Source organism: Bidens hawaiensis, unplaced genomic scaffold (genome assembly GCF_021521415.1).
Source record: "Bidens hawaiensis isolate Kalapana, Puna unplaced genomic scaffold, B.hawaiensis_p1.1 tig00006555_1, whole genome shotgun sequence".
NCBI lineage: Eukaryota > Viridiplantae > Streptophyta > Magnoliopsida > Asterales > Asteraceae > Bidens > Bidens hawaiensis.
The window spans coordinates 530,241-674,419 of record NW_027491442.1 but is presented as its reverse complement, the minus strand read 5'-3'; the positions used below and the strand labels follow the sequence as shown (position 1 = coordinate 674,419).

The following is a 144,179-nucleotide window of genomic DNA, read 5'->3' as shown; positions in this document are numbered from 1 at the left end:
ATCCTTCTTCGAGCGTCGAAATGTACCCACAAGCCCTTGGTGATCGATTAATAATATAAGTGGTTTTTGCAAAGAACAAAGATTGAGTCAGTTTTTTAACAAGTGGATCCTGGACTATATATGATATTTTCCTTAATTCTTAATATATTAGCTATGAAAATCAAATTCCTTTTGTTCTGTAATACGTAGTTGTAATATTCGGAGACATTTGTATTATTTTATTTAACTTATGATAACAATTGGCTTTTCTAATCACATGTATTCAACAACAATAATTTATATCAATCTTTATTATCTACTAGAAAGAAAACACGGGTTTCATGTCTGAGATCGGTAAACCTCTATCCATTTCTCATACCAGTTGTACATCTATTCAAACCGATTCTCGCGCATTACACCTAAAAAATGTTTCGCTTGTTCCTCATTTACAAAACCATCTTAATTCAGTTGCCAAGCTTTGCAAAACTAATCATGTTTTGGTTGAATTTTTTTCTTTTCATTTTTTTGTTAAGGATATTCTATGATCGAATTTCACACATGTTTACTCGATCTACACCCACCTTTCTTAAATTACAAAGATTTATTTCCATTTTTCTTCTTTTTTTTCTCAATTAATTCACATAGAAGCTTTGCATACCTAAAACCTTTCTCTCTTGTTGATCGGCTTCACACATATCATTGAATCACACAGATTCTTCTTCTCTTCTCTTCTATTCACACATAATTTTATTCACACCAAACAGATATTCACTTGCCTTTTGATTCATAAAGAATCTTGCTTCTTGTTGCATCTCGTCTTGCTCGACTTGCACATAACCACTTAGGTCTTCGATACTTCCCACACGGTACGCACAAAACTATTCCTTCGATTCACACAAGTTGATTGCAATCGGCATCACACCGACCCAAGCACACAGATTAAATCTTCCTTATCACTTCAGGCTCACTCTGAACCCTCACACGATCACTCAGATCGTCTTCTTACTTCCTCTACGGCTCACACAGAACCTCCTCTTCTTTCTTTATGTTGACCCCACTTCTCTTCTGCCAAGTGCCAACTACTACTTTATCTTCTCTTTCTTTATACTATTCAACAATGATCTCTATTTCTCTTCCCAGCCGTGCAATTTATAGGGACTGCTCCCCATCTTCAAAAGTCAGACTCTCAAACCGGCCCTCGCTTCTCAATCATGCGCTCTGATACCAAATATTGGTTCAGGCCCCAAGTTAACAAACACCAAACACACTTCCATAATACTCGATCCACCTCGATCTTGACCAAATTTTAGAGTGCAAACTGTTATGACCCATCAAAGGACCCATGACCCGTTTCCGGTAACCCGTCAAAGAACCCATCAAGATTAAACCCAACATTTTTTACTTAAAGGTGCAGCTGAAGCAACGTTTAAACCTTACCACCATTAACGTTCTTTCCAGTGATCTGCAAGATTGAAAGTAAACATATAAACATTACGGCTATAATGTAATATAAAAAATAAGCGACACAAACCATATCTATCAGTGGAGTCATCGAAACTTTGACTTTAACAGTCGCTCTCCATTTTTTCACCTTGGAACCGGAATGCATTTCCCAATCGCCAAGGGATTGCTTTTGAGTACCGCATGAGCCACAAAGACACTCGACCCTAATAGTTTCATATTGATTTTAAAATACGTAACATACAATAAAAACCATTAAAAATATAGTTCACTAAGTCTTACTTATGATATTCAGGATAATATATCCCTTCATTGCCATTACAAACAACCTCTATTTTTTCAGGTAGTGCAATTTGGCTGTTAATCTCAGCAAATCTGCTAAATAAATATATGACATCATCAGATAAATTAAACAGAAAAATTAATAAACATTAAGGAAAAAAAGAGTGATACCTAAGTTTTGGTTTGTGTTTCTTTACAGTCGGTTGGTCAACTGAAGATTTGCCTTTGCATGCTGGGCAGTAATATTGAATCCTCTTCATGCCCTTCATGTGATATAATCTTTTAAGATATATATACAAAAGAAAAAACCATTAAAAATATATAAAATAAATACCTTTAAGATCTTGGTGGATAGTTTGGCGCACTGGGTATGTACACAACAATTACAACCATCACAAAATATCTAAGACAAACCAAGATAACCAAACAAGTTAGATTCAGTGATAACACCGCCGCTGATCAACAAATTGCATAGATGATAACATAAATAATCAAAACAATGACATATTAGTTATAATCACTTACATAATCTTCACCATCAGAATAATGCAAAATCTTCTTGCAAACGCCACAATGTTGTTTTAGTTTCTGCAAATGTCATTTTATTATCATAAGATGATATAAACCTACTTAGTGATGAATTCAAACTATCACTCTATGCATAAAAAATGAACAGAACAACTGAAATATAACACACAAAAAAAGCTAGCGATAAGATGGCTTGGAGCAAGAGAAATCAAATTTGACATAAAAAATGAACTAATTCTTGAATGACCGCTAAGGTTGTTTTAATTTCTAGTTCATTTAGTGAAAACTTTTTAATATTTGAGCTGGTTATAAACTAATTACAAATTAAGTTACCTATCACACTCGATTCATTTTTCATTTTAAAAGTTTTTGCCTTTTGGGTCTACTAGTAAGTTTGTTAAATTTTTATTAAAAAAATAATAAAACATAGTAACTTACTATAAAAAAAACACTTGATTAAAATAATAAAAAAACTAAGAACTGTACAATGTAGTTTGTACACACTGAAAAAAGAAAACATAAAAGAAACCAACAGAAGTCCTGTTTCAAAACATGTACCTGTCTCCGCTTTCCACCCGATCACACATCCACTTCGGAACCACCGTCAATCCACAATGTCCATCGCCGTTAACCCACAGCCGCCCGTCCGATCCTTCCGATCACCCACCACCCGCACCCCACGTGTCACCATGGTCCTCCGATCCACTGTCTCCACCGCAGCTGCACTTCCTATTCTCACCAAGTTACAGCACGACTGCGCCACCCCTCTCCCACTCCTCCGAAATATTGCCGGCGCTATGGCCGCCGACATGCGCGCCGGACTCGCCGTTGACGGCGGCGGTGAGCTTAAGATGATCCTTAGCTATGTGGACTCTTTACCAACCGGGTAAGATCTGTCCACTGTTGTTGACTTTCTTTGACTTTGGTTTAGTATTTGTATTTGATCATTTCAGATGATTTAATGTACACGTGTATTAGTTTCTGGAACATGATCTGTTGAGTATTGTTGACTTTCTTTGACTTCTATTATTAGTATATATATTTTATACAAGTTATTAAATTATATTGCTTTGATTTGATCATTGTCGAAGCATGAAATGAATCTGACCTGATCCATGACGATGTTCCCACGGATTTTCGAGATGAACGAACCACGACTTGATCTTCTTCTCCGATTGCTTGAGACCTGCAATGGCTTTTCGGGGGTGTGGAGGTGACTGCTAAGAAATCTCGAGGATCTCTTGTTTACAGACACAAAAATGGTTATGGTGGTGGCTCTTATTGAGAGCAACAACAACCCTTAATAAGGAGGTGGAGACCTCCTTATATAGGGAGCCTCATGGCCACCATCATGGTACCCTAATGGGCCTAGCCCAGTTAGGGTTACCTCCACAAAACCCCCTCAGCCCAATAATATTGTATTAGTCCATATAATAAAATAAGCCAGATATAATAGATTAAGGTCGTAAGCCGGGTTTAGTACCATACCCCTACAAGCCCCCCAAGTCCAGTGTTGCTCTTAGGCGTGCAAGCGTTTAGGTGGAGCGCTGGACTTCGTAAGGTGTGTTAGGATATGAGGCGGCTTTTTCCCTTTTCTTCGGCCTTGTCTTTATTGTCTTTGAGTTTTGAGAGGTTTTCTCCATGATGGTGACATGTTGTGATCCTTATGATAATGATGGTGCAGAGCTATAAAAATAATGAAGCTTGCGCGCGAGACGACTTACGAGCTATAAAATAATAAAGCATGCGCGAGTTGCGGCTTATGAGCTATAATATGATGATAATGACTGGCCCGCAAGGGCCTCTTCTACGCAGGATGACTATCCCAACTTGTTTTCAAAATAATAATGGAGGCATAAACGGCCAGATAATAATAATGTCATAGGTGCTTGTGCGACTCGTAGCCGAACCTGCAAAAACATATCAACTAAAAGTGGATGTATTACAAGGTTCCCATCCTCGGGCAAATTATGAGGTGTGCCCAACCTACGTTGGCGCGTGGCCGTTTGGGATATTATTAGGCTCCCGACCTGAGATTCGGATGTCTTCCATCGCGATAATGTAGTGGTGGTATACCACGATATCCCCTAGTTCATTGAACTTGTAATATAAACTTGTTAATAAAGTTTTAATCACAAACGTGTATCGATAGTCCCCCAGTTCATTGCTGCTAAATAAGGTTGTCCTTATCCTGATTTGGATTAAACTATTGTCTTATTTGTTGTGTCGCTTACGCATAGGTTTTGGCTTTGTGTCATGGGCAGATGTTTCATGCGCTTGCGCATAGGCTTTGTCATGCGCAGATGTTTCACGCGCTTGCGCATAGGCTTTGTGTCATGCACCACGCGCAGATGTTTCATGTGCTTGCGCATAGGCTGTGTCATGCGCCACGCGCAGATGTTTCATGCGCTTGCGCATAGGCTGCGTCATGCGCAGATGTTTCATGCGCTGATGTGATATGCGTGAGCATGTGATGCGTAAGCATATGTAATATGCGTGAGCATATGTGATGCGTGAGCATATGTGATGTGCGTGAGCACATGTGATGTGCGTGAGCATGTGATGCGTAAGCATATGTAATATGCGTGAGCATATGTAATGCGTGAGCATATGTGATGTGCGCCACGCGCATAGGTTTTGCGTGGTGTGCAAGAGGTTAGTTGGAGTTCTGGACTTATTAGGGGTGCTTCGGGTTATAAGAGGTTTAATTATGATGGCGTGTTGAGCGGAGCGGAGCCGCGTTCGGTCTTGTATTTGGCGCGAAGCCGTATGGGTTTATGAGGATTCGCAACCCTTAAGTTTGGCGCGCGGCCGATGGCCATATGGGTTTATGAGGATTCCCAACCTTTAAGTCTGGCGCGTGGCCTTATGGGTTTATGAGGATTCTCAACCTTTAAGTTTGGCGCGTGGCCTTATGGGTTTATGAGGATTCCCAACCTTTAAGTTTGGCGCGTGGCCTTATGGGTTTATGAGGATTCCCAACCTTTAAGTTTGGCGCGTGGCCTTATGGGTTTATGAGGATTCCCAACCTTTAAGTTTGGCGCGTGGCCTTATGGGTTTGAGGATTCCCAACCTTTAAGTTTGGCGCGTGGCCTTATGGGTTTATGAGGATTCCCAACCTTTAAGTTTGGCGCGTGGCCTTATGGGTTTATGAGGATTCCCAACCTTTAAGTTTGGCGCGTGGCCTTATGGGTTTGAGGATTCCCAACCTTTAAGTTTGGCGCGTGGCCTTATGGGTTTATGAGGATTCCCAACCTTTAAGTTTGGCGCGTGGCCTTATGGGTTTGAGGATTCCCCAACCTTTAAGTTTGGCGCGTAGCCGGGAGCGCGCATGCATGGCGGAGTTGAGCGCGCATGCATGGCGGGGAGAGCGCGCATGCATGGCGGGGAGAGCGCGCATGCATGGCGGAGTTGAGCGCGCATGCATGGCGGAGTGTAATCGCCGGGAGCGCGCATGCGACCCGCTGTGGCGGAGAGTAATCGCCGGGAGCGCGCATGCGACCCGCTGTGGCGGAGAGTATTCGCCGGGAGCGCGCATGCGACCCGCAGTGGCGGAGAGTAATCGCCGGGAGCGCGCATGCGACCCGCTGTGGCGGAGAGTAATCGCCGGGAGCGCGCATGCGACCCGCTGTGGCGGAGAGTAATCGCCGGGAGCGCGCATGCAGAATCTGAAGCTGACCCCCAAGGCTTTGATTGTGCCCCTCGGGAACTTTGCTCACGGCTCGCGGAAACTTAGCTTTGTGGAAGCTGAAGTTGACCCTCAAGGCTTTGATAACGCCTTGCGGGGAGCTTTGCTTGCTGAAGCTGTTTATGAAGATGCTCCAAAGATATATTCATAGATTTAGAGATTTTGAATATCCACATCAGGTAGGTTTTATGTAAGAACCAACAGATCTGAGAGGATTTATAGGTCTATGAATATGAAAACGTGACTATTGCTCAAACGAAACAAGATCTGAAAAAACCATAACTAGATCTGGTATATTTCACTTAGAAAAGCCAGATCTAAAGGTTTTTCCCAAAGTTTGGTGGTATTTCTCCTTGTATATTTCTAGATCCGGAAATATTTTTAGATCTGCGGATTTTTGGACTTCCATAGAACAGATCTGATAGAAGAAATCATAGATCTAGGGAATTGGATGAACAGATCGGAGGACCGAGACGAAAATCGAAGGGCAGCTCGTTGCCGTCCCACGGATGGCGCCAATGTCGAAGCATGAAATGAATCTGACCTGATCCATGACGATGTTCCCACGGATTTTCGAGATGAACGAACCACGACTTGATCTTCTTCTCCGATTGCTTGAGACCTGCAATGGCTTTTCGGGGGTGTGGAGGTGACTGCTAAGAAATCTTGAGGATCTCTTGTTTACAGACACAAAAATGGTTATGGTGGTGGCTCTTATTGAGAGCAACAACAACCCTTAATAAGGAGGTGGAGACCTCCTTATATAGGGAGCCTCATGGCCACAATCATGGTACCCTAATGGGCTTAGCCCAGTTAGGGTTACCTCCACAAAACCCCCTCAGCCCAATAATATTGTATTAGTCCATATAATAAAATAAGCCAGATATAATAGATTAAGGTCGTAAGCCGGGTTTAGTATCATACCCCTACAACACTTAATTGATCTTTTTACTTTGTACAATACGAATGAGTTAAAATAATTAAAAAAAACATTTGGAGTAAACTCGAACGGGACAAACATCATATATGGCCGAATCTAATTGTGTTTCCTTCTATTCTTGTGCATCTTGCAGTATTTTTTGGTGGACTGTGGTTTGGTTTGGTTGTTTTTTATATATTGATTTAGAAGGAAGTTGCACTCAAGTGGATGATATTAATAAGGGAACGTAACAAAATATATATTAAAATGGATAAGAAATTATTATCTTGTGTATTTTTAATACTTATTTTTAAGTTAGCACTTAATCTGTGCAACTATAGATATTGGGATGTTATATTCATGCATTTTTTGTACGCCTGTTCACGAGTCGAGCCCGAGTCAAGCCATGGTGGTTTCGAGCTCGGGCTCGAAATTAAACGGGACAACTTAGTTAGGCTCTAACTTGATTTTAAAGTTAAACGAGCTTAAGATCGAGCCAACGAGCCGAGCCATGACTTGAGCCGTGCTAAGGTCAATTTTGGCTTGGTTACAAAAATGATCCAAATAAGCTCAGGATGTTACAAATCAACTTTTTACTGCTAGTTTTATTCGAGCTTTTTTCGAGCCAGCCACAAGCCCGAGCTTCAAGCCTCGAGCTTTTTGAACAGCCACAATTTTTTGTGTGTGTTATCACCCTTTTTTCATGTTGTAATACACTTACCATACGAATCGTATGGTCTTGTACGACTTACATGGTGGATGTTTGAATGTGTGAATAATTAAAGCCATCGATATATTTATCAATTAGAATACTTTTGTTCTCTTCTAAAGTATGAACATTCTATACATCACAATTCAAAATGTGAGTAGTTTTTTAGTGATATTGTTTAGTTTCGATTACAATTGATTTCTTACTGGAATGTCTTTTAACTTTTTAATATGATTATTTCTTTTACATGTCTTTTTTCAGGTATATGTTGGGTTTTCCTCCTTTGCGCTCTGTTTCTGAGTTCAATTAAATAAGAGAAAATAAAAGAAACAAAAAAAATTTCTTTTATTTTATTTCCCCTTTTATGTTTCCATTTCTTTCCAAATTGGAAAGAAAACAATTTCTTCCAACTTACTCTGTATTTCTCTTTATTTTTCTTCCATCTGTTTTCTTTTATTGAATGAAACTCAGGAACATAATTTTCTCTCATCTCCTTTCTTTTCTTCTTTTAAAAAAACCTTTGGAGTCTGGAACACAATAATTTTTTTCTTTCCCCCCATTTCATTTCTTTTCCATCAATAAATTAACTCGGGAACACAGTGTTAAGCATGTTGCTTACCTTTTGTAGGTTTGATTGGTGTTTGACTTATGATGTCTTTGTTCGTGCACAAGTTTGAATACTTCTTTCGCTTTTCTCCATCGTTTTCTTGCAGGTGAGTAATCCTCTATTTTTTTTTGGTTTCTTTTGATTACCATTTTATGGGCGGGTGAATTAGGTTTGCGAAGGTTTTAATTTGTCTTTTGCGTTTTTGATTTGGGATGTATTGTATGGTAATGGTCTGTATGCATTTACCATTCGCTATGTTTTGTGGTATATGATGATGGATTTAATTTTACGATAGCTCTTTTGGGTTTTTGATTTCTAACGAAACATTTGTGGTCTGTGTTTTGAGTGCATAGTGTTTTGAAGGCTAGATAGGTATAGGGTCTTAAGATATAAACCGAGAAAAATGTCACAGATCAATCCTCTTAGACCCTAAAAAACACACACACAAACACAAAACCTTAAAAAAAACACAAACACAACACAACACAACACACCTTATCCTCTGTTTGCTTCAAGAGTCTTTATTGCTCTCCGCCACCCTTTTTCTGGTAATTGTTATTAATACCATGGCCTTTTTTGTCATTTCACAATTCCTTAATATTATCTAGCTAAAACCCATCAATAATTATTCAAAATATAAAAAATTGCTTTTATTTTTAATCCGTTCTCTGTTTCTGTTGTATTGAATTCAAAAATCAAAACATTAAGACCAAGGCCACATTTGTCATTTCCCAACTAAATTTTAAATTTTCTGGTCATTTTTGTCATTTCCTAATTCCATAACATTTTCTTGAAAAACCAATTAGTCTTCATAGTTTTATTAAGTCTTCATAATTTTATTAATTTCTATTTTCTTTTTATTTTTTATAATTTAGAATAATAAAATACTTAAGGTTGAGCTTAAGAGAAATGGCACCAAAGAATGGACGTGGAAAGACCAAGGGAGATAAGAAGAAGAAAGAAGAGAAGGGTATAATTTTAAAATATTTAAAAATGATAGTTTTATCATTGAAATTATTGTTTTGTTATTAATTATTCTTTATTTTGTAATGTTCCAAAATAACTGCAGTTCTCCCAGTTGTGGTGGATATAACTGTGAATCTTCCTGATGACACCCATGTTATATTAAAGTTGCAGAGTTTTACCCGTGTGTTGTAGTACTTTTGCATTTGTCGCTTGTAGTTCTCTTCACGCGCTGCGGCTAAGTCTCTGCGTTCTTCGGTTAGCATAAGGTCTAACCGTCTTTCCGCATCATTGTCTTCTGGCTGAATCAAGACCCTTGGTGAGGGTAAACCAATTTCGACCGGGACCATGGCTTCAGTGCCATAAGTGAGGCTGAACGGGGTTTCTCCCGTACTGGCCTTTTTCAGTGTTCTGTTTGCCCAAAGGACGTGTGGAACTTCGTCCACCCAGTCGGATCTGTGTTCCAAGAGTCTTTTCTTTATGCTGTCTACGATGCTCTTATTTGCTCTTTCCACCTCACCATTACCCTGCGGGTGCGCCACTGAGGTAAAGGTGTGGGTGATTTGAAGTTCTTCCAGCCACTTTTGTAGCTTCTTGTCAGCAAAGTTGGTGCCGTTATCACTCACCAAATTCTGGGGAAGTCCAAAACGACAAATAATAAATTCCCAAATAAATTTTTTGATATGTTTTGCGGTTGTTTGGGCTAAGGGTTTTGCTTCTATCCACTTGGTGAAGTAGTCGATGGCGACCACTAGAAACTGAACGTTCCCTGCTGCTGTGGGAAATGGGCCTGTCACATCGATGGCCCACTTCTGAAATGGCCATGAAGAGGTGACTGGAACAAGTTCATTCTTCGGGCGATGCGTGTTGGGTGCGTAGAGTTGGCAAGACCTACACTTTCTGATGTATGCCAGCGCATTCGTTTGCATCCCCGGCCAAAAGTATCCCGCGTTGTTTAGCTTAGCTACAACAGCGCGTGGACCTGCGTGTACTCCACAGATGCCCTCGTGCACTTCCCTTAGGAGGTAGCCAGTATCTTGGTTGTCCACGCATCTTAGAAGTGGGCCAAGAAAATTACGCCTGTAAAGGATGTCATCGATAAGTTGATAGTTCAGTGCTTTACAACGTATTTTTCTTGCCTGTGTTTTTGACTCTGGTAGTATACCCGCCGCAAGGTAATTTATTATTGGTGTCATCCACGATTCTGTGCCGGTTTGGATGACACAGATTTCCTTGTGCGGGACTGATGGTGCTCCAAGGAGTTCAATGCGGATGTCCTTTCCCAAGTGGGTGAAGGCTAATGATGCAAGCTTGCTTAACGCATCCGCAGATTTGTTTTCGCTACGCTTGACGTGTATGACCTTACAATCGTTAAAGTCGCGCATAAGGGTTTTTGCTTGTGCGAGGTACAGGGCCATTGTGTCGTTCACGGCCGTGTACGTCCCGTTTATTTGGTTGGCTACTAACATGGAATCCACGTGGGCTTCCAAGTTTTTTACTCCCATCTTACGCGCAATTCTCAGCCCGGCCAAGAATGCTTCATACTCCGCTTCGTTATTTGTACTTGGAAAATCCAGTCGAATAGCGTAAGTGTATTCTTGGCCTGCTGGGTTGGTTAGTTTCAACCCTGCGCCTGAGCCCTCGTTGCTGGCTGCTCCATCAGTGTAGAGTCGCCAGACATCATCGATGTCCTGTGCTGGAGAGGGTTGAGCCTCCTCCTGACACTCTTTCTCCCGCGAAGCGGGGACTTCTGCAATAAAGTCGGCCAAGACCTGGCCTTTTATGGCTGGCCTCGGCTTGTACTTTATCGCGTATTCTCCCAATTCTATTGCCCATTTGGCTAGGCGTCCTGAAAATTCGGGTTTGCCTAGAACGTTTGCGAGTTTGAAGTTGGTGAGAATGGTGATTGGGTGACCTTGGAAATATCGTCTTAGCCTGCGTGAAGCCTGTACAAGTGCTAAGACTAATTTTTCCAGGGTAGAGTACCGGGTTTCTACGTCTGTTAGGACACGGCTAACACAGTAGATTGGCATCTGGATGCCTTTTCGCTCTACTAGCAGGACGGCCCCGGTTGCTCTATCTGTGGCGGAAAGGTATAGGATTAATTCCTCCCCCGCTTCTGGTGCTGTGAGCGTTGGGAGTTCGATCAAGCGTGACCGAATTTCCTGAAAAGCTGCTTCCGCTTCTGGTGTCCAGCGGAAGTGCGTTTTCTTTAAACAGTTTCTCAATGTGGACACGAATGGGAACGACCTATCCACATGGTTTGCCAAAAAGCGGTTAAGTGCGACTAGGCGTCCATTCAGTGTCTGAGCTTGCTTGATGGTAGTAGGTGATTCCATTTTGATAATGGCTTCGACCTTTTCAGGGTTCGCTCTGAAGCCATCTTTAGTAACAATGACTCCTAAGAACTTCCCTTCTTCCATCCCAAAGGAACACTTGCTCGGGTTGAGCTTCATGTTTATCTTTCTGAGCGTGTTGAAAGTTTCTTCGATGTCTTTCAACATCGTTTCTGGGTCAGTGCTTTTGATGACCAAGTCATCCATGTAGACTTCCAAGTTCCTCCCAATTTGGGCATGAAACTCTTTGTCCATCAGGCGTTGGTATGTGGACCCGGCATTCTTAAGTCCGAATGACATCATTTGATAACAAAATGTGCCATCGGGCGTCCGAAATGCGGTTTTGTCCTGATCGTCAACGACCATGTGGATTTGATGGTACCCCTTATACGCATAAATGAAGCATTTAAGGCGAAACGGTGCTAACGAATCTACCTTAAGATCAATTTCGGGTAACGGGTAACAATCTTTGGGGCATGCTTTGTTTAAGTCTTTGAAATCTATGCACATGCGCCATTGTTTGTTAGACTTCGGTACCATGACGGGATTTGCAACCCATGTTTGATATCTGCTAACGCGTACGATGCCCGCGTCAAGGAGTTCCTTGACTTGGGTTCTACACGCGTTAGCTTGTTCCGCCTCCATTACTCTGCGCTTTTGTATGACTGGCGTAAAAGCCGGGTCACACTTGAGCTTATGCTCTGCCTTACTTCGAGGTACACCAGTCATGTCAGCTGGTGTCCACGCGAAGATGTCAGCGTTTTTCTGTAGTAAGCGTTTGAGTAAGGTGCGCGTAGGATCAGTGACTGTTGGGCCAATGGTAACAGCCTGGTCAGGGTATTTGCCATTGAAGGCCCATTCTTCTGGTTCGGTGATGGTTGGTTTAGCCATCTTTGGTTTGGGTTTTGATGAGACATATGCGATGCATACCTGGGGAATACCGGTGATCATCGCTACACCCTCAGCTGTTGGCCATCCCATCATGCCGTGGACTGAAGATACCACGGCATTGAATCTTGCCATCCCGTCTCTCCCGAAGAGAATGTCGTATGTGTGGTGTGGCTTCCTCATTACGACAAAGTCCACGTCTTCTGTGCGGGAGTGTTTCCCGTCTGTGAGAATGACGGGGAAAGATAGGATACCCAGGGGGTCTTTGTGCTGCCGTCGAACCCTTCCATCGAGGCGTAGACCGTTTCCAGGCGTTCCTTGTCTTCGTCGTCTAGCTTGTCGAAGAACTGCCTGTACATAACCGTTGACGAGGCGCCGTTGTCAGCAATAGTGCGGGAAGTGATGTAGTGCCCCAGCTGGCTTTTGATGACGATAGGGCCTTCTTTGCTGGGTCCTCCTGGCACTCGCAGAAAGCGCACCTCAGCTTCCTTCCACGCGCATGGTTCTGTCGTTCGTCTTTTTCTTCCTCTGACGTTACTATGAACAATGTGGATGCTGATGTCAACGGGCTTTCGTCCGTTGCTTTTGTATCGGTTATCATTCTTCCCTCCATTCTTGATTGATGCCACAAGGTGTGTAAGTTTTCCATCCTTGACGAATGTTTCAACAATATCCCTCAAGGATATACACTCCTCAGTGGTGTGACCCTTTGTCCCGTGGAAGTCACATGATTTGCTCTGATCCACGTTATGTTGCTGTCGGACCATTGGAGCTTTTGGCCATGGGAGTTTTTCGGTGGCAAATATCTCCGTGACGCTTTTGGTGAGTGGCGTCCACCGGGGGTTTCGGCTTGATGGGTGCGTGTTATCCCTTCCGCCTACTAGAGGGCGAGAGCTGGATGAGGTGTCAAAGTTTACCCTTGACTGCCAAATACCTAGCTTCCTCGTTTTGTTTTGCCGGGCGGTCCGGACGTTTTTTTCTCTAGTCCTCTGCGTGTAGAGGTTTGTACTCTGGGGAAGATCCCTACCCAGTTGCTTCTCCGTTTCGGCAAAGCGCTTGGCCGCCGTCATGATGGCATCCCATGTGGATGGCATGCCATCTTTACCTGTCAACGTGCGGATAAGCTCTGGGTATTCGGCGCCCTGGATGAAAGCGGCGCGAACAAGATCTTCGCTTATGGTGCCCAGACTCAGCTTTTTCGAGTTGAAGCGAGTGATGAAGTTTAGTAAAGATTCATCCTCTTCTCTAACGCAGTTGAGGATCGTCCACTGCTCTTCAGTATATTTCCTCTGTTGGCTGAAGTGTTGGCTGAACTTGTGTTGGAAGTCCGCCCAATCATAGATGTGGTGGACCGGTAAACGATCAAACCACGCCCTGGCCGCTCCAACCAGCGTCATCTGGAACATATAACACCACGTGGGTTCCGTCCAGTTGCTGACGGTTGCCCCCGCTATGAATCTGTTCAAGTGATCATCTGGGTCGGATATACCATCATAAGTGCCTATGTTGGACATCTGTTTGGCACTCTTCGGGGCGATTGCTTCCGCAATGTCCCTTGCAAACTTGGACGTTCCCGCATTTGCAACAGTTGGTCTAAAGGTTTTGGAGAAGTCACGTGGGTTTCCCCCCGCGTTCCTTGGTTTGAAGGTTTCTCCAAAATCCCTTCTTGGTTGGAAGTCCGTTTCCTTGCGCTTCCCTTTCGCCCTACGACGAGGGTTTGCGTCACTGTCGGACTCCTCCCAATCATTATCCAAGTACTCGCACTCATTGCTCATGTTGAGCTGTTGAGTGTTTCCGAACTCGTCAGCCTGTTGGAGTGAACGTAAGCGTTCATCCAACTCAGCTTGAAATTCCTTCTGACGTGCTTCCGCCCACGCTTTAACTTGATCAAGTGTTTGGCGGGGGAGCCTCGTCTGTTGTCTCTCCAACTGGGTATCGGTGAATCCCAGTGAAGGATTGTTTACTACACTTGCCCCGGCTTGGGTAACCGGGGTAGTGTTCGTAAAAATTATGTACTCGCCGGTGTTCCCCCAGTAGCTGGGGTTGTGGTTACCGGGGTTTCTTGGTCACTCGCTGGTCTTGGCACCAGAGTAACCTTAACCATCTTTCCAGAGGTTTTGAAAAAACTGAGAAAATTAGTTCTAGCTTTTATGCACGGATGGCGCCAATGAAGAAACACTAAGTGACCCCGGCAGATTACGGATAATCTTAGGGTCAAGTAGATGTTTCCCATGAGGGTTAGGTCCGACAAAGATGGTTATTCTTCTGATGACCTGCAAAACAGACACCGTGAGCTCGTCACTGAGAAGGGGGGGTTACCTCCTTGTGACCACCCTCCGGCGTGAGAATCAGACTAGATTGCTCTGAATATAAATGTATATTAAGAGAAATAGCTAGAGCAGATAAGATATGTGATGGTATAAGATAGTATATGATAAGATGTGATATCCATACCGTTCCAAGGTGTTGGAGTATTTATAGCCGAAGGTAGGTTTCCAAGCAGGTACAGCCAGCTGTATAATATTCCTTTTCTACCAACTGTGGGCTACGCACGTGCCATGCTGGTGGTTGGTGGGTAGGCAGCGGCTGATAGTGACATGGCCGGCTGTGTACTATTCCTTTTCCACCAACTGCAGGCTATGTACGTGCCACGACAAGGGTTGGTGAGTAGGCAGCGGCTGATAGTGACATTAAGTACTAGAGCGTGCTGCTCGTCGTACTGTTGTCAGTGAGTTGTCACCCTGTGATTGGTTCATGGGCTGTTTTGGTCAGATCTTGTCTATACCTTGGCAGGTATAGTACAAAAGATCCTCCAGAAGCGTACGGACTGGCTCATTTGGGCGGGAGTATTCCCGCCTTGCTCATTCCTTCTTCAGGTGACTACTGAATTATTGAGAGTTAGTGCCTTGTGCGTGTAGCCTTACTATTAGTGCGGGTAACCTCCGCTGATGGCTTGTATCCGCAGTTGCGGGAACAGGCGGGGTACTTCACCATTGGGAGGCTTTTCCTGCGGGAACAGCTGGCGTATGCGCGTAAGGTCTTCATCTCTCTGAGCATGGTGGGTCCTGCGGAACCAGTTGGTCTTTGCACAGACGTCCCTCTTCAAGGTGAGTCTTGCGGGTCCAACTGGGCTCTGCTGGGACCTACCTCTTCAAAAATATAACTAAGGTTGATTGAATTCAAAAAAGGGTAGCGGCCTAATTTGTTGTCGGTTTGGTTTTTTATTTTGATTTAATCAATATATTGCATATTACGAGAAACATTTTGGTTGATATTATGCCATAATTAGATAATGGATAAAAATAAGGATTTTCAAGGTAAGGTTAGGTTAACTTTGGCAGAAGTTAATTGAAAGTTTAATGGTTTGGTTTTGCCGATTTGACAATTCAAACTGATATTTTTCGTCAAACCATTAGTTTGTATCTCAGAATAAATTATATTCGTGATTCATGGGTTCATGGGGTAATACATATATATATATATATAACTACGTAATTTTAGAAATGAAATAGGCCGGTTTGGTTTACACAACAGGTTCCATTTTATTATCAAACTGGTCGACTTGCTCTGGTTTGAGATTTTAGTTAGTTTTAGTGATTTAAAAGCACACGCAAGATAAAGTGATAAACCATGATAAAAGAGTTTGTGTTTTTCAATTAATAATTATAAAAGTGTTTTGACAATTTTATGTTGCTAATTTTACTCACATATTTGAATTTTTATCTTTGATTATGATGATATTTGAAGGATAGTTTCTTGATAATTATGGACTGCCCATACATTTCCTATAATGTGACCAAAATGAAATGTGAATAATGAAAGGTAGCTAGAATGTTAGATAAGAATTTGAAGGTTTGTGGCTTTGCTCGTATATAGGGTCAAAAATGTCACTAGCAAAATACTTCGAAGTTATCTGAAACGTTACGTCTCCGTCAACGGAAACGTGTTACCATACCGTATATTGAGCTGTTTTCAAAGAATTCAAACCTATAAACTTCACCAATGCTACCTTACAAACAAGAGGTGTACAATAAGCCATTCAAATATGGTCATAGAAGCAACATGCTCGTTTTTCATATATACTTCCTAAATCAGTTACTCATTAATAATACAGTATTTAAAAATAGTCTATTTGAAAGGTTGATGTGGGTCCATTGCATAAATACTAAATAGAAAGAAAGTGCATTTAAAAAAAATATTTATCAATTGCATACTTTAAGACGCAACAATCTTTGTAAGAATATAATGAAAAACATTACTTTTTTATTTCTTAATGGAATACATCTCTTCAATTCAATTCAATAAAAATAATGAAGGCGTTTCAGTTTATTCATTATGCTTTAAAATATTAGCTTTCTAAGTATTTCTCTCTTTTATAACAGGGGATATCAACCGATAGAATTATTGATATTCGTCGACTATTATCGGTGAATACAGTAACATGCAACATCACGAACTTTTCATTATCTCACGAGGTAAGGCTTAAGATGATGCACTACATAAATAACATTTTATAACTGGTACAAAGTTTTAGCTAAACAAATTTCATATTTATTTCAACTTTAAGAAATTAAAAATATGGTTCGAGATAAGAGATAATTTTTTAAAAGTTGAAAAAAAAGTAATTCTGATAAAAACAAGAATTTATTGGATTAAATATTAATTTATAAACATAATTACAAAATCTAGATATGGGCCACCTTATCTATTCAACTCAACTGGATCATTTGGCCCATTAACAAAAGCCTACTTATATTTCCCATTTTACCCTTCTCGTTTAAACAGGTTAGAGGCCCACGACTGAAAGATACAGTGGTCAGTGGACGTTGCCGCATTGAAGCCCTGCACCCTAAATCTCATAGAAGGTATAATAAATTAATAATTAATAATAATAATAGGAAATTAATGTATAATAAATTAATAATTAATAATAATAATGGAAAATTTAACGTACAAATTAAATTAATGTATAAATATGTAAATCAACTACTTAATTATATATACAAGTATTGTAATTACATCTTAGTATAGTTACGCTACACTATAATTACACTATGTTATGTATATAATTGTGTTATTTGATTTGAATAGTTAACGTTAGTTTAGTTTACATTTAATCTAAATAAATTAATAATAATAATAGAAAATTTTAACATACAAATTAAGTTAATGTATAACTGTGTAAATTAATTAGTGTAATTATATATACAAGTATATAATTATGTTATTTGATTTGCACATTTTTAAGTTAATTTAATTTATATTTAATCCAAATTAATAATAATAATAATAATAAACACCGGCACGTGGACAATTCATCCACGCTGTCAGTATCAAATGACACAACTACCCTCACATCTTTTCTTATTTCACAACAGAGGACTACGACGCTGTAACTGCCACAGCGCACGTGAGAAGGTTGTTGGACATCGTCGCGTGCACGACGTCGTTCGGACCGTCGCCGGTGATCAAGGAGGATTCCGGCAAGAGTGTGGCGGAAATTAAAGCTGCGAAGAAGACGAGCAAAGCGCATAATAATAAACGTTCGTCGACGGTGCAAACTACACCGGCTCCGATACCGCAACAATCGCCGTCGAAAGACGTTAACGTTGACGGAGACGGAGAGCTGAATAATTCGAGTCCGAAGCTCGGAAGCTTTTACGAGTTTTTCTCGCTATCGCACCTTACGCCTCCGATACAGTGTAAGTAGAAACATATACACATCACACACCGCGAATTATGTTATGTTCTTATCGGCCTGTGTAAACGAGCCAAGTCTGAGCTCGTTTAGGCTCGAGCTCGGTTCGCTTTAGTTTAGAGCTTGAGTTCGGCTAGTGTTAGTTTAAGAGAGCTTGAGTTCGGCTCTTTTAGAGTTGTATTTTGGAAGCTCTAGCTCGGGCTAGTGAATAATTTGTCAAAAGCTAGATTTCGACTTGATTATTTGTTATTAGTTATTTTATTGTTTTATTTACTATTTATATATTTTTATAATAGTTATATGTTACATGTATATTACAAATTTACATTTGATAATATATTATTTATTATTATATAAATATACATATATTAAATAAAATTACATAAATAAAAGGCTTGTTTAGGCTCGGCTCAATTCGAGTTTTAAACAAGCTGATCTTGAGTAGCTCGTTTCGGCTCGAGCTCGGTTCGTTTTAGTTTAAGAGGGCCCTAGCTCTCGGCTCGTTTGGAGTTGTAATTTTCGAGCTTAAGCTTGGCTCATGTAGTTTGTTAAGCTTCATCTCGAACCGATTTAAATTGTTTTCTCTGTATATTTTTATAATACTTACATATGCATTACAAATTTATATATTATATATAATATAATACATATTATTTACTTATTTTTTTCATCATATGTTTATATATTATAATAGTTATGATATAAATAAAGCTACATAAATAAAAAACTGGTTTAGGTTTGTGAGCCGGCTCAAGCTCAAGATGTGAAGCTCATGGTTTCTGTTGGTGTAAATCCACTCACCTCAATTCAAAATGAGAAGCAATTCTCCATTAGGGCTTGAGCTAGTTTAAGCTCGGGTCGGTTCGAGTTTTTAACGAGCTCGTTTCCATGAATAAGATGTTGAATTTAATTGCTGCATCTTCAAAAACCTTTGCAGATATCAGGAAGGTAACAAGGCAACCAGAAGACAGCTTGATTGATAATCATCTGTTCTCACTTGAGGTAAGAAAATCATATAACATTTTACAGTTTTTGTTACCTGTAAAAAGTTTGCAGGATTGCTTATATCTTAAGCTTCATGATAAAGGTGAAACTGTGCCATGGAAAGCCTGTCCATGTTGAAGTATGTAGAAATGGATTCTGGAGCAATGGAAAGCATCAAATATTATGTCACAACCTTGTTGATTTGTTGAGGCGAGTTAGTAGAGCGTTTGATAATGTAAGTTTCTAAATGAACATTTTCTAGGTCACATTTCAATTACTGTCTATCTAAACAAGTGGTATCCTTTTTCAGGCTTATGAAGATCTCATCAAAGCATTCATTGAAAGGAACAAGGTATGATTCTGGATATTGTCATTCATTTTTCAGTTCTCTTTTAAAATCAAAATGCTGACAGTTTCTTCACTATATGCAGTTTGGGAATCTTCCTTATGGTTTCAGAGCCAACACATGGCTTATACCTCCAGTTGCAGCCCAAGTACCTTCAGTTTTCCCACCTCTTCCTGCAGAAGATGAGAATTGGGGAGGAAATGGTGGCGGTTTAGGAAGAGATGGAAAAAGTGACTTGCATCCATGGGCTAGTGAGTTCGTGTATGTTGCATCTATGCCTTGCAAGACAGCTGAAGAAAGACAGATTCGAGACAGAAAAGCTTTCCTATTGCATAGCTTGTTTGTTGATGTTGCCATATTCAAAGCAATTTCGGCCATTAAACACATAATGGAAAACTTTAATTCAAATTGTTCTGATTTGAGTAGTGATAGACATACAGAGAGTATTGGGGACTTGAGGATCACCGTCTTTAAAGATTTCCCTGATGCTAGCTGCAAAGTGGATACAAAGATTGATGGACCCCAGGCTACTGGGGTGGAGAAAGAAAGGTTGGTGGAGAGAAACCTACTCAAAGGGATCACTGCTGATGAGAATACTGCTGCTCATGTAAGAAGTATACCAAATGTGTCAAATATTGTTTTTATTTCATATTTTGGATTAGTGAGAATGAAGTTCTTAGCACTGGTGTTTGATCTTTTATGTTTGAAAACAGGATGTTGCTACTCTAGTGTAGTCAATGTAAGGTATTGTGGTTATACTGCTGTTGTGAAAGTTGAAGAGAGAAAAGATGACAAGAAAGTTTCTCCATTGCCATACATTGAGCTTTTAGATCAACCTGATGGTGGAGCCTGTGCCCTCAATATCAACAGGTTCTTTCTCACCAAGTAACATATGTGTATAACATCCTTATGCTATCAATAGCTTATTTTATTTTTATTTTTGTTGCAGTTTGAGGTTGCTGCTACACAAAAAAACTTCACAACTCAATAATGTTCTCCCTAATTTAAATAGATCCGAAAGTGAAGAGCTCAACACTTCCCGGGGTTTTGTTGAGAAGCTTCTAAAGGACAGTCTAAGTAAGCTCCAAGAAGAGTGTGTAGGAACTGACAACTTTACAAGATGGGAACTTGGAGCTTGCTGGATACAACATTTACAAGACCAAAAGAAAACTGAAAAAGACAAGAAAGTTTCCACTAAAAAAGGGAAGAATGAGATGAAAATTGAAGGGCTCGGGACACCTCTTAGATCTCTCAAGAACAAGAAAAAGGATTTTAGAGGGAAGCAATATAGAATCAAAAGTTGCTGATGTTGTTAATGGGGAGGTGGAGAATTCTGTGTTAGATTTTGCAGAATCCCAACTGGAGGCCAGCGTGACCGAAAATGAGGCTGCTTTAAAAAAATTGTTATCTGATGCTGCTTTTACTGTCTTAAAGAGTCAGATACAGGACTCCATCACAAGGTATGCTTGAAATAGGAGATGTGTTATATGATTTATATTCCTATCATAGTAATTGATAATATAACCGATTGCTTGTCATGTGTAGTCTTTGCTGGAGCTGATCGTCCAATCTCAAAAGTATTACAATGAAGTTGCTTTAACAAAATTGGTAATTCTAAGCCACAGTTATCATATGATTCTTATCATAAGTGATCTTCATGCAAGCTTTATATCTGACAAGTTGTAACACTTTACTGTATGCAGGTTGCAGATTTTGGTTCATTGGAACTATCACCAGTTGATGGAAGAACTTTAACTGATTTTATGCACACACGAGGTCTCCGCATGCGCTCTTTAGGACAAGTGGTTAGTGCCTTCACGCACCTTCAGTAGGAAATCAAGAAAATCTTTTTGGTTCATGAAGTTTTCTATTTTTTTTCTATGCTCTTTGACTCTTTATATGCGTACCCTTTGCTTGTAATCTTTGGTCTTGGCAAGGATCTCTCTTTTTATTTTTTGGTATTGAAACTTATAATCCTTGAACTGACTTTATGCTGCTTTTACTCTCTTTGATCAGGTTAAGCTTTCAGAAAAATTATCACATGTGCAATCTCTGTGCATACATGAAATGATAGTACGAGCCTTTAAGCACATTTTACAAGCGGTGATTGCTGGTGTTTCTAAACCAGAGGAAATGGCTGATGTAATTGCAGCTGCACTAAATCTTATTCTTGGGGTGCCTGAAAGTGAGCAACCTGTTGATCCTCTAACTAGGACATGGCTTGATGTTTTCTTGAAGAAGAGATATGACTGGGATCTTTCCAGCTTTAACTACACAGAACTCAGAAAGATTGCTATATTACGTGGCTTATGCCATAAGGTAGTTAAATCACTTATTACCATCTCTTAAAGATCATTAATATTGCTGATCTATATTAGCTTAATAAGAGCATTAACTGTTTTCTGTGCTTATAAACTTATGAGATATTAGCTGTAAACAACTTTGTATTTGTATTCCAGGTTGGAGTTGAGCTGGTTCCAAACGATTTTGATATGAATACACCTAACCCTTTCACAAAAGAGGACATCATCAGCTTAGTACCAGTGCATAAGGTGATGAATCACACCATTGCATAACAGCGACATAACTTATTTTATTGTACTTTGTTGGCTAAATGTCCATTTATTAAAACCTTTTATTTTATTTCATCAAGCAGCATGCTCGTCTGCGGATGGGCGCCAACTCCTGGAGTCATCAAAAACAGCTCTGGATAAGGGAAAACTTGAAGATGCAGTTAGCTATGGAACAAAGGTACCAAAGTTTAAAAATGAACCAACCTCGGTTTTTAGAAGCTTTGAAAGAATAATGCAATAGTTGACATGTTAATGCTTATAATCAATCCCTTGTTTCAGGCTCTTGCAAAGCTAGTAGCAGTGTGTGGTCCCTATCACCGAATAACAGCAGGAGCTTACAGCCTCCTCGCTATAGTTTTGTATCACACTGGGGACTTCAATCAGGTATTTATTTATTAACTAGTGAGTGCTAGATTTATATTTTTGATTACTTATATTATGTCTCTTATGTTCTCCAATTAAATGAAGGCCACAATCTACCAACAAAAAGCTTTGGACATCAATGAGAGAGAACTGGGACTGGATCATCCAGATACCATGAAAAGTTATGGAGATCTTGCTGTCTTCTACTATCGCCTTCAACATACAGAGTTGGCTCTCAAGTAATCTTTTTTTCCTTCATATTTTATATATTCTAATTCAGATCACATCTTTGTTTGGAAGAGAATGACCTTATGAATTTGATCAATAATATCAGGTATGTAAAACGTGCATTGTATTTGCTACACCTAACTTGTGGAGCATCACATCCAAATACTGCTGCAACATACATCAATGTAGCTATGATGGAAGAAGGCCTGGGAAATGTCCATGTTGCCCTCAGATATCTCCATAAAGCTCTCAAGTGCAACCAAAAGTTACTTGGTCCAGACCATATCCAGGTTTCTTACTTCTCCTTAAAAACCATGACTCCTGATGGTGTATGTAGAAAGACAATATCGACCCTACCCTTTATGCTTCTTGTTTTTCAGACTGCTGCTAGTTACCATGCAATTGCTATTGCACTCTCTTTAATGGAAGCTTACCCTCTTAGTTTTCAGCATGAACAAACCACCTTGCAGATTCTACGTGCAAAACTGGGCCCAGATGATCTACGCACACAGGTAATATCTATTACACGATTTTTACTTTTACATGTCCATATTTTATATCAAAATTCAAGATATTTAAACTCCAAGTAAATAATTAATTGGTTCAGGATGCTGCTGCATGGCTTGAGTACTTTGAATCCAAGGCACTTGAACAACAAGAAGCTGCAAGAAACGGGACTCGGGAACCAGATGCATCCATAGCTAGCAAAGGCCATCTTAGGTGTGTCTTCAATTCCAAATTCTTAATATCAAACACTGATTTATTTAAATGAAGGATATAGCTTTATTATTATAATGATGATGTGCAGTGTATCGGATTTGCTTGATTATATTAATCCAAGTCATGATGGCCAAGGGACTGATGGCGCAGGTTTAAGAAGGAAAACATACATACAAAAGGTATGTTTAATGATTACTTATATAATATTGATAAAAACTAATGCAACTGTATCTAAATTTGAAAAATGAAATATGATTTATTTCCAGTTAAAGGGGAAATCTTACCAAAACATGGAGGTGGCAAATTCTGATGAATCGCCAAAAGATCCCGTGAAGGAAGTTTCAGATGAAGAGAAACAAGATCCAGTCCTTGAACATGAAGAGGACGTAAAGGTGAATGAAGAACCTGTCGAGTCTACTCCCGTTGACTTGGGCCCACCTACCAAGGAAGAACCCATTTTTGAAATAATTCCACCATTGGAGAAATCCGCTGCACAAAATTCTGTTATTGCCAATGATGTCTTTCCTGAAGGAGAAGAAGGATGGCAATCCGTTCAAAGACCTAGATCAGCAGGCTCACATGGAAGGCGGTTACGACAGAAGAAAGCAGCTTTCAACAAGGTTTATAATTATCAAAAGAAGGAATTCCTTCATGATTCTGAAGAGAAATTGAAGAACAACTTTCAGAACGGTAAGTATCACTTTATAAAGAAACGTGCAAGTTATGTTGATTACCACACTGCAAAAGTTCCCTCTCCTAATCATAAATTTGGAAGGAGAATTGTCAAGGCGTTGACTTATAGAGTTAAGTCAGCGCCAGTATCTACACCAGAAGAAATTAACATAAGTGGCAAAGAAGAATCTAATTCTTCACTTGAAGCCGGCCCCACACAAACGACAAAAGAAGCAGTTCATGTACCACAAAGAAGTTCTTTAGTTAGTATCGGTAGATCACCTTCGTACAAAGAAGTAGCTCTGGCACCACCAGGTACCATCTCCTTGTTGCAGTTTGAGTCACAAAGTGATACTCCTGATGACAAGGAAATTGATGATGGTAAAAATGAAGCGATTTCTGAGTCTGAAGTTAAGGAAGAAAAGTTGGGGTAGAAAATTTGAAAGATGAAACAGAAGAAACCGAAGAAACCAAAGAAACTCATCTGAATGAGTTAATAGGAGATGAACATACTGAATTCGTTCCTGAAAATGTTGAGGGTGATGAAATAGTTGACAAAGGTGTCATTGACATACACATTCCTTTAGTTTCAGATCTATCTGAGAAAGATTCTTCTACTGATGTGATCCCCGAGGATGATAAAACGCCAGCTATTTCTCCAAATTACACTCAAGAACTCCCAAACAAGAAGCTATCTGCATCAGCTACGCCATTTAACCCAACATCACCAACTGTACGCGTTGCACCGATTCCCATAGCTCTTCCGCCTGGTCCCACTCCATGGCAAATGAACATGAACCTTCACCCGAGGCCCACCAATGTCTTACCCGGAGTAAATCCAATGTGTTCATCTCCTCACCAACCTTTCCCTACATCTCCAGGTACGCCAAATATAATCCATCCGTTGCCTCTTATGTACTCCCCTACTGGCCCGCCTTATACACAAGCCCCATCATTACCTATAACCACCGGTCCCTTCCATCCCAATCATTTTGCATGGCAGTGTAATATGGGTGCTAACGGGCTACAATATGTTACCGGCCCCATTTGGCCCAACGGGCATCCAATGGAATTTTCAGTCTCTCCACCAGCGGTAAGGCCCATTTCTGACCCAAAACAGGTGGAGGTCGAAACTAAGGAAGACATCAATATTGAAGGGACAAAAGTTATTAATGAAATTGTTGGTATTAAATCCGAGAACTGGAACTTGGGAAGCAGTGGTGAGAATCATGTGATTAAGCCGCCTCAAAAGGTTGAGAACGAGAAGACGTTTAATATTTTGATTAGGGGGAGAAGAAACCGGAAGCAGACGTTGAGAATGCCGATTAGTTTGTTGAACAAACCGTATAATTCTCAGTCTTTTAAAGTTGTGTGTAGCAGAGTGATTAGAGGAAGTGAAGGACCAAAGTCTACTAGCTTTTCTTCTGAAGGAAATGAAGCAACTAACTGAAGTGCAGTTTTATAATTTTGACCCACAGTCAAATCAATCATGCAGTTTTTAGGTATGAAGTTGCATGGATCTCCAATCACCAGTTCAAGAGAACTTACAGGTCAGCTTATGTGCTTAATAGCTTGTTATTTTCGATATATGATATATTTTACTAAATATAAATGAATAATGATGATCGATTGTCAATTTGTTTGTCCTTTTACTCAAAAATTGGGGTTTAAATGTGTTTCAGGTTCAAAACCAGAGGGTTAACAAGGATTTCCGAGACGTTGAATATTGGCACGAACACAGGTTTTTTGGATTCTTGGCTCATATCATTAGAAGACTGAATTGGGTTATAGTTGGTGATATTTTAATTGGATTAGTCATGTTTATGGTACCATTTTTGTTGAAACTGAGATTTGATTCATGGACACAAGTGCATAATAAATTTCTTATGCAAAAATGCTGCTTCTGCTGATACTAATAATAATAATAGAAGCCATTTATAACTAATTCAGGTTATGATTTTTGTGTTTTTCATTTTTCTTCCAATCCATCATTAAACCGCAGCATCAGATAAAAAACCAGTAGAATGTTAGCTCAATATGAGTCTGTTAAAATCCTAATTGTTTTGCCAGGTCTATCAAAGAAACTACGCATTATTTAAAATCCTAATCGTTATCAGATGACGAACGAGGCAGTGCCATGTCCATCATCACTGGCTTGTTGCGGACAAAGTGCAGGAAATTAAGCATAGCTTCAGACCCGTAAAGCTTAAAAGCTACTTTATCGTAAGCAATAGCTGCGAGCCTCGGTGTTCTATAAGTCCCCAGGCATACCAGCCGACCATCCGGATATACAATCTCAGCAAAAAACATTGCCCCCGACGCTGACTTCTTGACGCCGTAATACCATCTATCATCAGTTTCTTTCCTTCTCTTCCAAAGCTCGCAAAACTTCCTCCACTCTTCCATCCCATGTTCTTTCATCTTCTTCGGTTTCTTTTTGTTATTCGACTTCCTGATACCGTGCAACTTCTTATCTTTCTTTTTCTCCTCCAACGACGCCTCCTTGTTCAACTTCCCTGATGTTTCCCCCAACGTCATTGACGTAAAAAGCTTTAGGATATGTGATTCTGACATGGCCGACTCTACGAGAAACGTAAAAGAATTTTAGTTATATTACTAGCAAAATATGTCTAAGCATGTTAAACAGGAATTACCTAAGCACGAACACAGGCCTGTTCGTTAAGACAATGACATGATAAAATGAAACAACACTTGAAGATAATCAAACAGTTTTGCTAAAAAATTAATATTGTGTAGTTGAAAATCAAATTCTTTTGCATATATGAAATTGTTTGTGGATGACTAATGAATTCTTGCCTCTAATAGTTATCCATTAAAATAATAACATGTATGAAGTGATCCATAAGCAAAACGGACATACGATTTACACTGCTAGGGTTTCAACTTTCATGAGAGACAATGAATGAGAGAGGCGTCATGAAACCTAAATATATAGATTAGGGGTGGCAAAACAAACCCAGGTTGTTTAAGGTAAATTTGGATAACTTTTAAAATTGAGATAAGTTAGGATGGATTAAAAGAATTTTGCAAAAAGGTCAAGATGGGTTGGGAAAATGCTAGTGACTTTTGGTTATAGGTTAGAATGAGTTTGTTTAGGGGTTAGAATGGACTAAAACAAGCTTTATCCAATTTTATTTCAAACAAAACCCACGGAACCGAATAAAAACCGAGAAATCGAAACCGAAATCATATACCGAAACCGACTGAAATCATAAAAAGCAAAACCGTAGTGAAAAAAAACTGAAAAAACCGAACTTGAACCGAGACAAAACCGAGTTGTTTTTTTTTTGTTTTTTTTAACGAACGAGGAAGACGGGGGAAGCATTTTAGTTATTTTACTTTTTGCGTTTTCGATTTATATTTTGAGTTATTATTTTTTTATTAATTTTTTTGATGGGTTTTTGAAACCCTTTGTATTTTAACCTTTACTTAGTTCAAGATGGGTTAATTTTACTCATCTTGATCCATACCTATCCTAAACCAAATAAAACCGAGAAATCGAAACCGAACAAAAACCGAAAACACTGAACCCGAATACATACCAAAACGAAAAAAAAAAAGCAAAAGTGAACCCAAAAAAACGACCCTGAACTGAGTCAAAACCGAGGTTTTTTTTAATGAACGAGGATGACGGGGGAGATATTTTAGTTATTTTAGTTTTTGCGTTTTTATTTATATTTTGAGTAATTAAATTTTTTGAATATTTTTTTGAAGGATTTTTGAAACCCTTTACATTTTAACATGTACTTGGGTCAAGATGGATTAACTTTATCCATCATGACCTATACCCATCCTAACCCTCTTTGTTAAAAGCCCATCCTGACCCATACCCATACCCATCCTGATCCAAACCCATCCTGACCCATCACCCAAATCTAACCCAACCCATTCATATTGTCACCTCTAATATAGATAGTGGATGGGCTTTAAGGTTTATATATATGGAAACTTTATATTGACCCGTTTCTAACTGCGCTAATTCGGCCGATATTGACTTACTACACCGGCACTAAGTTAAAAAATTAGTTTGTAAACGTCCAAAACCGTAGTGGCAATTACATTCTCAATTGTGTAATAGAACGGTTTCACTAGAGATTATGGTTCGCCAGTGACAAGATTTTGGCATAGGGCCTTCACAAGATGATTATTCGATACAAATCGTTGCCAATTTATAATCAACATAGTGGCCAATGAAATACAAATGAGGAAAATGCTATGTACCTTTTAGAAGATCGCATCAGAAAAAAATCAAAAATTGATCACGTTCGTATCTCATGGAATAGTGAGATCAGCTTTTGGAAAATAGTCGATATATAACCAATTGAATAAGACCATGTGACCCATAATAATTTCATACATAAATAAAACATAATAAGTGTTTATAAATCTAACAATACACTAATCCAATTAAAATATCACCAACTATAACCCCATTCAGTCTTCTAATGATCATATGAACCAAGAATCCAAAAGCTTGTGTTCGTGCCAATATTCGACGTCTCGTCCTGATAGCCCTCTGGTTTTGAACCTGAAAGCCAAAAAGATTTGGAAAATGCTATGATCCAAATTCGATCCAAATTGGCCGTTTTTAAATTTCTCTCTCCCTCTCTAATACCATCAAGGTAACAGTTGGGCTATTCAAATATAAGACAGCGGGCGGGTGAAATTTAAAAACGACGACACTAGAAATATCAAGTACCTCATACTAAGTTATTTCATTAGGCAAAGCTAGACAAGCGTAAGGTAGACAAGAGTGAAGTGTGAAGTTATGTTCATGCTTGTAAAAAGCTTTGAGATATCATATGCTAACATGGCTGACTCAATGAGAAACGCAAAAGTATTTAAGTTAATGATACTTAATACCATCTGTGATAAACAAACAAAACTTAAATTGAAACAATTTGATAATAAATTTGTCAACGTCCAAAACTGTAGTAGCACATGCACAACTTTTGATCATAACAACACGAATTTGGTCGTTATGGGCTAGGTTCGTTACGTTACCGACACTAAACCCAACAAGCAAATTAGTTAAACTCTACAATAGTAGTGAAACTCATATAGTTTATGATACTGAAAACTTAACAAATTTAAAGCAAGTTTATTCTCTCGGTAAAACTCGGACGTTGTGGCGGTGAGTAGACGCAAATTTTGTCGATATCGGCTACGTTTGTTTCAATCAGTATCGGCTATGTTTGTTATTATAACAAAACTAAATGGTTGGCAAAACCTAGGTGTTGCAGACTTGCAGTGGTGAGTCGACGTGAATTCGATTGATATCAATCAGGTTTGGATTAACATATTAGGGTACTGGATCTAAACCCAGGATAAGTCAAATAAATGACACCGAAACTAAACCCAACAAATATTCATCAACCTCCAACCACACATTCGTTCAATATCTTGTGGCACAAATTACATTTTTTATATATTTTTATATGTGTATATAATATTTGATTATGCAAAATTATTGGCTAACCTTATATTACATTTGCGTTGTTCATTCTTCTTCCAAATAATCCTTAAACCAATATAAGTCATTAAAACATGTTTCGGTAGCATAAACTACATATTATTTAAAATCCTAATTGTTCACAGATGCCCAATTACTGGCTAGCCACGGGAAATTAAGCATAGCTTCAGACCCGTAAATCTTAAAAGCTTCTCTATCGTAAGCCATAGCCGCGGACTTCGGTCTGCAAAAATACCCCAGACATACCCAACCGCCATCCGGATATACTATCTCGGCCATAAACCTCGAGTACTTCATCTTCTTAACACCGTGATACCTTTTCCAATCACTTTGTTTCCTTCTCTTACACAACTCGCTTAACCTCGTCTTGTTGACACCGAAAAACTTCTCCTCTTTCGTTTTCTCCTTCTCCAACTTCCTTGATGTTTCCTTCAATGTCATCCTCGTAAAATGCTTTGAGATATCAGATTCTGACATGGCTGATTTCTGAAAGAAACGTAAAAGTATTTTAGTTAATGATACTCAATACCATCTGACTACTAGCAAAATGTGTCTAAACACGAACATGGACCTGTTAATTAACACGAATGACACGCCAAACAAATTAAAACTTAAATTGAAACAACATATGAAAATCATATTATTTTGCATATATGAAATTGTTTATAGATGACTAATAAATTCTTGCCTCTAATAGTTATTGATAGAAGCTAGATTTGAGATGGCTAATCTCCAGATTCGAGATGGCTAATCTCTCTATTAAAAGACCCTTTAAGCATATTAGACTCCACAGAAATATTGAGAACGAGAAATAAATTTACTTCAAGGGAAAAACATCAAAATAAATATGCGTACTAGTGGCTCAACTACACACTACTCAACTACTTTCTATTTCAATGGCATGCATGCACTTTAATCTCAATCTATCTAATTTACGTATATAATGTAACACAAAAACTACGTACTAATTTAATGCAATAAAAGGAACAAATGCATAATATATTAGATAACATGTATCAATTATCCATTAAGATAACATGCATGAAGAATCTAGAAGTATGAAGTGATCCATAAGCAATTCTTTCAGAACAAAAGTCATAAGGAACAGACCTGTGAGTTACGAGGAACGAGCGATCGATTGCTACTGCTAGGGTTTCAACTTTCTTTCAAGAGATACGTGTGAAATTAACTGAATATATAGTGGATGAGGTGACCAAACTTTGAGATTTATATGGAACCTTTATATAGTGTTATGTGCGCTAGCTTTGAAATAATAATAATAATAATATATTTGATTATTGAAAGCACCGATATCGAAAATCGTCAAAAGTCGGTACCAAAATGCTTGGTACGGTATGTATCATGGAATGATATTTGAAGAGAAAATCGGTAAATTTCTAGTAGTGGAAGTACCGATCCCGACGAACTCAAAAAGTGGGTATCGAATTGGTACAAAAAATACTCAGTACAATAAAGATACCATTTGCTCATCTCTAGCTAACCTTATGCTACATTTGTGATAAGAATATTGTAATGTTTACAAAACCATTTGTCTTCTTAATTTTCTATCTATATATCAAATTGCCATCAATGATTTTGGACCAGTGATAGGGTAAAAAATGCTACCAGCAAAATACTTTAAAGTTATTTTATAAGGCATGTCTCCTTCAACAAAAATGTGTTACCTATATAAGTATATTGAGATGTTTTTAAAGAATTCAAATTAACCTATATACTTCACCAACGCTACTTTACAAGCAAGTGGTGTAAAGAAACATCTCAAACATGGTCATAGAAATAATATGCTCGTTTTTTCTATATATTCCATGCATTACTATATTAGTTATCTTATCAGTAGTATTTAAAAATAGTCCTAAGTAGTCCAATTCATAACTACCAGGAGGATTACACTCATAAACCAATTCAAACCTCCATCTCATCATCACATCATACTCTAACTATTTCTTTAAAAAACTCTAATTTTTACTTCACCCATAAACCAATAAAAACCTCCACCTCATCTTCCACATCATTATCTACTCTTACTACTATATAATAAATATGTATGTATATATATATATATGATTTATGTGTAGTGGTTGTGGTGGGGCCACTACAAACCCACGTTTGAGAATACAAACAAACACCTCCACAAACATTTGTCTTCACCCGTAAACTTTTGTTTGCACCATTTTATGTCAACAAAAACCTCCACACATACACCGGTGGAGATGCTCTAAAGAGAAAGAAATATAGATGGAAAAGTATTTATCATGTATATACTTTAAAGCCGCTACAATCTTTTTTACTGTTTGATGAAATACATTAATTTGTTTTTCGTTAATGGAGTAAATCAGTCCACTCCTATAAAAACTAGAATAATGGAGAGGTTTTATTTTCTTCATTTTACTATAAAATGTTATTTTTTTCCCTATTTATATACCTCATTTTTAATAAAGTATATTGACCAACATTGGCGGATTTAGAGGTTTGTTACATGAAAATGACGAATCTTAAAGTTTTCGTGCATATGATACATAAAACTGTACTTCGCTAATAGAAGTTGAGGGTATTCCGGGCATCCTCTGGCCATACATAAAACCCGTCAATGTCGACTGATAGAATATTGATATTCGTGGTCTATTATTGGTGAATACGGATGGTAGCTAATTTGCTAGGTTAAAAATTAAGAAATTGTAGATATGGTTCGACAAAATTTCTTAAAATTTTAGAAGAAAAATGAAATTCGGATTAAATATTTATTTTTACTTATATGATTACAAAATTTTGATATGGGCCACCTTATTTGTTCAACTAATCAACTGGATCATGTGGCCCATTCTCGTTTTAACAGGTAAGCCCACGACTGAAAGACACGGTGGGCCGGTGGAGTGTGGCCCTGTACGCTCAATTATTTTTAACGAAATACGATCCCACAAAAAAAAAAAAAAGAAAGAAAAGAAAATCATTCGCCCACTCACTGGTCGTCGGTGAGGATTCTGGCATGAATGAGCCGGAAGCAAGACTACAAAGAAGACGAGCAAAACGCAACAAAAACATAAATGTTATTTGACACGGCAAACAATCACGTTCTTTACATTAATTTTTTGTGACACATTAATTTTTTGGTTAAAGATCAAGATACTTCGTGTTTCTGTTCAAAAACGGAATTTAACCTGGTCTAATCTTAGTACTTTGTTTGGTTTTGATTTTTAACAAACTTATGTCGTTTTTAGAAATCTTATGTTTCGTTTAGCTGTGTTTCTGCTATATTGTTGTTTTGTTTTTTTATATGTTAATAGCTTCCAATTTAGTGTTTTATCAATTGATAATATACAATGCATTAGTGCCTTATTTTTACAAATACTTTAAATAACCTTATTTTTACAAATACTTAACATTTAAAATAATTTATTTTGTGAACAACATCATCATCATCATCATCATCATCATCGTACTCAGTATATCCTACCAATAGCAAAGCTATGGTAGGGTCTTACCTCTACCCCATAGGGATAGAGAGGCTGCTTCCGGTGAGACCCCCGGCTCGATAGTAGTTTTGCATCAAGCCTTGAACATAAGGCACATAGCACTCAATCATCGGGACACCGGCTGATCGGTGCATGTACCCTTATCTTTCAGCTATCAACGCCACTACATGATGCCTGATTAACCGTCCGTCACTTTTAACGTTATTTTCACGAGATTAGTAAAATAACGTCAAAATTAGTGCAATTTCACTTTTGCCTACCCGAGGGTTCACACATATATACATCATATGTGCGCACCGCAAGTAATGAACAACATATGTTACTCATTACTCATACTTTATTCTCCACTAATAAATCTAATCTACTTCGTTGCTTGAGACCAGAACCTCCCATCTAAGTGGCATGTGACTGGGTTAGCTCCACATCCACTAAAAACCATATTATATATATAATATTGATTATTATTTACATATAAACATTTAAAGATAAAGATGAGAAAAGTGACCAATTTTATGAATTGAATATTATTGTTATTTCGGGGTAGATGACAAAATCCTTTATTGTTTTTTTATGATAAGCATTTGAAGAGCGGGCACTACATGTTCAATTGAAGAGCATATCGCCGGAATATCTTTTCATTATAATATCCAAATATATGCAAAATCATGAGAAGACGATCTCACACATCTACGACGTCATTTTTCAATGACGTCATTTTTATTGAAAAACACAAAGTTTATCACTTAAAATAGATAGCGACATTTCGTTATATGTATGAAACTTGATGATGCAACATCGTTTACAAAACAAATAAAATGCCAAATAAATATATAACGAGAGAAACAATAGCAGTAACAATCTATTCTTATCAAATAAATTTCTTAATTTCACCATTATTAATTACTATAATGTTCCAACGTTTAATTTCAATGATAACAAATTTATTATTTTTTATTATGAAATTTATTATTTTAATTTTACAAGTCTTTCGGATATTACATTCTAAATATATCTTCACATGGATGCAGCCTTAGACATGTCCTCCTCAACAAGTCCCTTCGCACAAACTGCTTCTTTGATGAGTTTTAGCGAGGTTTCAAAATCGTCTAACAATTTCTCATGATCCGGGATGGTATTTTCATCAACCGAGACGACTATTGTCATCTTGTTCGCCTAACTTTGGAAATTAATCAGCAAACCCTTTCATCAACGAAGAAAAGAAAACAACAGAATGTTAGCTTCCTATCCTTATAGATAATTAAACATATATATACTTACGCAGGGGTGTGATCGGTGCGATTTTGGGCTAAAACCGAACAATGAACAATTTTTGCGGTTTTTTGACCTTTTCAAGATAGTTTCGGTTTTCTTTGCTTTTGGTTTTCAGGTTTGATTCGGTTGTGAGTTCGGTTTTGCTAATTGCGAATAAAAATTGACCCAAGATATCGATTTGGTCCTAATTTTTTTTTAAAAAAAGAAATTAATTGATAGAATATTGAATATTTCAGCTTAGAATATTAAGAACCAATAAAATATACTTACATTCAAAATGATCAAATATAAAAAGTCATAAACTCAATAACATTTAGTCATCGGTAGGTTCTGCTTTAATGGTTAAGGTCCGATTATGTAGTTTTCTTGTTTTTATTTGTCCTGTTTGGTTTTTCGATTCTTCACAAAACACAAAACCAAACCAAAACTAATATTCCGGTTTTTACTAATAAAGTTCAAAGCCGAACCGTCGGTTTTTCTAATTCGGTTTGGCTTTTCCATTTTGGTTTGGTATTTTCGGTTTCGTGCACACCGTTGACCTTCCATACATGTGGTTGGCCATAACAACTAGGAGCAATGGATTCCACGCCATGACCATAAAATCCAGTTTCTTCTAAAGGTCCAACCAAATTAGAGAATGTTAAGGTTGTACGAGTTAAGGCCATGTATGCTGCCTACAAAAATATAGTTGGCAATAATAACTTGTGTTAGTAGTACAAAAGATGCCCCAAATGCAAACAACTGCCAAAAAAGATCTAATAGATATTGAGAAATCACCTTGATGCCTAACAACTTAAAAACCAAGGCGGATATCGAAAACAAATATAATGCCTCGAGTGAGTGCTTTTTCCTATCGATGGTTGCCTTGGCTTCTCTAACATAGGCTAGCGGATCATCTCTTATACCAATGGTGAGTGGAAGGATCACGTAACCAAGCCAATTCCCCCATTTTGCTTTGGTATTCTTCTCCATCATATCGGCTAATGCCTATAATATGTATATATACTTAGGAAATCAGTCAGACTTAGGGGTTTGGGATTCCTTATTTTAACACCTTATAACATTCTGTAAAAGTTATAAGTCATAAGTAGGGTAAAATAAGCAATCTCAAACACCCCCTTAATCCTAAATGTTTTGTTTTGTTTTTTGTCATTGAAGCACTCACCTGAATGCCCGAAGTTGGCCTTATGTTTACTACAAGCGTTGATCGCATCCGTATCTTCTTTGGGAGGTTGTTTTTCTTCTCGGTTGCACCTTCATCTTGCTTCCTTTCACCTTACAAATATGAACAGGTATTTCCATTTTTAAGTTCAAAACACCGTAAAACATGCACAAAACCGACCAAAATAATTTATTTTCTAACTCACCATATCTCCGGTTGAGGTACTTTGATAATCCAGCTTGAGTCACCCCTATTGCAATGTCGTTTATTGTCTACAAGATTAAACGAAAAAATCAAGCTTACATTTTGTTATTATTATTTATACGGATTTGGATCAAATACAAATTAAATTAACGTGCTAACTATAAAAATCCAGTAGTTTATAATTATATATACAACATATTGTAATATAGTGTAGTGCAATTACAGCATAGTGTAATTAAACTACGATATAATTACATAATTATATTTTTGGTTTCCTCGCGCCTGAAGCTGTGGAGCTACTTACCCGTGTTCAGCGGGTCATGCATAATAATGTTATGACTCCAAGATCAGTAAATATAGTTTTTAAAAGATTGGGTTTTGCGATTTAAAAAGGGGTAGCAGCGCAGCTTGTTGCCCGCTTGCCTTCTGTTTCGATGTAATCCAATAAACAATTAATACGGCAATTATTGTAAAACTTCATTTATTTTTTTCATTTGAAAATCCCGTGCATTCACGGATTCAAAAAATTATACTACTTGTATATGTAATTACACTACTATTCATACTTTTTCCTTCTTTCTTTCTTTTTTCTTTGTATTCATGGCATTCTTGATGAGCTTCATATCGGCTAGGCTTACCGTCCGGTAAACAATTCTCTTAGGATTCTGCTCAACCCCAGTCAGAGCTTTAATCGGCATATCCGTGTCCTTCAAAAACAATGCCGTCCCCATAATATGCCCAACATCTACCAACGTATTCCCAAATCAACCAGAAAACCATGCAAACCACCATAAACCACCGCTTCCACCACGGCCCTCCACGGCCATAGCTTAAGGATGAAAACCACCCCGAATTGGAATCCTTATTCCTTGGGACGGTGGGAACTGCATCAGGATTGTCGATCTGGCGAGTGCAAGCGAGTAGCAAGGACATAAGGGAGGTACCGTCGCCGAGGGATTGATGCATGCGCAATATTCTGATTGCCTCTGCATCAGAGGTTTTGAGGTTGAGGAGGTGGAGATCCCACACGGGTATCGAAGAGTCGATGGATGTTTTACTGAGATTGTAGACATAATCTTCCAGGAACTTATTAGGGGAGTCTAGGGTTTGTGGGATGTTAGGGATGATGATGTGATTGTTTAGATTCACATTTGTAAGAACCCATTTCATAGTTCCACCATTCTTGTGGTCTACAACCTGTGTTTAATTGCATGCATGTTTAAAAACTAGCTACATATATAGTTGCTTAAAAGTACAAGATAAATTTCAAATATTAAATAGAAGGATGACGGGCAATAAGTTGTGCCGCTAACTTCTTTTAGATTGCAAAACCAAGTCTCTTATAAACTATGTTTAATTGCATGAATGCTTGTAAACTAGCTTATTTTTTTGAACGACCAAACTTGTTTTAAAAAACCAGTCTAGTAAGAAACCAGATAGAACGAGACACATTTACAAACTGATTCACGAAAACAAGACTGGCTTCAAACTATTAACTTCAAGATAGGGAACGGAATATAGTTACCTGCAAGCTAGAGAACCGAGGATGCTTAAGCAAAGATTGCGGCAGCTTGTCGTGAAAGACACAAGGGTTAATAGTGTTCTTGAAACCAATAATCGCTATGATGTAGAGATTGAAATTTGGTTGGTGGAACAAATGTGCTGTTGGGCTCAATGGTTGTTCTTCGCCGCTTGCTATTATATCGGCATCCTGACTAAGGCTGCTAGTCTTGGTGATTTGAATTGGTTTTAGAGATGATTCTCTCCATTTCAACACTGACTCCATTGATGGATAAGTAATATAAGTTGTAAGCCAATATATATGATCAAATGCAGGTTGGTTTGTTTATATAGTGTGCATCTGAGTAATAAACTAATAACAATGGTAATATTAAATAATGTTGGATTGTGGTTGTGGAAAAAAAAAACAGAAAGGAGGCGCGGATTTGATAAAGAAAAAAAAAGCAAGGTTGAAAGTGGCCAATGGTCTATTTTATACAACCTTCTAAATTGTTTTATTCAAAGATTCAGAATTTATTTTATTAATGTTGTTTTCTTATACATGTGTTACATACAAAAATTGTTTTGTGGGTCAAGTAAATGTTTCAACTCGAACAAGTTTTCCACCCGTACTACCCAACACATGACCACCATTGTCATCAGGGACGGCCCTGAGAATTCACATGCCCCGTTCGAGCCGGAAAAAATATGCCCCTTAAATCTTAACGTACTAAATAATGTAAACACGTTTTTTAATATGCCGATTAAAGTTATGAAAATAAACATAACAATTAGCAAAAATCATGGTATTAGAATGAGTTTATGACATACTGAATAGGCTAATAGATAACCGAGAATTTGTGAAACTCTCATAATATTCTTGATAGCAAATTGATGAATCAACTCTTCGCAGTTTATGCCATCTAATATTTCGTTTGCTAAAGCTATAATCGCCAACCCGCTAAGTATTTCTTAGTCATTGTAAGTGGATCATAGATAATATTTCAATATTGTAAGTTTGAATTAAAAACTCATTTATGTAGACGCTACTGTGACTGCTGGTGTTCGAAGTCGACTTTGTTGCTTTCCCGTTTATCGTTTCTTATTTTTATTTATTTAACTTTTATTGATTAATTAAAACTAATGGACATTTTTCAGTTTCTAATAGGTCTATAAGTTTTTTGGTAATTAAAAAAAGTGGGTCTAAAATGTATTTGAGTATTACAAAAATAGTGAGGTTATAAACGTTTGGGTATTATATATATATATATATATCTAACATTGGAAATTTCAAAAAACTTTGTGCCCCGAAAAACACGTGCCCTGGCTGGGCGCCCACATGTCACACCCCTAGAGCCAGGGCTAATTGTCGTATCCTTTTGAAAACAACGTCGTCGCTATAACATTTCCTACAAGATGAAAACTTGGAGCTTGCTTGATAAAACATTAGCAAAAAGATAGAATAGCGTTTGTGCAAAAATCAGTTTGGATTCCACAAATAAATATACAAGCAAAGTACCGATCAAGACGAAATATATATTCAAGATAGAAATTTAAACATTTAGACGAAATAAATTCAAAGAAAGTATTATTTAAAATCCTAATTGTTCTGAGATGATGATAGAGGCGGAGTCACCATTATTGGGTGCGGGAAATAGGCGTAGGTTGAGGACCGTAAATGATATAAGCTACTTGATCATAAGCCAAATTAAGTTGCGAGCTTGGGTGACTTATAAGTCCACAGGCATACCCGGCGACCACCCTGGTATGTTATTTTAGCAAAAACCTACTCCCGAACACCCCCCCCCCCTTCCTAACACCGTAATATTCCATCCCTTTTTCGACCCCATGTTCCCCATCCCAGTTCTTGGCATCGAAAACTTTCATCCACTCATGTTTCATTTTCCTCTCTCTCTTTCATATTCACACCATACAACTTCCTCATCATCTGTTCTTTCTTTTTCTTCTTCAATGTATCCTCCAACTGTACCTTGATGAGTAGGTGTTTGGTTATGACTAATTATTAATAATATTGCATTTTTAGTTTAAATATTTGTTGGAATGCAATTATATTGAGTTGTTTTCGTATTTAATGGGTTAAGATTATTATATTAGATTGCGAATATATATAATTTAATGCAATGTCTTGAATTTTAAAATAACTCTCGAAGACAAACTAGCTGTCAAGTAAGTTTAAAGGAAAGGAAATAAGAGTTAAGTCTATTTTGTTCTATTGATATGTGTAACAGGAAAATTAACTAAACGAGGTCTCCTAAGTTGTCAGATCAATCGTGAGCTGGGCCCACGAACCCTCAGTAGATTAATAATTAATAACAAACACTCAGTAGATTGGGCTTAAAGAAAAAGAGGCACCGATTGTATTAGGGTCTAGAATTGTTCACGATTTGGTTCGAAACCTATAAAATATAAATCATAAAATCGTATAAGACCAGATCGGACCGTATAAATTTATTATATTTTAAATTTATATATTTTTTTATATTATTTATTAATATTTGTATATAAACTGGTTACTGGTAATGTATATAATTTACATATTAACTAAAAGCTAATTAATTCTTATTGCATAAAAAGTTTGGAGTTTGGATAACGTCTTTTAGAACAACAGCAGCAAATACCTTTAATGTGTTTGGGCACCTTTTTTATGTATATGACTGCTATCTAAGTTAATTAATTTTGACAAGTAGTTATTTGATTCGATTCATGTTTTCCAGATAGCTTGTGTTTAAACGTGACTGTGGAGAATTGTGTTTAAATATGTTAAACGTTTGCAAATTATTGACAACCCAAACCGTAAAATCTAACCGGAACCAAACCGTAACTAAGGGTTTGGTTCGGTTTAAAAGTTAAACGGTTTGGTTTTGGTTTACAAAGATCTAAACAATACTAACGGTTTGACCCAAAAACCGCGAAAACCGAACCATAAACACGCCTAGGTTGTATTATTAAAGAGAGCAGATCTCAAAGGAGAGAAGGGGGCGGCTGTTTGGAAGACGGCAACATTCTTTGGGAATCGCATACAAGCTGTTAGGAGGTTTTTGGCAGGAGACGCAAAGGAGAACGTTGTTTTGCACGAGAATCAAGAACAACTAAAACTGACCATCAGGATGCAATGCTAGATCGTTTAGTAATCACCCCGGGTGTAGGGTTTTTGTGAGTAACCATTGAACTTATTAGAGATAATATTCTCCCTCCAAAGAAATAATTCAAATTCAAATATTGTAACTCTTATTTATATTTAGATAGTCTTAACTAAGTTTGATGATAGCTTATTTCTTGGGATTTATTCCTGTAGTTTTGATTTATATTTGTGTATATGTTGATCACCAAGTCAATGAAAATAATCAAGTTGATTTCCATTTTCTTATATGGTATCAGCCAGGTTCGTAATAATCCCCCTCTAAATCTTTCAGAAGCCATTAGCTCATTGCTGGCCTTGTTTCCACACTTCACTGTTTCAACAGTTTACGCACCACAGCTTCAACAGTTTGCTGTTTGCACTGTTTTTTTTCTTCCTGTAAACAACCATCCTCTTCATCATGGCAACAGTAAGAACCACCAATTCCACCAACCGCACCGCCAGCATTCTCCCTACACCAAATCAACCGACCTCCCGTCCCTTCTTAGGCAAATGTCAATTTTGCTTCAAACAAGGACACCCTCTCACATCTTGTCATGCTTTCAAGAAACAACACCCCCAAATAAACCTTCCCTCACTTCCACGACCAGGCTACAACAACCCACAAGCTCACATGGTGGGTATTTCATCTACACAAGGTTCAAACTCTCCTTGGCTTTTTGATAGTGGAGCGTCGCATCACATTACAAACGACTCCAACGCACTATCCCTACACGCACCCTACGATGGTACCGATGAACTTGTCATCGACGATGGTTCTTCTCTAACTATCACTCATGTTGGTTCTTTAATTATCTATTTTGAAAATACTCCTTTCACACTCAAAAACGTTCTTTGCGTCCCCTCAATTTCTAAAAATATTATTTCAATATCTCGCTCATGTATTGATAATAGTATACTAATCCAATTTTTCTCTTTCAACTTCATTATCAAAAGCCTTCACTCCAACCAAATTCTACTAAGGGGAATGGCTAGTAAAGGACTCTATGAACTTCGTTCAACATCTCAACCTCATGCTTTTCACATCCACCAAAATAAGTCCACTTCATGGCATCATCGTCTTGGACATCCACATTCTCAAGTTTTACGATTTTTAGCATCTACTATTCCTTCTATTAAAAACTCAAAAACTAATTGCAATGATTGTTGCATTAATAAAAGTCACAAACTTCCATTTCATACTTTATCTCTTTCATCCACTGCACCATTACAATTAATCTTTTCAGATGTTTGGACATCTCCCATAACATCTTTTAACGGTTTTAAATACTGTATTATCTTTGTAGATCATTTTACTAAATATATTTGGATTTATCCGTTACAACACAAATCCGACTCCCTCACCACTTTCATCAGATTTCAAAGACTTGTTGAAAACTATTTTCAATAAAAAATTAAACAATTATTCTCCGAAAATGGAGGAGAATACATTAAACTCGCTCCTCATCTTGCTTCATGTGGTATTTCTCACTTAACTTCTCCACCACACACACCCGAACATAATGGCTATGCCGAAAGACGACATCGTCATATAGTCGAAACGGGTCTTTCCTTACTCTCTCATGCCCAAATTCCATTGAAATTTTGGCCCTTTGCTTTCACTACCGCTGCTTATCTCATAAATCGTCTCCCCACCACTACACTTAAAAATAATTCTCCATATTATTGTCTATTTAAAAAAATTCCCAATTATGACAAACTAAAAAATTTTGGTTGTCTAGCATATCCATGGCTACGTCCATACTCATCACACAAGATCTACTCCTTGTATCTTTGTGGGATATTCCTCTTCTCAAAGTGCTTACCATCTTATTGATCCTCTAACAAACAAAATCTACACTTCCTGACATGTGCATTTCGTTGAAACCAAATTCCCTTACACCACATTAACCCAAACCGATACACACCCATCCCCAACACCTGATTCTTGGCTTCATATACAACTTATTCCCACACCTCAATCATTTACCCAAACTCCTCAATCAGCCACCGATACTTCTCCAGCCGATCCTCCCATACACACCTACATTAGACGACCACCACACCAGCCAAATAACACCCAACCAGCCCTTTCCAAATACCAAACAACAGCCCATCCCAACTCTGTTTCAGACACTACCACCACCATAAACAGCTCTACACCACCTACACAACAAACATCCCCTACACCACCTCCACAACAGCCCTCAATAACAATAAACACTAACGACACCAATCTTTCCTCTCAAACCACTGATAAGCCCAACTCACAACCTGTTAGGCAATCACGAAATCCAAATCCAAAATATTCCTTCTATCCGCTCAATCATTCCCTGAACCAAAAACCATCACTCAAGCTCTAAAACAGCCTCAATGGCGCAAATCCATGGAAGAAGAACATGATGCTCTGCTTTGTAACAAAACTTGGTCCCTCATTCCTCCTAATTCCGCGCCTAATATAATTGGTTGCAAATGGGTTTACCGCACCAAATCCAAACCTGATGGGTCCGTTGATCGCCTTAAAGCACGTCTTGTTGCAAAAGGTTTCAATCAACGTCCTGGTCTTGACTACAAAGAAACCTTTAGTCCGATGGTCAAACCGGCATCTCTCCGCTTTATCCTAGCCCTAGCCACTTCCCATAATTGGTGCCTTCGCCAATTAGATATCAATAATGCTTTTTTACAAGGCACTTTCACCCAACCCGTCTACATGTACCAACCTCCCGGATTTGTTAATCCATCCTTTCCAAATCACGTTTGCAAATTACACAAAGCCATTTATGGCCTTCATCAAGCTTCCCGTGCTTGGTATGACGAACTCAAATCCTTTCTCCTCTCAAATAAATTTAAACCTACCATTTCCGAGTCTTCACTATTTATCAATCACTCATCTACTCATCCTATCTATATTTTAGTCTATGTCGATGGCATCATCATTACAGGTCCTAATTCTTCCCTCATTAAAACCTCTATCTCAACTCTTGCTAATCACTTCTCCTTAAAGGATTTAGGCAATCTCTCTTACTTTCTTGGTGTTGAAGTCATTCACCAATCCAATGGTTTATTCCTTTCACAATCTAAATACATTCTTGATATTCTTAATAAGGCCAACATGAGTGAATGTAAACCAGCATCCACACCTATGTCAACCTCGGTCCATCTAACCACCACCGACGGCACTCCTCTACCTACACCTACTGATTACCGGTCATTTGTGGGGCACTACAGTATTTGGCATTAACCCGACTGGATGTTTCCTACACTATAAACAAACTGTCACAATTTATTCACAATCCTACCGACATGCATTGGGCTGCCCTCAAACGGTTACTACGGTATCTACATGGTACAATCCACCATGGCCTTCTTATCCGTCGTGACTCCCCATTGCAGCTTCACGCCTTCACTGACGCTGATTGGGGCGTTAACAAACAAACTTATAGGAGTACCACTGGTTATATCATTTATCTTGGATCAAACCCGGTAGCTTGGAGCTCAAAATGACAGCCCACCTTAGCTCGTTCCTCCACCGAAGCCGAATTTAGAGCCGTTTCATCAACAACAACAGAAGTTCAATGGATCATTAATCTATTGTATGAACTCGGGTTTAAAACTACGGTCACTCCTGCTATATATTGTGATAATCTAAGTGCAATTCATTACTCAGCAAACCCAGTTTTTCATTCACGAATGAAACATCTAGCAATGGATTTTAACTTTGTTTGTGAAAAAGTACAAGAAGGCTCAATACGGGTTACTCATATCAAAGGTGATGATCAACTAGTTGACGCACTAACCAAGCCTCTATTGAAAGACCGATAAAAATTCTCTTATCCAAGATTGGACTTATTTCAAGATCGTCCATCTTGCGGGGGCATATTAGAGATAATATTAATTCAAATTCAAATATTGTAAATCTTATTTTATATTTAGATAGTCTTAACTAAGTTTGATGATAGCTTATTTCTTGGGATTTATGCCTGCAGTTTTGATTTATATTTGTGTATATATTGATCACCAAGTCAATGAAAATAATCAAGTTGATTTCCATTTTCTCATAGAACTTTGTATTGTATTCTTTTATTATGATGGAATTTTGTGGGCATGTTAAGCCGTTTTGGATTCAATTGTCTATTAGATTTATTTAATCAGTTTGGCTCTATTTAATTTACACATGTCATCGTTTCGCGGTTTCTTTCATTGGGAATAATTTGATTATGGGCTGGTTAATTAACTGAACTGGGTTGTGCTAGGATTTGTGAAGGACTTTGGGTCAGGTTCGTTGGTTGACGATTACTCTATTAGAAGACAAAAGGGGCAGCTTGTTTAATTATGGAGGAAAGCCCATTTGACGTTTTCTTGGTTCCTAAGTCATTTAACCCAATGGTTCTCTATATATACCATAGTCATGTATTGTAATCTTTGTACCGACTCTGTTTAATACCTAACAAGTGGCATAAAGCTTTGGCTCGTTGTTAACAAGCCGGTTCGTTGCACGTATAACAACTCTTAAGAATATTGGCGTCCGATTTGAGGTGGCTTTGTGGAGGTAATATTTTCTTGTTGTTTTGTGTGTGTCCAAAAAGGAAGTAATAAAAATATTATTTTGGGTTTTGTCTGATTCAAGAAAAGGAAATAAGAGCATTCTCATCCTATCCCCTATCTCCAAACCAAAAATTAAACTAAAACTCACTTTATTTTCTCTCTCTATTTCAATTAAATAATACTTTTATACATTTTATCATTACCTTTTCTCTTTCCATCACAACCACTTTCAAAATATATTAAAAAATTATAGGGAATGAACAGTAACTTTTCAAATATACAGAAAAATCACTACTTTTTCTAAAATATAAAAACTCTTCACTCATAACACCCTGAATCACTCTCTAAATTATAAAAACACCTCTCACATAATATGAGGGGTTGGATGAGAATGCTCTAACTAAAAAAGGAATTAGAGCATTCCCAGCTTATTCCTTACCCTATATCCATATATATCATATAATTACATTAAAAAACACTGTATTTTCTCTCTCATGTTTAATTAAATAATATTTTTTATATCTTTGTCATCATATTTTCTCTCTCTCACTCACAACTACTTTATGAAAATTTTAAAAATTATACAGTATCTACAGTGAATCCCTAAATGTAACTTTCCCATATAAATTTTCTCTCTCTTCTACTCATAACCATACCATATAATTTGCAAATCCCCCTCACATAATTTTAGGGAACGAATTAAGAATGCTCTTAGTATATTATTTTTCTTGGGTTCTTGCTATTGGAGATCAAAGCATATTTGTTCCTTTTTTGGGGGGCGACGTAAATCAAAGGAAAGAAACACATAAGTCATATGTTTCTGTTTTAAGCGATTAAGGTTTCTTTTAACTCTTTGGAAGTTGCTGTTACTTCGCCACCACCATAACTCTCTGTGCCGCCACCGCTAGGGTTTTGCTATTAAACCAACACCGCTGTTAAGAAGAATACTGCATGGTATAGTCGTGTTTTATGATTGTTAATCAAAGAAGAAGCAGTGTTGATTGCGTCTTGTTGCCGGACTAGAATCGAAGGTTGGGTGTTCAATATTAGGTTTGTTATTCGGGTTTGCTTTGATTGTGTGGTTCGGGTATTTGTTGACAGGAGTTTCGGGGTGTAAGAGAGGACATCGGGTTTTGGGTTAGAGTTTTGTTCATTGGCTTTTTTTCTTTGTTTTCTCATTTGCGATGTCTAAAGACGGGAAGGTTCGAATCGACAAGTTTAATGGGACTGATTTTGCATGGTGGAAAATGCAAATAGAGGCGTTACTTGGGGAACATGATTTGGATATGGTACTGGAGGAAAATCCGGATAATATGGATAAAGCCGAAGAAGCAATTTGGAACTCAAAGGACAAGAAAGCTAGAGGTAAAATTACATTGGCTTTGACTAGGGGCGTTGCTTTTAATATTATGAAAGAAACCATGGCTCGTGGTATGATGACAGCTCTGTCAAATATGTATGAAAAACCGTCTGCGGCTAATAAGGTGTTTTGATGAGAGAATTGTTTATGACAAGGATGCACGAGGGAAGTTCAGTCACGGGTCACATTAATAATTTCAACTCAATTATGTTCAGGTTAGCTTCTGTGGGCATGAAGTTGGATAATGAGACTCAAGCTATTATATTGTTATCTTCTTTGCCTGAGAGTTGGTCTGGAACTGTAATGGCCATTACTAGTTCTGCGGGGGAGGGGGGGGGGTGATGGTTTGACATTTGAGGGGGTCCGAGAATTATGTTGGGTGAAGACGTTAGCAGGAAAAGCACGAGTGGCGGATCATCTTCTGATATGTTTTATGCAGACAGGGGAAGGAAAAATAGCAGGAGCAGTGGGAGTCGGGGGAGGAGTTCGTCTAGAACTCGGAAGAATGCGAAGTGCTGGAGGTGTAATAAAGTTGGACATGTTAAGAGTGATTGTCCAAACATATTACATGGAAAGGCTGTTGAGGTAAACACTACTGAATAGGTTAATGAAGGCGTCCATGATGACGATACATTATTTTGTAGTGTTGATAGCATGGTGGACTCTTGGTCATGGATTCCGAATCTTCGTTTCACGCTACGCACAGCGGGGAAACGATGGTGAATATGAAGGTTGGTAACTTTGGGAAGGTACGTATTGCTAATGGCGATGTTCTTAATGTTACGGGCATGGGGGGGGGCGTTAATTTGGTAACTTCATTGGGAACCGTTTGGATTTGAAGAATGTTAGGGTTATTCCATCGTTGAAGAGAAGGCTTATCTCTGTTAGTCAACTGGATGAACTAAACATGGAAGTAAAGTTCGGTGGAGGTAAATGGAAGGTAACTAAAGGTAGTATGGTTATTGCTCGTGGAAACAGATGTGGTCCATTATACATGGTGGAAGTGCCTACTGAGGGAAGTATGACCGTCCCTCAAAACAAAGTTGGGTTCGCTGAGTCGAAGGGGCAAAATAAGGTTCAATTTGCAAGAGTGGAGCCTTGTGCCAAGGTGATTCAAGCTGAGCGGGGTCAGAGGCCTAAAACAGGTAAGGGGTTTGGTGACAGTGGGAGCGCGGGTTGTGTTCCGGGAACAGTTACAAAACAACGTTGGGTATTGAAGACTGTTATTCCGATTGATAAAATCTCTCCTGGGGAACTCTTGCTGAAAGAGGAGAGTGGTAATGGTTCTCGGCTTATCTTTGGAACTGGTGGATTGTGAGTATCAGTTGAGATAGAGGACGGATCAGTTTTGGCTGATGAGTTGGAGCTTGGTGGAGCTTCAACTGGCCCTTCTGGTACTTGATGGTGAAGGAGGTTGCTGCAACTGGGGGTAAGTCTTAGCTTGTTTATAGGAACTGGAAGTTTGGAAGACTTGACAATAAAGATTACTGATGTTACTGACGACCGGGTTGCTTTGTACTTGAATGGCGGGCTAGAGTTTATCGCAAGGCCTTCAAGTGGGAGATTGTTAAGATTGTGAAGGCCTTTGGGTCAGGTTCGTTGGTTGACGATTAGAAGACAAAAGGGGCAGCCCATTTAATTATGGAGGAAAGCCCATTTGACGTTTTCTTGGTTCCTAAGTCATTTAATCTAATGGCTCTCTATATATACCATAGTCATGTATTGTAATCTTTGTACCGACTCTGTTTGATACCTAACAGGTTGAACAATTTAAACAAGATCATGTCTATGTGATTTCCAATCTAAGATTATATTAGTTGTGCTAGTTATTTGTTAAACCTGAACATGTGGTGATTGCTTGTTTCTTCAATTGATTTTACAACTAAAAAAGTAATTTGTTTTCCAAATTATGTTCACAATCATTTGTTTTTCTTTATTCTTATTCTTCCAATTTAAATGATTATTATTCAGATAGACCACTAGTTTAACATATACATATGCAAACTGAAACTAAATACTCAGGTGAATGCAGCCTGTGACAAGCCCCCCTCATCATCCTTAACAAGCCCCTTTGCATGAATGGCTTCTTTGATGAGTTTTAGTGATGCTTCAATATCATCTAACAATTTCTGAGGATCCGGGATGGTGTTTTCATCGACCGAGAGGACTATTGTCATCTTGTTCACATAGCTCTGGAAATTAATCATCAACCCCTAGTATTCGTTACATAAGCAAAGAACATTAGAATGTTAGTTGTTTGTTAAACAATTATACTAGCTACAAAAGTACAAATAATGTTGTGCGTGACCAATAAACCTAAACATAACCTTACATGTGGGTGGCCATAACAACTAGGAGCAAGGAATTCTAAGGCGTGACCATAAAAGCCGATTTCTTCTTGAGGTCCAACCAAGTTCGAGAAGCCCAAGGTTGTACGGGCGGCTGCCTTGTGTGAAATTGTGTTTGCTGTCTATTTACATAACAGATTCGTCCAACATTAGTCTAGTATGCAAGAAAAACATATGCCAAAAAAATGATTTTGAGAAATCACCTTGATACCGAACAATTTAAGAACCAAGGAGGCTAGTGAAAAAGTGCATATGGCCTCGAGCGAGTTCTTTTTTCTGTCGATGGTTGCCTTGGCTTCTCTAACATAGTCTAGCGGATCATCTTTTATACCAATCGCAAACGGAAGGATCACGTGACCAATCCAATTCCCCCATTTTGCATCCGTATTCTTCTCCATCATATCAGCCAATGCCTGTAATGTTTACTCCTAGTTCAATCATACAAAATCCGAATGTTTGCTGGAAATACTTCCAAGAAAAAAAAATTAGTACTATGTTTCGGCGAACAAAACAGAAAAAAACACTAAACATGATTCCCAGGTAGTTGAATATATTGAAAAATTTCACCAGGTTCAATTGGTTTATCGTCACACTGAGCAATGTTGATAATGTATACTACTGCCTGTTAATTTATTGTATCATGGAAAACGATTCATCACAGACCGAAAGCATATTGTTTAAGGTTATGCAAGGCGAGATGAAATAGTTTTAACGGCAAAGATAGCTCGTCTTACTTAAGAAAATAATAAACTCAGTTGTGCTATAGTTTTTATGATTAAGATCATTACTTGAATGCCTGAAGATGGTCTTATGTTGATTAAAAGTGTTGATCGCAGCCGTATCTTCTTAGGGAGGTTGTTTTTCTCCTCGGTTGCGCCTTCATCCTTTTTCGCATCACCTTACAAATATGAGCAAGTATTTTATATTTTTAAGTACAATCCCGAAAGAGGCAAAACCTGCTTCGATAACACCTAATGCGAAAAGTATAAGAATTCACCATATCTCCGGCTTAGGTACTGTGATAATCCAGCTTGGGTAACTCCTACTGCGACGTCATTAATCGTCTATAATTAAAAAAACACCAAAATTAAAAAAAAATATACATTTTATGTGTTTGGAAAAGTACATTATAAAACTATGTAATAGATGTTTAAGCTTCTCTTTACTTGTTTTATTAACTATGTATATTTACATCAAGAAAGTAGACAAACGGTCAACAAGTTGCGCCGTAAGTCCCTTTTAAATTGCAAAAATCAATATTTCCTTTTAACTCACCATATTCATGGCATTCTTGATGAGCTTCATATCGTCTAGACTAACCGTCCGGTAAACGAATCTCCTTGGATTACGTTCAACTCCCGCCCGAGATGTTATTGGTGTCTCCGTATCCTTCAAAAACAACGCCGTCGCCATAATATATCCAACGTCTACCAACGTATTCCAAACCAACCAGAAAACCATGCAAACTGCCATGAAGCACTGCTTCCACCACGGCCCTCCACGGCCGGACATTAAGGACGAAAACCACCGCGAATTCGAATCTTTTTTTCTTGGGACGGTGGGCACTGCGTCAGGATTGTCGATCTGGCGAGTGCAAGCGAGTAGCAAGGACATAAGGGATGTGCCGTCACCAATGGAGTGATGAATTCGGAATATTCCAACCGCCTCGGCATCAGAGGTTTTGAGGTTGAGAAGGTGGAGATCCCACATGGGTTTTGAAGAGTTGATGGAGGTTTTACTGAGATTGTATACATAATCTTCAAGGAACTTGTCAGGGGAGTCTAGGGTTTGTGGGATGTTAGGGATGATAATGTGATTGTTTAAGTTCACAGTTGTAGGAACCCATTTCATTATTCCACCATTCTTGTCATCTACAACCTGCATTGAAGCATGAATGTTTGAAAACTACATATATCTTTCGAAGCTTTTAGTTTTTTTATTCATCATTTTCATGTGCTAGAAAACTTTCAGTTATAATTTGAATGGTAGATACCTTCTATTTTCCAATCACACTTTAAAAAAAAACTTCAATTAAGGGCACTATTATATCGTGTTACGTGGGTCGTATAATATTTTTCACATATCATATGAATTGTATAAAGTTACATGACTCGTATGATATATGGAAAATGTTTATATGAGCCCATATAAAAATAAAAAAAAAAGTATATACGGGTTATTATATGAATCATTCAAGACAGTTCATAAAAGTAATACTACCCGTAATATAATCATATACAATCTGTGTAACTATACAAAAATGTAATTGATATGACAATGGTATATTGTGTCAAAAGTTATACCACATGTATAATTTTATATAACTTGCATAACGAATGAAGTGATACATCTACAACAGATCCCTTAATTAAAGTTTAGAGTGTTGAGTAGCGAGTCAAGTGATCGGAACAAATTTTTCATATAGGATTGTAGACGTAAAGTTTAGTTTTTTATGTGTAATATACAAAGAGTAATCCCGATTTATTATATATATTAAAAACTTTCCCTGATAAAAAGTCTTGAATCCGTCACTACTCTCAACTACTGACTTCTAGGTATTGAATCAAGCATGCAATTACCTGCAAACTAGAGAAGCGAGGATGTTTAAGCAAAGATTGTGGCAACTTGTCATACGCGACACGAGGGTTAATACGATTCTTGAGACCCATAATCGCTATGACGTAGATATTGAAATTTGGTTCGTGGAACATTCATGCTGTTGGGCTCAATGGTTCTCCACCGCTTGCTATCATATCGTTGTCATCACGAGTAGGGATTTGAACAGGTTTTAGAGCTGATTTCCTCCATTTTAATCCTTTTGTAAATGACTCCATTGATGGATAACTTGTAAGCTTACATGAGATACGAAGTTGGTTCGTTTATATAGTGTACATTTGGGGATAACAATGATAATATTTAATCATGTTGATTTGTGGTTGTACTTCCAAACTGTTTATAGATAGGGTGAGCGAAGCCTAAAGTTATGACTTCGAATTATAAATATAAAAATAGTAATCATGAACCAAGGTTGCAAAAGTCGCTAGACGGTTCCTGGATGGCCGTGTACTTGGATTACTTGGTGAGTACTTGAGCGTGGTAAATATAAAGAAATTAATTTTTGTATATTATATATATGTCAAATATTAAAAGTTTACAAATATTTATAACAAAATATGTGAATCAATATAAATAAGAGAAATGTATTCTTAAATAATAAATTATTCTGAAAATTGCTAATCATTAATTAAGAAAATGATATTTGTTCTTTAATATTATAGAAATTCAAATAATGTTCTATATTTTTCTAAGTCAAAATCGGCCTAAGTTCACCGACTATATGTGATTTTGGCTGAGGTTAGCCAACTTTGATCAATTCTTAGTAACTAGTTAGGCGCAGTTAAAGAAACTCGCATCGGCGACATAACTTGTAGCGAATACTTGTAGAGTACTCGGCCTTGTAAACCTACTTATACAGCATTGTCATGAACTAGCCGTTAACTGTTTGATCGCTCAATGATCATTCAAAAAATAAAGCTAAAATTAACATGTTGTATAGGTTAGATAGATTAAATGGCTCGGGATATTAGAATATGTTTTCTTGAATTTAGTTAATTTTATTGAATGTTTTAATAGTATGGCATTCATTCTTCCAAAATGAATGTGTTGGGCTTAAATCCTTGCAAATACATGACCAACGTAATTTTAGATGGATTAAAATTTGGTGTTAATAAAAGGTTAATTTTTTTGAAGAACAGATCAGAATTCAAATTATAATTAGAAAAGCAATTAACCTTCAAATTATGTTTTTATTTTTATTTTATTTTATTTTAGTCACTTTTATATTTATATATACCTGTTTGTACTGTTTGTTTTATAAAAAACAAGTATGTAAATATAACAATAACTTTAATGCTAGATAATAAAGCTAGCTAGTTAACCCATAAATTCATAATACTTAACTTAAGGGTGTGCTTGTTCAAACTCAGCTACCTATATAATAATGTTCGTGGTTTTAACTAGCATGTTGGTTAACCCATGGCGCATCCATATAGGATAAGAATTACAAATTCACGTTAGAATATTAATTTCCACTTCTGATCGTTTTGAAGTTCTTCAAGAGATTTGAACGCCAACGTTTTTTTTTTTTCATAATATTGTTGATAAATGATAACAGGTGAATGTTGATAGTAGTCATAAATGCTTATCCACGTGCCATACACAAGTTTGTGTTATACTGTCATTCACTCATTTGACTTCAAAAACCATCTCCACTTCTCCATACGTACGTATAGAAGAGGGGTGGCATTTTCGTAATTTACAAAAGAATTCAATCACATAACTAGCTGTGATAATTTTGTAATTGTGATCGGTATGTAACAATTTTAAGTATAACTAGAACTAGAGTAATTATAATTACTTGAGTTTGTTAAATAATTATAATCTTAACTGATAAAAAAAATATTTAAATATTATATATATAATCGGTTGATAAGAGACTCAGGGTCGTCTTCGAAGATTTAAATACCTCAGCCGAGCCGAAATAAAAGGTCCAGAGGAGTAACGAAATATATAAGCTAATCTTTTCAAAAGACGTTTGACATTATAACAATAAACATATATAGCAAAAATATAGTATCAAAGTCAAGTCAAATACAGTAATATCTAACGGCTAACTGATGATTTGTGATGTTCTCTTAGCATTAAAAAAAAATCTTGGTCCTTGATGGTTTGGCTTGATCAACGGCGAACCACTGTGACGGTCGGGTGGGTTGGTTGATTTCATTTACTTTATGTCGGAATATTTATTGTATGACGATCGTTGAATCTTGCATTTATATGTGTGTGCGCGCGTGCAAAAACTTATGAAAGCTCACCAACATATTTTGTTGACAAAATATATTATTTTAAACGTGTTGTAGGTTGATACGATGAAGTGCCGGCCAGAACAAGAAAACTACTTCTACCATAGGATTATTTTAATAAATAATATTTTTTTTCATTTCGATGTAATGTTATCAATTTGTCTTGTTATCAAATTATTTGTGTTATTGCGAAATTATGAAATAAAATAAATATATTGTCACTATTAATAGTGTTACGAGCTTATTAGTGGCCTGTGCGTTACACCTGCATATTTCGTTTAAATCCGGGGTATTACAGTTAGAGAGATTTTCCTAACTAATCACACGTGGGACTCGCAGATCATTCTCGATTCTTCACATTCTTGCTTGTATAAATAAATACTCATACAGACTTCTTCATATTCACACATGCATATATAAATACATGCGTGCACATTTCTTCTTATGCACATGGGCATGCATAATTAGACATAAACGTACACACTTATTCTTATACCCCCTTGCATATAAATAATTATAGACATACGCATTTCTTCTTATATGCACTCGCATTTATAAATAATATAATTATTTATATACGTATATTCTAACTTCATAACTTTAAGCAACACGGTTAAATTAACTTGACACACAGTATGCACACAATCATGTAAATATAACAGAGAAAGCGACAAGAAACTCAAATAGATCCCATTACGTTCTGAGTTAAATAAGGTCCCCTTCTTCAACCGAGCACAACCAACTATTGAACATAAAACACCTTTATTTAACTAATCTAACGAGGTTACCTTAACTTCATTAAGTTAATTTAAGTAGGTTAATATTTAACATAATATGGTCCAATAAACCCACAAGTAGATATAAATCGGTCAAGGGCTTTTGTTGTTTAAATCAGCCCAACATTTGCATGAACCAATTCATCCGCAACTGCATGGCCGGTACACTCGCATTCGCATGGTCCAGCTCACTCGCATCTGCACGAGCTGGACCCGTCCCATATTCGCATTTGCAAAGACGGGCTTGATCCATCCACATAACGGCACGTCCGCACAGATGAGTATTCGCATTGGACCATCCGCATGGGCCTAGGCCCAATATAATATATTTGCATGGGTTAAGCCCAATTCCGGCTATCCATAAGAGATCCATTTAAAACTCCTGGGCTTGTATTAACTCATGGGACGAAGATCCAATCGCTATTTCTAATAGTGGGCCTAAACTTATTTTAGCATTTTAAATTTGGGCATTCATGCACAAAAAGTCGAGCGGACCATCCACTTGTTTTTGCGAGTGTCACTTCCCCGCCTAGATTGTTACTAGGGATGAGCAAAATCGGTATGGTACCGATTGGTACCGGTACCGGTACCGAAATCGGTACCAAATCGATACCAATGTTTTGAGTTTCAGGACCGGTACGGTAAAGAGTTCATCCTTAATTTTTACTGTATTTTTTTTAGGATGCTTGTCCCCATCCGTAAACCTTTATTATTATTATTATTATTATTATTATTATTATTATTATTATTATTATTATTATTATTATTATTATTAACAGCCAATAAACATAAAATACCTAGTTACTCCGTACGGGATAAACCAATGGCAAAAGGCCACCGCCAGCTGGCCCAACCCAGCCGTACGGAGCCCTTAAGCGCATCCAATTTATCTCCAGTTACGGGGAAAACCCACCCGTCCGAATACCCACTGCTGGTAAAACCCGACACTCTCAGGATCGAACTGGAGATCATAATGACCTTAGTCTTCCTTCATTGAGCCACCCATATCCTCCAAAGTGCTGTGAGTGAAGATTGAACTTGAATCTTTATTGAGAAACTTATGCTTCCTACCACTACACCATATTATTATTATTATTATTATTATTATTATTATTATTCAAAAAGCATGGCCCGCCTATATATTTATTACCTTGCAATACCATCCGTATGGACATCGGATACTAGTTTGGCCCCCACTTATCGCGAATACCACCGTCCATGTTATTCCTTTGCATCAAAACACCATCCGATCCAAAACCAATTGTCTAGGTACAAATAGTGTAATGGAGGCTAGTGGTTTACTTCCCCAAATGTTTTTCTTTAATCGAGCTAAAACTAAACTATGCACATGAACTCAAAATTATTATTAATGCATTAAAACTAAACCATCTCATAAGGTTTACATTCCAATACCAAGTTAATAGTTTTATTAAACTTAAGGACCCGATCTACAACCCTACTAAATTTCTAGGCAATACAGCATCAAATGAGCCACCTTTATTTGTAATTGTAAAACGAGCTAGATCCTTGATGATCCTTCTTTGTTTAGATGAGAATCAATCCCTAAAAATGAGCTTCAAATATTTAGTTATTTACTTGCAAGATCCGAAATACCAAAAGAAGTGATGTGTAGGTGTGTTATTGGATGTGTATGGATGAAATTGGAAGAAGTTGGGCCGTTGGGGTTTAGGGTTTATGGAGACAGGTTTTAGAGGTTTTAAATACTCTAAGCTTAAGGACCCCAAACCTAACAATTCTTTCTAAGCCCATCACCATCCCTTAAGGCCATATTAGATATTCTCGAAGCCCGCGTTTAGTCCCTTCAAGTTAGAGGTGTATTGGTAATATCCGGGTCGGGTTCGGGTCTGGGTATTGTCTCTAAAAACCATACCTTATGCATCGGGTTTGGGTCGGGAATAGAACCGGGTATTCTAAAACCGGGTATTTGAATACCCTATTCCGGGTATTGAAAAAACCCTATTTTTGGGTTTTTCTCGGATATAGATTGTAAATTAAGGGGTTACAATTTTTAGGGGTATATTCGGGTATTTTTCAAGTATTTTTGGGGTAATTTCGGGTAATTGATAAGCCCGGTTTCAGGTATTGGAAAAACCCGGTTCCGGGCATGGAACCGGTTCCGATTTTCGGGTATTACCGGGTATAAATCGGGTCCGGTTCCGGGTACGGGTTTTGGTACTGAAGTGCATACCCTATCCGTACCCTACAGGTAGGGTCGGATACAGGTATTAAAAACCCATGTATAAAGAAAACCGGTTCCGGATAATTTTTTCGAGTCCGGTTCCAGGTTCGGGTTTTTTGTGCACCTCTACTCCAAGTCCATAATACCCATAATTTATTAAGAATAAATAATATTCCATAAGGCATAGTTATAAAAGTTCGGATGTTACATAGTGACAGTACTGATTTCGTTATAACTATGACCGACCGACTATTTTGTAATCATCTCCAGATGGATGGTTCATTTATGTGAAACTTGAACCTTTGTTTATTTTAGTTTCTTGGATTGTTTTTCTTTGTTTGAAAAATTCTTTTGATTTAGTTTATTAAAATTAATTGTTTATGTTTCAGTTGTCTGGTATTTATTATTCGCATTCAATTTTCTTGCATCGTGACTGGTTTGGCAACCTTTTGGGGGGGGGGGGGGGGGGAGGGGGGTAATTGACATTTATAATTTGATAATTGAATTGCACTGAGTTAGTATTAAAAAGTTGTGTCTAGTTATCACTTAAATTAGCCATACCATGTTTATTGGCATTTATAAACTTATTATTTTTCCACCAATTCTCTGTTTAATCGTCCTTAATTTATTCGTATAGGTAATTGAAAATTCATAATTACTTTATTTTTTATTAGATCACCACGACTAGATCAGGCGTGTGTCACTTTCTTATCGTGCCTCGTTTGAAATGGGAAGCATATAATAAAAAGGATTTTTATATATTTCCCCTTCTTAAACTTTGAAATTGCATATTTTATTAAAATACAAGTTTTTAATGCAAAATGTACAATGCTCTTTAAGCATGGTTTGGGAAAATATGTAATTTCAAAGTTTAGAAAGGGGAAATATGTAAATGCCTCATAAAAGAGATTTTTACATATAGGTAATTGAAAATTCATAAAATATAGATATATTATAATAGCATATAGCCTATATATTATTTGTCAAAACAAATCATTTATAGTGAGCATGTAGGCACTAGGGGTGTTAATCAAATCGAATAACAAATTTTCAAGTTAAATCTAATCGAATAATCCGAATAATTGTTTTTCTTGCCGGTATTCGTATTTGATTAAAAGTTGAACTATTCGATTCGTATTCGAATTATATGCCCAATTCGAAATTCGATTTGAATTCGTATTTGAAACTAGAATAAATTTTATTTCAATTCGAATAAACACAATCTAATTCAAGTTTACCTATGCCAAAAATTCGAAAACCATAATCGTAATTGCAAAAGAAACATATAAATTTAAAGTGGCTACAATACCACATGATAAAAAAATTCAAAACTAAATTACAAATAGTATAAAATTCAAAATATTCAAAACAGAAAGTAAATAACACCCATATTAGTATAGGCTATGAGACAATAATATGGCATATTAGGTTCAATTATTTTTAATGGACATTTATTATTTAAGGATTTGACACAAATAAAAATAATAATTATATATATATGTATGTGTGTGTGTGTAATTTGAATTCGAATTTCGAATCGAATCGAATAATAAATCATAAATTAGTATTCGATTCGTATTCGATTAATATACTCGCATACGAATCGGATCGAATTCGAATTCTTTAAAACCGAATTCAAATCTTAATAATCGAATTCGAATTGAATCGAATTTCGAATGTTTCGAATGCGAATCGAAATCTGAACACCCCTAGTAGGCACGGAGGCTCAAACAAGTCTGAGCATAATTGTTGTTTTGTATATCGAACATTAGGTTATGTACCTGTGTAGAACACGTAATAGAATAAATAAATTTATTTAAATAATAACCCAATGTGAAATATAAAAAATATGTACAATACGTATAAAGATATAATATATGTTAGAATAAATTTCACAATACACAATATAGAAATAAAAAGTTAAAAATTCACAAATTTTTAAATATTTCTTTTTGTATATAGTATTTGTAATTTTATTTGTAAGTTTATCCTTCATATCAAAATTAGTAATTTCACTTTGTTTTGGTTTCATCTATAGATAATATAACACATAACTGAACATGTGTTAAATAGGTTGTCTTAAAAACAAACAAGCGATCTAAAACGATTTTTCTTATCTTTTATTAATTTTCAATGCAAAACAAACATAAATTGAAAATTTTCGTATTTGAAATTTGAAATTAATTATTTTATCTAAATCTACGTGAAATTCGTTACTTATAAAAACTTAATATTAATAACTAATATAATATATTTATATAAAACAAAATAATATATTTTGTTGGTATTAAATTTTATAAACCAGGAAATAACTATTAAAAAGAGAAAAAAAGAATAAAATATAAAACTATTAATTAGAAAAGGAAATATATATTTAATATGATAAATAGGTGAAAAATTTTTTTAAGAATCACTCATGTGTAATGACATATAGCATTAAGAAACCATGTACAATACGAGTTATAATAAATAAATTTATTTAAATAATAACACAATGTGAAATATAAAAAATATATGTTCAACACATATAAATATATAATATATGGTATAATAAATTTCACAATATACAATCTGGAAATAAAAAGTTGAAAATTCGTAAATCTCTAAATATTTCTTTTTTATACAATATTTATAATTTTATTTGTAATTTTATCCTCCATATTAAAATTAGTAGTTGCACTTTTTTTTTGTTTGAACTCTTGATAATGAAACACATAACTGAGCATGTGTTAAAACGGGTTATCTCAAAAACAAAACCATCTAAGGCGATTGACCTTAGCTTTTATTAATCTTCATTGCGAAAAAACATAAATTGAAAATTTCCTTATTTAAAATTTGAAATTAATTATTTTATCTAACTTAACATGAAAATTTATTAATTATAAAATCTCAATATTAATAACTAATATTGTGTATTTATATAAAATAAAATAATATATTTATGTTGGTATTAAATTTTATAAACCAAGAAATAATTATTAAAAAGAGAAAATAATAGATTAAAAAGAAAAAAAGAATCAAATATAAAACTATTAATAAGAAAAACGAGGAAATCATTTATAACGAGCGTGTAGGCACGGAGGCACAAACAAGTCTGAGCATAGTTGCTGTTTTGTATATTGAACATACCTACCGACACATTTTTATAATGCACACTAAAAATAAATGTTCAATTGGATGCAAGCTTAGATATGCCCTGCTCAACAAGTCCCTTCGCATAAACGGCTTCTTTGATGAGTTTTAGCGAGGTTTCAAAATCATCTAACAGTTTTTGAGGATCCGGGATGGTGGTTTCATCGACTGAAAGGACTATTGTCATCTTGTTCACATAGCTTTGGAAATTAATCATCAAACTCTAGCAAAATATCACATAAACAAACAACGGTAGAAGTTAGCTCAATAGCCGTTGTGTTGTAACTAATAAACCTAAGCATAAGCATAAGCATAGAACCGTATGTCATTACATGTGGGTGGCCATAACAACTAGGAGCCAGATATTCCATCTCATGACCATAAAATCTGATTTCTTCTTGAGGTCCAACCAAGTTTGAGAAGCCCATGGTTGTATGGCCGATGGCCATGTGTGAAATTATGTTTGCTGCCTATTATTAGACAAAATAAATATAGTCGGTAACCTAAATGATTGCTTGTATGTTGTGTCACAAATACAAGATACGCAAATGATATTATTAATATTGAGAAATCACCTTGACGCCAAACAATTTGAAAACCAAGGCGGCTACCGAAAAGGAACATAATGCCTCTAGCGAGTGCTTTTTCCGATTGATCGTTGCATTGGCTTCTCTAACATAGTCTAGCGGATCATCTCTTATACCAATGGTGAGCGGAAGGATCACGTAACCAATCCAATTTCCCCATTTTGCTTCACTATTCTTCTCCATCATATCTGCCAATTCCTGTAATATATATGCATATTCAACGAATTTATCAAACGTTACAAAACATTTTATTCTTTTTCTATGAAGATCATTACTTGAATGCCTGAAGATGGCCTTATGTTGACTAAAAGATTTGACCGCAACCGTATCTTCTTCTTTGGAAGGTTATTTTTCTTCACAGTTGCACCCAAATCTTTTTTCCCCTCACCTAAGCACAAATATTATATGAACAAGTATTTTCATTCTATGTTACGTGAAAAGAAACTGAGAGCGAGAATGTTTAAACCAGTTTGATATAGGGTTAGAGCCATAACTAAATTCTTGTCTAACTCACCGTATCTACGGTTGAGGTACTGTGATAATCCAGCTTGGGTCATTCCAATTGCGACGTCGTTTATAGTCTACAAGGTTAAAAGAAAGAAAACAATTTATTAAAATAAATTTTGTTATATACTTGAGCAAACCAGGTTCGATATTGGACTCTTGGAATGATGCATGGAAATGAAGTTTGGATAATAGTATCTTGAAAGTTAATTTATTTGAGTGAAAGACGGAAATGGAGAAAATACAAACATCGGATGCACTTTGTAGAAGACGGGTACTTGAAGGAATAAAACGGTGTCCATTATAATGTGGTGAGGAACTCGATCAAATTCGGGCAACCAAGGGATCATACATGTAATTTTCCAAAGTAAGGTGCATGCGTGAAAGCCAAGTAAACCATAAGAAACATTCCAAGTAGTTAACTCTATATCTTATTTAAAATATGATTTTGTAATTCTTAAATCTTCATTATAATCCGAGTAAACCATAAGGATCACCGCCCCACCCTCACCCTCACCCTCACCCTCACCGGTATCAAAATTTTTAAGGTGATTCGACTTGTACAAGCCGCACCCCCACAACGATGGCAACGGTAATATTGACATTGAAAAACGGTAACTTAAAATAAACAAATATTTTCAGTCATCCTTTCATCTAATAAAACTCTTTCAAATCACAACCCCCAAAAAATGCCTCCGAGAGCACGACCAACGTTTTGGTGCTACTATGACGTGGTCACGTTGGCGAATGTTTGGATGCATATGACGAACAACGGCACAACGGGAGGCCAATTTTGGCCTGCAATTCATGCAGTGTGTGTTCAATTTGGAGGTACCGACGATTGTTCCACCCACCAAATCAACTCAAAGTGGAGGTATGTCAATAAAAGTGTTAATCAGTTCCGCTAATTATATTTATGGGCAATTACTGAGATGCTCGAAGCACAAGCGTATTCACTAGCAAATCGTGACTATCAAAGTTACTCTCTCATAGGGATAAAAGCGTGGATATTGGAAGAAATTATCCCCGGTTTGTGGCTTTTGCTACTGGGAGGCTCCAGCTCCTACTCAACACAACTCCAACGGCGCAGAATCTGAAGTGATGGATTAATTTTATGATTTTTAATTTAGTATTTTAATGTTATGTTTTAATGTTTTTTTTAGATGTAATTTTTTAATGAATGCTATTTTAAGGTTATTTTTAATTATAATATATTTATGTTTTAATTTGAAAATAATTTAGTTAATTTAATTAAAGGAAAAAAATAAAATGGTTAAAAGATGAATTTAGATTGTTTAGGAAATGATTGATCTGACGCTCACTTGGAGGAGAGAGAGTTTAAAAAAGTGATGAAAATTGTTAGATCGTGTGTTTTGGTTCGTTATCCTCATTTTTCATCGATCACTCGTCATGTTTGGGCCACTTCAGTGGCAACTCAGCTTTTCACCAGCATTCAAGATCATCATTTATGGTTCATTTCTCTCATTCTTTATTATACCATTTTATTTAATAACAAACGAAAAAAACAAACAAAAAAAAAATATTTGATTGGGTGTAGGTGGGAATGACCCGCATGACCTTGGCCATATTGACCCCGTTACACGTGGTCATTTGGGGTGCCGCGTGAAATTCCTCACCCGTCTTTAAAGGAAGAATTGTCCATGTAAAATCCTTGAAGGGTAGATAATGGCATAGCCTTAGGGGAGTGGGATGGTGTTTCAACGCGGTACACTTAGGCACTTAGCCCGCTCATGATGACATGGATTTAAGGTGACATCGCACTTTCCACACGAAGCGCACAAATTACAACTAGGTTTGAGTTTTATTTATTATGCATAAAAGAGTATTAATTATTAAAGTATGAATGTTCCCATTTTTAAATAACTCACCATATTCATGGCATTCTTGATGAGCTTCATATCATCTAGGCTAACAGTCCGGTAAACAAATCTCTTCGGATTATGCTCAACTCCTGCCTTAGGCGTTATCGGCGTCTCCGTGTCCTTAAGAAACAAGGCCGTCGCCATAATATATCCAACATCTACCAACGTATTCCAAACCAACCAGAATACCATGCAAACCACCATAAACCACCGCTTCCACCATGTCCCTCCACGGTCATAGCTTAAGGACGAAAACCACCCCGAATTCGAATCTTTTTTCCTTGGGATGGTGGGAACTGCGTTGGGATTGTTGACTTGGCGAGTGCAAGCGAGTAACAAGGACATAAGGGAGGTGCCGTCGCCGAGGGAGTGGTGGATTCGAAATATTCCAACCCCCTCGGCGTCGGATGTCTTGAGGTCGAGGAGGTGGATATCCCACATGGGTATCGAAGAGTCGATGGAGGTTTTACTGAGATTGTAGACATAATCTTCCAGGAACTTATCAGGGGAGTCTAGGGTTTGTGGGATGTTTGGGATGATAATGTGATTGTTTAGATTCACAATTGTAGGAACCCATTTCATTATTCCACTATTCTTGTCTACAACCTGCAGAGTTATGCATGAAACTTGTTTAAGACACTATAAGACCTGTTAAACAAAAAAAGTGTGGTATGTGAATTTTTTATTTTCTTAAATAATTGAAATTAGTAGGCTAGAATTCATGATTTTCCCTTATTTGTATATGAAAGTTAAAATTGTCTTATAGTCATGATATATAAAGTAGTTATAAAATGAGTTGAATTCATGCTTGATACTTGTGTTAAGCGCGTCGTTTGTTACCTGTTAAGACACGAATTACCAGCCCTACATGAATTTCAAATGCTAAATAGAAGGTGACGGGCAATAAGTTTTACCGCTAGCTTCTTTTAGATTGCAAAACCAGGTCTCTTATAAACTACGTTGATTGATCTTAAGAAGTTAAAATTGTTAACTTACAAATTACCTGCACACTAGAGAAGCGAGGATGTTTAAGCAAAGTTTGCGGCAGCTTCTCGTATGCAACACGAGGGTTAATAGGGTACTTGGAACCCATAATCGCTACGACGTAGATATTAAAATCTGGTTCGTGGAACAGACGTGCCGCTGGGCTCAACGGTTGTTCCTCGCCGGTTGCTATCATATACGCACCATCATCGTCAATACCATCGTCGTTCGTGATGGTGTTCCTCTTGGTGATTTGAATAGGTTTAAGAGACGATTGTCTCCATTTTAACCCTTTTGTTAGCGATTCCATTGATCTTGGAATTGTTGTAAGTTAATTATATGACTATTAGAGTGGTTGGTTTCTTGATTAATATAGGATGAGAAAAGGTTGTGTAATTATTAAATAAAAGAAAGGGATAGGCGCTCATAATGCATGGACATATAAAAGGAATAGTATTTTGTTTTACTTTTTAGGAAAATTGGAAATAAAAAGTCTCAAACTTTTGTGTATTGACCGACATTAATTCCAATTTTAAAAATCACTGCTAGAAATCCTAACTTTCAACTATTTTTGTCTCAATGAACCTCCATTAAAAAACAATTAACGCTAATCAAGTTTTTTTCCAAGTTTCAAACCGATGTTTTAAGGCTTTTGATCGGAAGAACGACAGGATTCGATTGAAATAAGCCTTATCTCGAAACAGTGATTCAAATGACTTGATTTTTATTAATTGGAAATTAAAACACCCGAATTGAAACATTATTTCGTCGCTTGGATCACCATTTCAAGATAAGTTTTACATCGGTCGACTCGTATCGTTCTTTCGATCAAAAGTCCTAAGATATCGGTTTAAAACTCGGAAAAAAACATAATGGCGTTAAGTGTTTTTTAACAGATGTCCATTGAGACAAAAATAGATGAAAGATATGACCACTAATAGTGATTTTTAAATTTAGGATTAGTTTCGGTGAATAAACAAAAGTTAAGATTGTTTTCCATTATAAGTTTCTGCATCAAATTATTGCCTTATTGGGATGAAATTAATGGGTTATCTTCGCAACCACCTCGTTAATTTGTTCAACATCGAGAATGAGGTGTGTGTGGTGAACACTGGAAACACATAGGCTTTCATTTCCAACAGAGAAAAGGATATCTGATGTGATGTTCAAGTGTCAAGTGTGAAGTGCCCAAGTCCACAGTGCAATCCACCGACGTGATGCGATTGGTGTTGACTTGTCGTTTGTGAGTGGAAACCTTGAATATAGCCATTTTAACCCAATATTTTCCTAGTTATGGTTCTAATAAAATATCTATAACAGCCGGATCTGACGGAAGCACAACCAGTCCGACAGATTAACTGAGCCTATAACAACTCGCCATGTATAAATATGTTCCTTCGGATCAGAGGCGCGGCTTCTTGGGACCGAGGGTGGCCACGATCACTGCCTTTTTTCGTTAATAGTGTAAATTTCGAGATTTTTTCTAAAAAAATTTATAGTTATTAAGCACGATTACCCCCGATGTATTTTTCCAATAAGCTAACGGTCCCCACTGATTTTTTTATACATATAATACCCGATCGTTTGATTTTTTTTTATAAAACATCGCAGTTTTTATAAACAAAAGTTACAAAATAGTAAGTCGAATAGTAAAAGCTTTGTTTTAATAAAACTCAAAATTGAAGGGGCTATTTGATCCGACCTAAACCGAACCGAATCACCGACACGAACCGAATCGTTGAGCGGAAAATTTTTGGGTCCGTGATTTCGATCACCCTCGTGACTAAGACCAAGCTTCGCCACTGCTTCAAATACAGCAGAAGAGTGGAAGGTCTGACGGAGCGGTGAAGGCTCCAACAGAAGATAAATCGTCAACTCTGATGGTGCGGAGCCTACTTCCGTTGGGTCCGACAGTTTCACCCTCCCGTATTCCCATTGGATTTTTACACTATGAACTCTAGGGTTCATTACTTTCTTGCACGAATTTCTCAACAATAGATGTGATTCATGGAAAACAAATCTATGGTTGTTGAAGAAACGTGGATCGACTTACTAGTATACGACCAACTTTCCTCGGGTATGAGTGTGCTATATCACCGATGGTTTTCCGGAATATGAATTCTTCCACCTACAAAACGAGCAGCACCGTGAACTTACCCCTCAGAAAGGGACAGAGGGGTCCTCTTTGGGGTAACCCTCCGGTGTGAGAATAAGATATTGTAGGAGAAGATAATAATAATCTGAAAGTGAGTAAGGACTTAGAATGTATTTTCTGGCTTACCTCCCCTTATGGGGGTGGTGTGGTATTTATAGTATTAGGGTTTCCAATGATTGGGCTCAGACCCAATTAGGGCCTTTTTGGCCTCCTCCTATTGCTTCGCGCCACGTGTCCTTAGGACACCTGGTGCTTTTTCATTGATTATTCTCTGACCAAGGTATTTCACCTGACCCATGTGCAATCACGTGGTAGCACATAGGTTTTGCTGAGTTGTCCACCCTTCATTGGCAGCAGTCAACATCAGCATATTCTTTATTCCTTAAAGGATACCTTCTGGAAGGTTGTCTGATGAGCACAATCATGGTTGTCCTTATCCTGATTTGGATAAGGACGTGGTTGATTATGTGCATGTGTGATATGCGCCCATCCTGGGGATGCGCGAGGTCTTCTCTTTATTCTCACGCGCAGATGTTTCATGCGCAGATGTGATATGCGCAAGCATATGTAATATGCGTGAGCATATGTGATATGCGCCACGCGCAGATGCGCCACGCGCAGATGTGATATGCGTGAGCATATATGATGCGTGAGCATATGTGATACGCGTGAGCATATGTGATGCGTGAACATATGTGATATGCGTGAGCATATGTGATATGCGCCACGCGCATAGGTTTTGGCTTTGTGTCTTCATGACATCCTGATTTCAAGCCTCTTGTCTATATCTTGTGGGTTGACCCGCCCCGCTCGATGTTAAGGCGGGTGCATACCTCTTCAAGCCCCCCCAGTCTAATGTGTGTCTTGTCTTGCGCGAGCGAGGTAAGATAGATATTAGACTTAATAGTTTGCTCTTTTAATAGGGTTTGTCTTTTCTTTTTTATTTCTCATATGTGCGTTGCGCGAAATTCTATCCTTTTGGTTGAAATGAATCGTCCATGTACGTGGTTGGTTGGTGCTGACATGCGTCAGAGATGGAGACATTATGTGTCAGACTTTTCGTGTGCTCGAGGTGCTACAGTGACCTTTCATGTCTCCTCATACAGTGTCAGGAACACGTGTCGCGCTCATGTTGGCCTGCACCTGCGAGTGGGGGCGCGTGAGCGTAACTCTGATCATTACATGTTTCTTTCTCTCTCCTCGGCCTATAAAAGCAAGCCTTTTGAGTGGTTTTTTCTTCATCTTCATTGTTATTTTCAGAGCTATTTCTCCTTCAATTTTCATTCCGATTAAGAGCCTTTATCTTTTGCTTCCGGATTTCCGCGCTTAAAGTAACCGCTGTTTGATTCCCAATTGTATGTCTGATAACCCAGACACCACAATTTCCCCCAGCAAACGCCGTGTAAAATCGTTAGTTATGTCCACTTTGAAGAAGACCGGCAAGGGTAAACGGGCTGCCGAGGCCTCGTCGGAGGAGGTGGGGAAGAACAAAACGGTGAAGAGATGGGATGAGATTCCCTGCAAATTGAAACAGTCTGACTTCGATAATCTCGTCGCCTCTCAGGGTTTTCTCCCTGAGTACAGCTGTCTGCTCCCGGCGACCGGGCAAACGGCGGCAGATCTGCCCACCGGCTATATCTCTTTATACTCTCACTTTTTCACTCACTGTAACCTTCGTCTTCCGATGACAAGGTTTATAGGTGCGCTCCTTCAGTTTTATGGGATTCACATATCCCAAGTCCATCCTTGTGGACTAGTGCGCATGACTCATTTTGAGTTCATGTGCAAAGCTCAGCGCGAGGAGCCCACCCCTCGGCGCTTTCAATATTTTTACAAGCCAAAAATCCAAGATTCTTGGTTCTCATTCACACCGCGCAATCAGAAGGTTAAGTGCTGCGCTGTTTCCTTCAAAAGCCTTCATGACTGGTCTGAAAATTTTTTTTATATTAAGGCTGGTGTGATTCCCATCCGCATGACCATGCGCGCGATCACTTCTGCGCCCGCGGATGAGAATGTTCTTAAGAACCCAACGGGCACATGGGTTAACAAGTTAACTGCTGAACCATCCCCCGCCAAGAATATTTGCGAGGAGGCGCTGGTGGGGGTTGGTATGAGCAAGAGGTGGACCGACAGCGCGACTGAGCCTGTCATCCATGTTGATGGCTTAGGTGAGTTATTAGCTCATTGCATTATTTCTGCGCGAATATAATTCGTTTTGCTGATATCATTTGTCTTATATTATGCAGTAAGCAAGGAATACGTCCACGCCGCCTATGACGAGCATATGGAGGGTGGCTCTGTCGCGCTGAGCGCTGGGGAAGTTGCTTTCCCCGATCGCTTCGATGATATGTTCATCCCTGTTGATTTAGAATTTTGCTTTGACAGCGATGCGCCTGGTAAGCCTTTGTACTTATGCTTAGGCCTTTAGAATACCAAATTTGGTTAACATTTCTGTTGCACGTATTGTAGATGCCCTCGAGAATTATGAGTTGGAGCTTGCGGAAGAGGAGGTAGAGGAGGAAGAAGCTGAGGCGCCACAACTCAAGCGCAAAGCTAAAGGCAAAACTGGCGCAGGGGCCAGTAAAAAACAGAAGAAAAATGATGCCCCTGTTGCCCAGAATCCTCCTCCTACCCAAGCGAAGGGACTTGAGAAAACTAAGGGATTTACCTCCAAGTTTTCCTCGTCTTCTTTGCCTCGAGGTGTGGACAATCCTCCCGTCCAACAAGCACTGAATCTCCTCTCATTGGGATTACTAAGGAGCAGGAGACTATTTTACGCGCTGATCTAACGGCGTCAAGACCTCCATCGCCTCCTCCTGCGCGCAGCCCTAGTGAGACTGTTTTTGATTTTTCCAAGTCGCAGGAGAAGAGACCTGTTACAGAGGATGATGAGGAGGTCAATTCTGAAGGCTCTGATGGTGGCCGTGCAAGCCCTGTAGCGCCACGAGATTTCGTGGCGCAGCCTTCTTCTCGTGGGGCTGGCGCTGACTTTTCTGCCGGCTTTCCGCAGGTATAAGTTTGTTTTGCTCCGCTGTGCGGACTTCCAGATTAGTGTTTAGATGACTAAAACGTTTCTTTTGCGTTGCTTTGTGTTTGCAGGAAGCCGATCACATATACCGCCCGAGCTGGAATATTACTAAAGATAGCTCATTTCAATCCATGGGCGTTGTAACATCTGCCCCGATCCGACCCGACCCAGGTACCCGTTTCTCCGATCCGATCTCTTTCTTTTATGATCTAGTATTTATTTATACTTATATTTTACTTTTAATAATAATATATATTTTCCTTCCCGCCTCTTTCTCTCTCTTTCTTTCCGCCGTCCCGTCCCTCTCCTTCTCTCTTTCCGCCTTCTTTTCCCTCTTGTCGCCGTCCCGCCCTTACGCCTTGTTTCCCTCTTTTTCTTCTAACTCTTTGCTTGTCCTTTGTTTCTTCCCGCCTAAGGTTGTCTGCGCAGCTCCACGCGCCAGACTCCCTTACAAGGAATCCTGCGTGAAGACCACCTGTTTCAGCGATTCACGAGGCGAACTCTTCTCGCAGCGCGCTAAGGATTTGTAATTCTTCTCGCAGCGCGCTAAGAACGGTAGTTCTTCCCGCGACGCGCTAAGGATTTGTAGTTCTTCTCGCAGCGCGCTAAGAATCGTAGTTCATCCCTCGACGCGCGAAGAATTATAGTTCTTCCCGCGGCGCGCTAGGAATTTTAGTTCCTCCCGCGGCGCGCTAAGAAATGTGATTCTTCCCGCGACGCGTTAAGGTTGGTTCTGTCTGCCTTCGCGCTCCAGCCTTCTCGCGCTATGTCTTGAGTCTTTTCTTCTGTTTAATCTAGCCGTTGCTTTTGTGTTGTCTTATCTTTTGTGCTGTTGACCTAATCTGCTTTATGTCTGAAAAGTTACTTTCGGCGCAGCATGCGCACCAACCCCATTGGTTGGCAGATAAAGTGACTGACATTATCTTTTGAGATCTGCTTTTTGCCATGCTTGACCAGTACCTTTATCTGACCCGCCCATGCTTTTTACTGTTAACCTGTCAGCTTTATCTTGCCCCCTGCAGCTGCCATATCTTTTGATATCTTTTACTTGCTTTTGATATCTTTTGTTATCTTTTGTTTTGTCTTGTTCTGTTTGTCTTGAGATCCTTTCCTCTTTTCTAGGGATTATGTCTCCTAGGGTTTTCCTATAAATAATAATAATATTTTCATAACACTACACACACAAAACACTTACTCTCTCCTGTTTTCCTTGCTCTCTGCCGCCTCCCTCTCTGCCTCCGTCTTCCTCCCTGTTCTGCCCTCTTTTCCGGTAATATATATATATATAATAATTTACTTACTAATTATGCTAACTTATAATCAAGACTTAACCCAATCATTAAAACAATAATCTTATTTATAGGTTAACTTGTGCTTAGTTGGTTCTTGCTTTATCTTACACCGCATCGTTTATCAAGTGAGTAATCTCGTACCTAATCCCTTTTTGCTTTTAATGTTTTGGGATGTTCATGTGTTCATACAAACTTAGAATCTTAAACTTGTTTATGAACTTTAGTCGCGCAGTATCCCATGTGTTGAGGACGTAGACTTGGCTGTTTATTTGTATGTGTGGATCATTAACCGTCTTGTCGGTCTATTCCGCAGTTTTCATGGTACCATTAGATGAACACGGGAGAACTATCGTTTATGATTTTCTCTTTTGTATACACATGCACAGTTTGTCTTGTTTGTGAGCTCAATTGTGAGCACTGGCAGTCTTATGAATCTTAGAGTTGGTCCCAATCAGATTACACCCTTGTTGAAAACCAGACATACACATGTTGCGCGCAGATTTATTGATATCTATGTATTGTATTAAACTTGATTTCTCACCAACACGCAAGTGTTTGACGTTTATTTTAACACATGTTCAGGTTTGCAGTAGCTGTTTTGGAGCTTGTGGACACGTAGGAAGTTTTCTTTATTTTGGACCTAGATTAAAATGTATCAAGACAAGTTATTGTTGTTCGAATCTTTTGCCTTATAATATATTAATTTATGTTGGTTTATTTATATCTTGTGTTTACCCTGCGCCTGCGCGAATGAATGTATTTATTAAATATTGACACCCAATAGTGTCACGAGTAATGAAACAATATGTGGCGCCCCGATGCATAATCCGCCTTTGGTCGGGGTGTTACAGATTGGTATCAGAGCTCGTTGACTTTAGGATAGGTGGTTAGACGTAATGGCCTAGAATACCTAAGAGTCCCTTCTCGCGCATGAGAGAAATCTCATGTTTGCGCGCTTATTGTTAATTACTCGTTATTTATGAATATGCTCGCGCTTGCGCAGTATATGATTTTATGTTTTATTTCGCGATATTTCGATTTTTGTTGAATTTCGATTTTTATTGATTTTTCTTACATATTCGTTTGTTGGGTTTGAAAATCCGAAAAGTCATGGTGATACATGAATAAGTTGATTTTCAATTCCCATTTACGATTATGTTCTGAGGTTGGAGACTTGAAAAGTCATGGTGATACATGAATTGTCACTCTCCAATACTCATTTTCTTGTATATTTTATATTGAAGATTGAAAAGTCATGGTGATACATGAATCGTCAATCTCCAATACTCGTTTGCTCGTATATTTTAAATTGGGAATTCGGAAAGTCATGGTGATACATGAATTGTCGATTCTTGATTCGAATTTGTTACCTTTATTAAGTCTGCATTTAAAGTCATTTAATCTACTTTAACTTTTGATAGTATCTAACCCTGCGAAACCAAGCTTTATGAGATTATACTTTGCGCTAAGACATTAACCAAAATTAAAATTTTTATAGAATGCCTCCGCTATCTCGCCGATTTCAGAAAAGAGAAGCCTCGCGCATGCGTAGACAGCAACGTTCCCAGGAAATGGCCGCCGCAATAGCCCAAGCTTTGAGCCAAAACAATACCAACACCTCTGGTTACAACATTAAGTCCTTTAACGCGGGAAACCCTCCAAAGTTCACAGGTCTTGAAGGAGCCACCGTGATGCTCCAGTGGCTTGAGAAGATAGAAAACACTTTCCTCCACACCCAATGCCCCTCAGACAGACGAACCCTGTATGCTTCCAGTGTCCTGGAATCCAGAGCGCTTACATGGTGGAATGGAGTAGCTCATGCGCGTGGCGCAGAAGCTGCTTCCAGCATGCTCTGGGAGGAATTCAAGGAAATTCTGACGCGAGAATTCTGCCCTCCCAACGAAGTTAAGCGCCTGGAGGAGGAATTTTGGAATCTTAAGCAGTACAGTGGTGAAGCGCGCGAGTACGCGACGCGCTTCCATGAACTAAGCCTGCTTGTCCCTCACCTTGTTACCCCTTCCCGCCGAGCCATAGAGAAATTCCTTGGGGGTCTCCCCATGGAAATTCAAGATTCTGTATGGGCCAGAAACCCAGTAACCCTCTCTGACGCCATTGAGTTGGCCGCTGTGCTCAGCGACAACCATGTCAGAGCAGGAACCCTGTTCCTACGAGGAACTGAGAAGACCAAACCCACCAAAACTACCCCTGAACCAACAGAAACCAAACCAGAACCCTCAAACCGTAACAACCTCAAGCGCAGGCGCAAAGCCTATGCGCTTACCAACCCGCCCATTGTCCAGCAACCCATTTATCAACCCCCAGTTTACGCGCCTAACCCACTGACAGCCTACCCAACCCCTCCTGTAGTCCATAACTATGCCCTAACCAATCCCGCACTCCCTGCCCCGCCACCTAAGAAACCTTACACAGGAAACCATCCCTTTTGCCCAACCTGTAGATTTCACCACCCAACCCAAACCCCGTGTCGACTTTGTACCCGATGTGGCCGCGCTGGTCACCTTGCAGAAAACTGTAGAGTCCTTCTCGCCAATCCAATTGCGCCAACACCACTAGTCTACCCGCAGAACCCACAACCAACCTACCAAAACCCACGACCCAGATCGTGCTTTAACTGCGGTGATCCTAGTCATTTCCGGAACGCGTGCCCGAGACTACAAGTGCAAATCACGCAAGCGAATCCGGTGAACCAGATTTCGAACCAGGCGACGCGTGGACGAGCTTTTAACATAACCGCGCACCAAGCGCAAGCGAATAATAACGTAATTAATGGTACATTTTTGCTTAACGGATTTTATGCTTCTGTACTTTTTGATACTGGCGCCGATCGAAGTTTTATCTCTCGCGCCTTCGAGCAGAAGCTTGCGCGACCGCGCAGCGATTTAAAAGAAGATTTTTCAGTTGAATTGGCTAATGGTGAAATTATTTTAATTAACTCAGTGATTAAAGATTGTACGCTTAACCTTAACGAAAACGATTTTCTGATTGACCTCATCCCTATGCCTCTTGGGAGCTTTGATGTTATCATTGGTATGGACTGGCTTTCGCATAATCGCGCCGAAGTTATTTGCGCCAAGAAGTTGATACGCATACCTCGAGAAAATGGTGATCTTCATATTTACGGCGAAAAACCCTCCAGTGGTCTTAAGCTTATGTCTTGCGCCGAAGCCCAAAGACTCATGCGGAAGAAGTGTATTGCATTTCTAGCCCATGTGGTTAAACCTGCTGAAGAAAAGAAGCTTCGCGATATCCCTGTTGTGCGTGATTTCCCTGAAGTTTTTCCTGATGATCTTCCTGGTATCCCTCCCGCTCGTGAAGTCGAGTTCCGTATTGATCTTGTCCCTGGTGCTTCCCCCGTAGCTAAATCTCCTTATCGTCTTGCACCCGCTGAGATGCAAGAATTGGCAAGCCAACTTCAAGAGTTGACTGCTAAAGGATTCATTCGCCCTAGCTCTTCGCCCTGGGGTGCTCCGGTGTTGTTCGTTAAAAAGAAAGATGGATCGTTTCGCATGTGTATTGATTACCGCGAGTTGAACAAACTCACCATTAAGAACCGGTATCCCTTACCACGTATTGACGACCTCTTTGATCAACTCCAAGGTGCCTCTTGTTTCTCGAAGATTGATCTCCGCTCTGGCTATCACCAGTTGCGCATCCGCGATGAAGATGTTCCGAAGACTGCTTTTCGAACTCGTTATGGCCATTTTGAATTCTTGGTCATGTCCTTCGGTTTAACCAACGCACCCGCCGTTTTCATGGATCTAATGAATCGGGTGTGTAGGCCTTTCTTGGATAAATTCGTGATCGTGTTTATCGATGATGTTCTGGTGTATTCTAAGACCAAGGCCGAGCATGAGCAACATCTCCGGTTGGTGATGCAGAAGCTTCGAACCGAGCAGCTCTATGCTAAGCTTTCCAAGTGTGAATTCTGGTCTGATGAAGTACAGTTTCTTGGCCATGTTGTGAACAAGATGGGCATTCATGTCGACCCATCCAAAATTGAAGCAATCAAGAACTGGATTACGCCATCCTCTCCTTCCGAGATCCGTTCCTTTCTGGGCTTAGCTGGTTACTACCGGCGATTTATTTCGAACTTCTCGAAGATCGCTTTGCCTTTAACAGCTCTAACGCACAAAGGTAAACCGTATATTTGGGGCTCGAAGCAAGAAGAAGCCTTTCAATTGTTCAAACGTTTGTTGTGTGAAGCTCCTGTTCTTGCGCTACCTGAGGGTAATGATGATTTTGTCGTGTACTGCGATGCCTCCAACCAAGGTCTCGGTTGTGTTCTTATGCAACGAGGCAAGGTTATCGCTTACGCATCAAGGCAACTTAAGGTTCATGAAAAGAATTATACAACTCACGATCTCGAACTTGGTGCAGTTGTATTTGCCTTGAAGATCTGGAGACACTACCTTTATGGTACTAAGTGTATCCTCTACACTGACCATAAAAGCCTTCAGCATATCTTTGATCAGAAGGAACTTAACATGAGGCAACGCCGATGGAACGAACTCATCAGCGATTACGATTGTGAGATCCGGTATCATCCTGGTAAGGCTAACGTGGTAGCCGATGCACTCAGCCGAAAACCCTGCCAGCTTAACTGTATCTTGCCGCGCACCCATCTTCACTTCGCGCCGATTCAAAGCAACCTTGAATCGCGTATTCGTGACGCGCAGCGCGCATCCATCAGTAATGGTAACCTTCGCGCCGAGTTAGCGTGTGGCGCGGAAGCGCACTTTGTCCCTAATCTGAGTGGAATTCTCTGCTATCTTAATCGCATCTGGATTCCCTTTGATGAGAATCTTCGCGCTGATATCCTGTGTGAAGCGCACAAATCTCGGTATTCTATTCATCCTGGCGCTGATAAGATGTACAAGGATTTGCGCATTACTTATTGGTGGCCCGGTATGAAAAAGGATATTGCTGTGTTCGTAGCTAAATGCCTGACTTGTTCTAAAGTAAAAGCTGAACACCAACGCCCATCTGGTTTGCTCGAACAACCAGAGATTCCTACGTGGAAATGGGAATGTGTAGCGATGGACTTTATTACCAAGTTACCTTCGACAGCAAGCAAACATGATAGCATTTGGGTAATAGTGGATCGTTTGACTAAGTCTGCTCACTTTCTGCCCATTCGTGAAAACTACCGTGTTGAGCAACTCGCGCAGCTTTATGTCAAGGAAATTGTCTGCCGCCATGGTACTCCTTTGAGCATCATATCCGATCGTGATGGCCGTTTTATATCTCGCTTTTGGAAATCTCTCCAATCTGCGCTAGGAACTCGCTTGGACATGAGTACGGCATATCATCCTCAGACTGACGGTCAGTCTGAGCGAACTATCCAAACTCTTGAGGATATGCTCCGATCTTGTGTTCTTGATTTTGGAGGTAATTGGGATTCACACCTGCCTTTGATTGAGTTCTCTTATAATAACAGCTATCATTCCAGTATCGGTATGGCCCCATTTGAAGCACTTTACGGTCGTAAGTGCCGCTCCCCGATCTGCTGGAGCGAAGTGGGTGAAACTCAAATCACAGGACCCGAACTTATTCAAGAGACAACCGATAAAATCGCCAAGATCCGTAATCATCTGCTGACTGCCAGAAGCCGACAGAAGAGTTACGCAGATCGTAGGCGGAAGCCTCTCGAATTTCAAGTTGGTGATCTTGTTCTCCTCAAAGTGTCGCCCTGGAAAGGTGTTGTCCGCTTTGGGAAGAAAGGTAAGCTTGCTCCTCGATATGTTGGACCATTCAAGATCATCGCGCGTGTGGGAAAAGTTGCCTACAGACTTGACCTGCCACCCGCGCTCAGTAATGTGCATCCAACGTTCCATGTATCCAATCTCAAGAAGTGTTTAGCTGACGAGAACCTTCACATTCCACTTGATGAAGTTCAAGTTGATGAAACTATGCATTTTGTTGAGAAGCCTGTTGAGATTATGGATCGCGAGGTTAAGCAAACCAAGCGCAGTCGTATCCCTATCGTGAAAATTCGCTGGGAGTCCAAGCGCGGAGCCGAGTTTACATGGGAAAGGGAAGATCAAATGAAGATCAAGTACCCGCACCTGTTCTCTGCGCCACCTACTTCGAGATAAATTTCGGGACGAAATTTCTTAAAGTAGGGGAGACTGTAACATCTGCCCCGATCCGACCCGACCCAGGTACCCGTTTCTCCGATCCGATCTCTTTCTTTTATGATCTAGTATTTATTTATACTTATATTTTACTTTTAATAATAATATATATTTTCCTTCCCGCCTCTTTCTCTCTCTTTCTTTCCGCCGTCCCGTCCCTCTCCTTCTCTCTTTCCGCCTTCTTTTCCCTCTTGTCGCCGTCCCGCCCTTACGCCTTGTTTCCCTCTTTTTCTTCTAACTCTTTGCTTGTCCTTTGTTTCTTCCCGCCTAAGGTTGTCTGCGCAGCTCCACGCGCCAGACTCCCTTACAAGGAATCCTGCGTGAAGACCACCTGTTTCAGCGATTCACGAGGCGAACTCTTCTCGCAGCGCGCTAAGGATTTGTAATTCTTCTCGCAGCGCGCTAAGAACGGTAGTTCTTCCCGCGACGCGCTAAGGATTTGTAGTTCTTCTCGCAGCGCGCTAAGAATCGTAGTTCATCCCTCGACGCGCGAAGAATTATAGTTCTTCCCGCGGCGCGCTAGGAATTTTAGTTCCTCCCGCGGCGCGCTAAGAAATGTGATTCTTCCCGCGACGCGTTAAGGTTGGTTCTGTCTGCCTTCGCGCTCGCGCACTTTTGCCTTCGCGCTCCAGCCTTCTCGCGCTATGTCTTGAGTCTTTTCTTCTGTTTAATCTAGCCGTTGCTTTTGTGTTGTCTTATCTTTTGTGCTGTTGACCTAATCTGCTTTATGTCTGAAAAGTTACTTTCGGCGCAGCATGCGCACCAACCCCATTGGTTGGCAGATAAAGTGACTGACATTATCTTTTGAGATCTGCTTTTTGCCATGCTTGACCAGTACCTTTATCTGACCCGCCCATGCTTTTTACTGTTAACCTGTCAGCTTTATCTTGCCCCCTGCAGCTGCCATATCTTTTGATATCTTTTACTTGCTTTTGATATCTTTTGTTATCTTTTGTTTTGTCTTGTTCTGTTTGTCTTGAGATCCTTTCCTCTTTTCTAGGGATTATGTCTCCTAGGGTTTTCCTATAAATAATAATAATATTTTCATAACACTACACACACAAAACACTTACTCTCTCCTGTTTTCCTTGCTCTCTGCCGCCTCCCTCTCTGCCTCCGTCTTCCTCCCTGTTCTGCCCTGCTTTTCCGGTAATATATATATATATATAATAATTTACTTACTAATTATGCTAACTTATAATCAAGACTTAACCCAATCATTAAAACAATAATCTTATTTATAGGTTAACTTGTGCTTAGTTGGTTCTTGCTTTATCTTACACCGCATCGTTTATCAAGTGAGTAATCTCGTACCTAATCCCTTTTTGCTTTTAATGTTTTGGGATGTTCATGTGTTCATACAAACTTAGAGTCTTAAACTTGTTTATGAACTTTAGTCGCGCAGTATCCCATGTGTTGAGGACGTAGACTTGGCTGTTTATTTGTATGTGTGGATCATTAACCGTCTTGTCGGTCTATTCCGCAGTTTTCATGGTACCATTAGATGAACACGGGAGAACTATCGTTTATGATTTTCTCTTTTGTATACACATGCACAGTTTGTCTTGTTTGTGAGCTCAATTGTGAGCACTGGCAGTCTTATGAATCTTAGAGTTGGTCCCGATCAGATTACACCCTTGTTGAAAACCAGACATACACATGTTGCGCGCAGATTTATTGATATCTATGTATTGTATTAAACTTGATTTCTCACCAACACGCAAGTGTTTGACGTTTATTTTAACACATGTTCAGGTTTGCAGTAGCTGTTTTGGAGCTTGTGGACACGTAGGAAGTTTTCTTTATTTTGGACCTAGATTAAAATGTATCAAGACAAGTTATTGTTGTTCGAATCTTTTGCCTTATAATATATTAATTTATGTTGGTTTATTTATATCTTGTGTTTACCCTGCGTCTGCGCGAATGAATGTATTTATTAAATATTGACACCCAATAGTGTCACGAGTAATGAAACAATATGTGGCGCCCCGATGCATAATCCGCCTTTGGTCGGGGTGTTACAGGCGTGTGTGAAGACTTCTGGGCTCACTCTGTTCCTCCGGCTGAAAGGAGGTTTCAGGAGGACCGCGCTCGCGTGGACTTGCTCAACGACCACCTTTTTGCTGGGTCTGCGTTCTTTGCTGCCTCCCAAGAGCTTCGCAATGATTATATAAAAGTGCGTGATGCCCTTGTGGAGGCCAAGCAAGAGGCTAAGATTTCTGCTTGGAATCTTTCTGACGCTCGAGAGAGAGCTGAGAAACTCCAAGCAGAACTTAGCGAGAACCGAGCAAGTGCCAACGCTGCCTTTGTGAAGCGCGGGCATGAGCTGCAGGCTGCGCGGGAGAACCTGCAAGCGGCAGAAGCGGATGCGGCCAGGTACGCGCGTCGAGCGCGTGACTTGGAGTTGGAGGCAGAGGCGCGTGATCAAACTCTTGCGCAGGCTAACACTGACAAATCTTTATTAGAGAGTGAGGTTGCGTGTCTGAAGAAAGAGCTCGATGCTGCGCGAGCAGAAAAGAATGAAGCCTTGGCGGCAGCAGCGTCTGACAGAGAAGAGCTCGATGTTGCGCGAGCGGAAAAGAATGAAGCCTTGGCGGCAGCAGCGTCCGACATAGAAGAGCTAAAACATACCAAGGAAACTGTTGAGTTGTTAAACTCTCAGATTCCTGCTCTTGAGACGTCTGTTTCTTCCCTCGCGCAGGATCGTCAATGGCTAGTTTCACAGGGTGTGACTCGTTGCGCTTATGCGATGAAATACTCAGACGAGTTTCAGACCCTTGTGATGGATTGCAATGCTGCGTCGCGCTTGGTGGGTCGAGCTGAAGGGTTTAAGGATGGCTATGAATATGGCATGCTGAAGAAGAATCCATCCGACTACCCTTATCAGCTCGACGTTGTCTGCGCTGACATGGCCGAGGTGGGGGAGAAGTACTTGAATACTCCAATTCCCATCCTTGAGCAGGTATTTTAACCTTAATGAGTTTACCTTGACTTATTTTCCTAATCTTTTGTACTCATACTTTTCCTTGTGACTTGCAGATAGCCGCGCTTGCTGACCAGCCCGATCTTGGCGCATTGTTTCCGTCGGACAAAGAAACAGCTTCTTGTTTTGTCGAATCCGTTAATACGTTGATGCGTGGCAAGTTTTTAATGGTTGTTGTGTTCCTTCGTAAGCCGACGTGCTTCCGTCAGATCCGACGGATCGTGTTGACTATTTTGGGTATTTTATCAAAACAATTGCTAAAACTGGAAATGGCTTGGTAAAATTGACTATTTTGAAGATTTTCCCCTTGTGAGGGAGGAGACGTCATTACAAATCCAGCCACCATTTGTTTTATCTACAACTCTTTTAACTTTTTTCTTTCCATAGCTTTCAAACCTGTTCTAAGACAATTGTTTCCTTTGATTAATTTTATCACTCATAATTAGGTGGTGAATCTTTAGCACATGTCAACGTTTTCCACCAATCACGTTCAACGTTTTGTATTTATATTTATTATATCTAACCATACCATTGTTAGCTAAAACACATTTTGTTTTAGGTGTTCGTGTATCTTGAGGTCTTGATGAAATGTGTATAAATTAGATGGCCGGTGTGAGATTGGTGTAATCATGCACAACCATGGGTATACAACCAAAACATATAAATTCAGTCCTCGATATGTCCTTCGGTACCACATCGTATGAGTCACCAACAATTTTAGATAGCGTGTCAGGTCTCAAAAATGTATCTTTTAAGTACGCAAATTAGTCTTCATAGCATTTTTTCCAGTCTTCAATATGCTCCTTCATAACTAATAAACACTCTCTTATATTGTATGTGTCCTTTCCATTGTATGTTCTTTTAAAGACCGAAAAATAATTTTTGATATCATTTATTTCGGCCCCCAATATATAGCTTTTTTAACGGCCATTTGAATTAGTGATAGACCACTGGCCCGCCCAATCATCTTCATTCCATCCTCACGAGAAAGGGGGGGGGGGGTTTGCAGTATCAACTATCAAGCATTAGTAGGCCTGAGCCCAATGGGCATAACCAATAGTGACTATCGGGTTTATATCTAACCATACCATTGTTAGCTAAAACACATTTTGTTTTAGGTGTTCGTGTATCTTGAGGTCTTGATGAAATGTGTATAAATTAGATGGCCGGTGTGAGATTGGTGTAATCATGCACAACCATGGGTATACAACCAAAACATATAAATTCAGTCCTCGATATGTCCTTCGGTACCACATCGTATGAGTCACCAACAATTTTAGATAGCGTGTCAGGTCTCAAAAATGTATCTTTTAAGTACGCAAATTAGTCTTCATAGCATTTTTTCCAGTCTTCAATATGCTCCTTCATAACTAATAAACACTCTCTTATATTGTATGTGTCCTTTCCATTGTATGTTCTTTTAAAGACCGAAAAATAATTTTTGATATCATTTATTTCGGCCCCCAATATATAGCTTTTTTAACGGCCATTTGAATTAGTGATAGATCACTGGCCCGCCCAATCATCTTCATTCCATCCTCACGAGAAAAACATATGAGAAAAGCTCATAGCCTAAACTTAATTAGATCATAGAGTTCACAATTAACTCTCCATTATTAGAAACCCCATGAGTAGTAAAAATACATGTATGTATCGAGGCTCGGAGTACAATATCTTTATGCTTTGAAATGTAGTCGTCCAAGTGTTCAGTTGCATTTATGATATATATGGTGCATTTGTAAACATGAGGCCCCATGACCAGAAAAAATCAGAGCCAATTTAAATTAATTTTTTTATATATTTTAAACTTTTTAAAACGTAAAACAACTTTAATAGAAATCCTTTTTCTGAACGACACCTACAAAATAAATATTTAAAGTTTGTTCTTATAAATTAAAAGCCCTATGGTTATTTTGTTGTTGTGCACGTTCTTACAAGTGCTTTTTTTTACCTTGGAGCTGTAGATCGTTATATGATTGCCGTACCGCTACCATGACAAATTGAACCAATACGACCAACTCTTATAATGAAAGCCGGTGCCTATTTTCATTTATATGGTTTCCACTTCAATCGATTTAAAACATTTGTTGATATCCATTCAGACGTATCACGACCTTTTTTTGTGTTTTTTTCTTTCAGACCTTTTTTTTTGTGTTTTTTTCTCTTTTAGTTGATATATCGAGTGCTAACACCGTAACAAAGTGAACCAATATCAACCGAATTTCTGTCAATCTCGGCCGTAACACGCGGGTACAATCTTACTAGTTACTCATAACATCAAAGAACTACAATAACTAGTGTTACCCATCCGGTGGACGGGCATTTCAATGTCATACGTATTTTTTCTTTGTATTCTAAACAAATCTGAATCAATACATTAATAAGTATTTGTATTGTAGTTGATATATTGAATCTAATCATATTTGTAAATCTAACATTCTTTGTACACAAATATTACATTGTTTGATTGGCTAAATTGTAGAAATATTGTGTATCATTAAACTGATTTGTCAAAGGGGCACAACTTTTAACCTGTCATTTCAACACAATATAAAAGTTCAAAACAAATGTGCATATAGTAATACAAATTTGGTTAGCAAAAAACTTTGGTTTGTTTTAGAATGGGGTACTTACGGCTAAGGGTGGCAAATGGGTTGGGTTGGGTCGAAATGGGTCATGGGTTGGAACGGGTTAGGGTCAATTTGGATTAGGGTCAGAATTGGTCAACTAAAAAAAGGGTTGTTTTGGATTGGGTCGGAACGGGTTAGGGTCAAAAGGTTCGGGTCGGAATGGGTCGAGGTCGGAACGGGTTTTTTTTTTTTTTTTTGAAGAACGAGGGTAAAGGCGGAAACGTTTTGATTTTCTTACATTTTTCGTTTTTGATTTATATTTTGAGTTATGATTTTTTTATTAATTTTTTTAAATATTTTTTGGAGGGATTTTTATTGTTATAAAAATCCCTCCAAAAAATATTCAAAAAAATTAATAAAAAAAATCATAACTCAAAATATAAATCAAAAACGAAAAATATAAAAAACCAAAAAATTTCCGCCTTTACCCTCGTTCTTCAAAAAAAAAATAAAAAATAAAAAACCATGAAATGAACGGAAACCGAGAGTCGACGAAAACGAAACATAAACCAAAACTGAACCGAATTGATCGAAACCAAATAAATCAATCAAAACGAAATTAAAAAACTGAAACCAAACAGAAATGAAATTGAAAAAATAGACCACAACGAAACAAAAGGCTGAAAGCGAATCCGAAACTGACCAAAAGCAAACAAAAGAAATCGAAACCCAACCCGTCCAGTGCTCCGTAACCAACCAAAAAGAAACAAAGGAAACCGAAACCCAACCCATCCAGTGTGAAAACTCGTGTCGGCTCGAAACCTAACCGAACTCGTTCCAATCCAAAAACCCGTTTCAACCCGAGCTTGCCACTTTTCCTTAAGACACTAACCCACATCGACCCATTTCTTTAAATTTGTCGACCCATTTTGACCCGAAAATAAGAAGGTGTAATTTCAAGTGACCCATTTTGACCTAGCTTATTAAAATCTATGACCCAAACCAACCCATATGATTTTTAAAACAACCCAAATTAACCCATTTAAAATGATTTGGGTCAAGATTGCCACCCCTACATTTACGACGGTGGATGATTTTTTACTGAGATAGTATTCCCTAAGTTTTGCAGTCTCTAGGGTAAATATTGCACCCCACTTACAAGACTTCAAGGGCCATTGTCCTAATCTCAATGAAATCTGAAATTCCGAAGTTTCATGCGAGCCAAGAAGTTGAGCATATGAGAAAAAGCAATGATGCATTACTGAGGAACGAACTCAAGTAAGTACCTACCTATCATTGCATCCTCACCAGCCTTGAAACAAAGTGCAATGAGATATCCGTTCAAACCAAATAGATTCTTTCAATACTCTCGGCTATCACCACTTTCAAACCCTAAGAAATCATCACAAGTTCAAACCTATAATCTCGTTACTGAATTAATCACTCAAATGATTAAATAACTACTTACATGTAGCAATGGACCTTTAGCAGCCCCCAGTCACGTCATCTGCCTTTAATGAGAACCCTGGGGTCTCGTTAAGCATATTAGTTATCTCCATATTCAGCTCTAAGTTAAAATAATAGTGTTGCACTGTTGGTCCAGCTTCTTAGTACCTTTTACCATTCAGTTAACAATGAGAGATAGATTCACCAAATTATATTTGCAATAACCCTTGTTATATTGGGGAATTATAACAATACCTCAAGTTCTGTTATCTAATACTTATCGTTTGGGGATAATGCCATTGCCAACTCCTAACACTTGATAACCAAATTAATAACTGAAATCTTTTTTTTTTGTGTATTATTGTTAGAACACAAGGTTTGTCCAATTCGTGTGAAACATCAATGAATGTATACGTATAAATAGATAAATGTAATCCAATTTATGTATTTATACACTTTTTGGTTTGTAACGAAATGTGGGAGATAAGTTCCACTGTCCACCTTCTACTTCGTTATACAATGTCTTCCTGTCCTACATTAGTTCATAATTTAAATTTATTTTTTTTTAACTTTAACTAAATTATCATATGTAAATTTGAAGAAATTAGACTCCAAATAATAAAAGTTACCAAAAATTTATAATTGGCACTATTTATTACCTTGGCTCTTAAATGTACCTAAAAAGTTGCAACGGGTCATAATCCATATTTATATCCCACATCTACTGAACATCTATAAAAAACAATTACGAAAATGAGACATAGTTATACCTATAAATATTTAACCGATAAATTCAATATAGTATTAAAAGGTGTATCTTAAAGGTCATTTAGTCATGACTTAACATGTACCTACCCATTGTTGCAAATTAAAATATCTAAAAGGTTGGTTTCATGATTGGTTATGTAAAGTTGTGGTTAAATGACAACAATAGTTAATAACTAAAAATTAAATAGTTAGGTTGCATCCAAATACCATAGGCAAATGTAGATTCAACTGATTATGATGGCATTGGCATCAACTGCAGGTGATGTTAGCCTCAACTCTTCAACACACAACATAACAGCCGTTGACTATATTCACAATTAACAAATTCACAGTTCACATGCAGTAACTCGACGGAAATCGTCCATTATCAAAGCTCGCCACCATCACTTTCATTTGCTACATTTTTTACTTTTTTTTTTCAGGAGTAATGAGATTAGAATTCAAAATGAAATTGAAGGAAAATAGAAATAGTGAATAAAGTCGAAAAGTGATACGATATTTTCGAATGAAGTGGCTCATCACCAAATTGAAGTGAGTTCACCGTCTCCAAATTGTCAATAACGACATAATATGTTGATTAATCACAAAGCGGTTGTCAATAAATGTTGTTGAAAATTTATCAGTTAACTTATAAATTTATTAACTCCATATAAATTATATATTGAAGACTAACTTTGATAAAGTCAGCTGCCATGTTTTCTCAAATAATAACAATTCGAGAGATGGTGCATTAAAATTTCGATATGAAATCAATTATTCGTTTATGAACAAAATGAGGAAACTAAATTTTCGTATCGAATACATTCATGATATGCTTAAGGATCCGATAACTTAAAGTCTATCACCCATAAGTCCTATGTAAGCGCTTAATTATTAAGACATGATTACTAATGATCATGTATAATTGCATGTCATTTATGAATGACTAATTATTAATTTTTCTCAGTTTTGATTTGTATGTCTCTTAATATGTTCTGCATACATAATGACATATATACAAACTATAATACAAATTAAACGTTTTGGAGGGCTTATTTAAAATTTTGATCATAACTACTTAGGTTTTAAATAAGGAATGCAGTATGATTAACGGGGGTCTTGAGCTGATGTTCAATTCAATAATTGTATTTATTTGCTCCAGTTTAAAGCTAAAATGAGTGTTAACTCTTGATCAGTCTTATCTAATACTCATAATAAGATTACTCGGCCAAATTGGAGAATGTAAGAATAAATATTAATATATATTTATTTATATGTGGCCATTATAATCATTTATATAATATTAGATCAAAATATTAATTATACCTTATCATATATTAGTTTGGTAATTATTGATGGGCCATATTACCCTTAATTAACTAATAAAAGAGTTTCCCTTGGGTGTATATAAAGAGATATAAAAATTAACATCATAACCTAATCAAAAACACGCATACAATTTGTGTGCCTCCTCTCTCCTAAACTGGGTTCCTCTCAAGAACCCTAACACTATCCTTAACTAAACACCCTAAAGGGGAACTCGACCAAGCTAACAATCATGTCGTCTACATCTTTCTCTGATATGGTTACTAATCTTAATGTTGTAACAGGTACGCATATGATTATAGATTTATCATATTATCATGTTTTTTCATTACTAACACGAAGAACTAATCATCATTCTACTCTTATTTTACTCATAGAGGTTTTTATTTGTTCGTTTGTGCTTCCATTCGTTCGTTTGAAAAGTGTCGCTTCGGTTTTCACTTAACTATCCAGTCATGTTGCACCTTTGAATTTACAATATCTGTTACACAATTCTCAACTAACAAAACAGCACCTTAGACGAAAATGCATATATATAAATTATTGTTTTAGGTTTTTGTTTTCCGGTATGAGCTTTTGGTTTCCTTCAGTTACATCTTTGGCTATTTTTTTAAAAATATAATATTATAACTGGAGTTTTTTTTGTCTACCTTTAAGAAAAGAAAACTGTTTGTTGAAATTAAGCCTAACTTTGAAGGTTAAGTGGCTAAGCTTGTAACACAATTTTGGTAATTTTCCCACTAGTTTTATGTTGAGAGAAGACATAATGTAGGTTTGCTTTAATTGTATTTGTACAACACAATAGTAGTTGCTATAAGTTTTGGTTAGACAAAAGAGATAATCTCACCATTTTTGGCCAATATCCGGTACTCTGGTGGTATCATCAATAACATCTAGGCTAAACATCAATTATTTCCCCGGCTGTTTACGTCAAGTATATATACAAGACGTGTAAGATAATATGAGGATGTGATAACCCTTTTTTAACGGCTTAGTGCATATTAGACATTTCATCTTAACTAGTATTGGGTATACAGAAATAAGAGACGAATGGAAATGAATCAATTGGAAGGAATGAAAAAAATATGATTGATTAAAATGAATCACCTATTATCTTGTACATTTCATTCCTCGTAAACACCTTAAATTCATTTCGTACACCCTCATTTTTTTTTCATTTCATCCCCTCTTTCACACTGCATCACCTTCACCACCCACCGCCACCGCCACCACCCACCACCGCCACCGCCCATCACGGCCCGCAACCGCCACCACCACCCAACACCTCCGTCGTCACCCTCTCGCCACCACCCACCACCATTATCAGGGCCGGCTCAATAGCTTTAATAGGACAAGCTAAGACTTAAGGCCTTCAAATAACAAAAGCCCTATTTTATTAAAACTGCTTTTGTAAATAATAGAGGATTTTTTTCTGCCATTGAAGTTTTAACAAGACGAGAAGTCAAGAACTTGAAATTGGAAATTGCAATTAATCATCCATCATATTAAATTGCCATTAATATTTGAATTGACAATTGTCACTATGAAATATTAATTGCTAATTTCCTTCAAAATAAATTAAATTTATTGTGTTTGGGTCAAAACTTTCGGTTGCTAGTTGGCAAGGGCCGAGGGGTTTACATCTCTTAAATTAATTATTTCAAATTTTCAAGGTTAGTGTCTCTAAACTAATTATCTATTCAATTATATAAATTGCTTGTTATTTGCTACTTTAATTTTCTTTTTGCTTTTTAGTAGAACACTTCAACAATACAAATTAGAACTTTGTTGAATAGTTAAAATTAGTACTAATAATTCTGTTGTCGGTACCAAATACAGGGAAAGACGAGGGTTTATATTAAAAAAAATTGAGAAAGGCCTCCAACTTTTTAATTCAATTGAGGCTTCCGAAAACCTTGGGTTACCACTGACCATTACCGCCACTCACTGTTATTTTTATTTTATTTCGTTTTTTACTGCCTACTAAACAACACAAAGTAACCATTTATTTTATTCCCACAACATCTCAACGTAATGGTAATAATCCATTCAATTGCACCACCCATACTATTCTTTCATGCATTCCAATTCTTTGTCCATTCCATTATCACATATCAAATAACCCATTAATAGGGGCGAATGTAGTTAATAATGATCCGCTGCCCCTCAACTTTTCGTTGGCAGTGTAAATTTTTCCCTTTTAGGTCGATTTTCATATTTCATTACCCCTGAAAAAATATTACGTTACCCCTATTGGTTTAAAGCCAACCAATTTAAAAGTTCAAATTAAATAAAGTCCAAAAAATTTATAGCCCGAAGCAAATAAAAACATCTAATCTTTTTTCTTTTATTTGAATGAAATATTAAACAGAAATAGACTCAAACAGAAACAGGCTAAACAGAATAATCATTTTTTAAAAGTTCAAATCAAATAAAGCCTAAACAAAGTTTATAGCCCAAGGCAAATAAAATCCATTAACTGTTTTTTTATTTGTTTGAAAGAGAAACATCAAACAGAAACAGGCTCAACATAATCATCATTTTGGGGTTGAAATTTTTAATACGGTTTTGGATATACAAATTCAAGAGCTTGTCTGGTTTAAATCTTGAGATTCGTTTTCCAAATCTGGCATATCTACGATAGTGGCATTTTCGGAAATGTATTCGAATAATTTTTGGTAATGAAGAAAGATGGTGTATTTCGAGTGATCATATGCCATTTTATCACACTTTAAGGGAAGATGATAAATTTGCAAAATTGAGTGGAAACCGGAAAGCACACCATATTTCCATTGGTTTGTCGAATATTAAAGCTACCGTTGGTTTTGCCGATTGCAAAAGCAATCATTGAAATATGTTTTTTTCTAAAATGAAGCTTATCAATACGTGTTTGCGTAAGCAAATGGGTGATGAGTATTTGGACAATGCTTTAATTTGTGCAGTCGAAAGAGAAACGTTCGATAAAGTAAAAGAACATGGTCTAATGGCTCGATTCCAAAAACCGAATAGGAGAAATTTACACCCCAAGTATCGTGTTTCTTTTTTTTTCGTTTACATAGTATGAAAAAATAAAATTTAACGTTACCCTGAGATTTATGTCTAGATCCGTCACTGCCCATTAATGTTTATTAATTTATGTATTTTGTATGTACTTCTTGCAGTAAGCCAATTCTACGTAGATATTATTTCAATAGAATATTTAGACCGTTAGGTTATGTGAACGTTCGAAATGGTGGTTGGACTTGGACATATAACTATTTCACAGTTATGTAACTGTTGTTTTGTTTATGTACATATGAGTAAAGGGTGATCGGATAAGACCCTTTATCTATAACCATATTCAAAATTATATATATGTATCTGTAGATGAGGATGAAACTCTTTTCCTCCTGATTCAAAATAAAACACTTTAGAAGTAGATTCCTGATTCAAAATATCGTTTCACGGAATGGAATTGGAATTTGAATTTGAATTTGCATAAGATTCGAAATAGGAAATAATTGGATTTGGAAACTGGACATTCCAATTGAAAAGAATTGGATTTGGAATCTGAACATTCCGATAGGAATTGAACTTGGAACCTCCTCAAGACAGGTTAAATCATGACTAAGACCCTCCCAGAACCTCCTCAAGTCTACAGATTGAAGACAGAACCAACAAAACTCGCTCACGAACAACTATTGCATTGTGATGTTTTAGAAAGAAAGATAGAAAAGGATATCTTGTAATGAAAGCCAAGAACATCTATAAGTATGTAACTAAATATAACTACCAAAACCGCCAAATAATGGTTTGAAAGTTGAAGTGTGTTGACCAACGCCCAAACCGTTGAAACTTCATGTTCCAGATGTTGTGATGCGTCCACGTTACAAACCAGCGTTGACCAATGCCCGTGTGTTGGTCAAGCTCGAATTTCACTTCTAATCATCTGATTTGTGAGTGACCGGCCAATGCCCGGTATTTTGCAAGCTCCAATTATATGGGCGGCCGGTTCGCAGTCTAACCGTTGACCAACAGTAATGTCATTGTAGTGCATTTTGCTTGTTACACTGAGCATCGAAATTATAGAAAACATAACTTAACATAACTTATAAAACATATAGATATCTTATAATAGCATATATAGCATATACATTTAGATTTTTAACATTATCAAAACAAATCTTTTGTAGCGGGCATGTAGGCACCAACAATTCTGAATATACATTTTAAATCATATATTACGGATATATAATGTAAACTAGAAATAAATGTTCATGTGGATGCAACCGCCTTAGACACGTCCTCCTCAACAAGTCCCTTCGCATAAACGGCTTCTTTGATGAGTTTTAATGAGGTTTCAATATCATCTAACAGCTTATGAGGATCCGGGATGGCAGTTTCATCAACCGAACATCTTGTTCACATAGCTTTGGAAATTAATCATCAAACTCTAGCATAGCATCGCATAACCAAACAACAGTAGAAGTCAGTCAGTTAACCTTTGTGTCGTAACTCGTAACTGATAAACATAAACATATAATCGTACGCATCCTTACATGTGGGTGACCATAGCAACAAGGAGCAACAAACTCTATATCATGACCATAAAATCCGATTTCTTCTTGAGGTCCAACCAAGTTTGAGAAGCCCAAGGTTGTATGGCCGATGGCCATGTGTGAAACTGTGTTTGCTGCCTATTATTAGACAAATAAATATAGTTGGTAACTTAAATCATTGCTTGTGCCACTAATACAAGATGCACAAATGATATTATTAACATTGAGAAATCACCTTGATGCCAAACAATTTAAAAACTATGGCGCTTATCGAAAAGGAAAATAATGCCTCAAGTGAGTGCTTTTTCCGATCGATTGTTGCCTTGGCTTCTCTAACATAGTCTAGTGGATCATCTCTTATACCAATGGTGAGCGGAAGGATCACGTAACCAAGCCAATTTCCCCATTTTGCTTCTGCATTCTTCTCCATCATATCGGCCAATGCCTAACAATCACACGCAAACAAACATACATATATATATATATATAGTCAATAATTTAATCACAAGTTTCAAAAGGTTTTATTATTTTCTATGAAGATCATTACTTGAATGCCTGAAGACGGCCTTATGTTAATTAAAAGATTTGATCGCAGACGCATCTTCTTTTTTGGGAGGTTGTTTTTCTTCTCGGTTGCACCTTCATCTTTTCTAGCCTCACCTAATTACAAATATAATATGAACAAATATTATTTTTTTTAAGTTCAAAAGACTATATAACCGGTAAAAATACGAAAAGATGCGATAATTGAAAATGAGAACTGGAATGTCTAAACCGTAAAACCGGTTTGATATAGCCTTAGAGATTGACAAAGTCCTATCTAACTCACCGTATCTTCGGTTGAGGTACTGTGATAATCCAGCTTGGGTCATTCCTATTGCAACGTCGTTTATAGTCTACAAGGTTAAAAGGAAAAACAAAATTAAATTAATTAGCTTCACTTACGAAGAGACAATTTTTGTATGATTTCATTTATGCAGATACCCAGCCCACTATCCAAACACTTTGTCCCATCTAAACTAGTCGTATGTGGTCGTACAACTCGCATGAGTATCAACTTATGTCAAAAGTTGTTGACCGGTTTCATACGACTCATATAACGGTCATACTAGTCATATAATCATATACAAATCGTATGGCCTTACACAACTTCAATTTTAAATTTTTATGTTTTAACTAAAGGGTTTAAACAGCTAGTTCCAACAACTTCTTTTTTCTAAGAATAGTTTAAATCGGCTAGTTTTAAGGGAGACTAAAAAAATCACATCTCTCATTTTTCATCTTCACTTGTCAACTATTTTAACCAGGGAGAATCTTGTACGGCCATAAACAACTAATGTTGCTTTTATACGATTCTTATGTCTCAATACGAGCATACAACTCCGATAGAAGCTTGGTCAACAACAATTCTAACATATTTGTATGGTGTGAGATACAAAAAAGTTATACAAGTCGTATAAGACTCATATAGTGCACGTTTGCACAAGGGGGGAGGGTATACCATAACCGGCCCTTCTTGTATATAACTTTATGATCCTAAAGAGGACTTACTAGTTTACTTGCTTTATTAACACCTATTTTTAACCATTTTTATTTTTTAAAATTACATTTTTGTTGTTTTAATAACTTTTAATTTAATTGAAAAAAGATAGGAACATCTTATGTCAGGTGGCAGATAGACATTTTAAGCTTAAAAGACCTGAAGAGTATCACTCACCATATTCATGGCATTCTTGATGAGCTTCATATCGTCTAGACTAACCGTCCGGTAAACGAATCTCCTTGGATTACGTTCAACTCCTGCCCGAGATGTTATTGGTGTCTCCGTATCCTTCAAAAACAACGCCGTCGCCATAATATATCCAACGTCTACCAACGTATTCCAAACCAACCAGAAAACCATGCAAACTGCCATGAAGCACTGCTTCCACCACGGCCCTCCACGGCCGGACATTAAGGACGAAAACCACCGCGAATTCGAATCTTTTTTCCTTGGGACGGTGGGCACTGCGTCAGGATTGTCGATCTGGCGAGTGCAAGCGAGTAGCAAGGACATAAGGGATGTGCCGTCACCAATGGAGTGATGAATTCGGAATATTCCAACCGCCTCGGCATCAGAGATTTTGAGGTTGAGAAGGTGGAGATCCCACATGGGTTTTGAAGAGTTGATGGAGGTTTTACTGAGATTGTATACATAATCTTCAAGGAACTTGTCAGGGGAGTCTAGGGTTTGTGGGATGTTAGGGATGATAATGTGATTGTTTAAGTTCACAGTTGTAGGAACCCATTTCATTATTCCACCATTCTTGTCATCTACAACCTGCATGTAAACGCTTCTTATTTAGATGAACTTTGAAGTTAAAATTTTTAATATTAATTTTAAGTGTAAAAAAAAAGTATAAATGTTTGAAACTAGCTAGCTACATATCTAAGTGATAATTAACAGATTTGTTATATATAAAAAAGAGTAGTGTTCACATCCAAGTATACAGAAGATATATATAAACGGCAACAAGTTACGCTGCTAGCCTTGAAACTATTGAACCAAACATAATAAGTATTACCTGCAAACTAGAGAAGCGAGGGTGTTTAAGCAAAGATTGCGGCAGCTTCTCGTATGCAACACGAGGGTTAATAGGGCTCTTGAAGCCGATAATCGCTACAACGTAGATATTCAAATCTGGTTCGTGGAACATACGTGCGGCTGGGCTCAAGGGTTGTTCCTCACCCGTTGCTATCAAATAGTAGTCACCATCATTGGTACCATTGTGGTTTGTATTGGTGTTACTCTTGGTGATTTGAATAGGTTTTAGAGCTGAATTATTTCTCCATCTTAAGCCTCTTGTAAGAGACTCCATTGATGGAAAAATTGTAAGTTAATATGAGTACTATTTGATGATAGAGGTTGGTTCCTTAACTAATATATTTAGGGCTAGCAAGAAAGGAGCAATATCATAGCATTGAGAGCATTCACAATGAACTCCGTTTTACCATGTGTTTTTGTATGCCAAGTTGGCACATCCCTAACCAACTAGTAGTTTACCCGTCTAGTGGACGGGAACATCAGCACATAAGTAAGAACAACTATATTAATTCAGAATGAACAAATGTGCATCCATACAACACCACCCTTGCCATCTTTACAACACATGCAACAAATAGTGATTTCTTTAACTTGTAGTTTTTTTATTTTAAATAGAGATAAAAAGCCGGTCAAAGCTTGTAAAAAGAAATTAATTTGAGTTCAAACTTTACTGTTAGAGGCAAATTAAATAGAGTGAATAGAAAGATCGTTTATTGTCTGTGTTGCCAAGTCTAGAGCCAGAACCGATCAGCTTGATTTTTGGGATTAATTTAGCATCACAACTTTGGTTCACATCTTTCTTCTACACTCAAGTAAAAGCATTTAAAACTTTGAAAAAAAAAATAACAAACATTGAAAATTTTGATGTAACACCCTACTTTTGTTAATAATAAATTAAGAATATTATGATAGCTTAATTGTGTGTTAGTGTTTGGTTTATGATTAGGTTTGGGCTTGAGAAGAGTTAAGAGAAGATTATGGGCCTTAGGGCCCATAAACCCTATACATAAACCCCAAAATCCCTCCAACCACTCCTCATTTCACCATCTCTTTCCTTCCAAACACACACACACAATCAAGAACACACACTCTTTTTCTCTCTAGCACCTGGATCCAAATTCGAGCCAAGGGAAGTGTAAATCTCATGTTCAACATCTTGAAACAACAAGAACACGTCCAGATCTACGAGTTGTCCAGACCTGAACCCGACCGAGACCAAAAGGTGAGTTTTGGCCAACAAGGTTAAGTTTTTATGGTTGGTTTCGACATGCAAACGGATATATCGATAGATTGGGCTGTAGGATGTAAGAAAAACATAAACTTGGTGAGTTATAACCTCACGGGTATGTTATATGACAAAAAAGGTGATGTTCGGACCTCATAAAACATGGGTATACAAAGTTGGTACAACCCAAAACCCATAAAATGGTAGAATCAGGTCCTAAGGAAGAGTCACAGAGTAATATGGCTTTATAATGGTAAAAAGGAAGAAGAGGAGATTCTATTTGCACAAAAAGGAATCGCATCGCATGCCATGCGAAGCGAATGGACCATGCGAAGCGAATGGTCCCATGCGAAGCGAATTCTTTCATGCTAATTGTTCCATGCAAATTCTTCCATGCGAATTCTTTCAAATTGTTGTAAAAACGTGACCCGATTCATTTTCTGATGCGTTTTTGATAAATGGCCTATTAATGAAAATAAAATTTTTCCAAGTTGACCTGGCAGCTCGACCCTAGCCAAGGGCTCTGCCCCTTGGACCTTGGTAGGGGCTGCCGCTCCTAGACCCCGCTACTAGGGGCGCTGCCCCCGGACCCTCGTTGGTTAAGGGTTCATTAACTTAGATGTAAGAAGTAGTAGTGACGGATAGTTGATACTCGTAACTTGTTACATAGTTAGCCGAGCACAGTTAAGGAAGAGAATTACGATAAACTAGGAGAGGAATCGTCTTCAGGTGAGTTCTAGCCCCATTTCTTTTGAAATATTTTCGGGGCTGTGTGCATACTTGTAAGACTAGAAGTACATATATATGTATATATATACAGTTATATACATAAATGCTGAAGGTGAATAACTAATGCAAGAATGTGGTAAGAATTTGTATGTGTTTAGTTTGATAACTAAAAGTGATCGTAAGAGTCAAATAAGAATATAATGAAAGAGTCAGGGTGGCAGGCCCTTCTAATACTTGGGCAAGAATAGAGTGGTCGACTCTATGATATCGTTGCAAGAGGTCGGGTAGCAGACCCTTATAATATCTGTGCAAGAGTTTGGGTGGCAGACCCTTATAATATCTGTGCAAGAGGTCGGGTGGCAGACCCTTATAATATCTGTGCAAGAATGTAAAAAAATGTAAGAATAATGTAAGAATGGTACCAAGTAATATTTGTACGTAAATGAAAGAGTGTGTAAGAAAAAATATATGAATTAACGTGTAAGAATAATCCTATAACTTGTTAAACTAGAACTCACACAGCGTAGCTGACTTTTAGTATGCACGCAAGTGAATAAAATGCGGCTGGTTGCTTGAGGGGAGGCACGTGGCAATAAAGTGAAGACTGGCATCGGAGAAAGAAGATTCACATGTCATTTATGTTATGTTTTAAGACATGCTAAATTATGCTAAGACAAGATTTATCTTTTGTAATACATTGGTTGATGTTTTTATGTTTCCGCAAAAAGTTTTTAATTCACTCTGATATTTAGAACTGTGTTTATGAGTAAATCGAACGCCAAAGTAAGGCTCCCGGAAACGGGGCCTTACATTTGATTTCCTATATCCACCAAAATACACCAAAACTATAGAAAAAAATGCCAATCCGATTAAGAACAAAAACCATTCGAAACTATAGATTCAATCACCTTCTTTCTTCTTAAAAACACCTTAAAGACATCTATTGCAAATGTTCTGAGAAAGATAATGAAATATTGGTTTTTTAATTCTTTGCATTATGAAACTAATTTTATTTAACGAATTAATATATTATTTACAAATTAAATAAAATTTATTAGATTTTAGTTACTTACGTAGTTAGTTAAAAAATGGTATAAAAAAAGATGGATGGATATCATGAGTTTAATGATGGTTAGAGAAGAGGAGAAAATATAATGTGTCATTGATATGAATAAGAGAGAAATCAAGAATGGCAGAAGCAGTGGCAAAGCTTGGACGTGTTTGAAGAGGGGGGCGGGGGCTCAAATTTTAAGTCAAAATGGGCAAATTTACACTACGTAAAAAAAATTTCTGACGTAAACATGTTACTTTACACCACTGCGCCAAAAAAAAAACAGGGAGGGCGGGCCGCCCCGGGCCCTCGCTAACCTTCGCCCCTGGGTTGGAGAGCGAAAGATGGGCACCCCACCCTTAGAACCAGTAGTACGTGTTTTATTTTTGAACGGAGCTAATAAGTACCATTATACCAAAATACCTAATCCAACAGAGAGCTAGAATTAGAAACATTGTACAATTTAATACATTAAAGTGGCTTATGTCCAAAGCTTGATACAAAACTACTATCGAGCCAGGGGTCTACCAGAAGCAGCCTCTCTATTCCTACGGAATAGAGGTAAGGCTGTCTATATCTTACCTTCCTCAGACTCTACCATAGCTTTACTATTAGTGGGATATACTAAGTACAATGATGATGGTATATGATAATGATGTGTCACTCCAAGCTATATAGTTTTGATCTAGTTTATTTATTTGTTAGTTTCCACATAAAATTGGATGAACTAGCCAATATTAATTTGTTCAACGCCGACAAGAAATTGTGTATGGTAGAAATTGGAAACACATGGGCGTTAATTTATAGCATAGAAAAAGAGATGCCCTGATGTCATATGGGGTGGTCAACTGTATAATGTTTAATTTAGGAGCTAGAATAAAGATTTTTTTTTCCTAAGGCAAATTACTGTACCGTCCCTTGGAGACATCATAAAATTAAAACGATACATAGAAGATTAATATATTTCATGCGTAAAGATGACAAGCTCTAATTGTACCATCACAAGAACAAAACAAAATACAAAACTACGAATTGAAACAGCACTAGTTCACACTATCAAAAGAGACAACCGCGGCTCTATATACTTAGAAGAGACTAATATTCTTGATCTCCTCAGCAATGTGATTAATGACTGGCTTTTTCCAATTGAAAATTGTTTTGTTATGTGTTTTCTAAATGCATCAACAGACCGGTAGGATCACCGCATGAACTGCATCCTTTTTTACCGCACCAAGCAACATATTTTGAAGATCACATGTGCAACAAATCACGAATGCTATATTACACAAGTGGAAACAAATTGTCGGACCAATGTCGTCATGCCACAAGAGTTGAGAATATACACTCAGCCGAGTACAAGAAATCCTCGCATAGAGGGCATATATCAATCTGAGCTAACGGGTGCATTTCTTCTGCCTTGAGCGTCCATGGTCTAAATACGCTCCTTTACCGCAAACAAATACACAATTTGACTTGATCGAGAAGGTTTACACAATTTGAAACCTTATTAAAACTCAGGAATCTTAATGTTTTACAAAAAAGCAAGTACTTTCTGAGTTTTTCAAGGTTGAATGGATAACTAGTTTAATCACAAACCACAAATCTATTTGATTATTTCATGATTTATTTTTAACGGTCAACAAATAGAGAATTGTCTATTACGGGGTGACCCGATGGCAAAAGGCCACCACTGGCTGGCCTAACCCAACCGTACGAAGCCTTTAAGTACCTCCAAGTTATCACTAGTACCGGGGAAAACCCGGACGCTTTCAGGATCGTACAGGAGATCACAAAAATATTTGTGTTGTTTCATTAAGCCACCCATGTCCTCCCTAAAGTGTTTTCTTGTAGGGATTCCATTGAAAAACTCATGTTTTCTACCACTATGTCGTATTTTCGATTTCAAATCGTATTTCCGCAAAAGAAATAGTGAAAACACCTAATCTTTCGAATCTTTGTTGCGGAGTCGATAAATTATACGACCTTTGGCTGTATCATAACGACTTACTTCAATTTTGACTCTATCTCATGGCAATATTCTTATAAAACTACGTCGGATCTTTCTTGAAATGTAACCTAGAATCATATCTTCATTATCTAAACGAACCTGGAATATGTTGGGAAGCGATTCAGTAACTAAACCTTCATAAATCCATTTTTGTTCTTTCATTCTCGGTAAAACCTTATTGAAGTATCAACTGGTGAAGGAAAAACCCTATTAGACATTCCATCCCTTATCTTTTCTTTTTCAAGAAAAGAAATTTCCTGTTCAATTTAGATATTAGAAAGATTACCATATGAAAATGGCATTATTTCATGATTTATAACCTCGATGTTTTTAAACACGATCCAACCAAAAACCGATAAAACAATAGGCTTAATGAGTGGTCACTTTTCGGCACATCCGTCTCAAATAAACGATGAAATAAAATAGAAATAATAGAGTAAAGAAAGCGATAATGTATACACAACTTTTTTTATATGTACAATTTAAACCTTGTTTTTAACGGTCAACGAATCCTCTAAATGGGGTACTGGCTAAATTCATCACATTATGATACACTCGTCTTTCGGTATGGGAAAAACCCTTACCTACGGTCAACGCTCGTGAACACTCGCCCGAAGGCACAACAGTACGTTGAGATAAAACTCGTTCAGTTCAAGAATACAACTAGTGAGAGCTACAAACTCCACCTAGCTAGTCTCTCATAATCACCCTGGTGGCTCTGAAACTAAATGCTGGGAGGAGGAATCAAACCTGAGTCACATAGTACACCAAGTTTTTATTATTTCATTAATCTCTTGGATGCCATTTCTTGATATTCTTATCAAAATAGGGTGAATGGAAAAATTATTTACCAAATCCATGCTTAATGAAGAGGAAAGATCGGCTCAAAAATCTACAGGGTTGTTTAAAAAATTTGTAGCTCATGACTAGCTTGAATTAAGCTCGAAAAACTCAGCTAAAAAAATTCTTAGTAGCAGTGTCTAATAAATTAAGAGAAAAACATAATGAAAAATAAAAATGCATTTTTTTTTTCAGTTTAATTTTGGGTCCATTTTAATTTAGATTAAAAAGTTATTTAGAAAATATTATTATTTAATGAGATAAGGACTGAGAAAAATGATATTTTCAAAAATTACATAATTTGGTAAATACTTTTGAAATCATCAATTTTAGTAAATATCATCCATCCCAATTTGAAAAAAAAGAAAAGAAAAATGCTCAAAACAATTACAGTAACAAAATGGCATTAAATGATCAAAACATTAGAAATGGCATTAATTCGGATGTTTTCAACAGAGTGCCAATTTAATGTTGAATGTTCTAAAGTAAAATGCCATTTCGAATGTTTTGATCATTTAATGCCATTTCGAATGTTTTGATCATTTAATGCCATTTTGTTACTGTAATTGTTTAGTTAGTAGAGAAAGTGAAGATGTGTACAGATCTCTTGTGTTTTTTATACATTTAAAACTTTTTTTTAATCAGCTAGTTTTTATTATTTAATTAATTTGTTGGATGTCATCTTTTATTATAAATGTCAAATGTTGTAACGTAGCAAATTTACAATACTTCTAAATGCCTTATATAAATACACATCTTGTATACGGAGACCAGATATCTGTTAAGTGAGTTAGCCTACATTGACGAATGTTTTAGAATGATAGAATGCCAATTTCAAATATCCTGATCATTTCACACCCTTTTTTATACATCATCAAGTGAAAGCCAACTATAAATCATTGATGATCATGTTACCGAGATTGTTATTGGTATTTGATAGGGACAGGTCTAGTGTAGGTTGAGAGGATAGGATAGTGTAGGCTACCCCTCAATTTTTTTCAGCAAGGTACATTTTTAGTGTACTTTTTTTTTCTTCTTTGCCTTATGTATGTGCTATCCTCGAACAAAAACTTTTAGCAAACGTACCTTTTAACTTTTCTTCTGTGTTCGCCACTCATTGGCAACAAAAGTGAAATTTAAGAACGTTATTGATCAAATTGCTGATATGAATTATTATTGATCAATAGCTAATAGCCCCATAGCTTGAATTATTAAAATCTAATTTTTTTTACATAAAATGTTTTAAGCGTGACCTGCCTTGAAAACGCAAGTAGCAATTTTGTATAATTCTAAAATTACAAAATAACAAATAATCTTAAATTCCCATCTTCCAACCGAAATATTCAGTCTATTAATTTAGTGCATTCTACTTTCATTGTAGGGTTTCATAAGACTTAGGTAGCGTTTGGTATGCAGGAATGGAGGGCGAAATGAAATGATCCATTGTGAGAGAATGGAGAAAAGTGTGTTTGGTTGACCAAAGGAATGGAATGACTCATTACCTAGTCCATTCTATTCCCTCTAAAACAGCCCAATTTCATTCCATCCATACCCCATGTTTTTTTTCATTCCATTCCATATTTCACCCTACATCACCTTCACCACCCTTCCACCACCATCAACACCCACCACCACCAACCACCAACCATCGCCGCCGCCACCACCAACCACCAACCGCCGCCACTGCCACCAACCACCACCATTGCCTTCCACCGCCGTCGTTACCGCCACTATCGCCACCAACCATCGCCATCAGTGCCAGGCGTCCACCACCGCCACCTGCCCACCGCCACAATCAACCGTCGCCCCAGCAACTCACCACCATCACCCGCTACCCACTACCTATTGTCACCGCTACCCACCACCGTCGCCCCCCACCGCCACTGTCACCACCGCCTGCCACCTCCACCGTTACCGCCACCACCCACCCCCACACCACCATCACCACCCACCTCCAACTACCATTATCTCCCGTCACCCACCACCACCCGCCACCACCAACTACCATCACCGCCCACCAATGTCACGATCGCCACTTACCTCCCACCACCATTGCCACTCACTACCATTTTAATTTTATTTTTCTTTTTTTTTCTACGTACCAAAGAACACAAAGTCATCACTAATTTCATTCTCATTTGGTAATCAAACATCTCATTGGAATGGTAATAAACCATTTCATTTCTTTGTCCATTCCATTACCACGTTCATTCCATTCCTTCGTCCATTCCATTACCTCATACCAAACAGACCCTTATAACTTCCATTCCAACCTCGTTTTCAATCTATTTAGTATTTGCTGCACTTTATTTCATTGTCTGGTTTCAACAAAAGAAATATGAGATTCTCAAAATAGCCTCTTTATAGAAAGAGAGCTTAAATTTGTCCCCTCTGATTTGTGTTTTCAGATTTGTCTCTAACCTATCGCGTCGCTGGTGACTAGCTTGATATTCCCGGCGACGTGTTAGCAAACCAATCACAGAACGACCTATTAACAAAACTCTCCTTACTGAATTCAGTGTCGGCAACCTACTAAGAAAACACGTCTCCCGCGACGTTAATGAAGGTGAATAATGTGTCGTCGGCGACGAGATGGCCTGAATAACGTGTCGTCGGAGACGTGTTATTTGTTAACATGTTGCCGGCGCGTAGATACGGGAAGACATCGGAGAGACGAGAACAGTGGTGCCAGATATGGCAACCTGGCATTGACGACCAGAACATGAACGTGTTTAGCAGGTCGCCGACGACGAGATGGCCTGAATAACACACTTGGACGCCTAATTTCGGCCACACGTCTTTCTTTATTGCTGACAGAAATAACAAACACATCGCCGGCGACAAGATAGGTGATGAATAAATCTGGAAACTTGAATGAAAATGGAAAAACTTGGAATCTCTTTCTACTGTGGGGACAATTTGGGAATTTTCCCAAAAACAAAATATGAAAAAGAAAGAGAAAAATTAATGATAAATTTAATTTCCATTTTCCAAACTAATTTTCAATATATTAAATGCGTCAATGAGTTAGTGGTGGAGTGATAAGGAAAAGACTTGGTGTTTCATGTTGCACAGTTTCCATTTCAGCCCCCATCGTGAATGATGAGAGACTAGGCGAGTATGTGCCGTTTACTAGTTTGATCCTTGAATGAACAGGTTTTATCTCACCGCACTGTCATGCCTTTGTGCGAGTGTTCACGGACGTTGCCCTTAGGTAAGGGTTTTTCCCGAATCGAAAGACGAGTGTATCCAGATGTGGTCAATTTAGCCAGTGGCCCGCTTAAAGGATTCATTAGTCATTAAAACAGATATATTAAATGCATGATTGAAAAGACAACAGAACCTTTTTTCTATATGAAAATAGTGTCGGCATACAAGCGATTTCTGCGGTGACTTGTTAGATGATTTAGAAATTAATGAGTGGCATGGTTTTCAATAACAAGCCCTTCTCGATGGAAGTAGTCTTAGAACAAATGGAATAGATTTAATTTCGTTGACTTTTCCTTGTAAGGTGCCTATTTTGTTGACTTTTTTGTATTTTCTGTTTGCTTGCTATTTATGAGTAGTCCTGCCTTATCTTCATGTATTGGTCTTAGAAAAGAAAAGTTTTACCCTAAAGTTTTGTTTTATTTATTATGAGGGACAAGGAAAAAGTCGTTTATTTATAATTTCATTTAATATAAGTATCCTATCTCACGTTCATGCATCTCCATCACTGAAGGGGGGTTGATTTTATCTTACAACATGCGATGCAACCTCATACACGTGATACAATCTCTCTCTTTCAATATTTAATCACGTCTAACGTTCTTTTAAATACTTTTAAAGCCAACCACAATACCTGGAAAAGTATCTAAGATGTGATAATATTTTCCATGCATACTGATTTTGATGTTTCATGTCTTACTCACCCAATGGCATCATCAAGTAGAAAAACTTCCGTTAAGCTAAGTTTTAAACTTGAGACCTTAAAATACTATGTCTTAACCATCATTCAAATTAATCATCTGTCTTTATTCCTTGTTCCTTACGGGTTGCATAGAGAAAACAAAATAAACTGCTAGTAAAAACATGAAAACTGCCTTTCACCACTATACCACATACTTGAAATAAAAATGCAGAATTAGAAAAAACTAGACAGAGAATAAAATAGAGAATAAAACGTGGCTCCATTTTCTGGTGATGGGTTGGATCGGGTCTTCGGATCCGGGTAAATATGTGACCAATTTAACCCACTTAATAAACCGAAAACAAAATATATTGAAATATTATTCTTTTTATATTGTATCAACAACTAAACATATTGAATTAATTTTGTTATCCAAACATATTGAATCCGGATATTGATTTATATTGATTCACATCATTTTTTATTTGTTTTATATCGATTTTATTCTTTAAAAAAAAAACTTATTAATTCACGTTGAATCCGGATATATTTGCAATTCTGAAAATGAAAACTTGATTTAAGTAAAGCAAACAATTTTTAAATTTTTTGTTTTTCAAACTCCATCAGCTATCCATCCGCAAAAAACGACATTTTTTGTATTTTTCTAACATACATCAGTAAAGTTCATCGGAAATGAGCACACCTATTTTTCTAAAAAGGTCTTTAACGAGAGTTGTTTCAACTTACCGGCCATATTTGTTAACTACAACCGACAATTGGTTCATAGTGTGTTAACTTTCTTTCCTTGCTTAGCCGCTTGACAACTATAAAGTAGCTATGCTTTCTAACTATAAACTTAACAAGAGTGCGTGCGGTCGTATTAAGGAACGTGCATACATGCTTTACAAAAGGCCGTTGTTTCGATATGATTCACTTTTAATTTTATTTTATATATTTAAACTATTTTAAATTTATCTATTAATTATTCATCAATCTCAAGATTAAAATTAGATTATCAAAATTAATAAAGGGGTGTTTGGGATTCCTTATTTGCACCTCCTTTATACCTTATAAAAGGAGTTTTTCATAAGTTACTCTATCCTAGCTTATGAAAACTCATTTTTTCTTCTTTAAAAGGTTTAATAAGTTATATTAACCAAACACTAGTTTACCTTATCAAAGTTAATAAGTTATAAGGAGGTAAAAATAAGAAAACCCAAACAGCCCCTAAGAAATCTAATATTAATCATTACTGAAATTTTATTTTTGGTTTTTTATATTGGTTTACAATTACTTCATTGTTAAAATTCTATAAAAACAAGTTAAATTGATGTATGTGGGAAGAATTGACAAAATAGGAAACCTTTCCTCCATAAAAAAGGAAAACAAATGAAAAACTAGGCAAACGAGGAAAATGCTGATGTGACTTGTTAGAATAATGAGATGACTTCTTATGGCCTTAGACTACACGTAGTGGTGTAACATTGTGGCTCTAAAATGATGAGGTGGCTGCCTAAATTAATGCCAAAACCATTACGGATGATTATGATTTTGGCTATATAGAATTTTACGTCATTCCCTTAGCGGGCATTAGGGGCTTATACAATTAATATATTAAGACCGTTGGTAAGACTAAAAAATTCCTTGGTTGAAACTTGAAAATAATTTACAAAAGTTATATTACAATTTTGTACAGAGGATATAATAAAATTTTAAATTCAAGAATATTTGAATTCCAAAATCTTCTATGAGTTAGACTTATCTTATTTTGAAAATTCAAATAAATTAAATTACAATTTTTAGACTATATAAACCAACAATTTTAACTATTTTTACCACACTAAAAACAACTCTATATTCGATTATTCTCTACATTTCTCTTGCAATCATGAACTCAAACAACCAAAACATCCCCGCAATGAATGTTTTTAACCCAAACAAAAGGAAACATACACGACATGAATTAGCCCAATAACTCGTACTAGTTCAATGCAAGCACAGACGAAATCGTGTACTAATCTCTATCCCTAACCCCATAACCGAGACATCTACCCATAAGCCACAACCAAGACCCGACTTCTTCTTCTCTTCTCAATGCATACTTAAGACCCAACTGCAACCAAGACTCGACTTCTCATCTCAATTGATGCCTGAGACACAACCACAACCTTAACCTCAACACGTATTACTAACCTCTTCCAAGAGAAAGCTTAGGAGAAAACAAGTCATGACAATTGAACAAAGTGTCGAAAGGTCAACGGGTGATGAAGAATTCGCGTTAGCCCGGGCTTGATTCGGCACATCTTAGGGTCGGATTACAGAAACTACTTTTAGAAGGTTTTATAATTTTTAGTATATTTTTTTCATGTTTATTTATACATTGGGAATGCTCAAAAAACAAAGTTTTGGGTCTTTTTCTTTTCTTTTTTTTAATTCCAAGTTTGATTTGTTTTTTTATTTCAAGTATTATTTGTTTTTTTTTTCTTCTTATTTTAAACATCGTTTCATATTTCTTTGAACATGTAACTCTTATTTTTTTTAAATGTTATAGTAATTTATTGTGTGGTTTTATTATTTAATTTATTATGTTTATCAAAATATAAATTATTAAGTATATAAAAAATGATTAAGTAATAAACTAATAACTGCAACTAGTAAAACCACTACATTTGATTTAAAAAGAGCTTTGGTAAATTCATTTTTGCCTACATGGTACCTAGGTGTCATTTTAACTAAACAATTATCTAAAACCACTACATATAGTCTTAACAAAGTATGTATGTACGCTCTTTAATACGACAACACGTACTCTTGTTTAGTTTGTAGTTAGAAAGTATAAATGTTTTATAGTTGTCAAGTGACCGAGGGAGGAAAGAAAGTTAACACACTATGAACCAATTGTCGATTGTAGTTAACAAATATAAACGGAAGTTGAAACAACTCTCAGTGAAGACTTTTTAGAAAAATGGGTGTGCATAATAGGTTTTCCGACAGATTTTGCTGACGCGTGCTAGAAAAATATATAAAAAAAAGTCGTTTTCACCTATGAATAGCTAGTGGATTTCAAAAACAAAAATTTTTTAAATTGTTTGTTTTACGGAAATCGAATTTTTATTTTCAGAATTACAGATATATCCGGATCACATAGTTGATAGTAACATCATAAAATTTAGCTCAACCTCGGATCATATGTAGTTAGAGGTGTACAAAAAAAACGGTTTGGGACTGGGTTTAGGTAAACCGAACCGAACCGGTTTGGGTTTAAAACCAGTTTCACCCAAACCGGTTCCCAGACCGACCCAAACCGTCAGTTCCAGGACCGGTTCCCCTTAAGATCTACCAAACCAGTTTTAAAACCGAACCGGTTTGAGGAAAACCGGTTTATAAACTGGACCGAACTGACGTGACCAAGCCGGTTTATATTGCTTCTGAACCGGTTTATAAACCGGACCGGTATGAGTCAAATCGGTTTTGACCATTCGTTGACCAAATCGGTCCAAACCTGTTCGGTTTAGGTTTAAAACCGGTTTTGTACACCTCTACATATAGTTGATAGGTAAATCATAAAAGCAAAAATCTTCTATTTTTCTATTGGCGGTCCACTTGCACAGCCCATTTGATTACTAATTGTGGCCCAACATCTATTCAACTCATTATCCTAATAATCATTTCTACCATTAGTGCACCATTTTGATCATTCTCTTATCCACCAACAAATGAAAGTAATATATTACATATGCAATAAATTTGCATCTAAATTAACATATTTAGACGAGAAAAAACAGTATTTCAAACAAGCCTTGTGGACTACTAAATACTAATGTTGTATTACATTAATATCGGTTTCAAAATTAATAGGCCAGGTGATGTTAGAAGTAGATACCTTATCAATTAATATGGGCCATGTGACCTCTGGCAAAGCCGATACACCATCACCCCTGTCACAAAAGTCATGCCGCCTAACACGCATGAATTGTATGGTAGTCATATGACCAGTATTGGAACTGGTACTATGAAACTACGATTTTTCTAGTTTCTTGCACACGTCTACTTTAGTGACATAGGATCTTTATAAAAATAGAAAATAACTCACACGTAACAAAGTTCTCTTTCATGAATGTGTTTAAACAAGTTTTTAAGTTACAAATTGACATCCTACGCTAAGAAAAGCTGGCCCTAAGTGAATCAAACGTTTGTTGCAAAGCTTTTCATAGGATTAATGTATATTTTGTTGATGATACGCTAACTGAAGTTGATATGCAAGAAATTATTTACCTATGCACAACATCTTTCTAGTGCACGTGGATGGAATAAAGTGAGATACATAAATCAAAGTGGATATGTAGGCATATAAACGAACCAAATGTTCGCTGATTATTTGGCGAGAAGTTGGTTTATTTAGTAAACGAACAAACACAAACAATTTTTTTATTCAGTTAAATAAAACATTAACACATGCTTTGTTCATTTATTTATGTTCACAAACTTTTGTTTATTTTCATTTATGTTCAGTACGAGTTAACCTTAAACCCACATGTTTTCCGTATACTCCAAATACTAGCTTATATGCCTATGTGACGCACTAGTTGAAAAAAAATATTATTAAGAGATAAAATCTAGGGATTTAGCCCATGATAAGCCCATAGTATTTGATTATTTTCATGTTTACACTTAGCAGCCTAATCCATTTACTCATGCCTGTTCAAACCAATGCAAATACTACTGAGTCATAACTCACCATTGATTTAGGGGGGTTCAGTTGACTGAGCTTTATCTTTAGTTTCGTTTCCAGATTCTGCTTGAAGATGTGCTTTGTTGATCATGATGATTAATTTGGTGATTTGAAGTAAGTGTTTTGAAACTTGTTTTAGATGTACTTGTTTATTTTTTTAAATTTAGTTTTGTTCATTTAGTTATGTGCAACATAATCGTTCTTTCACACGTACTGTTAACGAATAAACATAAAAAAACACGTCGAACGGACACACACAAGAACATCCGTTCATGTTTGATTGTTTGTTTGTTAAAGTTAAATGAAAGAACACGAACATGGCACGTGTACGATTGCATAGTCCTTTTGTTTGTTTTACATGCCGACCTATGAATATGGTTTCGTGTAACTTCTGGCTATAAGCGTAATTACACTTATAACGATGCATCATGTATGAAACGATGTGTTTCTGTCGTTCTGTTTGGTGGTTTGAAGCTTGTTTTAGACTTTAAATTAGATGTATTTGAAGCTTGTTTTAGATTTTAAAAATGATTATGTTCGTTTATGTTCATTTAATCATGTATGCTTATGTTCCTGAACCATTCTTTATACCGTTCACGAACGAACACAAACGTGTTCTCTTAACGAACACAAGCACGTTCTCTTAACGAACAAACACAAAAGAAAATCCATTCATTTACTTGTTCGTTTGTCCAGTTAAATTTGAATGCAAGAACACAAACGTACTTATGAATATGGTTTCATGTAACACTTGGCTATAAGTGTAATTATAAGTACACTATGTCATGATTATAAAGATGTGTCGCATATGAAGATAACATGTGTTTTCATGATTCGCTCTTTCAATAAACACAAAAATAACTGTTTTTTCGATTGAAACGAAATTACTTGATTATTTGTAGTACTTAGTAATTGATCATCAGCTTATGTTAGCAACTTATCATAGAGAGATTTTTACTACATATATTAATTTACAATTTTATAACCAAATCACAACCTCAGCCAAATTTTTTATTATGAATTTAAGAATTAAGAATGTGACAATATTTTAGATTATCTAAACACACAACACATATATGATGAATGATTGATTAGCTTCACCTTAATATAATGCTAGGCCACTGAACTAATATGACAAAATAAATTGGGGGCCATATGTTTCAAGCCAGAAAATTAAATTAGGGGTGTAGTTAACAAAAGCCAAAACCTAAATATTTAATGGCTATGTACAAATATTTTCTTGGCTTATTGCTAGTATTAGATAAAAATGTAGTTAATCTTCTCATCTTATCAGTTTGAGGCTTTGAATTGCCAAATTAGACCATTAAAACATGATTGTATAGATAAAGTACTTGAAATTGGTGCATATATAATTAAGCTTAACCCAACTATTGTTCTCATAATTATCGGTAACAAGGCGTGGCATTGGTCGGTTTTCAGCTAAAACCTAACCAAAAACCGAATTGAGTTTTTGGAAATCTGTCAATTTCGGTTTTTCGATTTGCTAGTTGAGCTTGAAAATTTTAGCCCGAAACAAGAATTGACCCAAAATAATAAATTTATGTTTAAATATTTTTGTTTGTTAACATTTAATTGGCTTTTATACATTTGAGCTAAAGTATTTGGATCACACTATTTATTTAATTCTTATAAATTGCTTAAAATTCAAAATATGAAATCAAAATCTACAAGTTCGGTTATAGGACCTGGACGAGGCTTTGTAATGCCCGTTCAATTGACATAGACCCACGTTCTTTGGTAAAATGAAAATGAGGATGAGACATCAGGAATAGTTGGGATAGCTCGGTAGAGCAGAGGACTGAAAATCTTCATGTCACCAGTTTAAATCTGGTTCGGCTCATTGTTTTTCAACTTTTGATGCATGCAAAACCATAACCAAACCGAAAGTTCAAAAAAAAGAAAACAAAAAAGAACGTAAAACCTATCTGTCTGCTTTTTATTTCGGTTCGATATTTTCGGTTTCAAAGACACCCATATGTGAAAGTTGTTACAAAGTTAGGGAGACATATTGGTTTTTAGTAAATAGACATGGGCAATAAATGAAAACTTATCTTTATATTTTAATTTATTTATTTATTTGTCAGCCACTGAAAATGTGGTTCATCATTTGACTTACCGGTAACATTATTTTCAAAAAGTGGCAAGCAAAACCCTTGGATTCATATGATCTTGGCGCAGGCAAACAATTAATTTCTGCGACCAAAATCAATATTATTATTATTATTAAATGTCACGTTTTATTGTTCAGAATATTCACACACATGCTTGGATCCATTGATTGATGATCACAAGGTTATTAGCATATTCCTTTGATTCATTTTATTTTATCTTTTTTGTATTAATTGCATGTGAAAAAGTTATGTTTTATCTAGTTTTTATTAATTTTTCGTTAATAAGGAGATCATTTTTGATTTTTTTGGTGAAAAGGTTATTGTTTGATTGGGATTTTAATAATTTTTTATTTATTTTTTTATTTATTGAATTTAGGTTATTTGTTAGCAATTTAGCATCTCCACTGAATTAGTATGCATATGTTTGTGTGGATTTTAGGTGGATTAAATATATATGATTTCTTTTTGTTATTGGTTTTGTTTCATGACTTTCATCATCCATTATATAATGCAGGTTTTTACTTTAATAAGTTGTTTTAATACTTTGAAATTTGGTAATCTGTTAGCATCTCCACTGAATCAGTATTCATATGTCTGTTTGGATATCATAGTTGTCAAAGGCGCTTAAAAAAGCGAGGGCCCGAGATAAGCAAGGCGCACGCAGCATAAACATACCTCTTTTTTTTTTTTGGGTGGGGGGGGGGGGGGGGGGGGTTAAACATGTTTTAGGTGTCCAGAATACCAAAATCTGGCTCAGATCACCTGAATGGTAGAGGCGCACGCCCGAAGGGCTTTTGACAACTTAGGTGGATTAAAAATTTATATTCCCTTTTTGTTATTCATTTTATTTTAAATCATTTTATATGTGTTTTCAATTTATTAAGTAAGTTGTTAGCAACTCCACTAAACCAGTATTTAGGTACTTGTTGTGTGTGGTTTGTATTAAATTAAAGATTAAAGTTTTCTTTATGTTATTGATATTCATCTATTATAGTCATTACAATAAGTTTTTTTTTTTTTTTGGTAGTTATTTATAGGGATAATCAAAGGCTACCGTTGCTTTAGAAGGTTCGTTGAGCATATGCGACTCTTCTGAAGATTATAATGAGAAATCCAGCTAAGTATTTGATCATGCAACATTGAAGAATTTGAGACTGTTGTTGTGTAATCATGGGTTGTTTTTGTTCAACTTCTTCAAAGAGTTTACAACGACTACCGTCTTTTGATCCTGCTGAGCTTGCTGCTCAGACCCCTTGTAAGTTGTTTAGGTGTTTTATAATTTATATGATATTATCATCTTGTATAGTTTTATAGATGGCATACTTTCGATTCTTGCAGTTACTGTTAATGAAGTCGAGGCTTTATACGAGCTGTTCGGGAAATTAAGCAGTTCTGTGGTTGATGATGGGCTTATAGGGAAGGTAATGTTCTCATATTATTTTATTTTATTTTTTATTTATTTAGAAACTTTGATGAATAATAATCATTATGTTGCTTGCAGGATGAGTTCCTTCTAGCCTTGTTCAGAAATCATGATAAACGGAACTTGTTTGCAGATCGAGTAAGTGGTGTTCTTAACAGGCTTGTAAACGAACCGAACAAACACGAACAAGGCCTTGTTCATGTTCATTCGTTAACAAAATAATGTGTTCGTGAACGGTTCACAAACAGTTACCGAACGAGATTTTATGTTCGTGTTCGTTCATTAAGGAAATTAATGTGCTCGTGAATGGTTCACGAACACAAATGAACACAAATAAAATCGACAGAGCCAAGAGATTGAGACCGATGTATTCATCAATATGAATAATGAAAGCTTGTAAACGAATAGAATGAACACGAACAAGGGCATGTTCATGTTCGTTCATTTAACTTTAAAAGAGCACGGACACTTGATCGAACAAATATTTATGTTCATGTTCGATTATTTAAAAATGGACATTTGTATTCGTTTGTTTAAAATCTAAACGAACATAACTGGACAAAGATAAACGAACATAAATGAACATATATGAACAAATGTAAATGAACACAAACAAACATAAGCGAACTTAAATGAAAACACTTAAATGAACGCAAATTAACAAAAATAAAACCTTTAAGCAGATGCCCTATCCAGATAATATTTAATTATTTTCTATTAATACATAAATGAACATAAATAAGCAGACATAAACGAACATAAATAAACGAACATAAATGAACGAAAGGAACATGTGTTCATGTTCGTTCGTTTAATTAAACGAACACAAAATTATTGTTCATGTTCGTTCGTTTATTAAATAAACAAACATAAACGAACTTCCCGCCGAACGGTTCACGAACAGTTCACTGAACGTTCGGTTCGTTTACAGGCCTAGTTCTTAACATATAATTCTTATTTCTTAACATTGTAGCAACTAAATTATGTTGTTACTTTTGCAGATATTTGATCTTTTTGATGTGAATAGGAGTGGCCATATCGACTTCAGCGAGTTTGTTCGTTCGTTGGGCGTATTTCATCCAAAGGCTCCTCAAGCAGACAAAGTTCTGTGTAAGAAATGATATTAAGATATACTTTTGAATTATTTATATTGTCATTTGTATCTAGAAGACACAATAAAATAAGAAGTGATTTGTGGCAGATGCTTTCAAGTTATATGATTTAAGGCGAACGGGCTTCATTGAACGTGAGGAGGTAAATTTTTTCGGTTTCTTGTTTTCGCTTACCATTTAAAAGCTCGTGCTGTTTTCGTATATTGAATCTTGTTTTGGGATTTTTCGATAATATTGAACGCTGAATGCTTGCAGTTGAAGGAGATGGTTTTGGCTCTTCTTAATGAATCGGATCTTGAACTATCGAATGATATAATCGAATCGATTGTAGAAAAGGTATGCATTGCTTGTTTGTTATTTGTACATGTGGCAAGCTCAACCCGTTTACTTATAAAATGCGTCAATTCGGGTCATTTTTTTTTTATAAATTCTATTTCCAGGGCCGGCTGGAGGGGGTGGCTTCGGTTGGACCGTCAGTCGGGGCACGCAATTTTTAGGGGCCAAAATTTTTTGTATCTATATTACTTATATATACATTTAAAAAATAAAACTTATAAAATATGAATTGCTCTTTATCATCTTATAAAGTTATAATTATTGGGTCCAAAATTATTTTTTATCCATAATCCATTTAATTAAGTTTAAATTATTAAGCCTCGTTTAAAAAAATTAGCTTATATATTTCGTTACTCGTTAAGGCTATGGGCCTTTTTTTTCCGGCTCGGCCGAGGTATTTAAAACCTCAGAGACGGCCCTGTCTATTTCTAGCAGGTCAAACAGGTTGAAAGTCGCACAAAGTGAAATTTTAATGCATATAAGTATATAGCATCCTAAACCATATTGTTTATTAAAAAAAATAGATTATTGACCCGAACCCCTTTTGACCCATTACTCAACCCGATCTCAATGCTTGATTGTGATGAATGATTATGCTTTTTATTTCTTATCAGACATTCACTGAAGCAGATAGTAAAGGCGATGGTAGGATCGACCAAGAAGAATGGAAAGAATATGTCGACAAAAACCCGTCGTTATTGAAGAATATGACTCTTCCTCATTTAATGTAAGCCATATTACTTGCATAGTTACATTATAATTATATTAACTATAACTTTTTGTAAATGTTTGTAAATGATGGTTTTTAGGGACATAACTTTGAGGTTTCCAAGCTTTGTGATGAACAGCCAGGTAGAAGAGACCTACACAACGGGCTAAACACGTCTTCCTAATCGAACATGTAAAAATGTATCCAAGTGTGAAACAGCGTCGTTTTATCTGAGCCGTTTAAGATATAATTTGGTCCTGTTTCATTCTTTTGTATGCTTCCTTCATCAGCTGTATGTCTGTTTCTACTTTGGCACTTGAATGTTAGCCACTACATGTCATGGACAAAACATGTATAAAAAATGTTGATTTTGGAAGTCACTTTAAGAGTAAAAATACACATGTATGCAAGGGCGGACTTAGGTTGCTAGCGACCGTAGATTTTTATGTGATATGTTTGTATCTGAAATTTTCAATGATACAGTATATTTATATTTTTAGACGGTGACACACCTACAAGAAGGTTGGTTGTGACAATGTAACATAGGCTTGAATCTCATCACTTGCATATATTTATAAATATACAATTTTTATACACATCCTCTTGACCTAGCCCACCTTGTATATAATTTTTATAAATTTTTTTTTAATAAACAGAAATTTATAGACATTATGTAGGCAATTTTACTAATTTTAATATGTAATACAATTTTTGAATCTTTTATAACTTTTTTATAATACTAATGGTATAGTAATATATAGAAATTTATATGTTATGCTATTTAGAATTAAATAAAATTTTAGTAAAGGAACAAGTTTTATTTAGTGTTGTATTTCTTATGCTAAATGTAAAGTAATAAGCATCCGATAGACAAAAACTCATAAATTAGTTAAAAGTCTATTGTCTAGTGGCATCTAGTGTTTATCTACATCAAAATCAAGTTAATATATATATAGGTTAAAATATATTAAGATTTGGAAGATTTAGCATTGATTTACAAATTGTTTATGTGATTACATTGTATATTTTTCATGGTCAAAAAATGTGCATCATTGGAGCTTTGTTTCCACGGCCAGATTAGGCAAAATTAAAAGAATTCTTGGACATTTGAAAACCTAAACCCATATATACTAGGAGCATTCAAATGAGGACCGTTTATAAGTAAAGGAATCAAAAACCACATAAAACACATATACATATATATTATAAGTCGGTTGTCGGCATAAAACTCTTTCTCTCAACCATCATATATGGACAATGTTGCGTATAATCGGTTATGCAGTATTTAAGCTACCTATGGCCACTTTGTTGAACATGATTCGTTATATGTACACATACATAATCGTACAGTGAATTTAGTCACATCACGATTCTATAGATTGTAAAAATTAATGAGAGGTGGTGGAAAGCAACTCAAAAGTATTATATGTTTAGACGACTGTCGAGACGACAAAAGTTAGAACAAGTTTAATATAAAAAAAATTAGCATATTAACCGGCTAGACTAGATATATAACTTGTATTATTAGATAATAATTTAAACACAAAAGATATTGATATGATTACAATATAAAAGCATACACGTACGATTTTCAAATGACAGTAACTAACCACTATAAGTTATATACGTCCAAACAGATTATTATTTTTATACTGGTTTTTATCCCTCGTATTATGAAAGTTGTTTTATGTTATTCGTTTCTAATAATTAAATAAATTTTTTGGATTTTAATTTTATTTACTTTAAGGGAGTTAATAATATACTTAGGGTTTAATGATGAGAAAGTTTCACAAATAAAGAAGATGTCTTAACATGGTTTAAAAATTATCTGGATTTGGTGAGACCTCTGACCTGTTTATTTTTTTTACTATAAAATTGTTTCCTAATTATAAATAATATATATTTTAAAAAAATTCAGATATTAAGTTTTAGTATATCCATATTTTATATGATTATCAAATATTTGGTGAGATTAATTTTTAATTTATGAAATGTTATAACTCGTTTAAGAGTTATCTAGGTTTGATAAGAGCCATACCCCTGAATTTGGGTCAAATGCATGAAAAACCTCTGTTTACAAATAAAGCAATCTGGTGGCTTGAGAGAATGTATGGAAAAACCAGAGAGCTTTTAAAGGTTTAATTTATATATATCTTAAATATATATAAACGAAACATTTAAAAGCTCTCTGCTTGCTCTCTAAATTCTCTCAAGCCACCAGATTGCTTTATTTGTAAATGAAAGTTTCTCATGCATTTGACCCCCCGAATTCACGGGTATGGGTCTTACCAAACCCAGATAGCTCTTAAACGGGTTATAACATCTCATTAAATTAAAAATTAAACTTATCAAATATTTTATATGAAAATCCTATAAAATAGGGATATACTAAAAATTAGTATTTGATTTTTTTAAAACAATATATTATTTATAATTAAAAAACAATTTTATAGTAAAAAATAATAAGCGGGTCATGGGTCTCACCAAACCCAGATAGCTTTTAAACCGGGTTATAACATCTCACTTATTTGTAAAACCCTTTCATCATCAAATCCTAAGTATATAAACTTTCTTACAATAAATAAAATTAAAATCTAATAAAATATATAAATATTGTAAACGAATAATGTAAAACAACCCCGTAATACGGGGATAAAAGCTAATTTAAGATAAGTTAAACAATAATATTGAAGAAACACTAATCGACCCCGGCAGATTACGGATAATCTGGGGGTTAAATAGATGTTTCCCACGAGGGTTAGTTCCGGCAAAGATGGTTGTTCTGATGACCTGCAAAACAGACACCGTGAGCTCGTCACTGAGAAGGGGGGGTACCTCCTTGTGACCACCCTCCGGCGTGAGAATCAGACTAGATTGCTCTTGAATATAAGTGTATATTAAGAGAAATAGCTAGAGAGAAGATATGATATGATATTAAGATATGATACCGTTCCAAGGTGTTGGAGTATTTATAGCCGAAGGTAGGTTTACAAGCAGGTACAGCCAGCTGAATAGTATTCCTGTTCTACCAACTGTGGGCTACGCACGTGCCATGCTGATGGTTGGTGGGTAGGCAGCGGCTGATAGTGACCAGGCCGGCTGTGTACTATTCCTTTTCCACCAACTGCAGGCTATGCACGTGCTACGACAGGTTGGTGAGTAGGCAGCGGCTGATAGTGACATTAAGTAGTAGAGCGTGCTGCTCGTCGTACTGTTGTCAGTGAGCTGTCGTAGCTTTGGTCAGATCTTTTGTCCATACATTGGCAGGTACAGTACAAAAGATCCTCCAGTATCGTACGGACTGGCTCATTTGGGCGGGAGAATTCCCGGCTTTGGGCGGGAGTATTCCCGGCTTGCTCATTCCCTCTTCAGGTGACATTACTGAATTATTTGAGAGTTAGTGCCTTGTGCGTGTAGCCTTGCTGCGCGGGTAGCCTTTCCTGATGGCTAGTATCCGTAGCTGCGGGAACAGGCGGAGCACGTCACCATTGGGAGGCTTTTCCTTCGGGAACAGCTTGCGTACTGCGCGTAAGGACGTCGCGTCTCTGAGCATGGTTGGTCCTGCGGATCCAGTTGGTCTTTGCGCAGACGTCCCTCAGGAGTCTTGCGAGTTCAACTGCGCAGACGTCTCTTCGAGGTGAGTCTTGCGGGTCCAACCGCGCAGACGTCCCTGTTTAAGGTGAGTCTTGCGGGTCCAACCGCGCAGACGTCCCTATTCAAGGTGAGTCTTGCGGGTCCAACTGGGCTCTGCTGGGACCTACCTCTTCAAGTCCCCCCAGTCCAATGTTCTTCTCATGAATTGTTAATAAGTGAGGTGAACTTTTGGACTTAAGCAAGGGGTTTTGAAAAGGGTTTAGTTTTAAGGTTTTCCATGGGGATTCTTCCCGCGGAAGTCCTAATGTCACGTGCAGAATTCCCGACTTTGTCGCTTGATCTTTGGGTATGATGCGGGTAGGTCTGTAACCTTCTCGCAAGTCAGGAGCGTTGAGTTCCACTTGTGCAGATTCTCCATGAGGTTTTGGTAGTTTTGAACATAGTGATCAATTATGTTAAACAACCAATTCCATCTTGGAGCTTCAAACAATCTAGTTCTCAACGTTCCCGCTATGCGGGGATGTTATTTCCGTTTCCGCAAGCATGGCCCAGAAGATCCTTCTTGGTTTCAATTCCCTGCGGAGTGCTAAGTATGTGAAGGGTTTTGCCTTGACACTGTACCCGCACTCGTCTTATAGTTACTTTACTTCCAAGGTATTCCTGGCGTCAATTCCCTGCAGGTGCTAAGTATGTGAAGGGTTTTGCCTTGACACTGTACCCGCACCCGTCTTATAGTTACTTGGTTGCCGAGGTATTCTTGGCTTCAATTCCCTGCAGGTGCTAAGTATGTGAAGGGTTTTGCCTTGACACTGTACCCGCACCTGTCTTATAGTTACTTGGTTGCCAAGGTAAGGGGTATAGTCCCGCTTACTTTTGAATCTTTTTGAAATTCGAAGAGTTGGTGAAAGGATAAGAACAGTCCAACTGTTGAAGGGGCGTCAGCGTGGTCTGACGGTTTCTTCTGACAGTTTCAGGACGTGCATGAAGTTATGGCGACGTGACAGTATATGGTCATTCCAGACGCTTTTTCAGGCGCGTGGGCGCGAGTTTTCGGGCGCGTCACGCAGCCCCAAGTGGCGCGTTGGGGGAAGCCATGTCTAGCTACCAGAAGGGTAGGCTGACAAATGAGCTTCGGATTCTCCTTGCCCGGATACAGCCACGCGTCGAGTTGCTTTGTCGTGAAAACGACAAGTTAAAGGCTGCTCGTATCCAAGAAGTGGCTCAGGCGCGGGCTATCCGGGAAGAGAACAGGAGACTTTCCGCAATTGCTGCGGAGAAGGAAAAGGCCTTCAAGGCCCTCGAGGTTGAAGTGCAGGCCCGGCTCGAGGCCCGTTCCAAGGCTACCCAAGCTGTTAACGAACAGCTTCGGTTGGCTAAGGAAACTGCGCGGAACGCGACCGAGAGGGCCACCAAGGCTGAAGCCGTTGCTGAACCTCTGTGTGCCGAAAATGAGGAGCTTAAAGCCAAACTAAAGAGGCTTCAGCAGGCTCATGATGCTTTGGCTATGGAAGACGCCAAGAAGCTTCAAGAGATCTTAGATTAGAGGGGTATGCTTGACCACACTGAGCGTAAGCTAAAGGGCATTGAAGAGGATGCTGCTAAGGAAGTGTTGCTTGCCAATCTTAACAAAAACGAAGCCGAACGCGCCCGTAACCAAGCTCAAGCTGCCCTCCAGGAAGCTCTGATCACCAAGGAATGGCTTCTACGAGAAGCGTTGTCGCAGGTACGCGTAGCTTCATAATATCTTTACGCTTTTCTTTGTGCTTAGAAAAGGTTTTGATACTTGTATTTTTTCTTGTTGTAGGCTGTGCATCGAGTATTCACGAATACATCTTATGACGATGCCATGAGCGCAGCCCTCAATGCTTCTCATGAGGATGGGGAAAAGGCTGGCTTCCTGCTTGGTCTAGGGTTTGTTGAGAAGGGCATCCCGCCTTCCAACTTCCCTCTATATGATGTGGATACTGAAGCTGCTTATGACCAAGCAGTGAACCAGTATGCTGCCTTCCCGCATCCGGTGGTGGAGAAGGTGAACGAGATTGTTGCTGCTGATGATGGGCTAACCATTCTCAAGACTTTCCTTGAACCGCCACAGCCAACTGATGGTGCCGGTACAAGTGGGTTTGGAGGGAGTGGTCCTGAAGTTTGAACCTTGAGATCCCTTCCCACCGTTAGGATAGATTTATATTTCTGTAGGCGGGTAGATACCCAGCCATTGTAATGTTTGACTTTTTATGAAATATAAATGTTTGTGCGGGTAGGACCGCCAATTTCACTGGATGACTTGCTTTATAAACGTTATATGACTTGCTCATGCATATTATAGCTTAATTTGGCACTTGTTTTGCCGCATAAACAATATATGATTCGCTCGTGCATACTTTAGTTTAACAGCAATTTTCCAAGTGTTTTGAATAAGTTAACCGTTCGACGCGCGGTTGTCTATAGGTTAGTGTTCAGTTTCCTCTATCATGATTGTGCGGGTAGGACCGTCACTTTCATTTAGTGGGATGACCAGTCTTTACCTATAACTGACCTGCGTGAAGGTTTGCCGTTTTTTGTGTTTATGCGGGTTTTGCCGCCGTCCACACGCAACGACGTCTCCACTTATCTATGCGGTGAATACCGGCATATCAGTGTTGGATAAGTTAAACCTTTCGACGCGCGGCTGTCAATAAGTTAAAGTTCGGTTTCCTCTATCATGATTGTGCGGATAGGACCGGCAGTTTCATTTAGTGGGATGACCAAACTTTACCTATAACTGACCTGCGTGAAGGTTTGCCGTTTTTTGTGTTTATGCGGGTTTTGCCGCCGTCCACACGCAACGACGTCTCCACTTATTTATGCGGTGAAAACCGGCATATCAGTGTTTTGAATAAGTTAACCGTTCGACGCGCGGTTGTCAATAGGTTAAAGTTCAGTTTCCTCTATCATGATTGTGCGGATAGGACCGGCACTTTCATTTAGTGGGATGACCAAACTTTACCTATAACTGACCTGCGTGAAGGTTTTCCGTTTTTTGTGTTTATGCGGGTTTTGCCGCCGTCCACACGCAACGACGTCTCCACTTATTTATGCGGTGAAAACCGGCATATCAGTGTTTTGAATAAGTTAACCGTTCGACGCGCGGTTGTCAATAGGTTAAAGTTCAGTTTCCTCTATCATGATTGTGCGGGTAGAACCGGCACTTTCATTTAGTGGGATGACCAAACTTTACCTATAACTGACCTGCGTGAAGGTTTGCCGTTTTTTGTGTTTATGCGGGTTTTGCCGCCGTCCACACGCAACGACGTCTCCACTTATTTATGCGGTGAAAACCGGCATATCAGTGTTTTGAATAAGTTAACCGTTCGACGCGCGGTTGTCAATAGGTTAAAGTTCAGTTTCCTCTATCATGATTGTGCGGGTAGAACCGGCACTTTCATTTAGTGGGATGACCAAACTTTACCTATAACTGACCTGCGTGAAGGTTTGCCGTTTTTTGTGTTTATGCGGGTTTTGCCGCCGTCCACACGCAACGACGTCTCCACTTATTTATGCGGTGAAAACCGGCATATCAGTGTTTTGAATAAGTTAACCGTTCGACGCGCGGTTGTCAATAGGTTAACGTTCAGTTTCCTCTATCATGATTGTGTGGGTAGGACCGTCACTTTCATTTAGTGGGATGACCAAACTTTACCTATAACTGACCTGCGTGAAGGTTGTCATCTGTTTGAAATTTTTGCCGTTTTTTGTGTTTATGCGGGTTTTGCCGCCTTCCACACGCAACGACTTTCCCACTTATTTATGCGGTGAATACCGGCATATCAGTGTGGAAAGTTTATAAATGTAAGATCATCAGCGTCAATGTGATAAGGAGAATCATTTCCATTAGAAGTGGCTCTGGGCCTTTTCTTTACAAGTTTGGAATTGATCTACATGCAGCCTGTGTAATTGAGCTCCCTTCCATGTTCTTGGGATGGGAGTGTCATCGAGCCTTTCGAGCCGATATGCACTTGGTTCGGAATCTCGTTGTTTACGCAGTATGTAGTCTCCAACATTGAAGCTGCAGTTTCATTCGTGTTTTTCCCAACTGGGGTTCAACACGCATTAGCCTGCTCAGCGTTCATTACGCCACGAGGTGCGTGAGCGTCCCATCTCTGACAAATGTTTCGAGGATGTCCTTCAAGTCTAAGCATTCCTCGGTGGTGTGGCCTCTTGTCCTGTGGAAGTCACAGAATTTGCTTTGATCAAAGTTTGGACGCTGTCGGATAATTGGAGCCTCTGGCCATGGGAGCCTCTCAGTGGCGAATATGTCGGTGAGGCTTTTGGTGAGTGGCGTCCATCTGGAGTTCCGGTTCGACGACTGCATGTTGTCCTTTCCGCCTAACCGAGGGTGCGAGCCGGATGAGGTGTCAAAGTTTACCCTTGACTGCCAAATACCTAGCTTCCTCTTTTTGTTTAGTCGGGCGGTAAGGACGTTGTTTTCTCTTGTTTTCTGGGTGTAGAGGTTTGTGCTTTTGGGAAGATCTCTACCCAGTTGCTTTTTCGTTTCCGCGAAGCGTTTAGCTGCTGTTATGATGGCATCCCATGTGGACGGCATGCCGTCTTTACCCGTTAAGGTGCGGATGAGCTCTGGATCTTTCGCGCCCTGGATGAAAGCAGCGCGAACAAGATCTTCGCTAATAGCGCCCAGACTCAGCTTCTTTGAGTTGAAGCGAGTGATGAAGTCTAGCAAAGATTCATCTTCCTCTCGGATGCAGTTGAGGATCGTCCATTGCTCTTCAGTGTACTTTCTTTGTTGACTGAAGTGTTGGCTGAACTTCTGTTGGAAGTCTGCCCAATTGTAGATGTGGTGGACCGGTAGACGGTCAAACCACGCTCTGGCTGCTCCAACCAGCGTCATCTGGAACATATAACACCACGTGGGTTCCGTCCAGTTGCTGACGGTTGCCCCCGCTATGAATCTGTTCAAATGATCGTCTAGGTCGGATATACCATCATAAGTGCCGATGTTGGACATCTGTTTGGCACTTCTCGGGGCGATTGCTTCCGCAATGTCCCTTGTAAACTTGGAAGTTCCCGCATTTGCAGCAGTTGGTCTAAAGGTTTTGGAGAAATCACGTGGGTTTCCCCTCGCGTTCCTTGGTTTGAAGGTTTCTTCGAAGTTCCTTCTCGGTTGGAAGTCCGTTTCCTTACGCTTCCCTTTTGCCCTATGGTGAGGGTTTGCGTCGGTGTCGGATTCCTCCCGATCATCGTCCGAGTACTCGCACTCACTGCTCATGTTGAGCTGTTGTCGAGTGCTTACAAATTCGTCAGCCTGTTGGATGGAACGTAAGCGTTCGTCCAACTCAGCTTGGAATTCCTTCTGACGTGCTTCCGCCCACGCTTTAACTTGTTCAAGTGTTTGGCGGGGGAGCCTCGTCTGTTGCCTTTCCGCCTGGGTATTAATGAATCCCATGGGATGATTGTTTACTACACTTGCCCCGGCTTGGGTAACCGGGGTAGTGTTCGTAAAATTTACTGCACTTGCCCTGGCTTGGGTAACCGGGGTAGTGTTCGTAAAATTTGTGTGCTCGCCGGTGTTCCCCCCAATAGCTGGGGTTGTGGTTACCGGAGTTTCTTGGTCACTCGTTGGCCTTGGCAACGGAGTAACCTTAACCATCTTTCCAGAAGTTTGAAAAAACTGAAAAAGATTCAAGTTCTAGCTTTTATGCACGGATGGCGCCAATGAAGAAACACTAATCGACCCCGGCAGATTACGGATAATCTGGGAGTTAAATAGATGTTTCCCACGAGGGTTAGTTCCGGCAAAGATGGTTGTTCTGATGACCTGCAAAACAGATACCGTGAGCTCGTCACTGAGAAGGGGGGGTACCTCCTTGTGACCACCCTCCGGCGTGAGAATCAGACTAGATTGCTCTTGAATATAAGTGTATATTAAGAGAAATAGCTAGAGAGAAGATATGATATGATATTAAGATATGATACCGTTCCAAGGTGTTGGAGTATTTATAGCCGAAGGTAGGTTTCCAAGCAGGTACAGCCGGCTGAATAGTATTCCTGTTCTACCAACTGTGGGCTACGCACGTGCCATGCTGATGGTTGGTGGGTAGGCAGCGGCTTGTAAGGCCCCGTTACCGGTAGCCCAACTTTCGTGTTGGATTTACTCATAAACACAGTTCTACACATCAGAGTTAATTAAAACATTTACGCGGAATATAAAACTTTCATAAAACATTACATAATTCATAACTTGTCTCAAAACATCCTTTGTCTTTCAACATTAACGCATTAAAATTAAAACATCATAAGTCTTCTGATGCCAGGCTCTTGTTCAATGCCACGTGTCTCCTCAAGCGAGCTGCCTCATCCTACTCACCTGCGTGCATACTAAAAGTCAGCTACGCTGAGTGAGTTCTAGTTAATCATACACTATACAATACACATAAACTTATATTCTTTCATTCATACTTTCATACTTTCATACTTTCATACTTTCATTCTTTCTTTTGCATTAACTTACCTTCATATCTTTCGTTATAAAGAGCATTACGCCCTACATTCCTCGAGTATTATTAGGGCTCGGTACCCTCCTTCCTCGAGTATTATTAGGGCTCGGTACCCTCCTTCCACGAGTATTATTAGGGCTCGGTTTCCCTCTTTCCACGAGTATTATTAGGGCTTGGTTTCCCTCTTTCCTCGAATATTAGTAGGGTTCGGTTCCCTATTTCTCGAATATTAGTAGGGTTCGATTCCCTCTTCGTTACCATATAACCATACATCATACCTCGAGTATTATTAGGGCTCGGTACCCTTTTCGTAACCATACAACCATGCAACCGTCATTTCTTTCTTTTATTAACTTTAACATTTTCATACACATAAGCATACATATCATACTTATCTTATACATAGCGTTACAACCTGACAGTACGTGCAATATCCGAAGATCGTTCACGTACCATCAAGCAATCATTCATACATTTCACATTATCCACATAAGGCATACACTTATCTCTTAGGATAAGCGTATTAACAAACATATTGAGTATGCACACAGCCCCGAAAACATAACATATAAATGGGGCTAGAAACTCACCTGAACACGGTTACGTTCACCGTTAATCGTAATCCCTTTCTTCAGTTGTGCACGGCTGACTGTATAACAAGTATACGTATCAATTAACTATCACTTCTCATAATGTATTTCTATCTTTATATGACCCACAACGAACGGGGGTCCGGGGGCAGCGCCCCTGGCAGCGGGGTCTAGGGGCGGCAGCCTCTAGCAGGGTCCAAGGGGCAGAGCCCCTGGCTGGGGTCGAGCTGCCAGGTCAGCTTGGAAAAATTTTATTTCCATTAACTGTCTTAACACATTTTTCATTAGATTTTTAATATATTTTCTAATCGAACTTGACTTTAGGCGAAGTTAACCCTCGGGCGAAGTTAACCCTCGGGCGAACTTAGCTCTAGGCGAAGTTAACCTTAGGCGAACTTAGCTTTAGGCGAAGTTACCAGCTAGGCGAACTTAGCTTTACAGCGAAGTTGCCATCAGGCGAACTTGGCTTCAGGCGAAGTTGTCATCAGGCGAACTTGGCCTCAGGCGAAGTTACCAGTTAGGCGAACTTAACTTTACAGCGAAGTTGCCATCAGGCGAACTTAGCTTGTAGGCGAAGTTCATCGCTTTGAAGGCGAAGTTGCCCAGTTGCAGGCGAAGTCGTCCAGATCAGCCGCTGTTCGGTTTCTGACCAGCATTTCGAGCGATTTTAACACCCTTGCTATGGTTCAACATCACCCACTACGCTTCCCGACCATTTTCGGTCGCTTATACACTAAAAAGCTTGGATCTTTAAACTTCAAAGATCAAGAATCATACCTTTTTGAGCTTGTTAGGATCTCGTTTAACTTGTTAACACACTAATCGCTCTCTCTCTCTCTCTCTCTCTCTCTCTTGGATCTGCCCGGTTCTTCCCTTGGTCTGGCCGGCGAAGTGTGGTGTGTGGTGTGTGTGTTTTTCTTTTTGGAGTATTAGAAAATGAAAGGAATGAAAGATATCTTGGGTTTAGGGGATATTTATATCCCTTAGATCCCATTCTCATTTAACCCATCTCAATTAATCTAAGTCCATGATCCGCTCCTTACCCGATATTAATTAATAACGCGAAATCACTAAACATAGCTTTCTTTATTCATCATTAAAATTTTAGGATGTTACAAGCGGCTGATAGTGACCAGGCCGGCTGTGTACTATTCCTTTTCCACCAACTGCAGGCTATGCACGTGCTACGACAGGTTGGTGAGTAGGCAGCGGCTGATAGTGACATTAAGTAGTAGAGCGTGCTGCTCGTCGTACTGTTGTCAGTGAGCTGTCGTAGCTTTGGTCAGATCTTTTGTCCATACCTTGGCAGCTACAGTACAAAAGATCCTCCAGTATCGTACGGACTGGCTCATTTGGGCGGGAAAATTCCCGGCTTTGGGCGGGAGTATTCCCGGCTTGCTCATTCCCTCTTCAGGTGACATTACTGAATTATTTGAGAGTTAGTGCCTTGTGCGTGTAGCCTTGCTGCGAGGGTAGCCTTTCCTGATGGCTAGTATCCGTAGCTGCGGGAACAGGCGGAGCACGTCACCATTGGGAGGCTTTTCCTGCGGGAACAGCTTGTGTACTGCGCGTAAGGACGTCGCGTCTCTGAGCATGGTTGGTCCTGCGGATCCAGTTGGTCTTTGCGCAGACGTCCCTCAGGAGTCTTGCGAGTTCAACTGCGCAGACGTCTCTTCGAGGTGAGTCTTGCGGGTCCAACTGCGTAGACGTCCCTGTTTAAGGTGAGTCTTGTGGGTCCAACCGCGCAGACGTCCCTGTTCAAGGTGAGTCTTGCGGGTCCAACTGGGCTCTGCTGGGACCTACCTCTTCAAATATACAAGTCAATAAACGAAGTGCGTTTGGTTAAAGACTTAAAAGAAGCTTCTATTTATTTAATTTTATTATTACTTTTTTATTTTCTTTTTGTTTTGAACGTGGTTGGCAACATTAGGAAAGAGGTTAGGAAGTTTCCTAATAAAATAAAAGGCAAGAAATTGTGTTAAGACTTTGGATGGGGAATATGCTTTTTATTTTTTTTTCGTTTAATGTTTCAAGAGCATCTCATTTTCCACCTTCTACTTAATATGCTTAAACTTTCGATCCCTAGGGTTTTTAAACTATAACGGTGTCATTATTTGATTTGGATCCTCGCGTTAATATCCATATATTCAACTTTGAGTGTGAACAAACGTGGAGATATGATTTAGCTCAACTCGATGGTGTTAAGCCAAGTTTGATCTCGATTGATAGCATTGCATGTCTTTGTCTCAATTTAGGCTCAACAAAGATTAACGGTTGAATATAGAGCCAGAAATATTTGTGTGCCTGGATAACTTAAAAAAATCTATCTGTCAAATTGAATGAGAGTATATACAATACAGGCTTTGGTAGAAGTCTCATATTCAAATTTTATTTTCATTAGTTTCTCTTGGAAAAACAAAAACATGAGCATATTCGAAAATCAAAACTAACCATAACCGATCATAAAGACGATTATGGTTAAGTGAACTGATTAATCGGCCATTCGATTATGGTTTATTGGTTACAGTTAAATATGTCTTCATTAACCGACTTTAACCAAAACAAACCCCAAACTTATATGTTCATGTTTTTTCCAAAATTTATGCCATTTTTTGTACCTATATTTCCTCTTTTATACCTCCATTTCTAGATTCCTACATTTAAATTCATTTTACAACTATCTATAACCGAGTTCGAAACAACATAACCAAGCTTGAAACCAACATATTTCACCTTCAAAACTCATAAAAAAAATCTTTGAAAACCATAACCCAATCATTTTCAACCGAAACAAAGAAAAACCATAAAAATAAAAAAAACATACATTAGACAATTAATCGAACTTAACCAAAACCGACACATAAAACATGGTTTGAAACCAAACATATTTCACCTTCGAAACTTCACAACTGAGCTTTTAAACCACAACCAAATCATTTTCAACCAAAACAAATTAAAAAAAAAATACACCAGACAATAAACATAACTTAACCGAAACTAACCCAGAACCAACGTTCAACTAACCTACAGTTAACTAACCATTCAGTTACAATCACAGTTTGTTTCGGTTATGAATTAGGATTAATAGCATGTTTGAGATTGAGTTTGAAAAATGGTTATTGATTTTTTCAAAATGAAGTATTGAAAAGCCAGGAATTGAAGCTTTTAGAAAACTGTTTTTTAACCCTTTCAAAAAGCTAAAATAAAAAAGATTTTTATAATTGCCAAACACCTTATAACTTATTGGTTTTTTATAAACATCAATAAGTTAATAAGCATTTTTCAAACTCAATCCCAAACATGCTCTAAGCAATCTTTCAAAAGCGAAGCTCGATTAATGTCATGGTTAAGTCCTCATAACTGAACCGAACCGACTTTACACGCCCCAAACAATAGGGGCAAAATTGTCACATTTTCAAACTCATCAAAGAATTATTGTCTTGAACAAAAAGTCAAGATTCAAACGGCAACACAACACGCGTATTCTAATTCCAATTCCAACACTTATCTTCTCTCTCATTTCTTTTCCTTCAAGCCATCGTTGCCATTGTAACCACCACCTAATTCGATCAATCAACGATCATCATTCATCTTTGAATCCGTCAAACCACACGTTCAATTCCATCTTATTCGCACCCATTTTCTCAATTTCAATTTCATCACTTGGGTAAGAATCTATTCATCTTCTTGTTCTATGCACATCTCACTCTAATTATCGAAATTAATCATTGTTGTTCATCAATTTCGTTACTTGATACTGGTTTCGGGATCTGGGTCTGTGGATCTTGGTCCTGTAGGAGTTAATTTCATTTTGGTTGCCCCTGTACATACCTAGGGTTTGTGGGTCTGTAAAAAAATTGAAGCTTAATCATGGGTAAAATTTGGGCGTTTTGATGTATTTGGGTTTCAATCGGTGAAATTTATTCGGGTTTTGTTGGATTCGGGTAAAGATTAAGCGGAACGATGTCGTCGGCCGGTGTGATTGCGATTAGTCCGTTAAGTGATGACTCGGTTTTGCCGTTGGGGCCGGTTTGTAACCAAGAGGAGATTATGATCCAGTTGGCGATACCGGGGTCAGTGGTGCCGATGAGAGTGTTGGAGTCGGATTCGATTGAGTCGGTGAAGCTTCGGATTCAGAGTTATAAGGGATTTGTTGTTAAGAATCAGAAGTTGGTGTGTGGGGGGCGGGAATTGTCGAGGAGTAATTCGTTGGTGAAGGATTACGGTGTCGGTGACGGGAATGTTGTGCATTTAGTTGTTCGGATTTCGGATCTGCAAGTGATTAATGTGAAGACGTCGTGTGGGAAAGAGTTTACGTTTCATGTGGAGAAGAATCATGACGTTGGGTATGTGAAGCGAAAGCTTATTAAGGGTAAGAAAGGGTTGAAGGATATTGATGAACAAGAGATCTTGTTCAAGGGTCATAAGCTTGAGGATGAGAGGCTTATTAATGATATCTGCAAGAACAATAACGACGCGGTTATCCAGTTAGTGGTAAGGAAGTCTGCCAAGATTCGGCCTAAACCGGTAGATAAGAATTTTGAGCTGTCGATTGTTGCGTCGCAGTCGAAAGATTCGGAAAAGGATGATATTGCTGTTAGAGAACTTAGGAATGGAGCTCATGGTATAGAGTATTACGGGTTGGTTCCTAAAGAAGCCTTGAATAGATCTGTCTGGTTGGAACCGGTGATTGTTAACCCGAAAGCTAGTCTTCCGACTGTTGTTTTGGACCTAATTAACTCTACTTATGATGGTTTGATAAAAGGGAATTATCCAATAAGGTCATCTGAGGGTACTGGTGGGGCCTACTTCATGACGAATGCGTCCGGGAGTAAGTATATTTCTGTTTTCAAGCCGATTGATGAGGAACCCAAGGCTGTAAATAACCCTAGAGGGCTACCTGTATCAACAGACGGTGAAGGGCTTAAAAAAGGGACGACTGTTGGTGAGGGTGCGTTACGGGAAGTTGCTGCTTATCTTTTGGATCACCCGAGAGGCGAACGCAGGTCTATATCTGGTGTGGACATAGGGTTTTCTGGGGTCCCGCCTACGTTCTTGGCTGCGTGCCTGCACAAAGGGTTTAACCATCCGGATGGTGTGAAAGAGAAGATCGGTTCATTGCAGATGTTTATGGAGAATAATGGAAGTTGTGAGGATATGGGTCCCGGTGCGTTTCCGGTAGATGAGGTGCATAAGATCTCTGTGTTGGATATTAGGATGGCTAATGCGGATAGACATGCCGGAAATATTTTAGTCAGTAAAGGGCAAGATGGTCAATTTGTTCTTATTCCTATTGACCATGGCTACTGTCTTCCCACCAGTGTAATTTTCATATCTTTGCTGTCTAAATTATGATATCTTTTTTATATTCGTTTAAATAGTTTTATAATATGGTTTTCGTTTTTGTTTAATTTAACCGCAGTTTGAAGATTGCACGTTTGACTGGCTCTACTGGCCACAAGCTCGCAAACCGTTTACTCCCGAAACACTTGATTACATCAAGTCACTGGATGCTGAGGAAGATATTGCTTTACTTAACTTTTATGGATGGAATTTACCATCCGAGTGTGCACGCACTCTTCGTATATCCACTATGTTACTTAAGAAAGGTGTCGAGAAAGGATTTACACCTTTTATTATTGGAAATATTATGTGCAGGGAGAATATTAATAAGAAATCGGTGATTGAAGAAATTGTTGAAGAAGCAGAAGATCTTGTTCTTCCCGGTTGTAGTGAGGCTGCGTTCATTGAGGCTGTTTCTCAGGTCATGGATCGTCGTCTAGATTTAATCGTCTAAGAGGAAGGTTTATGGGACTATAAATAACTAGCATATAAATTTGTTTCTTTTTTTTGTGTGTACAAGACCTTATGTGCATATGTTCTTGGCACATATGTTTCAAAACCTTCAGCAGTTAAAGTTGGTTATATTTGACTATTCTTTTGTTTGTTGTATTTTGGTATCGGGTTTTTCGTTGGTTGGCCTGAGTTTGAGTAACTTGTATGCACAAGTGAAGTTAATAACAGCCAAGAGTACAGCTTTAGGAGATCAATCTTGTGTCTTTTTGACATTTGTTTGATATGAATAAACAGCCAAAATGGTTCTTTATTTGTGATCACCATGATGGTAGATCGCGCTGTCGCCAGTTAAGGCAGGAAGTTCGTCGGTGTTAATAGGGAAAGACCAATGTATTCCCGCGCATTATCCTAACCGGTTGGTACATAAAATGATATTATTTCTAACATCATAACATACAGGTTGGGTTGGTTGGATAACGGTCAAGATGGGTTCTAAGCAAATTTGGGTCAAAGTAAGTTGTCTAAAAATATCTATTTGGTTTAGGTCAAAAACAAGTTCGGGTAACTTCGTTTGCTCTGTTTCAGCTTTCACGTACTTCGTTTGCTATGTTTCACGTACTTTTTTTTCACTTTGTTTTTCGTTCAGTAAACTTCGTCCAAATCCCATTAAATTTTATATCTGATTAGACTATTAGCTTTAACTAATATTATTATTTTAGTTATTTAAGTAATTAATTCACTTGTTAACTCTTTAATCAAGTTAAGCTTAGACCATTTTATTTACCAAGTAGTATTAAAGTGATAAAATTGTAGAGTAATATTTGTTACAAAGAAAATCAATCAATCAATCATACCCGGTATAAAATCTCACCAATAGCAAAGCTATAAGTAGGGTCTGGGAAGGATGGGATGTAGGCACACCGTTCCTCTATTCAATAGAATAGAGAGGTGGCTTCCAGAGAAACCCTCAGCTCTAAAAATCATATGTATGAGAGAATATAAAAACAATCAAAATTCACAGTAATATAATTAATAATAACACTTAGTAATAATACTGATAATAATATATAGATATATTGAAATAATAAAAATAAAATACAACAAAGAAACTACATAATGTATGAAAAGAAAATAACATAATGGCGTGTGAACAAAAATAAGGTAAAGAGAAGCCCCTAAGGTATTACTTTCTCCCTAAAAATCATTAACCTTAATTCTACGTCTTCAAGAATTCATATCCTCAATCATGTCCTCAGAGAGGTTTAGTTCTAGCAAATCATGTTTAATCCTCTCATCCCAAGTCAATTTTGGTCGGCCTCTGCCCCTCCTCCCCTCTATATTAATGTTTTCTACGAATCTAACAGGATTCGTTGGCTGCCTTCTCTTCACATGTCCAAACCATCTCAATCTCCACTCTCTTATTTTGCCTGATATGTTAGCTACCCCTAATCTCTCCCGAAACACACTGTTTCTTATTCGGTCTAGCCTTGTGTGCCCACACATCCAGCGCAACATTCTCATCTCCGCTACCTCCATTTTCCGCTCGTGTGCCTTCTTGATGGCCCAACAATCTGTTCCATATAACATTGCAGGTCTAACTGCAACCCTATAAAACTTTCCCTTTAGTAGAGTTGGGAATCTCCGGTCGCACAATACTACTGTGGCTACTCTCCATCTACACCATCCTACCTGAACTCGATAGGCCACATCACTGTCTAACTCCCCATCGCTCTGGACAAACGATCCTAGATACTTGAACTTCATTACTTGCTGGACTACTTGCCCTTCAATGGTGATCTGGATGTCCTCATTGTCATTTACTCCACCGAAAACATAGTGGAGGTACTCCGTTTTAGAGCGACTGATCCTTAAACCTCTCTAAGGTTGTTCTCCACTCCTCTAGTCTCATGTTTTGATCTTGTTTTGTCTCGGCTACTAACACAATATCGTCTGCGAACATCAAGCACCACGGGAGTGTCTCCTGAATCATCTTTGACAACTCGTCCAAGACTACTGCAAAAAGAAACGGGCTCAACGTTGACCCCTGGTGAAGGCCTACCTCCACAGGGAAGAGGTCAGTATCCCTCACGGGTGCACGGACACTTGTAGCACTCCTGGCATACATATCCATGATTATCTCTATATATTTCCTCGGGACCCCTCTGCCCTCCAGGCATTCCCAAAGCACTTGGCGTGACACACTGTCGTACGCCTTTTCTAGGTCAATAAACACCATATGAAGGTCACGCTTCTTCTCCCTATACTTTTCCATCAATCTTCTTATGATGTGTATTGCCTCTGTGGTGGAACGCCCCGGCATGAAGCCAAATTGGTTCACCGTAACCTAGGTTTCCCGTCTAAATCTAGCCTGAATCAGTCTTTCCCATAGCTTCATAGTATGGCTTAGTAGCTTGATTCCTCTGTAGTTACCACAACATTAGGCGTCTCCTTTGTTCTTATAGATAGGGACTACGACGCTACTCCTCAAGAAAGAAAAAGAATCACTGCAATTGGGTGGCATTCGCACTAGCAGTGGTGATGTCAGTGGTAGCCAGTGTTGTAAAAATCGTCGGTCGCTAGTCGGGCGATGGGGTGGGACTAGTAATTAATCGGGATTAATCGAGATTAATTAGGATTAATCAGATCGGACTTTAATGCATAATTTTCAGTTTATACACACACACACACGCACATTTTTATATGTAATTTTCAGTTTTATACATACAACCGGAAATTAGCTGGAATCAACAGGATTTTGCTGGAATCTCACCGGAAGCCACTAATTTTGGCCGGAATCTCGCCAGAAACCGCTGATCTTGGCCAGAACCTCATCAGAAAATGCCGATTAAGTTCGATTAATCCTGATTTTGGCAGGATTTACCATTGACCGATTAGCCCAAAATTAATCAGCGCATTGGGGACTAGCGATTAATCGTGGATTAATCAACGCATAGTCGGGATTTTGCAACACTGGTGGTAGCAGCGGTAAAGGCAGTGGGTGGTGGTGATGCCGTTGCTGTCAGCAACGATGGTGGCAAGGCTTGTAACCCAATGTTGGACAAAATGCTACATTTAACATTGTCATAAATTTCCATCATAAGTTCATATAGAAGTTACATCCATGTGCTTTAGCTTTACATAGAGATCACTTACACAAAGTCACAAACAATCTCATTGCCATAAAATTTCCCACACATTCAAAAGATTAAAAGAAAAACACGCCTCCATTCACCGTTTTCTTGTTCATTTTCGTATGCATCAACGGGCCCGTCTGCATTACACAAACAAGCAGGACCCACGAAACATAACCGAGCAAGTTAACCTCACATATTTGGAACGTAAACAGCAGTACCATCATTGTTAGGCGGTTCTTTCCATATCCGACCCGTGACCCGCAACTTGAGCTCTTTCTTTTCTCCCCCAGAGAAGAACAGGGCCATGTTTCTTTGTATTATGAGCCCGTCGTGACTGTCCCTAACTTTTCTGTGACCGTCTCTTATGCTCCGAGGGGTACCCTCCCATATTAACTTTCTGCCATTCCCGCCAACCTCCAAACTCACCCATGAACCGGAGGAATGCCATGTAGACGGGAGCCATGCTGAGCTGGAACGCCTCGAAGTGGAGACAAAAATACTGCCCGTAGCAGTTGAACACCTGCGTGTAATAAAAATTTGTAACATAAATATTGGTTGTTTATTGGACAGGAAAGGGTTTATGGGTCGACCCGACCCGGCCCATTCAGGCCCATACAAACATGACCCATTTCAACCCAAACCCATTTTGACATCTTACCCAACTCAGCCATTTTGCCATCGTTCTCGTCACCCTAAAATGTTAACTTTTTAAATGTAAAGATCTTGTAAATCTACCTATTCTAATAAAGTAAAATAAATGTGAACACTTGACATGTTTTGGTTAATTCTCACAATTTTTTCCCTCCAAAACTAATACACCCTAATATATGTAATAAATCAATAATTATTCACTTTCCTTTTACACTATATTTATATAATATCTATATATTTTTATAAATATAAATATTAACATATTATTTTACTATATATTTCAAAATACTTGGTGGATTCCAAAGATCAACAACAAACCATGTTTCTCAAACGAAAATTGTTTCGGGTTTTTTTGTGAAAGCTAAATTTGATTTTATGGGTCAAAAGTTGGTAAATAGATTGTTTGGTACAAGTTAACTACATTTATGTCAAAATTTGTTACGGGTCAAAAATGAAAATTTTGAGTATTTTTAAAAGTTTGAGAATGCAAAATAGATTTATCGTCAAATTTGTTATGGGTCTAAAGTGTTGACTTTAAAATGTCAAAAGTATGAAAGTTAGAATTTTAAACATGATTCGGGTTTCAAGTTTATTTTTCAGAGCATTTTTTGAAATAATCAAAAGGTTTGGGATTTGGCAAATTGACTATTTTTCCCTCAACTATTAAAATTTAAGAAAAGATTGCGAACACTTTTGACATGCCACCCCATGCCTATCAATGCTTCTAACTTTTATCAAATTTGAAATATTTATGTCAACATTAATTTTTCCTTCAATGGTGATCAGAACGTTGTATGGGAAGCATCTCATGCAAAACTATGCTCAAAAGAAACAAATCATCATCATCATCATCATCATCATCGTACTCAGTATATCCCACCAATAGCAATGCTATGGTAGGGTCTGAGGAGGGTAAGATGTAGACAGCCTTACCTCTATCCCATAGGGATAGAGAGGCTGCTTCCGGTGAGACCCCCGGCTCGATAGTAGTTTTGAATCAAGCCTTGGACATAAGACACATAACACTCAATCATCGGGACACCGGCTGATTGGTGCATGTGCCCTTGTCTTTCGGCTATCAACGCCACCACATGATGCCTGATTAACCTTCCGCCACTTTTAACGTTATTTTCACGTGATTAGTAAAATAACGTCAAAATTAGTGCAATTTTACTTTTGCCCACCCAAGGGTTCACACATATATACATTATATGTGCGCACCGCAAGCAGGGCGTGATTATTAGACTAGTTATATAATTATCATATTTAAAAGGTATTCAAGTGTAATATTATTCATGTTATATAGAGCTCCTATGCAAGCAGTGGCGAAGCTTGGACATGCACGTCGAGAGGGTCGGACTCAATATGTATAAAGAAATCCATAAACTAGGAGGGAGGGCTCAAAATTTCGGTCGGAAACGGGTAACTTTACACTATGTATATAAATTTTCGGCCGAAAAAGGATAAATTTACACTACCGATCATAAAAACGGAGGGCTCAAATTTCGGTCGGAAACAGGTAAATTTACACTATGTATAAAATTTTTCGGCCAAAAAAGGATAAATTTACCCTACCGAGCGAAAACGGAGGGTGTCGGGCTCAAAAGTTCGGTCGATGTATAAAAAATTTCGGCCGAAAAAGGATAAATTTACACCACCGAGCGAAAAAACGGAGGGGGGCCGGGGCCACCCCTGGCCCCAACTAAGCCACACCACTGTATGCAAGTATGCAAGGCCGTCTCCGAAATTTTAAATGTCTCGGCCAAGCCAAAATAAAAGGGCATGTAGGCCCTAACGAGGAACTAAATAAAAAGGCCCAATACCTCAAATGGGTTATGGGTAAAAAAAAAAGATTGGCCCAATATCTATAAGAGGATTAAGATGTACATATTGTATAAGAAAAAATTTAAAATATACATATACATTTTTTTGTGCCCCCGAAAAGTAAGTACCCCCGGCCTGTTGCCCGGGTTGCCCAACCCACCAGCCGGCCCTGCTCCTATGTATTCTGCTAGACTGTATTTGAAATAATTATTAATTACCTGTCGGGCATGAACGATTTGGCGGTAGCCGACTGATACAACCGATGGCCCATAACCAAACTTGCAAAACTCGGTCTTCCTTTACCATCGCGGTCAAAACCGGGAACAAACACAACAGCTTCAACACACACCATATAATCAATTGCTTCCCAAAGCAACTTATGAGCATTAGTCCTCAACTCAATAACAGTACTCTCAGGCTAACAGTACTCTCAGGCTCGTTATCACTCTCCGCCACCCAACCCCACCACCCCTCAATGTTATACGACTTCACCCAACCCCACCACTCTCAGGCTCAAAAGAAACAAAATATTCACAAAATTGAATGGGTTAACATGCTATTTTTTATGTCGTCATTATGACAAAATCGAGAAACCCTCTGAAACTTATCAAAATCTTTTTTATGGTGTAGCTCAGAAAAACATAGTTCTCGAAGAAAATCCATTGCTATAATTTAATATTCTACTTTCCTTAGACGGGTGGTAAATTGATAAATCAATAAAGGTAACGTCTCTTTTGTATTTAGGCTAAGTGGTTAGAACTATTATCGTATGAGAAGTCTTATTTTCGAAATTCGTTCATAACCAAAATTCTTTTAATTATACATATATGACACCGAGAATGAATTTTTCAATAGAAAGAAGCATTCTCGGGTACGATTTTGCACGGGCATTTTTTTTATTAAATTCATTTAAAAAAATCATTTTGTGATATAAATAAAATCAATTTATGTACACATTGTATAGATACAAGCATAGATGTAATATATTTTTTTTCATATACGCTATGTAATTATTTGTTTTACTTATAATTTTATAATTTGAATTATTCCGTGTGTGACACGGGCTCTAAAACTAGTTTGTAATAAAGTTTAAAAAAATGTTAACTTTGAGCAAAAACTAAAGAATCAAACATCAGTAAGTAATAAACAACATTAAACTATGAGCAAAAACTAAAAAATTATCTTAATAATAATTTCATATCAAACATAAATTTTCAGATATATAAACACAGCTTAATAGCTTTGACTAGGAGTATAATGAACCGAGCCCAAGCCAAGCTCTACAAGAGCTCGGCTCGTTTGGAGCTCTATTTCTATTTTCTACTGCTCAAGCTCGTGAGTAGTTTTTTCAGCTCGAGTCGGCTCGGCTAGTCTACTATTTATTATATGTTTTAAATAAATTTATATTTATTTTTGTATATATTTATAATTAAAATAGTTATAAATAACATAATATATACTATTTAGTTACTTTTATCATAATTTTATATATAATAGCTATTATTATTATGTAAATATATTAATACATCAAATAAAAGTTATATAAATAATGGGCTCGTTTAGGCTTGTGGGCCTACTCGAGCTCGATAAGTGAACTCATGGGCGGGCTCATTTATTAAACGTGCTTATTTTTAGACTCAGGGTCGTTTAAGCTCGTCTTGATTCTAGCTTTTAATGGGCCAATCTCAAGTAGCTCACAAGCAGCGTGGCTCGTTTATACCCCTAGCTTTGATCAAAAGAATGTGCATGATACTAACCGTAAGCATCCATGTGGCGTTTTCAACTTCACGAGGATTAGACTTCACATAACGGTGATTAAAGGTGTACCCAGAATGCATATCTACTTTATGATCATCTCTTAAGTGAGAAACTAGATACGGGATATCACCTTCAACCGAGCATTCTGATCCAGCATATGGACAGCTGTATGGCCTAAAGTTGCAGACAGCTTCATGTTTCAACTTGCTATAGTATGGGAAAATCCCGGGGCACCCGAGGGAGTTATATTTGCAAGGAAACTCGAGTGATTCTGCCACTTTTTCCAACGCAAGACACCTTATATCCCCGAGTTCTTGACGACACGTTGGACACCTGTTGTGGACCCGTGTCTTACAAGTAGAACATATCGTGTGCCCGTTGTGACACTGCACAAAATCACAAACATAAATAGATTTTACACAAATGTGTTGCATACTTGCATAGAGATGCATTTGACTGTTTGAAGTCAAACATGTTATTTCAGCACTCAAGATTGTTTCTTGAAGTCATTGATATATTATTACAAATACTGGAATTGAAAAAAATAAATAAAAAGATGAATAATTGAATACAAACTGGTAGGCCTGTAAACGAACCGAACGTTCGGTGAACTATTCGGTGAGAAGTTCATTTATGTTCATTTATTTAATAAACGAACAAACATGAACAAAAACTTTATGTTCGTTTAATTAAACGAACGAACATGAACACATGTTCCGTTCATTCATTTATGTTCATGGACGTTCGTTTATGTCTATTTATTTATGTTCGTTTATGTATTAATAGAAAATAATTAAATATTATCTGGATAGGTCATTTGCTTAAAGGTTTTATATTTGTTAATTTGTTATCTTTGTTTAGTTATGCTCGTTTAGATTTTAAACAAACGAACACAAATGTCCATTTTTAAATAAACGAACATGAACATAAATATTTGTTCGATTAAGTGTCCGTGTTCTTTTAAAGTTAAATGAACGAACACGAACATGCCCTTGTTCGTGTTCATTCGATTCGTTTACAGGCTTTCATAATTCACATTGATGAATTCATCGGTCTCAATCTCTAGGCTCTGCCGATTTTATTTGTGTTCACATTGATGAATGCATCGGTCTCAGTCTCTAGGCTCTGCCAATTTTATTTGTGTTCGTGAACCGTTCGTGAACACACTAATTTCCTTAATGAACGAACACGAACACAAAATCTCGTTTGGTAAGTGTTCGTGAACCGTTCGTGAACACATTATTTTCTTAACCAACGAACATGAACAAGGCCTTGTTCGTGTTCGTTCGGTTCATTTACAACCCTACAAACTGGTGATAAATTTCACATTAATTTGGTATGAGAAAATAATATGTTTGACCAAAAAGTCAAAATTAATATCATAATCCTAAAATCCCTATATCAATCAACAAAGTTCAAATCCCTAAATCAAACCATATCAATAACATCAAAAATAAATAAATAAATAAACAAACCTGATGAATAGGAGGGTACACTGAGTTGGTATAAACAGGGCATTCAAGAAGCTCATGAACACTAGTTGTGGGATTAATAGAAGGCACAACAATATTAACAACATTATTATTATTATGATGATGATTCTTGGAAGATGAAAAATGGGTATTATTTTGATGATGGTGATAATTATTATTATTATTATTATTATTATTATTATTATTATTATTATTATTATTATTATTATTATGATGGTGATGGTGATTATATGGAATTTCATCAGAATCCAAGGCATCAGAGGTTGAAACACATTCAATGTTATCAATTTCCATCTTGAAATGAAAAAAAGATCGGATCTTGAACAATAATAATAATAATATTATGTGGGATTTGAATATCTTGGTGTAAAGATGAAAGCTTTTCCCTCCCCAATGAGGTTAAGATGATGAAATCAATAACCAGGGGGAGGGAGATGAAGGCAAGAATGACAACAGGAGGTGCTTTGCTTTTCTTGATAGGTTTTTTTTTTTTTTTTTTTTAATGAGATCAGTGGATAGGGTTGAATAATGGGATTTTATTATTGTTTGTGAATTGTAAACTAGATTGCAAAATGTTGGATTATTATTGAATTATGTATGTGTGGTTAGTTGAGAAGGGCTTATCAAATTTGGTACTCAAGAAAGTAAATTTGTATTATATTATTTCTATTTGAAGAAAAATGATATGTTATTTTGAATGTAATGGATTTACCCCTTTTGTGCCTTCTATTATAGTCACTTTGCTCGTGAGTTGGTTAAGATTGGTTTGTTAAAGGTAGAATTGAGTTGTGCTTAAACGAGTTTAATCTTTTATTAAGGCCTGTTTAAAGTCGAGATCGAGCCGGTTCGCAAGGCTAAATTGGCTTTTTATTTATATAAATTTTTTATTGATATATTTATATGATATCATTTCTTGTACATAAACATCTGATAAAAATATTTAATTATATATATATATGGAGAGAGAGAGAGGATCAAGAGAAAACTCACCTTTAGAGATAAAACTTAAAAACTCCTAAAGAATTATTTTTAATTAAAAATAAAAAAATATTTTCAAAATTCTGTTTTAGCCATTATTCTTGTTTTTTCTTATATTTCACTCGAAAAAAATAAATAAATAAATAAAACCCGCTGTAATGCACATACGTATTACTGTGCGATACCGTTGTATTACACATGTGTATTACTATGTATTTTTGAGTTTAATAGTGTTTTATTGCATATATTCAATATTTGTGTATTGTATATGTGTAGTACTGTTGTATTATATGGAAAAAAATAATAATAAAATAAAAGTCGATGTGGTGCACATGTGAGTTAATGTTGTATTACACATACGTACTAATGTGTATTCGATGTGTGTATTAGTCTTATATTGCATATATACAACAGGGTGCATCAAATATGTGTAATAGTGTTGTATTCTATGCAATACAAACACTTTTGCATATATGCAATGCGCACTATACCGACGAGGTTACCGATAAGTTTTTTTTTTTTGAACCAATAACAACATATAAGAATAGTGGGAAAAAAAGAAACTTCAAAAAAAAATTTAAAAAAGTTAAAAATTGTTTTTTAAGAATTTTTAAGTTTTCTATTTAAGAAGAGTTTTCACTAGATCTCACCCATATATATATATATATTATAATATATAAATATAAATAACGTAATAAAATAATTAATAAAATCAACAACACGAGTTTGAGCTTGACAAATTACTCATAAACCAAGCTCAGACTTAGAAATAAAACTCTAAATAAGCTGGGCTTGTGATCTAACCATTTTAAATTAAAACAATCCAAACTTGAACTCAACTCGTTACGCCCATATGTATTTCTAGGATCTAACCTGGTAAAAAATCTAAAATCTTAATTGCTTTGAAGATATACAAAGGATAGAAAATTATGACATGATTGAAAAAAACTATTGGGGCACATCACTACGTCATGTCAATGATTTGTTTATTATTATTACTTTGTACAAAGGAAGTAAGAAAATTAGAAAAATAAAAGGATTTGGTTTTAGTTGGTTATAAAGAAAAATAAAAGGAGAAAATATATTGAGCAATGTCACAACGCCCATAACTAGACATGTTCAAAACGGTTTGGGACTAGGAACCGGAACCAGTTCCTAACCGGTTCATATATTCAAAACCCTCAATTAAAGCGGTTCCAGGCTCGAACCGGTTAGGGAACCGAACCGGTTCTCCCACCCTCGGACCCCTAACCTATCTAACCGGTTCCTGTACCGTAACCGGTTCCAACCGGTTACAGTGTAAAAAAAATTTTTTTTTTTCGTTTTTCGTTTGCGATTTGGATTATAAACTACGATTCGTATTTGTATAACATGAAAAATAAAAAAAACAATTAACATAAAAATAAATATAAAGTTGTGACATGTTTTAAAATCTTCAAAAACAAACTAACAAAACATTAAACTTATAAATATAAAGTTGTGACATATTATTTCTAGAAAAGCCTTCTTGTTCGTCGTAATTATTGAGCGACGACTTCTTCCTCGGAATTACTTGTAGAAATGTCTTCTTGTTTGTCGTGCACTCGAACATCAAGTGGTGTTTCATCTTCGAGAGTGGTTACGTGTTGAATACGATCGATTGAGTCCAAGTGATCCTTTAAGCAAATGCACATCTCCACCGACTCCGAATTTAGTCTTGTTCTTCTCACCGATATTACCCTGCCACTAAGAGAAAAAGCGGATTCCGAAGCTACCGTAGAAGCTTGGACGGTTAGTAAATCACGGGCCATGGTGGCAAGAATCGGAAACTCGGGTTCCTTTACCTTCCACCAAGCCAAAACATCAAAAGTGCCATATTCCTCTTCGGATAAACCGGTAGAGTAATCATTTACACTATACCTTCCTAGTTCGCCTGAAGGGGTGTTACCCCTTTGTTTTTTAGCCGTTACGTTGCGAACGGTGTTCATAAGGCTAATCATGGGATCTCGTACTCTAGTAGCACTTGAACTTGATGAAGACCCCCCCGGCATAGGCATGTGTATGTTTGACCCATATTTATTTAAATAAAAGTCATACATAAATTTAAAATTCAAGTTAAAAACATTTTTTGCCTCTGTTGAAAAGTTTGGGTCAACTTCATGCATATCTAAGGCTGAAAAAATTTCGTCTATCACACATTCAACCCCCGTAACATTTAACATTGGGTTTAAAGCGGCGGCGCAAGTAAAAACCGGTGGCAATTCAAGAAAGTATTTTTTTAATTTAAACTTCATTGGTAATATGATGTTTGAAAACATTGGACTTTTATTTTCAAATTCTTTAAGATTGTTAACGATTAAAAATAACTTCGAAAGAACCAAGGGACTTGTCGGATAATACGTTCCCGATAGTTTCGTAGTTGATGTTTTAAAAACTTCAAGAAAAGTCGATAAGTCATTGAAAATTTCCCATTTCTCATTTGAAAAGGGGATTGCCAAATCATTCTCGGCAAGACTAGAATGAAACATTTGTAAAGTTTCTCTTTGTTTCAAAGCACTTTGAAACATTATGCAAGTGGAATTCCATCGATGAAGTACATCCCAATTAGCTCCCAAAGCTTTTCTTCCCGTATCTTTACAAAATTTTCTATATTCCATTTGTCTTTTTTTACTTTTCTTAAAAACTTCATGTATCATTAGTCTAAAATCGTTTATAACCGATGTAACCTCATCCGAAGCAAGTCCGTCTTGCACGATTAAATTAATGATATGTGCAACACACCTTGAGTGAAAAAATACACAATTGCAAATCGGCGTATATTTTAATTTTAATTTATCAACCGCCGATGTATTATTCGACGCGTTATCAAATGCCATTGAAAATATTTTATTTTCTAGTTTATAAGTTTTTATAACATAATCAAAAATTTCAAACAAATTATCTCCCGTATGTGGATACTCAAAGAGTTCGAAAGCAATGATGCGTTTCATCATTTCCCACGATGACGGGTCTACCCAATGAGCGGTGACACAAAGATAAGATTCGGGTAGACCATGTGGAGCCGACCAAACATCACTAGTTAAGTTTATTCCTGTATTTATATTTTCAAAATATGCAATTAGTACCTCTTTGGCCTTCTTCCACAATTTTAAACAATAACGTTTAAGAGTATGACGACTAACGTGAGTGTATTGTGGTTGAAGCGTATCTCGAATCATGGCGGTTAAGCGAGGGTTGTCGAAGTGGCTAAACGGCAAAGCTTCTTGAATCACAAACTTCGCCATACGATCTTGAACTCGATCAATTTGGTATGTAAATATTCCGCCTTCACTATCCATTTGCGTTTGTTGCGAATCGACGTTCTTTTTCAACGCCTTGCAATACGGTTTTTCGATGTGTTTCTTCAAATTTGAATTCGAAAGTGGGTTTAAATAAATCCCACAAAACTTGCACCGAGCCTTGAATGAATGGTCACTCAATTAAACCAAATCCCAATTGCACCAAATCTCTTGATTACGATTATGAGGTACAATACGAACGAAACTTGGTTCGGCGCTGGAACCTTGACCAACCGAGGATTGTGAGGTAGCCATAACAACAAATATGAATATAGAAGAAGAGAAAACAAGAGATTAGAGAACTCAAAACGTTGTAATAGCGTTTTTTTTGTATTTTTTTGCGTTCGGGTTTGCGTTTTGAGTGTTGTGATGAACCCATGACACCAAATACCTATTCATACTAGTAGTGGGGTGCTTGGGGGAGCCAAAAAACGGCTATTTTTGATCCCAACGGTCAAAAAACGGCCAAAAAAACGATTTCCAACGGCTATATTCTATCCAACGGCTAGAACCGGTTAGGAACCGGTTCCGGATGGTTCGGTTCCAGAACCGGTTCCGGTTCGGTTCCGGTTCCTACCCGCCCACACTCAGAAATGCAAGAACCGGTCACGAATCATCGGGTTGAATCAGATAGGGTCCGGTTCCTACAAAAATCGGGTAGGAACCGGTTCGGGTCCGGTTCGGGTCCACCGGTTCGGTTCCAGGAACCGGTTTCGTTGAACATCTCTACCCATAACCATCTTGATTGTGATGTCTGCCTAACATATATCTTATCTTTATGTAGTTAATAATTTCAAGCATGTTATGCATTTATAAACACCTCGTCCCCTACATGCACGCATCTAATCCCATCTATAACCTCTCCTAACATCTTTAAATTCTTTTATATTTTAGTTATATAATATAAAGTTTTTAATGTGTGTGTGAGGTCTTATTATATATTGGGATATTGGGTAAAGTTAAAATACAAAGAGAGACAAAAATAAGTAGTGTCAGAAGGATTCGTAACCACACAAAAAACCTTTTAAAAGTAAATTCAAAAATATTAATAAAAAATCATAACTCAAAATATAAATGAAAAATTTAATAAAACTAAAATGTTTCTCCCATCATCCCGTTCAAAAAAAAACCCGACGAAAATACACAATGCCGAAATCAAATACACAATGACGAAAATGAACAAAAGACACGATTATAACTAAAAAATACACAATATGTCGCAAAATATAACACAATGTTGAACAAAATATAACACAATATCAAGGAAAAAAGACACAGTCAATGATGAAAATAAACACAATGATAAACAAAAAGACGCAATTGACTCAACATTTTTTTAGTACGAGAAAGACGGTGGAAACATTTTTATGTTTTTACTTTTTTCGTTTTTTTATTAAATTTTGAGTTATGGTTTTTAATTTATTTTTTTTTGGTTTTTTTACGTGGCTACAAATCCTTGTCATCCTTTTTGTTTTTGTCCCCATTTATAGAATAACCTGACCATTATATTTTACAAGTTTGAAAGAAATATACGATGTTGATATTTTGTCCACATCAAGAATAGTTTTTGGTTCATGGTCATAATTTTTTCTTCATAAGATGAAAATATGCAGTTAGTTTAAATAATACGGGCTAATTTTCGGTTTTAAACGGATTCCTATTTTATCTTGTATAACATAATTGCATTACTTAAACCAACTACGCATGAAATAATAAGTTAAAGCAGTGTTCTCATAGGCCAACTACTACTTGTAATAAGATTTTTGGAAGCTAAGCGCACATCTCCTCTCATATATATTAGACCACATGTTATCATCACGCCCCAAGCATGGAAGGGCATCCACAATGGCAAGCAACGTCCAGCGACGCCATCACACAGGCGCATAATGTGGCGCGGAGCAGGGCCCTTGGAGCTTGCTATATGAGGGAAGAAAGTAAATTGGGTGGGCCATCTTTGACCGAAAGAAATAAGTCCGATCCCTTGAATAAATACCTTTAACTACAAGTTATTAGATTGTGTTGAGAATAATGATTACCTAATCATCAACTAAGTCTTTTCTCATTACATCCTTTTTCGGTATTTATGAGTGAAAAAAAAAACGTGTAGTAAATTGAAACATTGGAAAAGAGTGATAAGAATTGTCCTAAATTCCCAA

At 37.6% G+C, this 144,179-nt stretch overlaps 4 protein-coding genes and 4 pseudogenes across 6 annotated transcripts; 3 read left to right on the top strand and 5 right to left on the bottom strand.

Moving 5' to 3' along the window:
* The first annotated feature begins 8,620 nt into the window (after nt 1–8,620).
* Nucleotides 8,621–25,870, top strand: LOC143632946 (protein REDUCED CHLOROPLAST COVERAGE 1-like). Its single transcript, XM_077101353.1, is given in 31 exon segments — nt 8,621–8,721; nt 9,079–9,143; nt 9,243–9,303; nt 9,461; nt 16,743–16,835; nt 17,146–17,178; nt 17,180–17,225; nt 17,739–18,062; nt 18,996–19,060; nt 19,146–19,277; nt 19,353–19,394; nt 19,474–19,995; nt 20,102–20,114; nt 20,117–20,258; nt 20,338–20,659; nt 20,661–20,811; nt 20,814–20,848; nt 20,934–20,996; nt 21,092–21,193; nt 21,405–21,707; nt 21,848–21,940; nt 22,038–22,139; nt 22,241–22,345; nt 22,430–22,563; nt 22,659–22,842; nt 22,933–23,064; nt 23,160–23,272; nt 23,361–23,451; nt 23,539–24,370; nt 24,373–25,494; nt 25,627–25,870. Coding segments are annotated over 29 exon segments (5,319 nt in total). The 5' UTR covers nt 8,621–8,721; nt 9,079–9,082; the 3' UTR covers nt 25,395–25,494; nt 25,627–25,870.
* Nucleotides 25,871–33,943: 8,073 nt separating this feature from the next.
* LOC143632962 (wax ester synthase/diacylglycerol acyltransferase 5-like) lies at nt 33,944–37,413 on the bottom strand (annotated as a pseudogene).
* Nucleotides 37,414–48,043: 10,630 nt separating this feature from the next.
* On the bottom strand, nt 48,044–51,422 carry LOC143632914 (wax ester synthase/diacylglycerol acyltransferase 6-like; annotated as a pseudogene). The gene is made up of 7 exons (XR_013153596.1): nt 51,039–51,422; nt 49,735–50,337; nt 49,457–49,523; nt 49,248–49,357; nt 48,663–48,872; nt 48,444–48,581; nt 48,044–48,324 (listed from the first exon to the last, which is right to left on the bottom strand). The product of XR_013153596.1 is annotated as a wax ester synthase/diacylglycerol acyltransferase 6-like (transcript).
* An 8,044-nt stretch (nt 51,423–59,466) lies between these two features.
* On the bottom strand, nt 59,467–63,697 carry LOC143632961 (wax ester synthase/diacylglycerol acyltransferase 5-like). The gene is made up of 7 exons (XM_077101365.1): nt 63,407–63,697; nt 62,410–63,009; nt 60,531–60,597; nt 60,292–60,404; nt 60,005–60,214; nt 59,762–59,899; nt 59,467–59,652 (listed from the first exon to the last, which is right to left on the bottom strand). Exons 1-7 carry the CDS (start codon nt 63,695–63,697, stop codon nt 59,467–59,469), a joined length of 1,605 nt encoding a protein of 534 aa, XP_076957480.1.
* A 25,646-nt stretch (nt 63,698–89,343) lies between these two features.
* Nucleotides 89,344–92,532, bottom strand: LOC143632960 (wax ester synthase/diacylglycerol acyltransferase 11-like; annotated as a pseudogene).
* Nucleotides 92,533–109,924: 17,392 nt separating this feature from the next.
* Nucleotides 109,925–112,577, top strand: LOC143632913 (calcineurin B-like protein 4). Its single transcript, XM_077101318.1, has 8 exons — nt 109,925–110,072; nt 110,156–110,238; nt 110,319–110,378; nt 111,242–111,350; nt 111,442–111,494; nt 111,608–111,688; nt 112,303–112,415; nt 112,498–112,577. Exons 1-8 carry the CDS (start codon nt 109,988–109,990, stop codon nt 112,565–112,567), a joined length of 654 nt encoding a protein of 217 aa, XP_076957433.1. The 5' UTR covers nt 109,925–109,987; the 3' UTR covers nt 112,568–112,577.
* Nucleotides 112,578–126,877: 14,300 nt separating this feature from the next.
* Nucleotides 126,878–129,007, top strand: LOC143632945 (phosphatidylinositol 4-kinase gamma 4-like). The gene is made up of 2 exons (XM_077101352.1): nt 126,878–128,394; nt 128,495–129,007. Exons 1-2 carry the CDS (start codon nt 127,036–127,038, stop codon nt 128,867–128,869), a joined length of 1,734 nt encoding a protein of 577 aa, XP_076957467.1. The 5' UTR covers nt 126,878–127,035; the 3' UTR covers nt 128,870–129,007.
* Nucleotides 129,008–132,109: 3,102 nt separating this feature from the next.
* On the bottom strand, nt 132,110–138,046 carry LOC143632912 (E3 ubiquitin-protein ligase SINAT5-like; annotated as a pseudogene). The gene is made up of 3 exons (XR_013153595.1): nt 137,711–138,046; nt 136,235–136,621; nt 132,110–132,522 (listed from the first exon to the last, which is right to left on the bottom strand). The product of XR_013153595.1 is annotated as an E3 ubiquitin-protein ligase SINAT5-like (transcript).
* Between the last annotated feature and the right edge of the window lie 6,133 nt (nt 138,047–144,179).

What these genes read in the sequence shown, in the direction of transcription:
- LOC143632945 (XM_077101352.1), top strand. Translation starts at nt 127,036, where the DNA reads ATGTCGTCGGCCGGTGTGATTGCGATTAGTCCGTTAAGTGATGACTCG. An exon ending in GCTACTGTCTTCCCACCAGT is followed by an intron (nt 128,395 to 128,494) that starts GTAATTTTCATA and finishes ATTTAACCGCAG; the next exon opens with TTTGAAGATTGCACGTTTGA.
- LOC143632961 (XM_077101365.1), bottom strand. Translation starts at nt 63,697, where the DNA reads ATGGAATCGCTAACAAAAGGGTTAAAATGGAGACAATCGTCTCTTAAA. An exon ending in CTCGCTTCTCTAGTGTGCAG is followed by an intron (nt 63,010 to 63,406) that starts GTAATTTGTAAG and finishes ATAACTCTGCAG; the next exon opens with GTTGTAGACAAGAATAGTGG. An exon ending in GGCCATCTTCAGGCATTCAA is followed by an intron (nt 60,215 to 60,291) that starts GTAATGATCTTC and finishes TATATATTACAG; the next exon opens with GAATTGGCAGATATGATGGA.
- LOC143632913 (XM_077101318.1), top strand. Translation starts at nt 109,988, where the DNA reads ATGGGTTGTTTTTGTTCAACTTCTTCAAAGAGTTTACAACGACTACCG. An exon ending in ATGATGGGCTTATAGGGAAG is followed by an intron (nt 110,239 to 110,318) that starts GTAATGTTCTCA and finishes TGTTGCTTGCAG; the next exon opens with GATGAGTTCCTTCTAGCCTT. An exon ending in GGAACTTGTTTGCAGATCGA is followed by an intron (nt 110,379 to 111,241) that starts GTAAGTGGTGTT and finishes TTACTTTTGCAG; the next exon opens with ATATTTGATCTTTTTGATGT.